This window comes from Typha angustifolia, chromosome 10 (genome assembly GCF_048772165.1).
Source record: "Typha angustifolia cultivar Huaian chromosome 10, ASM4877216v1, whole genome shotgun sequence".
NCBI classification, from domain to species: domain Eukaryota; kingdom Viridiplantae; phylum Streptophyta; class Magnoliopsida; order Poales; family Typhaceae; genus Typha; species Typha angustifolia.
In genome coordinates this window covers 11,835,290-11,952,266 of record NC_133248.1, presented here as the reverse complement: position 1 = coordinate 11,952,266, position 116,977 = coordinate 11,835,290, and the positions used below count along the sequence as shown (strand labels likewise).

Sequence of the window (116,977 nt, the reverse complement as noted above, 5' to 3'; positions counted from 1 at the left end):
AACGCTGCACTGCATCCTATCTGTAATATGAATAGATTTTTATTTTTATTTTTGACATATATACTTCTAAAATTTACTTGTATACTATTAATTTCAATTTAGACATAGAAAAACGAACTGAATTTAATCTTCATATTTTTTCTATAAAATTATTAAAACTTAGCTTAAAAAATTAATCGAGTGGACATCTATGCAAATATCAACTTTAGAAGAGCGTACAAAATTAATTAAGAAAATTTTAAGGGTGCACATGCAAAATACCTTATAAAAATCAGATATGATTTGATGAATGTGGAGACTTTCCAAGTGCCGAGCTGATATCGTATGCAGAATCTTGACGGTGTGGAAACATATATCTTAATATTTTGTGAGGAGAAACCAGCAGCGGACCTAAATTTCTTGCCCGGGATGATTTCTCACTTTATCTATAAATAAATGGAACAAATGGCACCTTAAACCCCTGCAACACACTCATAGGCTTACCATCAAGCATACTTGCCTACTTGACATGCATACTTATCTCGAAGGTAGAGACAGATTTAGCCAAACAAAGGAATCTACCATTCGAATTCTAGATAGGTAGATCTATCAAATCACTACAGCTCACACTATTGTGAGATCCTTCTTACTGCCCCTCGTTTATTATGTTCGAAAGATGCTTTGTTTTATATTCCTTACTTTCTGAATGGAGACATGGAAGTACTACAGTTAAAAAGCAGATGTCAACTCATCTATTTATCAGTCATCGAAACAGCATGTATCAACAGTTAGTAATTAGACTTTTCTTTAAGTAGAATTAACAGGGTATAACTGGATAGTGAAAATTGTGTTACCTGCCTTAGAAGTGCATCAATGATAGGTGTTCCTAGATTGCTGCGTTCTCGCTTAAGTTTCCAAGCTATGAACGATCGACCATCTGTAATCATCCATCACCCTATAAATATAATAATCAGAACTGCAGAATGATATATCCATCACTCTATTAAGAGTTACAGAATAGAATAGCTCGTCTAATAAATACGCTGCATAATCAATGTTGCAATGACATAGATGAAACACCGTTAGAAAATAGCTTTGGCTCAGCTAATTGAGACTGGAGCATAAATAAACTGCTTAATAATTCCTATCATATAATGAAAATTCATGTCAAGCAGTTCATTGAAAATAATATCTAGCTTATGGTGACAAACTTAATGTGGAAGAAAATAGTTGATACATCGCAGACTGCCTGTAGAGAGACGAGGAAGGGTCATCATCGGGATTCCTGAAGAGAGGAACTTTGAAAGGGCATAGAATTCTGATTTCCTTCTAAATTGTTGCTGTTTTGGTCATATTGAGAGCAGTATCAAAATAAAGATGCAATACAAAAGTTCTGCCAATAAGTAGGAATCAAGGAAATGAAATCAGTAAACTATTATCCATGATATAACTTCTTCATGCACAAGTGAATTAGAATACTTTGTCAGTGCAGTCCGTAGACTGTAGATAATGTGGTTACTTTCTAATAGATTGAACAACACAGATATAATCAATGCCACTAAAAAATATGAGTCCTAATGGTTATCCTAAAAATGTAATATCACTATCATTATGTCAATGTCATTTTTATATCAGGTCAGCATGGCCTCCATCTCCACCACCGTCAACATCATTCTCCTATGACACCTATCAGTGGGCCTGTAACGTTATATTGAATTAAGAAGGCGACCCAGTATGCTTCATCATAATCATCCTCCTCCTAGGAGACCTAAGATCATGCTATACAACATCCTGCCTTAAGGAGATCACCCAATACGCCATTCTCCGACTGATCCTAAAAAAATTATTCCATGAGCACAACAAACAGAATGGCAAGACCAGACCAGAGGTGCTTCCACAGAGGGTCTCTTTAGTAGCATGTGTTCACACTTCCCAAGCTGCCAAGGACTTACAAAAGGACCCATCCATCGTGGTGAGATGAATAACTAATTTGCTAACATTGAACCAAGCCGGCTATTAATTCTTAACAGTACAAAACAAGAAGGATGAACTGATGAACACAAAAGATCACCCTATAGTCTTTTAAACAGTATAGGTACAATGATCGGTGTTCTTTGATAGTTCAAGCCCCTCATTCATTAAGGCTACATCTATCAATCTATCAATCAGAGTTCATGACTTCATCCTGTGAGCCATCTGATGCAATAATCTGAATCTCCAGCATGTGTGTATATGACTATATTGGCATACTGTATTGGATATAATTCCTTCTCTCCTTTCACTTTTGATCATGCTTCAAATATTAATAAGCTATGTGCAAGGGACCAGGAAAAATTCATATTCTGGTTCTTGGTTACTGGCGACACGAATAACTACCTGTCATATTTACTTTTGACAGTGTTGCAAGAATTGCACAGTTTTCCTCATTGAAACAATATAATGCTCATTACATTGACCAAAAATGTTGCACCTGCTCTGATTTTCTCGTAAATTTTTAGAGCAATTCATGATGGCAATGATCTTCTATATAAGCTTTTCTAACATCTACAATAAAATATGATATTTGATCCTATAAGTAATTTTACAACATAATAACATTTATATTTGAAGAAGTTCATGGCACTTTAAAACAGCAACCATTCTCTAAAATTTAACAGAGGCCTTCTAGTCAATATAGTCCTTGTCCAAGATCTTCCACCAACTTAAAAGAATAATATCAAGCTTCAGAACAGCACTTAGAAAATGTGACTACTTTATCTATAAAGGCGATTGCATCTCTGTTAAATTTTGTTCATTGTTTCCTATAAACTGATGGAATATCATGAAAGAAGATATTGGATCTCTAATCCAGAGCTGAGCAACATGAGGTTTTCAAGTTATGTAAGCCTTATCCAAAAAATCTAACATAGGTATTTTGGAGTCTTACCCACGTCACAATTAAAGGGAAGCAAGATGCATTCTAGAAAGATATCATTGATGAAAAATTCAATGACGTGCATCTATTGTGTATTTCAAGGGGAAGACTTAAGCCCACAAACATTGACAGAAACAGACAATTGCTTATCTTCTTTCCACGGAATATAATCTACTCATTATAATACAGAAGAAAGCCTCCAGCATAAAAGCACTTTGCGAATAAATTAAACACCTCAAAAACTCCTGAAAGATGAGAAGCGGATGAAAGGAAGGAAAAAAAAAAAAAAGGGGTCCAAATTCTGTCTCTCCAAAGATAATGGCATAACCTAACTATAGGATTTGTAGATCAACAAACAGATCTTAAAAGTTAAGACGTAAAAACCTAACTGGCTAACCAAGAAGGAAAGAACATCGTAGGCTAGTTTCACTCAACTAAAACATACCCATTTAATTTCTTCACAATTTAGCTGAATACAGTCAATAAATCAATTCTGAAGATGAGTGCGCTTTGTGAATTTCAAAATGATGCATTCATCGTTTCCATTCATAACTAACTTGAACAAGCATAGGAAGTGAACTGAGATGGCCTGCATGATCCAAACATGTTAAGTTCTGTTTGAGACAAGCTACAACACAAGGCCAAATTTGAATTGGACGAGGTCTGCTAATATCCAGCCTAGGGATGCTAAAAAATTTGAGTTCGAAGCCCGTCTATGTCCAATCCAATAAAATTGGGTCATAATTCATCTCAAGCCCACTTTGGACCTGGCCTGACCTAAAAGTCTATTGAACTAATTCAGGGTCAAGCCATGTCCAAACCAGACCTGGATCAAGCTCAAGGCGCATAGATTATTTCTTGTTTTTTTAGCTCTAGCCTATCTGCCCGCAGTTAGTTTGATCCATATCTATTAAATTTAAATTTAAATTCCTTAAATCCTATTTAATTGCTTATATTTCTTAAACTTTAAATATTTGTTTTTATTACTATGCTCATTAGGGAGTATTAACAACAGTCACAAAATTGATCGTAACTAACTTACCCGAGATTAAAAATAATTATAAAGGTGAGAATATTTTTAAAAAGTTGAAAATAACATTATTTCCGATCATTTAGAAAATTTTCTACCATATAAAAAAATTCTTTCCACACATTTAGATTCAATTAGACATGGTTTGTCCATCAGGCCCGCCCAAAAGCATAGCCATGGATTAGATCGAGTCAGAAAACTTGAACCCAGCCCGAGCCCAGACCATATTCAGTATTAGTCTAGGAATGAACTGAGCCAAGTCTTGTCTAAGCCCGAGCCTGATTTTATTTTGTCGAGCCAGGCTCGACAAAATAAAATTTAGCCACTATTTCTGGTTTATATAAATTGAACGCTTTTCTTCGTCATTGGATGTGCACATGTTCACAGGAACATTGAGAGAATTGCTTTCAAGTTGCATGACGGTAAACTACTGTCGATAACTCTAATTCCAATTTGGCATTCTTGTTCAACTTTGCTTTTACCATAAATCTTAACCACTGTTTACTTAGCGTGCATTAGTCCACCAAAAATTATAAGAGAATTGTTGAGATAATATTTTCAATATTCCTAAAATTGGCGAGAAAATCTTTGCAAACCTGGGAACAATCCTCCTGTGTAAAGTGTGTTACACAAAGCAAATCCAAAGAACTTCACATGATTCGCCCAAAACCTCAAGACTTCTTCAAACTTACTCGATATTTGAAAAATCTACAAGATATAAGATAAAATTTGGAAAAATCACACCTTCGTAAGTACCAATCGTTGCAACTTGCTTGCTTACTCGAGCAATCGAACCAGAAGAAGAGAAGAGAACCCTAGCTCCGGTGAATAGAGAAGGCCAAGATTAGGGCCTGGAAATAGCGGGCGAAGAGGGAAGGGAGCAAGCAAGAGCGGGTTTTTATCCGAGTAGTTTTTTTGGCGGGGATTCGAATTTGAACTCTGAAGAGCTTGGGCTTCTAATCTTAAAAACAGCCTGGCACAATGCAATTTTCGAAAGAGGCCCATTAAAATTTATATAATTGGATCTAGGAAACATTTTTATTTCAACCCCTCCTTTTTGTCTAATTAATATCTAAAGCACCCTTCGTTCGTTTTCTTTATTAAGACTAGCTATAATTTAAACTAATTTGTGGTCCGTAATACTACTGTAGTATTACTAGAGTTATCTTAACAGAGTATCCTATATTTGATACATTTAGAACAGGATAATTTGACGAACTCTTCCTTATTTGTTGCTTTCTTCTCGCCAAACGGCAAAATGGAGATCAGCTCTGAGATCCGTTCCCACCACCATGCGATGTCCCAATCACAGCCGCCCATCTGTCGCCCCACCAGGGAGCCTCCAGTGGTCCCCGCGCCTCCTGTGGGCCCTACTGATCCGACGGCTGAGATCTAATCTCTGGCAACGTTGACCAATATCTCTCTCTCTCTCTCTCTCTCTCTCTCTCTCATCTTCCTCGAGAAGGAAGCAGACAAAGTAAGAGGAAAGGTATTACCACCGGAGTGCATGAAAAAGTATCTTTCTTTTACAATGTATATAGTTCTCGGGTCAGACTCGGTCAATCCTTTCCTTTGAACCCTTTTTTTTTTCTCACCCAGCTTTAATTCTCTCTCTCTCTCTCTCTCTCTCTCTCTCTCTCTCTCTCTCTCGCCCCCTCTCTTAACTCTTTTTAAAGACTTTGTCTTGCAAGATCAAATCTCTTCTTTGCTTGTTCTCGAGATCTACTAGCTAGTGATGGGGAGAGCTCCGTGCTGCGACAAAGCAAATGTCAAGAGAGGACCATGGTCTCCTGAGGAAGATGAGACCCTTCGCAACTATGTCGAGAAGCATGGGAGTGTTGGCAATTGGATCGCTTTGCCTCACAAATCTGGTACCTTTGTTTGTTTCTCCAACGCCCATATGTTAAATTTCTAGCATCTAATTTAATTAACTCTAGCTGTTTATTATTTTCCCAGGGCTTAAAAGATGTGGGAAGAGCTGTCGCTTAAGATGGCTTAATTATCTCAGGCCAGACATCAAACATGGAGGGTTTACCGAGGAAGAGGATAACATCATTTGCACTCTTTATAACAAAATAGGAAGCAAGTGAGTTATTTTCCTATTCTTTTTTTTTTTTATTTTTTTTTTCTAAAATGTTTGTAGACAGAGATTTATAACAACTCCTTCTTTTGTGTGAGATTTAGGTGGTCAGTTATAGCTTCCCAACTTCCTGGAAGAACAGACAACGATGTCAAGAATTACTGGAACACCAAGTTAAAGAAGAGGATGATAGCATCAAAGAATAGCCCTTCAACTACAACCACCGCTTCTTCTAGTAGTCAACTTGTTCGTAATTCTTCACCACCACCATCACTTCTACCTTCTCTAATCATACCAACCATCAAGACTGAGAAGTACACCTATGAAGATTTCATGGCCCCTGCTGGATTAGCACCAAGCTACCAATTCCCGTACGCCGCCTCGCTGCATGAAGACAGCTCGGCTGCTTCGTCTTCCATGAGTATGGATAACAACAGCAGCAATTACATCAATTGGTCGACTACTGGATCTGGTGAGAAAGATGGGTTCTTTTCAGACTTTGCCTTGGGTTCTCCTACTGAGTTCTTAAGTGGTTACTATGCTTCTTAGCTATACCAACAGGCTATTTGCCACTGTTCAAACCTCATGTAAATGGACAGAAGAAACCATTTCTTTAGCTCGAACTGGTACTTAGCTTGTGTTTGATTTAATACGTATAACTAATGTTGAATGAGACCAAGTCTATCTAGTCCATGGCGGAAAGATCCTATTCTTCTTATGTCTTGTTTCCTTCTTCTTCATGCACCTTTTGCTATAAACTTGATACATGGAAGGCTTCAAATTGTATAAAAGCTGAGACAGGGTGGGTCCACTGGGTAAGAAGATAATACCATTTGGGTCCATAAAATAGATAAATATGGTTGCAATAATTTAAGAAGAAAGAGAAAGTTTCATGCACGAGGCACATGAAAGTTTGAACATGTCAAACGAATCAATTTCGAAGAGCCAATCACGCCTGCCACCTCCCTGAGTACAAGTATCTTTTCTGCAACAGCCTCTGACTCGTGGTTCCCTAATTAATTAGTTTAACTTTTCTCTTATGCATCATGTGAATATAGGAATTAAACATACGAGAACTATTGTCGCTTATTCCTACTTATATTGAAAGCCGTGAAATATAGATACTAAACCCACCCCATGTTTATATATATACATCTATAATGCAGTCTCGAGTAATGTTTTCTTTTTCTTATAGTGATTTTGCAGTATTAGATTTAAAGGTCTTTATCTTAAGAGATTTCTTTAAAACTTTCTCCTTGCTCTCTTGTATCAAATCTATAATTTAGGTTGAATAATTAAAAGTTGAGTGGCACTTTTGTAGTACATGCTCCAAAAGGGAGGGGGACCAGACTTTAGTACCAAAATTAAGCCAAGACTAGAGACATAACGATAGCTAAGTTTTATCTTCACATGCTTGTTCCATTCTTTTTTCTCAAAATTCTTTCTGCAACCATGCGAAATTGTCCAACTTCTTTGTTTTATGCTCCCTGTGTCTTCCTTGTTTTCATTGATTCCCATGAGAATACTAAATAAAACAAAACACATGGAAAACAATTTAATCTCTTTTTTCTGTCAATTTGCGAGATATTCTTTAACGATCTGGTCAAAAATATTTTTTATTGAAAAAAATTAAATGGGCAACTAACCAAAAAAATGGGGGGGTGGGGGGGATATCAACGGATAAAAATAAAGAATTCATATGAAATGAGCAATATTTGGAAAGTTCTGGATGTAATTATCACATGTCTCTCTTGCAATGAAATCAATCGAGATGAAAGGTGCGCTCTTGGTTACAATTGCTTAATGATTTACTGTGTTGACCTTGCAAATTGAAGTAGATAGATGATGTTGATGCAAAGTGACAAGACTTGATTGCATCCCAAGATATACAGAACAGGTCTTCTAGATGAATGGCATGTGGAAACTAATCTTTAATTGATTAATAATGTTATCGTGAATACTACTGTAGTGGAGGGCTAGTCATTGAAGAAAAATAAAAATATAACCTTTGCTACAAGATTATTAAATCAGTTTAATTGTGGAGGAAGTTTATAAAGTTATAATATCCTCTATATTCAGGTTTTTGATGATGAAAGCGGAAAGCCTCTATCAGAGGTCAATTTCCATTATATATATATATATATACATCGAAATTTGGACCCAATCTGTAGCCATACTCCTGAGAAGTCCACTTCTATTTTATAAAGAGAAATATTTTATTTATTAAAACCTTTGATGTGGTAGGTGTTGTTTGCACATATTTTTATTTAACCTAATAATTTTTTTTTTCAATTTCACACTTTATAAATATTTTATTTTCAAATAGGGTTATTAATACATATGCGGTCACGTCACCTTGCAGAAAAAAATGACCTCCAAAAGTCTCGTCATTGGATCTTTGACAGTATTTTAGTTGAAACTTCTAGAGAATGGGGATAAAGTCAATTAGCCTCGTATTACAAGGTAATATACTTGGCCATGAACGCGAGTTAATACTAGACGATCAAATTCTTGTTTAGTACATTCTCTTCTAAATTCCACCCCGGTTGATATTTATTACACACAGCAATAATTCCTTTAGACACGCTTGAGCCGTTATAAACATATAAAGTAGGGTGGGGAATGAAAAATTCACTTGATTTTAATTAATTGCCAGTTTGCCACCCAGAAGTCCAGAACACTAGTAAGGCTTATGAACCCAAGCAACAAATTATATTTAATTTTCTTTTCTTTTTTCGTACATGCGACAAAAATATAAATACCACCCTGCCTTTTCTTAAATCGGACGCAATGCTTTATTGTGGTTCACAGCTTTTCTCAACTTGTCCTTAATATGATGTCCGTCACTTTACTAGCACCGAACTCGTCCATCTTTCTCTCTCTCTCTAACCTTTTTCGAAACTCGATCACGTCTCTATCTTTTTTCTCTGTAGATCTGTGCATGCTAAGCAACTTAGGCAATAGGAGGGAGGAGTGGCTACTACCTCACACTAAACACTACTCTCTCACGAACTCTCAACCACATCGTAGTAAAATATTGTGCATGCAAGGTGTTTGTTGGATAGCCTCAAACACAAATGGTTGTACAAACGTATTCAGATGTTATATTCCCGGATGCACTGAAACAAAAGGCAAGCTATCTTGCGGCCGGAGCACTCAACCTAGTGCTCACCCCAGTGATATATCCCACTGCTATCCGACACCACCATCTCAATCCAATCGCTCCGACTTATGCCTACCTCTCCTTCAGCTACACCACGACTTCATAATTGGTTGGCCTCCCGCCTGAGATTCGCAACGTGCACCTCATTGCAATATCCATCACCTTTTGCATCGTACTCACCTTGTAGATTTGCATCAATTATGTACCCATCGAACTACCGACAAGCCTGCGATGATCTTAAAAAAGAACAACGTACGCCAAACCTTCAGCAGCAGCACTTGCAACTCGAAGCCTCTCTATATATCCAGCCTAGCTAAGACCTTACTGTATGTACGTGGCCACTCTTCCCTGTATTGAATATTTAACATGTATTACTAGTGGATCATTGTTCTCTTTTATGCTTTCATGCACTTTTGATTATTAAGTTACAACAGTTATATTTTTAATTATTTGTTTTATATTTATACGTTAATATATAGAGAGGTGTAGTCGATAAAAAATAAAGTTCACGGGATAAAATTAATTTAGTTTAAAGAAAGGGGGTTTAATCACATCAGATGCAAAATTACTAATCATTAAATAACTGGGGCTATTTGCACAAAATGTTTTTATTTTTTTAAATAGTAAAAAATAATATCTTATATCTGGTATAAAAAAAATAAATGTGTTCAGTTTCAATGCCTAATCTTGCTTTTACTAAAGCTTAAGCTTTATTTTTTTACAATTAGCCCAAATAATTATATAAAAAAATCAAGTATCATGTGCTAATATCTATAAACTATAATTCGCTATTCAAATTCGCTATAACCCTTAAAGCAGTCTCGTGCTGGGATACGAGCGACACGTGCCTGTCACATGGGAATCCGACCGTTGCAACTCAATCTGAAAACCCCCGATTCCCCCTTCTTCCCCGTTACCCTTGAATTAACGAATTCTCTCTCATCCAGTCTCTCTCATGGCGATCTCCACGGAAACCCAGGAAGAGAAGGTATCTCCAGGAAATTTGCGCACTTTAGCTTTCTTTGTTGTTGGGGATCTTGTCGTTTTCTAGTGCATTGGACCATCACGGCCGGGGAAAGCTAGGGCTTTCACTCCGCCATGTTATTATCACTAGACATTCTGTTATATGTTCTTGGTATTCGAATTCGTGATCTCCTTCCTATGCGTTCTCTTTGTATTTGGAGATTCTATATCTCACGGGCGAAATTATGGATCCATTAAATGCAAAATAATTTACATTGATTTTTGGGTTATTTATCAGTTGGATTTATCCGCCTTCCAAGGTCTTGCTATTTGAGCTCTCTAAAAATAGGTTCTGCTATATGATAAAAGATAATAATGTTTTTCCCTATTTCTTTCCGGCAGTGTTCATCAAAACCGACGGTTGAGAAGCGCTGGACATTGAATGACTTTGACATTGGAAAGCCTCTTGGAAGGGGGAAGTTTGGTCATGTCTATTTGGCCAGAGAAAAGAGGGTAAAATTACTTCCTGCTATAAAGTTTATGTGTGTGTGTGTGTGTCTTTGTCCTGGGATAAATATTTTCTTCAGCCTTTCACCTTAGGGACTATGTTGTAGTGCAGAGGACTTTATAATCTATAATGTTCTATCAGCTGATATTCTTTACTCTTTAGTGCCTGGTTTGGTTTGATAAATTGCTATCAGCTGACGACCCAAAGAGGTTTTCTTTTTTATTCTTAAACAGCTGATAACTATTAATGTATCTGTCTATTTAGATGGTTAATAGAGAAACCTTGAAACTATATTTGGATATTCACACTTGAATGCATCCAGTACCGCATGCCAGTCTTCTTTTCTTCTTTTTAGTTGCTAACTGAAGAGTTTAAGAATATTGACTCACTGAACTTTTAATCGACAGAGCAATCATATTGTGGCTTTAAAAGTTGTATTTAAGAGCCAACTGAAACAATCCCAAGTGGAGCATCAGCTGCGCCGTGAGGTGGAGATCCAAAGTCACCTCCGGCACCCAAACATACTACGTTTATTTGGCTATTTCTATGATCAGGTTTACAAGCTCCCCTATTAATGTTATCTATATTAGACAAAGGCAATTTGTATATCTCAGTTTAACATCTCTCTCTCTCTTTCTCTCTGTGTTTAACTTGATTGCCGGATTGGCCTTGATACCTCAGACTCGTCTTTATCTGATATTAGAATATGCTGCAAAAGGTGAACTTTATAAGGATTTGCAGAAGTGCAAGTACTTCAGTGAAAGGCGTGCTGCTACGGTGAGCTATGATATGCTCACTTTGATACAGTTTCTTTTCTCGGATTATGTCAATCGATGAATTTACATTATAAAGAATAATCATTGCTAGAATTACCTCATATATTATTGACTTACATAACTTCTCCTTTTATTCTTTTAACTTGTAGCATCATATTACTTATTTGTCAATACTTGAAACTGGCAAGCTAATGTCGTTGGACCTTTGTCTGCAGTGGGTAATATTTTTCTTGTATTCTTGTTTTGCTTTCAGTACATCTCGTCGTTAGCAAGAGCACTGATCTACCTACATGGAAAGCATGTAATCCACAGAGACATCAAGCCGGAAAATCTTCTCATTGGAGTGCAGGTGTCTCTCATCTGGTCTTATCTCTGAACTTGGGGCTTCAATGCTTATATAGGTTCTTCTTTTTGTTAGGGTGAACTAAAAATTGCGGATTTTGGGTGGTCCGTTCATACATTCAACCGAAGGAGGACAATGTGTGGTACACTGGATTATCTTCCTCCTGAGATGGGTATGTTACCACATGATTTTCTTCGAGATTATGTAATAAGATCTTTGGTCCCTTCTTGAGTGGACACTTTTGTTGTAGTGGAAAGTCTAGAACATGATGCCAGTGTTGACATTTGGAGCTTGGGTGTCTTGTGCTATGAGTTCCTCTATGGGGTTCCACCTTTTGAAGCTGAAAAGCATTCTGATACATATAAAAGGTAATATTAAATTTACCATGAATTCTTTAAGTTTGCATGTACTGGCAAGCTTTCTTTTTTTAATAATTGAAATATTATGCACGTCTCTATAAGATTCTTGGGCCTGGTAATGTTGCCATCTAGAATCTTAAAGCCTAAATAAGAGGCTTGCATTAGTATATTTTCTTTGCTAATGTTTTATCTTCTCATATGTGAAATTCAATTAACTATATTTCATGGTACATCTTTGTGCTGATCACTTGTTTTTAAATAGCTGGATTAGTGTTGATTTGTCTTAACTAATCTTCATCTTGATGGGTATTATACTATTATGTCAAGGCCTTTTGTGCATTCTCGAATTTTCATGAAAAAAGCTTATCAAATGCAAGATTTTGTCATAATTTCTCCGAGCATGTATCAAAGTCATATTTTAGTCTGTCACATGTAAGTGTTTTTGTCATGGACTTCAGCAGTGAGTAACAATAGTTTGAATTCACTATTCAAACTGTGTTCTTGATACAGGATAATCAAAGTGGACCTCAAGTTCCCCACGAAACCCGTTGTTTCTTCAGCTGCAAAGGATCTCATTAGCCAGGTCGAACTCTGTCCTTGTACTTTATTCAATCTTTACTTGGAAAGCAAGAATTTATTGAATTATTTGTCCTTCCGATGACTTCCCCGAAATGCAGGGTGTTTGTGAATTTTCCATTCTTGATATGAACTCAAGGTTCTTCAATTTTTTGATCTCAGATGCTTGTAAAGGAAGCTTCACAACGCCTACTCCTTCACAAGCTGCTCGAGCATCCATGGATAGTTCAAAATGCAGACTCGTCAGGAACATATCGAGGGTGATTTTTGGGGTAGGGTTGATGTTATTCTTTGTATAAGAACAAGTTCTTGCCTTCTCTGCAAAGCAGGAGGTTTATGAGTTATCCATGCTTTAGATGAACTCGGGAAAGACTCCTCGACAAAGTCTTCTCCCTCACAAGCTGCCTGAGCATCCATGGATGGTCCAAAATGCAGATCCAGTGTGCATGTATGGGAGATTTCTGGGTGTTATTTTTTCTTCTTTCTTACACTGTAAGCTGAAATAGCTGAAACGAATCACTGTATTATTCAGTTCTTTGTTGTACTTGATATTGAAATGTGCTCGAATGATGCTTTTGAGTGTGGCAATATATTCCAGGAGATTGAAATGAAACCTTCTTCTTAGTTATCTTGATTTGTTTATTACTAATTCAAACACCGTATTGTTCAGTTCTTTGTTGTACTTGATATTGAACTGTGATTGAATGATGCTTGAGTGTGGTAATATATTCGAGAAGATTGAAATGAAACCTTCTTCTTAGTTGTCTTGATTTGTTTATTACTAATTCAAATACGATTCCGAGTTCGACTTACTATTACCTTACCTAGCCATTGAAATTTAAATCAACCTCGGATGGGTTGACTTGTAGTGAGTTGACTAAAATCACGAGTACGTCACCCAGAGAGTTATGGATCGGGTCCTGTCCGGGTTCGGACCCGCAGCCACGTCGGACGACCTTCTTTGGAATAGAATAAGAGCACTTCTCAGCAGGCAGCGGCTCGCTTCCCTCCTTTCTCGAACTCCTGTCAAAGAAATTAGAATTACCTTTCTCGTATAAGCTTCCCGCCTCACCTAAACCCTAAACCCACTGTACTCTTCGTCTTCCTCCTTAATGCTAAAATCCCATCGCCATCTGTATCAAACTCCACCCATGCGATCGCTCCGCAATCTCCTCCACCTCCGCAGAGCTCGTTTCCTCCTCAATTCTCGACCCCTCTCATCGAACCCCTCTCAGAGATGCAGTTCGTTTCAAAAATTCAAACCCGCGATTCATAAACCTAGTGTTTGGTATAGCTCTAGGGTTTGGACATCTTACGATCCCGTATCGAATCGGCTCGTCACGAAGCGAAGTCGATTGGAGAGTTCTGAGGAAGAGGGTGGTGGAGAAGAAGAAGCGGATTCGAGCGATGGAGAAGGTAGGCGTCCTGTTTTGGCGTACTACGATCCTGTGGAGGAAAGGCTCGTGGCGAGGGCGGACGAGGAGGAGATGCCCAGGAAAAGTGATTTGAAGAAAGTGAAGGATTCAAAGGAGGAGGATCCGAGTGGGAATGATGAGGAAAGGAAAGGTTCTTTGGGATCGAAGAAGACGTGGTCGTCTATTGTTAGGAGGAGGACGGGGAAGATGAAACTGTCTTTTGTTTGTGAGAATTGTGGTGCGAGTTTCGGGCAGTGGTGGGGGACTTGCCGGTCTTGCCACACCACAGGATCCGTGAAGGAGTTCTTGGAGCCGGAGGTTAACAAGGCCAGAGGGGTTGATGTTTCGGAGGCGGCTGTGAGGTCATGGCTACCGCAGCAGCAGGGGAGGTTGGTTCCTATGAGTTTGGTAGATATTAACAAGGATAGGGACCAGTCAGAGTGGCGAATTCGGCTGTAAGTTTGCTAGGTCTTACAATGTTTTCTTTTACGTAGATTAAGTGCTAGAGAAGTCCCTTTTTCTTATTCTTTTTTAAGACACATAAGTAGCTCATAAGCTTGTTTTAGTTTAATTATTATTCTGGTACGTATTTGACTCATGGCATCCAATATTGATGACTGCATAATATATAGGGCTGGACTTTTTGGGATGGAGGTTGCTAGGGTGCTTGGAGGCGGTATTGTACCTGGTATGGCTTATGATTACACTCTGATGTTTTTTGTTGGTTAGGATTGGTTAAATGAATTTGTGCAATAATTTAGTTGATGTTTAATTCCACTGTCTGAGAAATTATAATTACATGGTACATGATGTGTGGTTTATTTAACAGCTTTTCTTGTATTATCAACTATTTAGAATTTTCCATTTCTTCACCAGAATGACATGCATATGCAATACTATTAATATCCTTGACACAAATAGATGATTTTGTTAATTTTTTGATGACTTTAGTGTGAGTTGACCAGTCTTTCATATAATCTGGCAGGCTCCTTGGTTTTAGTTGGAGGAGACCCAGGTGTTGGTAAAAGTACATTGTTACTGCAGGTTAGACTGTTATATCTTTGCTCGTGATTCTTTTGTGAATAAAATGTGGTTTTGTGCAGACATAGGTTCTTGTAATGCTATTTTCTATATTTGAATTTTTGATCTAGGTTTGATACAGAACTTTTGTTTTTGGATTTGAAGATTGCTGCTATTATAGCTCAAGATTTCAACTTTAAGGAGCCTGCTTCAGTTGTTTATGTCTCTGGTGAGGAGGTTGGTTCTACTTTTGCAATTTATGCTTTTACTCACACTCATCTTGCTACTGATGATTTTCAAGCATCTGTCATGGTGTTTTTCCTGCATCATAGTGACCACATTTACTTTACTTTATGCAGCTCCCCATCACTTATATTTGTTCTGTGTGATATGTGTAACATCAAGATATGATTCTTATTGTTTAGTTGTTGGACGTATAGATACCATGTATATGGGTCACATAGGTTATTGTTATTATCTTCTTTTTTTTTTGGAAATAACATGGAGAGTAGGTTGTATTGGATCTTAATCTTTTCAAATATGGTAGTTACATCTGTTCAATCTGCTCTGCATTTCGTTTGTTAGACTCTAATACTAGAGCGTGCTCTTCTTACATACCCATCAGTGGCAGTGGACACACAGTATTAAATATTGTGAAAAGTCCAACGTGCATAGATTTTGAACCACTTATTATTTCTAATCTGATGTCCTTTTTCTCTTCTATCAAATCGGGCATTTTCCTTGCATTTTTGCAATTTGAGCTTGCTAATTACAAATATAAAATGCTACGTATATACCACATCAGTGTGGGTAATAGTGTTAAACTCAGTGTTTTCTCTTGGACTGGATAATTGTTTTCTTTTCTTAGCATGCATATGAAAAAATGTTTTTTCCATCTGGACTGGCAGAGCATTGAACAGATAGGGAACAGGGCTGACCGCATGCGGATCACGACAAGGAATCTCTACTTATACTCAAGTACAGATATTGAGGTGCTTTATGTTTATTCTTCATTTCTGTACCTTCCATGACTTGTGTTGTGCTCATGAGGATTTTTGGGGCTGTGTTTCTGACGTACATGTTATTCTGTATCTCTGAGTTATCATTTCCTGTTCTAGTTATTATCTGAAATATATGCCAATGAATTGGGAAAACTGAAGATTACTATGAAAATAAAACTCGATTATGGATCATTTAAGGACTCAGATGGCCCTAGCAATGGGATATTTCCATCTCTTATGATTGCTTCTCAAGCGTCGAAACTCTAGAGCACATCTGTGCCATCTTAGCCCAATCGAGACATATGTTGTGTATTCAAATGAGATCAGAAGAATGAAAGAGAATATCATGGATGAAAATTGTTAGGAGTGAGATTAGACTAGATTTGGCTTTTTTATGATCATGAATTGTGGATATCTGTAATTGTGGAGATATTAAAGTGTTCTATGTTCTGTTGATTCTCATATCACTTTATTAAACTGTTTGTCCTAAACTTGTTCCAACTGCCTTATAGAAATTCTGCATGTGCTTTCTGCTTTCTCTTTTCTTGTTAGGATTAATTTCTAGGTTGTAATGCGAGGCTTGAATTATATATGAAGTTAGATCTTTGGTAATATCCTAAGGAAATTGAGTTTTCGATATCATAATATGGGGATATTTTTGTATAACCATTTCCTTTGGTTTCTTTACTTCTTTTGCAGGACATCTTGGATAAAATACAGCCACTCTCTCCAGCAGCAGTTATCATTGATTCAATTCAGACTGTTTATTTGAGAGGAGTAGTTGGTAGTGCTGGGAATATTATGCAGGTAATGTTTTTTTGATTATGGATGTAATAGGAATTTCTTGATTGGCTTTCTCCAACAACCACTGAACATGATACTCTTCATCTCTGGAGAATCTACTCGTGAGAAATTTATATGTCGCCATTAGCTCCTCTTCTGTAGGTTTTTATCTTCAGGCACAGACCTATTTATAGCACTAAGGTGCCAAATCTTTTAACAAATATAAACAAGGTTTTGAGTATCGGCTTTGGAATTAGGATCGGATGTTTAAAAAAATGATATATATCGGCCGTATCGGTCTTCCGTTTCAGACAATTTGGAGCGAGGATCAACTAAATTGGCCATATCAATTGATCCATTTTGGCGATATAGATAGGGATCAGCTGATATTTGAATTCATGACTATAAGTTTCCACGAATGGACTTGCTGGATTCAATCACATTTATTGGTTTGGTTTTTCTTTGCATGTCCATCCAAAATTTTGCTTTATTAATTATAAGATTCTTATCCATCTGATATGGAATAGTATAAGCTGAGTTTTTGAGCCTGATCCGAGAATAGCGCTTAGGTCAAACCCATTTCGCTTATCCCTTAAAAGGTTTCATGCCCTCTTTTGGTCATAAAGTAAACCATTTTGGCCGATCTGAATATTGCAGCCTTGACCAGTCAATTTACTAGTTCGCCCTGGATCAGATTGGGCCTAATCGATACTGTTAGGAATCAGCAGATATAGGGAGGTATATGCTGACCTTTTTTTTTCCCTGAGAAGTATTTCATATAATGCTAACAGAAGCTAATGCTAACGTCTTTTGTCTATCCAGGTCAAGGAGTGTACTTCAGCCTTGCTGCGTTTTGCTAAACAGACAAATATCCCCATCTTTTTAGTAAGTTAACTATATATTGAATGCTGCATTATGTTTTGCTGGTTCTAAATAGAGACTTAGCACATTTTATAATTTTGGATTGTGCAATTTGAGGGAAATATACATTTGAGAAGCATTTCTTTAACATTTATCCAACTTCTGTTTCTCATCCGGAAGCACTATTATCCTATTATTTTTTTCTCAGATAGGACATGTCACAAAATCTGGAGATATTGCTGGTCCTCGTCTTTTAGAGCACATAGTGGATGCTGTTTTATATATGGAGGTTGGTGCTTTCTACCTTTAGACAGATCTCTCTCTCTCTCTCTCTCTCTCTCTCTCTCTCTCTCTCTCTCTCTTCCCCCCGTCTCTAATTTTGAGGTCAAATTGCTTTACCTATTATATTTGACATGAGAACTGGTCGCACATGATCTCCTTTGTATTTATGAAAATATTGTTGTTCTATATGAGGTCAAGCGTGAGATATGGAGGCCAATATTGTTTGATTGTTTTGACTCTGAAAACTTGCTATGGTGGGCAGGCCTCAACTTGTCATGCATAGGCTTTCAAAGGAAGCCACCTGAATGGGGATATTTGTTTGGATATACATAAGCTAATATAACTCTTGAAGGAAAAGTTTGCAAGGAATGCTTCTCTATTTTTTGTTGTAAGACAACTTTTAGCTTTTTAGGACATATATAGTTGCAAGTGGGATAGCTGTAAGAAAACATTGTGGTTCAACAAGAAAGTCTTCTCCGCTCCTAGACTGCACGACTGTTTGAAATGATTTCCCCTGCCTTGATTTTCTGCTACTTCAATAGATATACTTCTTTTGACTTGCATCTCATCTTAACAACTGACTGAGTAGTGGTAGGATTTGGTTAGATAGTGACAATATCAAGATGATATGATGTCAACAATTTTGAAGGTAACCGTTGAGGAGGACTCAAACAATTAACAAGGGTCATATTTTTTTCTACCATGTTTGACCATGATCCATCATGCTACAAAAGATGTAATGATTAGGATATAAGCTGCAGTTTATATTGCTAATCCATAAAAAAAATTTCTCTTACTGTCATAGAGTTGATGCTGTGTAACATAGTTGGAGCTAATACTAGTTTATCAATATTATTTATTTCTATATAACTATGTATTCTAATTGCATTATTTTACATCATCTCAGTGCATACCAAGTAGTCTTGATAATTTATTCAGTTCTTAAAAATGTTTCCAAGCCATTAGCAAGTTAGTGATGCCCATTTTCTAATAAAATCTATTGCAGTTATAGTTTTTCTGTCTGTCCATGTGTTGGACAATGTTCTTTTATTAGCTTGTGCTTTATTCAATGTGTGGATAACTTTTTCTGAAAGATATGAGCATATGCTAGATTGGAAGAAAAAATTAGCATTACATGGAAATCCCTGCTTAAAGTGGTGGATGTATGTAACTGTCCTAATGTGGAGGGAAAGAAATAGGGGGCAATTGCTTTCTGTTATCGTTTTTTTCATATATGTTAACTGGTTGCTACTCCTTTATAGTAGTCCTGTAGAAAATCATTAGCATATGTACTCTTTCATTACGCATTTGCCTGAGTAATTTGTTCTAATTCTGATAAGTTTTTACTGTTTAGGGTGAGAGGTATTCATCTTATCGTTTATTGCGAGCTGTGAAAAATCGGTTTGGTTCAATAGATGAGGTATCAAATCCTTTCCCCTAATTTAGTCGTTTAATTTTGTTGGTTATCATGGTTGACAGAGGTAAAGTATGAACTTATGTAGTTCCTAACCTCATAACTGTATATCATCTTATGCCCTGTATCTGTTGTTGATCATTTCATTCTGGGAGAACTTTTCCTTAATATTGGTGATGCAATCACTTAAAGTTGGTTTTCTTTATGAGAGTTTGTTCCTCTTTTGGCAGGTTATAGCGGAGATTGTGATTAACAGCCATCATAACATCAAGTTCCCTAACTAGTGGGACAACATGAATATTTTAATATTTTCATCTACCATTAGGCAATATCAAAATATCATTGAACTCTAATTGGGTGCTACTTTGATAAAATGATCCAAACAGAACAGGTTTTGATCTTCTTCCATCAAAGAGCAAAAAGAGCTTTTTACCACATAAGTTACCTCGACATCTAAGTGAAAGATTCAAATGAATTGAAATATTTTTACATAACAACAATCCTCTAGAAGATGTTAGCAAATTTTAGAACAAAGCAAAATCAAATAATAGAGGGACTTGCTGCATAAAATTAATAAGGCCAGTTGGCAGGTAAACTTAACCTATTTTGTTGTTTAGGCTCATGCAACCTTGCAGCACACCCTCTAGGAAGTCCTCTTGATGTGGAAGTTGCAGTCAAGGGTGACAACCTAATCTTTATATTTTGATTGTTATGGGCTTCAATAATTAGAAATCTAGAAAGCCTAAGCTTATGCTTCTATTAGTCTCCCTATTTGCTATTTATGGATGCCAGTTGCGACATGCATTGACTTGGTATAATCTCTACTGTCTTCATTAATGAACACAATAAGTGTTTATATCATAAATTTGTTCAGATATTATTTGTTGCTTTTGTATTTAGTATCTTCCCTAGATTCTTTATGTTTATCTTTGCTGTTAAACATTTTACAAAGTTGTTGATCTCTCTTCCATCAGCTTGGGGTGTTTGAAATGTCAGAGTCCGGCCTGCAAGCTGTTTCAAATCCTAGTGACATATTCTTGAGTGAAAATAACAGTGATTCTGAGATATTAGCTGGACTTGCAGTTGCTGTGGTTGTGGATGGATCTCGGACTTTTCTTATTGAAGTTCAGGTAATTGTTGCTTGGATTTTTGGAAAATGTAATCTAGTGCACTTATTTTTCATTTTGTATTATTTTCTTGTCAAATCGCTTTGGATACAACAATTCAAAAATGATTAGCATTATGCTTTTGTACATGTATTCATCTATTTATTGTTGTATTGCATTTGAAAAAAATACCTTTTCTTCCTTGTGATGTCATGTGTTACGGACTGCAGTCTTTGTAAAGCAGTTCAATTTTCCTTACAACACCCAAGATGATGTTAAGAGACTAGTAGTTCTGTTAAATTGAGAGGATAGGAAAGAGATTGTGTTCTCCCTTTTCTAGAATTTTGTTTCTAGAAAATGACCTGTCCTCTCTTAGACTGATTGCAATCATCATATCCTAATTCATCTTTTGCCAAATGTATTAATGTTCTATGACTAAATAGGAAGCTGGTAATTGGAGAGACTGCAAGCTTGTCATGATATAGGACAATAACGATCAAATATGATTATGCTTTATAGTATTAGCCCTAATATGATATGGAAAATAGATAAATAGACATAGACAATAAGTTTTTGTTTGCAGATTAATAAAAAAGATTAAAACACTTGACAGCTGTTGGTGAAAATTGTATTAGCAATTTGGCAGACATTTTAAAGACATGCTAAACATTTAAAAAAAGTACTTAAATGTAGAGTGGAATTTGATCACAGTTGCACCTACAGACTGAAAAACTATTAAAGAAAAGCATGACTGGTGTTTCTCTAGAGGACAATATGCATATGTGGTTGCATATACTGCATTCTGGAATGCTGTTTCACACCTTATATTTCTTCTGGAATAACAAAAAATATCTTTTGCAGGCATTGTGTGTATCTGGCTCATCAGTTGCAGGACATGTGAATGGAATACAACCAGGCAGGGCTGACATGATAATTTCTGTAAGTGACTAAATAAGAAGCTCAAAGGATGCTGTGAGATGTTCTATGTTTTTACCAAAATTATTGCTTTCATTTCTATACGTTTATATACTGTAACAAAGTTGGAGTTTCTGATAATAGATGTCTTATTAGGGAGAAAAGGAAAGTGGAAGTGGTCAATGACTTCTGATTATGCATCTTATTAATTTGATAGCATAATGTAAACATTGTCTGTCAAATGCCTTTCACTTAGGCCTCGTTTGGTTTGAGATTAAGGAAAAATCTAGATTCTTACTTGTAAAATTGTATCTCCAATCTAGGGTAGGTGATGCAAAACGTAGTGGGGAAAAAAATGAAGTAGGGAAATAAGAAGGAAAAGAATGGGGTTTCACATCTCCACCCTAAGAAAAAGGTTTCACACCAAAATTATCTAGAGAACAAATCACACAAACTTTCATTAAGTTCCAAAGGAAATACAACGGGTCTATATATAGACCTACAATGGAATTAAGCAAAAAAACACCCTACATAGGAAATAAACAAAAGACACCCTAAATAAATAAAAATCAGAACCAGATCCCTATAGGAGGGATCATCAACTGTCGGCGCCTCCTGCGCTGGTTTTCATAATTTCTTGGGATGTGGTTAGGTCTAGACTCCTCTAAGTCTTGAACTAAGCTGTAAGCCTTTTCCAAAGTATTAACATTACGAGCAAAAAGTTCACTTCTCAATTCTTCACGTAGGCCAGCCCTAAATCTGGACAAAATTTGCATAGGGGTTTCTGATTCAATCACGCTACACCGAACAAGCAATTCATCAAAGGCCGCAACGTAATCCTTAGCGGACTTACTCTCTTGGGTAAGTCGGTTCCATCTATCTAGAAGCTTAGGGTAATAGGAAGGCGGGAGGTATTTACGTTTTAGTTCATTTTTCATGTCAACCCAAATTTCAATTGGAAGCTCACCCCTAATCTCACGAAGAGTCTCAACGTTGGTCCAGTATTGATTTGCTTTCCCAGTCAATTTCATGGCAGCAAACCTGACTTTACGGATTTCCGACATATCATACCATTTAAAGTAACGGTCCATGTCTTTGATCCAGTCCAAGAAGTGTTGCGGATCTAGACGACCATCAAACATCGGGGCATCAATTTTGATGCTTCGAAGGTACCGTTCATCAGGATCTCGCTCATTCCCTTGAAAATGTTGACGAGGTAAAGGAGTGGGAGATTCACCACGTTCAAGGTCAGGGCGGTGATTATTTTGAGGAGCGGTGTGCTCACGGGGTCTTTCTACCCTATATAGTCGTTCATCGGTCACCCGTTGATACCCAAGCAAAGTATCTTGAGTATCCCTGACTTGTTGAGCTAAGGTACCTAGTTGTCCCATAATGTCGTCGAGCTTCTTACTAAGTTCGGGATCCATACTGCTACTGCTGGACTCACTAGAATCACTAAGAAGGTAAGCCTTACCTCTACGAGTTGGCATACACTAATATGCAATAAATGAGTTATGAATTGCTTTATATATTTTATTTATATATATATATCCCTTTTTTTTTTTTTAATCTTTTTAAATTTATGCTTGCTAATTTAAATAATGTTCTAACCTAATGGAATGCAGACGTCTCCTATATTTAATCCAAATACAAATGTCTTAATCTAAATGATATGAGACGTTATGCTATGCAATCAGGAAAATTTTAAAATGAATACTTAATTGAATTTAGATTTTCTGTTCAGGAGGTTCAAAGACTAATGTCAAGACTAAATGGTTTTTAAACAAAAGTCACATTAATAAATGCCAAACCCTTTAAATTTCTTTCCAAAAATTAAGATAATGCTAATATTCTATTTGGCACTGTTCATCTCTTAATATCAGGATTAAAGCAGATAAGGTTTCTATGTAGTCTCTCCCTCACTATATGTGGACAACATGAATTGATAACAGTTTAGAGATGATACTAAAAAAGAATGACCCAAAAATATTTAATACATTGAAAAGATCACATACCTGACCATCTGAAAACAAAAAGAATTGAAATTAACTAATTTGTCTTCACCCTTTTCTTCCTCCTCTCACAACGTGTCCCTATTCATGTCCGGGAGGGAGTGGTCAGCAACAGTATTGGCGACGTCGGCGGCAAAGTCCGGGACAGTGGTGGTCGCCGTTGACTACGGCAGGGAACGAGGCACGGGAGATCACGGCGCGGGCGTCGGCGTCGTCAGTGTTGGCTGCAGACGTCAAAGGAATGGCGTCGTCAGGTGGAGTGACGGCGTCAGGTGGCGTCGTCGGGGCGGGGCAGAGCCGGGGCGGCGTCGTCGGGGCGAGGCAGAGTCAGGGCAGCGTCGTCGGGTGGAGCGACGGCGTCGGGTGGCGTCGTCGGAGCTGCGCTAAATCAGGGTGGCGTTGGGGCAGCGCCGGGGCGGCGTCGTCGGATGGAGCGACGGCGTCGGGTGGCGTCGTCGGGGCGGGGCAGAACCGGGGCGGCGTCGTCGGGGCGAGGCAGAGCCGGGGCGGCGGCGTTGGGGCAGCAGCGACGGCGTCGGGTTAGGATTTTGGTGTGAGGTGAGGGGAAGGTTAGGGATGAAGTTGGGTAACGGGTTGGGAGGAAATGATTAAGGGGTTGTGGGTTTAGTCTAATAAAGTTTGGGTTTTGGGCTAATGGGTTTTGGGTTTGGGTTTGATGGGTTTAATGGGGTTGGGTTGGTTTTAAGTTAGGGAGGGAATTTGAAAATTGGAAATATTGGAGGGATGAAAATTAGGATAGATAGGATTTGTTGGGATGTTAGAGAAGAAATAGGAAATTTGGTAGGAGGTTTAGGGGAAGAAGGAATTGGTTGGGATTTAATAAAATTAAAAGCAAAAATGAAAATTTCGAAAATTTGAAACACTGATTTTTTTTTTTTTTTTTTTTTTACAGCAAAAGATACGTGCTGTTTCTTTTTTTTCTTTTTCTTTTTTTTTTCCTTTTTTTTTTTTTTTTTTTCCTAAAAACAAATAAAAATAACGATGGAAATTAGATAATGCAACAACAATCAAATTTTTTAAGGATTTGGAATCTTACACGGTAGCGATTCCTCTATGACAAAAGATTTTCGTTGTTCCTCGTCGATGGTAATTTCTTTGCTCGTTGTACGCCGGATTTCTTGACGTTTCAGTGTTCGTGGAGCGATTGGTCGTGCGAAGAACAAATGTGGAGCGGCGTAGAACCCGGGAGGAGGGGCGTCCATAAACTAGGATCCTTCGCTCTGATACCAAAATGATGCAAAACGTAGTGGGGAAAAAAATGAAGTAGGGAAATAAGAAGGAAAGGAATGGGGTTTCACACCTCCACCCTAAGAAAAAGGTTTCATACCAAAATTCTCTAGAGAACAAATTACACAAACTTTCATTAAGTTCCAAAGGAAATACAACGGGTCTATATATAGACCTACAATGGAATTAAGCAAAAAAACACCCTACATAGGAAATAAACAAAAGACACCCTAAATAAATAAAAATCAGAACCAGATCCCTATAGGAGGGATCATCAACTGTCGGCGCCTCCTGCGCTGGTACACACGCCATCGCGTCCTATCAGTGATGTCCGCATCAGTAGGGTATTCTAATGTTTACTTGTAATATAAAACAGTAGTGTAATAATTACTTTTGGTATGATATAAAGTTGAGATAAAGTACAAATAAGAAGTGAAAATTGACTTAAATGCTCTCACTTGGTGTATAAATTTAAATGAAAGTGTTCTTATTTTTTATAGGTATTTCTTCATACTTGTAGATATGCATTTTATATTTGTAAGTTTGTAATGGGATAGGTGGATAGCAGGGGAGAGAGAAGAGGTTTTTCAAAATAACTCTAGTCAAATTGAATAATATTTCTAATTTAGAGTAGAAATAATTTGATATATCTTTTCTAATATAGAGTACTGTTTCCTAATTGAGAATAGAGAAAAGATAATCTTTAAGGTCTTGTTTACTTTAGGAATAAAGTTAACTTTAGAATATATATTTCTCTTTGTTATTCTCAAATTGAAGAATTATATAAATAATTATTTTTATATTCACTTGTATTCTGGAATAGGAGTGTAATAATTATTTTTGATGTGATATAAAATAAGGAAAAAGATGAGAAAATTATGTTTTATTTTTATAAAATTATTATAAATATCTTTTGATTTGCTATAAGGTAGATTCATGAGATAGATATTAATGATAAATTAGTAATTAAATTAGTATAGAATATAAGATATAATTTTTATAAATAATATTTGTATTATAGAATAATGTTATTGTGATGTTTAGCTGTTATTCCAGAATAAAGAGTTTTATTCCAGAATATGAAAGAAATTATTCCTGAAGTGAACATGCGCTAAGCAAATGGGGCCTTAAAGATTAATAGTAAAATGTTCTACATTTACAAAAGCATCAACTGAAGATGCATGACAAACAAGTCAGAATAGCTTTTCTATGCAATGAGAAAATTATCCACCCTGCAGAAATATCCAGGAATTAGTCTGATAGGATTGTCATTATATATATATATTGCTTTAATTGCTATTTACAGTGTACTAGATAACATATATGAACCTTCAATTTTCTTGCTAATTACAGCTGGAAGTGCAAGGTTTAACCTTGAACTTAGCTATTTGTATTAATCAAAATTATTTGTTCTTTTCATTCTGTAAGCAATTGACAACTAATTTTAAAGCTTTTATGTTGAAGGTTCTTATGAAGCAAGCTGGTCTAAAGCTGCAAGACAATGTAAGTAAATTGTATTCTGGCTCCGCTCCTCTGTCTTTCAGTAATGTGCTCTATCAATTCCTTTATCTTATCTGGTTGTTTAATTGCAAAGAATCCATTTTCTTTTTTCTAGGTCTATGACTTCTGTTGTATTCACACCTGAAGAAATTGTCCAATCCTGATCTTGACATCTTAATTGTTAAGCCTTTCTTAGGTTTTTGTTTTGCTCTGCAGGCCATTTTTCTGAATGTTGTTAGTGGCTTTAAGTTGACAGAGACTGCAGGAGATCTTGCAATAGCAGCAGCAATTTGTAGCAGGTACTGCCACTTCTCTTTTCTTCTAAAGTTTCCTTTTGCACTGGTAAGTCTATTGAAGTACTATTTAGAAAATTTATAGTTTCCTTTTACACTGTTTATGAGTTTATGTTCGTTTACTGACATTCACATAATGCTAGTCTGGAGGTACATTACTTACATGAAAATATTTTATCTTTTGTATATTTTGGGTGTATTGTCTAGGTCAGAGCCTTCTATCATATATAGCATTATTAGGTTCTTGTGTTTTGCTCCTTTGCCATATATGGATTCACTTGTATACATATACACTTCTTCACTTTTTGAAAGAACTTTGTTTGCTCATCTTCAGTTTCTTGGAACTTCCTATTCCAAATGATATTGCATTCATTGGAGAGGTTGGCCTAGGTGGTGAGCTTCGCTCGGTGAGTACACCTCCCTTATGGCTTGTTATTTTCTAAATGTTTGTATAGAACTGTTAACAAGCTTTTGTTGGACATAGCCTTTATGATGAAATTTGGTTGCTCAGATTGTACTCACCTTTGATTCTTAGTAGCATTTAAATTTATCAGATTTTATTTGTATAACGAAGGTTCCAAAATTCGGTATCGAGATCGATATCGGTTGTCCAGATAAATGACATATCGGATTAGACTATTTTTTAATTATAGAAAATTTTAATATCATTTAAAAATATAGAAATTTTTTAAAAAAAATTTAGAAAAAATGATAAGAAAATAAAAAATAATCACTTAAAAAACTTATTTATCTCTTTTCTTTTCTTCCTCTCTTTTTCTCTCTTAGCCTCTCTTTACTCTCCCTCCTACTGCCGCAGCCCAACTCACAAGCATGGTTTTATATTTTTTTTCTCCATGTCTTCTCTTTCCCTTCTCTTTCCTTCTCTCTCTCTTCTTCACTCTCTCGCAGCCTAACTCCTAAGCATGAAATTTTTTTCCCACCATTTCTTCTCTCTCCGTTTCTCTTTGCCCTCCTTTTCTCTCTTTTCTTCCCTCCCTCTTATTCGCAACTAAGCATCGCTTTTTTCCTTTTACATCTCTCTCTCTCCCTTCTGTTCCCCTCTCTTCCTCCCTTTGTCTCTTTTCCTTTCTTTCTCTCTTCCCCCCCATCTCTTTCTCTCTTACCTGTACTTATCTCGGGCGAGATTAGTTGAAACTAGGATCCATGTGTGCAACCATGCAATGTTAGTGAAGTCTGAAATGCTCTAATCATTAACTAGCATAAAAGTAATTTCTTATCACCTTGACTTTTCCCCCCGGTATTTGGCATTGTACCCGGTTGTTGCATCCAATTGTGTAGTTTGTGATCATCCAACTCCTACTGAAAAAATTTAACTGAGGCCTTTGCTTCCATTTGCATTTTCCACTCAAACCTCATTCCCATGTCAATTGCTAGTTGTTGGCATATTCATCTCATATTTGATATAAGTTGGTTTCACCATGGTTTAGTCTTATATGCCAAATGGTAGCACAAATGTTGGGAAGAACAAGTTTCTAGATTTTATGTCGTCCAATAAACTCAATAATTCTTTTTTGTTTGGTAATGCCTACTCTTTTGCATGGATTTCCTTTGAAGGTTCCGAGAATGGATAAGAGGGTGATTGCTGTGTCTAAATTGGGATACAAGAAATGTGTTGTACCTAGGACGGCTGAGAAGTTGCTTGTAGCACTTAATCTAGACATTGCAATTTTGGGTTGTAAGAACTTGAAGGAGGTAATCAATACGGTGTTCAATGAGGGATGGAGCCTTGAAACTCCATAACCTGCTTTATTCAACTATGTATAAATTTGTAGTTTTTGGTATCCTTATAAAATATTCAATTCCTGAAAGATCTAATTGTCAGTAGAATGTTTATTCCTGTGATTAACATATTGATCGCTCTGTTGAGGTGAAGGGCCAGGCTTAGGATAAGTGAGGATTCTAACCATTATGCGGTTGGGCCTGAGAGAGGTTGTATCAAGTAGACGCTCTTGACGTAGTCATTTTCCTGGTGCATGTTATGAAACAAACCATGCTCCAGTATAGTGTGACATTGTTGGTGCCTGCTAGGAAATTACACTCCATGCCTATGTTCTGCTAAACCTCAAATGGTCAATAAAATGATTTTACAAAGCATATCCAGTGGGTATTAACAATCCTGGAAGCAGAGAAAAACAAAATTTCATTTATTTTGCAGATAACAAATTTATTTTATTTTGCAGATAACCTTTACACGATGCACACAAACAGTATTGCATCTCCACAAAAAAAAATTCACAATTAGCACGAACAAAATTAGGTAGACCTTTCTGATCAATAAATCACAGGTCCCCTTCACACCAGTAATTTTACATCCTATGGTTTCAGGCACTACAACCGCTGAACCTGATCTAAACTCAATAATTTATTTACTAAATCTCAAAGAACATCATGATGATCACCGTGCGTAGCGGCAGCAGCTTCTTCTTCCTCTCTTGCATCCTCTACATCTTTATGACTAAGGAAGCTTGGTTGATTAGTTGAAGATAGCAGCCTAGCCCACATCCTGTCAGTTATCACAACTTTGCGCTGTTTCTCTGTGATCCTCTGCATTATTGATAAACCCAAGGGTCAATAATTGAAAGAGAGTTTACTATGAATCTCCAAACTGAAGCATTAGTTGGCAGAAACAGAAGAAAAACTATAAGATTCCGTAAAAGGTATTCTTTTAGTCTATAGCAGGATCTGTTATCGGGGATTCAATAGAAGGATGATCGATAAGGGCACAGGCAGTCACTTGAATTCTCTGCAGGTTATTCTTGGAATGAAAAGGTGGGGGAAAAAAATTACAGAAAAGGCAGTATAAAAAGACACCCATTAGTCACAGATGTCCGCAATGCTGTGCTATGAGAGTGGTGGAAGAACGATAAACCACAAACTTGTCGGAGAGGAATATTGAGCATCTAATTCTCGCCGCCTTTCATCCTTGGTCATCAGGTCAGCAGATATTCAAGTTTAAAGTTGCTCCATTGCTAGTGTTCTATTTTCTAATATGCACTAGAGCATCTTAAGGTAATTTTAAATGCTCTAACCCAAACAGTAATAAAGTGGACAATGAAAGGAATTATTGATGCTCCCTACTCCGTAAACAAGTAGAATCTCGTATGCACCGACAACTCTGTTAAGATTGTCAATGTGCGGTGCAGGTATTCAAGAATCTAGTTTAAAGAAAGCCTGTGCTGGAGAGAGTTTCCTACACCGCTATCAATGGAAAAAAAGTCAGGACGCATGATAACTAGTATTCGGTTGCCTCAGGATGAAAAAGCACAGGCCAATCATATATGGGGATGAAAATGCACCAGCGGATTGGTTAGACCGATGATCAAGTATTTTCTACTTCACATAGCCCCTAATGAACTGGTTGTGTGAGCAAGGGTACATTTACTCTCCTCTCCCAATAGCAGATTAGGTCAATTTTCGTCATTGTAAAATAAGAATGAGCTATGTAATATTAGGAATGAACTTGATGATAAGATGGAACTTACATAGAACGGAATATAAGCATGCCTGCCATTAACAGGTCCAACCGTGAAACCAGTATATCCCGCCATGGCTCCATGGACAGCACTATGAGCCAGTAATGTGCAGTATACGTTGTCAGAAGCATTGCTTGGAACTGCACGTATCATGTATGTAGGATCTGCAATGCGAGTATAGTAAGTTAGGTATTATCACCTCAATGATATAAGCAAATCATGTCAACAAGATTCCTCACCGACCTATATATTTAAGATTCATGGGCATCTTCTGTAGTTTTGCAAAATGCCCCTGCATGATAAGAAAGCCGACGATTAGCTTTAAAAACCAATTGCATCTGATTCCAAAAGTTTAAAAGGTTTTAAGTTAATAACACATCAAATTTAGCATATGATGATATACCATGACAAAAAAAAGGTGTCAGTGGAGTCACCCCCTAGTCATGAGGTAAAAAGTTATATGACTACATTAAACATGATTAAGTATACTCTTTATAGGAGAGCAAGGTGGCTTAGGCAATTAAATTTGAAGGTCAGGCTAAGATGAACCATTCTTTAGGAACAAAGAAAGCCAAATTCAAATGCAAGAGGCGTATAAATCTAACATGTTAAGTTGGGATTATTGACTCACTATTGACCGTAAGCTGGTGTATGAAACAGAGGCAACTTATTTGTTGATACTAACAGTTTGTCCATAGGTCTAACCTTAATCTTTTCAGACAACCAAAGTCCAACATCAAGGAGAAGCTTATTTCCAGAAGGATCTTTATGGTCCATTGACCGCATACTTTCAGCAATAAGCTCCTGTCCTGCACCCTCGGCAACAACAATGACCATATGGCCATTCTCCTTAAGACGCTTCTCTACGAATTCAAAAAGTCCGCCTTTCCCTTCCAGATAGAAGGGGGATTCTGGAATCAAGCAGCAGTCCTGAAAAGAGTAACAGAGAAATTCATTAGTCTAACAAGGAAAAAAAAACATTCACTATTTTCTTGTCAATGACAATCTGAAGCATCTGGGAAGGAGATTTTTAGCTAGAAAACAAGATCATTATGTACGAGGAATGGAAGACTTCAACATACCACGTCTCGACTCGCAAGAGTAGCATACATTGCAATGAAGCCTGCAACAATATAATATATATGGTTATTCACTTAAAGTCAGATAATAAAGACAGTAAGCAAAACATGCTACCTGTAATAATGGAAATTCTCTTAAATATAGTCCTTTATAATGCAGTTTATTCCCTAGAAGTTTGGCTGTGACTTATAACCAATCACTTAATGCAAGAATGAAAATCAATAAACTTATCAACACCAAGAAAGATTCCACCAATTCATCAGAAGAGAAATACGCGGAAAATAGCATATTTCCATGGAAATGTTTCAAAAAGATATTAGAATATGGGAATAACACGGTTTTAGAAGGATATTATCTAAAAGGATAGGAATGGGGTAAAAATTCCATGATGTCTAATCTGATAATAATATAGAATTGATTAACAACAGAGTTTGTATGGACATGATATGCAGATGCAGATATCAAGAAAATCAGAGCAAAAAGGAAATTGCAACTCAGAAGAGAAACTTACCGCTGTAGCGACCCATTAACTTCACAATGCCTATACCATTCTCAACACTTTCGGCCTCCACATGTGCTGCATTTATTGCGCGTTGAGCCTCCTCTACGGCACTATCAAATCCAAATGACTTGTCGATTGCCTGAATCAACAAGTGATGCTAATAGTAAGATGCTCAAGTCTTGAGACATTCTAATATGCTAACCATTCAAAAAGAGCTCAAATGAAAAATATATATGAAGTACCGCTATGTCGTTATCTATAGTCTTTGGGATGCCAGCAACAGCAACTTTGAGACCCCGTCTTCGAATTTCCTACAAAATACACACACCCAACGTTGTCAAAATGAACTGATCTTTATATTATTATGTGATACTGATTATCAATACACTGTTTTACTTTCCATAAAGATTAGGAAGAAGTGATGTCAGAAATAAAGATTGAATAGTACAAAAAAATATTTATCACAACAGTAAACATAATCTAATAGAGAGTATTTCTACATAAAGTTCATCCATAGAATGTTACCTCGAAAATCACTGAGGCACCTTTTTGAGTACCATCTCCTCCAATTATATAGACCTGGAAGACAAATTATAAATAAGTAAAACTAGATCCTAACTGGAGGTATTGTGATTGTGTAAAACTTATTAGATGAAGCTAATAAAAAATTTCAAGCAACAAAATTCTAAAATTATTAAATAAGTAGTGTTGTCACCTGATTGATCCCGCGATCTTGAATGCAATCAACAATCTTTGAAGTGTCATGACCCCCTCGAGATGTTCCAAGGATGGTTCCCCCTCTTTTATGGATATTGTTGACAGTCTTGGGAGTCAAGGCAATGGTATTTCGAGCATAAAATCCTTTGTAACCACCCTAATGATGCAATGATCCAGATTACAAATTAGAAAACACAACCCAAAGTACATCAAAAGAATGGAGTAGTACTAAAAAAGAAGAAGAAAGGAACGTAGCCTGTAGGTCTGCAGTTCTCACCTCTATGCCAAGGATTTTGGTTACCCCATACATATCAGACAAGCCGCATACAATCTCCCTTATCACTGTGTTAAGTCCAGGGCAGAGGCCCCCACACGTTACAATGCAGGCATGCACCTCATCAGACTCAAAATACACCTGTTCATGATGCAACAAAGGTCAAGAGCTTGAGCCTATATCCCGACAGTACTATTTGATGTTTAAAATCATCATGACCAACCTTTTGTCGAGGCCCAGAGCGTCGAAAATGCATTCCTCTGGGGCTGCTCTTGTGAACCACAATCTACAGAACAACCGTAATAGATGATTAGCAAATTATCATTAGCACATATTAGCTCAACAATTGAAGAAGATGAGCAATTATCAGGAACGTTAATCAACGGCCAAGAAAACAATCTTAAATTCGGTAATGAAATCCAAAAAGGGCTCACCTTCTGAGCAACAGTATCATCCGTATTAACGAAATACTGCCTGCAAATTACAAAATACAAGGTTGAAATTAGTGAATAGATTGTCCACTTCCAGAAATAATGGACAAGATAAAAGAACAATAAATTACTGAATTGGGATAGGAGTATAGAAATAGAGGAAAGAGAAGAATCATACTTAACAACCGAGTATGCTGGATTGTCTTGCAGCGGATTGGAATATGTCTGTGAATTCAGAACATCAAAAACGTCAAAAACTTATCGAAATTTATTGCATTAAATTGATAGAGTACTCGTGTGGTCCTATCGCAAGTAAATGATAAGTGATTAAGTTCCAATAATTTGGAATACTGTGTTCAACAAACAAAAATATCGAAGAGGAGTAGAATTAAGAAGAAATCCACTTCAAACAATTTGATGCTTCAAATCACAATCACAACGAAAAACAGCAACAGAAAAAAAGAACGAAGAAACTAAATATATAACTAAAAAATCCATAATAAATCTCTCTCAAATTTCCAACAAACAGAGCAAAATATAAGGTAAACTCACAGGGAGATCAGGGATGTAATCCATGAGATGCGGCACGTCTTCAAGAACATATCCGGCTTCTCCATAAACAATCTTCTTATCAAGTTTCCCCTCGCTCCCCATCTTTCTCAATCCAGTCCTCACCTCGCCGTTGCTCGCCGGAATCTTGACCGCCGAGAGCGAGCTCCTGAGATTGAGGAGATGGTTCGAACTCGTTGAAGCGGAGTTCGGTTCCGTGCGGATGGTCTGAGACACTGGAGGATTAGGCAACGATCCCATTGGAGCAAGGAGAGATGGAGAATGAAATAGTAGTAGTAGTAGTAGTAGTAGTAGAGATTTCGAGGAGAAGAAGAGAGATGATAGAATATTTGGAGGAGCTCTTGGAGAAGCCATCAGTAAATTTATAGCTTTTCGATGTCACTCGGGTTTGACGAAACCTGTGGGTTTCTTTGACGCTTGGTTTTGATGGAGATGGAGGGGAAGAAAGGCGAGAAGAGAGACGAATAAGGAAGGAGGTGAGGGGGTTCCTTTGGTCGTGGGAGAAAGGGGGTGTAGTTGTCAAATGCGGTTTCGTTCGTGTTTATTTGCGATTTTGCCACTAGAGGTTACGAACGGAATGGAATATTCGGACAATTTTGGATTTCATTTGGGCTCTGACGAAAATGAATCGCTGACGTAACTTTCGGTGGTAGAAATGGGGGCAGGCAACGGATCCCCCCCAGCCCAGGGCTCAACAATCTGCTGCAGCCTGGGTTGCTTGGCACTTGCCAGCTCTTGATTTGGCTGCTAAATCAGTAAAATTCTTCACAAAAAAACCTTCCTCTTTTGAGTCTACCTCTTTCCTATCACTTTTCTCATAATGGAACTGAAGTGGAGGAAGGAGTAAGTAATTTACAAAATGAACAGAACCCTAACGAATTTAACTGCCGATTAATCGAGGCTGTAGCAAATTCGTGCATGCTGTGGCTAGCCGCCAGTTGGCGGTTGGATCCCTCGCTGTTCCACGTGAATCGGCACGTGCTTTGAAATCACGTGGTGGGCAAGGTTGGTGTACTCCCGCTGGTCCTTTTTCCCGGAAGACCAGTCTACTGCAGCCATCAAATTGGACAGGGGTATCACCGTAATTTACTGCGGTAGGGCATTTTAGACTTTCGCACAAATGCCGGTAACTCAGCAATGGTAGTTGGGAACGCACGGATCTCTAGACAAAGGAAGTCTTTCTGGGGCACGAAATAGTAACAGAAACGGATGCAGTGCATCCCTCGAGTCCACGAACTGCGTACAGTCGAGACACTTGGCATCTAAGTAAAAGCCCTTCCCAATCCAACGAGTGGGACCCACGCAACCGACCACCTCGTCATGTGCTAGTTTAAAAGTACACGTGGATCCGTGACTGGACTATCACGTTAAAAAACCGACGGCGGAGTGACGGGAGCCAATGATGACTCCGTTTGCTGGTTTTTATGTGTGTGTGTGGGGGGGGGTCAAAGATGGAATTAAGTCTCAGTTTTCACGATAAGCGATTCCTAAGAGAGGTCTTCGTATCAGATTACAATGGGCAAATTAGGACTTTGCTTAAGATTAAGATTCTTCTCGAAGGCTTAGGAGTTTTGAAATTATTTATTGCTTTTAATTATAGGAATAAAAAATAATTTGTGTTTTTGGAAATCGAGGAGGATTATTCATGGGTTCGTCGCATATTCTGTTGTTTTGATCGAATTGCCCTTTTATTAAAACTCCCATATAAGCGTAAAATATTCCATGAAATATTCTACTTTAATCGAGAGGGCGATAAAGTTAATACTAATCCGTGAATAGCACGGCTCTTCTTCTTCTTCTTCTTCTTCTTCTTCTTCTTCAACTCAGGTACCCATCTGAGAGAATTTAGATCCAAGTATTTTTTTGCAAATATTTTATAAAATATAAGTCTCTCATTATATAATAATAACAAAAAATAAAAAGAAAATAAGGACTTGCATTATTTAATCTGTACGTTTTGGCAGTTGATCACTCAAACATGACAAACATAATGCTCTTCATCACGCATCTAAGAGTATTTTTCCCCGTAGCATCTCCACATTGACTTATAAAAGAATTCAAAAATATAAAAAAAGGATTATATATATAAGTTTTGTTGTGGATTTCTTGTGTGAAAAATTGAAACCGTAATGCAAACTGCAAGCCTGCGAGCAGGTGAATGGAGTAAAGAAGATTATATGCTCTTCGTCTGGTTGTCTTGCGCGATGTCAAGAGTATTGTTTATGTACGCCGTACAACTTAGTAATACGTGATTTTAAATAGTTTATTGGTGCTTGAGTTTTGCAATATTGGACGCTGCGAATGGTCGTGGATTGCACCAAAGGGCAACATGGCTTCCCTTAATTTAAAATTCATAAATAGCTCATAATATATATATATATATATATATATATATATATATTAGTGACCTCTAGGATGATAAGTAGAATCTAATCCTAATCCAACCTTGGATTCAATCTGATTACAGGTGCTTAGACTTTTTTTATTGTGCCGATTCTTTTTAGAGCATTTATATATACCTTTAATGTGTAGACTATCTGCACAGAAATCATAGAATATTAATTTTTGAGAGGCATACATGCTAATCAACATTTATATTTTCACCTTGTATTATTTTTCTTTACCAAAATCTTATAGTTTATTTTAATAATTTTTAACTCAAGAATGTCTTTATTGCGGAGAAACGAGACTGTAATCAGTCGTCAGAAATAATAGGGTGGATTTAAAAATAAAATAAAATAAAATAAAATGGTGGTCAAGTGGCATTGACATAGGCAAAGCAAATTGGCTTCTATGACATTAAACTAATGGCAGCACACAAATATCAATTAATCAATCAGATTACTTTCTTGCTGTTCTAATCTATATCCCAAGAGTCACCTACAAAGTTCCTAAAATAACAATGTGACGAGATGAATGATGCAAGTTTGGACACTAGATTTTAATTTATTAGCTTATAGAAAGAATCCTTGCACTGATTTTGCTTTCCTTGCTCATAATTAAATCATAAATATCACCTTCATCTAGTCGTCTATCACCATTATGATTCACGGGAAGTAGTTTACTAATTCGACATAGCATGATTAGCACTTTTCTTAATGCAAGTAGACTTCTTAGATTGCAACCAAAATTTAAACAACTAATTTTGGGCTTGTTAAAGTATTGACATTATGATATAAAGTATTGGCATTCTTAAATATAAATTAAGAATCGAATAGGATAGCAAAGATGGCTAATTGGATGCTACCTCTCAATAACATTGATTAAAACTTAGGTTTACCAAAGACCCATCATTAATTCATTAACTTTCAGAGATTATAACAAAGCAATCTGACACAACATTATAAATGAAAAACAAAATATCAGGAACATAAAATAATTAAAAATGAAGCACGACCCATCCAAGGTCTTTCTCATATTCATGTTACCAAATAACAAAAGTACTACCTTTTCTTTTTATAATCCAATTCGATCAAAAAGAATGATTCGGTTGTCTAGTGTAGGACTATGTGTACTCTTGTACTCCTCTTCTTTTTATGCTGTCAGAATCCATCCATCAATGAGATTGGAGGGAAGTAGAACAATGTAGAGAAGAGAGCCAAAACTGGACTGGAAGGTTGAATTTTCCTGGAATCGTGCGGAGATGTTACTGGTAGCTTAATCTTAGATTGTTACCATTATTCTAGGTCTTTCAACCTGCCAATGGCGAGTTAAACATAAGTTTAATACACAGAAGAAATAAGATCACAGCCCTTGGAACAGGCTCCTTATCAATAATATAATGAAAAAAAAAGAAAGATATAATACAAGGGCAAATCTTAGGAACCAGAAATTTATTTCGTGTTATGTTTCAGTGATTCAGTTTGAGAGAAGTAAGTAGAACTTTCGCTGATCTCAAATGTGAAGGGTATTCTGATCACTTCAGCCTTGGAGCTAACTATGCTTAGATATGTAGTTACGTAACGTCAAGAAACTACGATATGTTTCCATATTTCTCCAGGAAAGAGTTTCCAATCTGCTTGTTGATATCTCAAAGCTGTGGCATGGTAAATTTTGCTGAGAAAGGTGATATATCGTAGATCGATTGCAAGAGATGATCATGATAGCTGTGTTTCTCTCTCTTTGGATTAGATGAGCAAAGAAAGCTGGTGGGCTGGACATCTCCATACATTCCTGGCCCATGGCGTTCGACTTAACTGGGCCTTTCTTATGTACGTTAATGTCACCATATCTCGCATATCCAGTTATGTTGATATTTGTAACTAATTTGTGATTGGAAGGAAGAAATTAAGCACTAGGTGTGATTATTTTTTATTTACTTATTGTCTTTAAGGATTTAAATATGAACGAGATATTTATATGATCATCTCCACACAAAAAAAAAGAAGAAAAAAAGAGAGGAAAAGATCAAAATTATATTAATGAACACCTTGTGTCAGTGAAAGCCTGAACGGTGCACCGTCCATAGAATAAAGCTTTTCTTGTACGCTGTCCCACCGCAGTTTTCTCCGAATCATCCAGTCATTAATTTGACGCAATTGACCGTCCCTCTATCTAAGTTTTTATTTTGTTCTTCCCTTTTTAGAAAAGCAGTAAGTCATCGAGGACAGTATGGTCTATAAATTAAGAGCGAAAATAGGATCATAATTTGTGCAACACTACAATGAAAAATATAATATTAAGTTAATTTGAGACTCCATCGCGATCCGCTAGTTGAAATCACATAGCTGTACAAATATTTGGAAGGCCGAAGAAGGGAGATCCTTAACCTACACTAGAAACATAAATAGAAAATAAATAATCCAGAGGTGCACAATGCAGTAACATGAACTAGATAACTGACGGCACGCTGGCCCGAAGTTGCCCAATAGTTAGACAAGCGGGAGGCTAGAGACAGGCTCTCCTTGACTTGCACCCAATCCATCAGATCCATTATGACCGGGAAACAAGCCAAACTGGACAAAGCAGGCAATTTAGAAAATAAAGAGAGAGAAAGAAAGGAGGACCGCTATGACAGCAAAGGAGAAGTGGATATGAACAGAGGAGACAGTAGGATAGACTCAATGGCGGTGAAGCAGTTAAAGAGAAGGATGGTGACAACAGATGTTGCAAGGGCCAGCGGAGACTGAGAGAGCTATAAACCTGAAGAGACAAGCAATTACTTTATACGGCGACAAGAAGAGGACAACAACAAAAAAAAAGATGGATATAAAAAAAAAAGGAGAAAGAGAATAGATGGCGGCAAAGAGAAAGAAAGATTAGGGCAAATTCCTATGAAAGAGAAGAGCCTGCTAGTTTCCCTTTGCCTAACCACTTGGCTAGAGAGGAGGAAGTCGTGGAACGGTGGAAGGAAGATCCTCAAGAGGATGGAAGAATAAAAAAAATATATTCTAAACCCTAAATTCTAGGAGAGCTCTAATCTAGCAATGATGAGTTGGAAAAAGGAGTTGACTATTTTCTCTTCACTTCTTATATTAATCAAAATATTAGTTTCTGTAGTCGTCTAAATTAGATAAACCTAACCATATCCCACACTCTCCGTCCTCACGGTTGTACCCACTCAAAGACAAAGAGCAAGAAGCTATGTCTAAGATACTACGTTCTAGTTAACCATCTTCACACACAACCTCCCCCACGACGACGACAAGAGTATATTCTCCCCGTGGGTCCAAGCTCATGATGGTTCTATAAAAACTGCATGAGAGATTTGTACTCTATGGAGCTTAAACACGACACTTGTCTATGGTGGGTAAAGTAAATCAGCAGGTAAGCTTCTTTTCTGCATATTGCTATATCGATGTTATTAACCATTTTTAAGAGTAAAATAGTAATATATATATGGTGGTGCGTGCAGTAGAAGTTTGCTCGGGCACGTGGCATTTTATATCTTTTGGTTTAATTTTATTTGGGGCCCATCAAGTGTACTGCTCCTTGCCTTGGGTATGAAGCAACCTATGGATTCACACCCTTCTTCCTCTCTCTCTCTCTCTCTCTCTCTCTCGTTCTCATGCCAAAAAGTATCATCATTTCATCACAATCCCAAAGCCCATGTGAGTTCTGATCACTATAATACTACCCTTCCCTTCTTTTAATTTCCTTTTATTTCTTATTGCACCTCCGTTTACAACTTATTTCATGCAAGAAAATATACGAATCATACGCTACTTCATTAGGGCTTTTATCTTAATACCTTGCCCTTTATGTTAAATTCCAAGTACTAAGTTTTAATGTTTTTTGGTTAAATAGTATCGAGTTTGGGTCTTTGGAATGTGCGGTAACAGCTGGTGATGGCCGTTTCCTACCCTTTTGCTTTACCAACTCTTTCTCTCACTCTCTTATCTCCCTCTAACCGCGTAGAGGAAGCTTAAATTAGCATAGGGTTTAAAGGTGTTCTGTGTGTGTGTGTGTGTGTGTGAGAGAGAGAGAGAGAGAGGGGGGGGGGGGGGGGGGGGGGGGGGGGGGGGTGGAGGGGAGGGGAGGAGGAGAGAGAGTTGTTTTAAGAACCTTTTCCTTTTTCTCATGGGCTTCAGTTAAAGTAGTCAGAGTTCTACTAGTGTCTTGTTTTAATTGTTAAAAAGAAGATATTTATATATATATCAATATCACACTCCACACTCTCTCTCCTTTTCTTCTCTTTCTTTTTATTCCGGCATCTCTCTCTCCTTATCTCCCCCACCTCCTTCCTCTTCTACCTTCTATTTCCTTCTTCTCTGAGTTCCTTATTTTGTCTATCATCCTGATGAGTTCAGTTCTGGAATCAGGCTAGGAGTATTCATGTGCACTTTGATGTTGGATGGAATCAAGCATAAGAGAGTTTCTTAGGAAGTTTTAAGCCCATGCAGAAGCCATGAATAGGAATCAGATAGGATCAGGCAGTAGCTCGAATCTCATCGACGCAAAGCTCGAAGAACATCGGATGTGCGGATCCAAGCAGTGCCCTAGTTGCGGTATCAAGCTCGATCGTAAGCCGGTACGGAAATTTCTATTAACACGGTGATACTATTTTTTTTTTATCTTACTTTTTTGGAGGTTTCACTGTTCTTTGTGTGTGTGTGTGTAATTTATAGGACTGGGTTGGACTACCAGCAGGTGTTAAGTTTGATCCAACAGACCAAGAGTTGATAGAGCACTTGGAGGCAAAGGTTAAAGAAGAGGACTCAAAATCCCACCCTTTGATAGATGAGTTCATACCAACTATTGAAGGAGAAGATGGCATATGTTACACTCATCCTGAGAAGCTACCAGGTGAGAGAAACTACACCTAGAAAGTGAGATACTCTTTGTTTCACAAATTTATTCTTGTCACTTTAGTTTTGGATTGTTATTTGAAAAAAAAAAAGTTGAATAAGGTATAGGATCCATTTCTCTTCCTCCCTCCTGCAGCACTCCACTATACTCCAATTTTTTAATATAAAAAGTAGTACCTTAAAATTTTGAATCTCCGAGTCTCTCTCTCTCTCTACTCTCTTGAAATATGTGCCTCCATCTATCTCATGATGGTAAGATGCTTCTGAAGTTTCCAACTGAGTCTTTCCAAAACCCTCTCGGAGTTTGGTGTTATCTCTCAAGGTTGTTACATCTGACAAGAAAATCTGAGCTTGTGGCCCTATTGGTCACACCTAACCTTGCACAGTTCCTTTTTCCAATCCTTCCATATCTTCTATTTGTTTTTTAGGTGTGACAAGGGATGGCCTCAGCAAACACTTCTTCCACAGGCCATCCAAGGCCTACACCACTGGAACAAGAAAGAGGAGAAAGATACAAACTGAATGTGACCTCCAGAGAGGTGAGACCAGGTGGCACAAGACAGGCAAGACAAGGCCAGTTATGGTCAATGGCAAGCAAAAGGGATGCAAGAAGATACTGGTCTTGTACACCAACTTCGGCAAGCATAGGAAGCCTGAAAAAACTAACTGGGTCATGCACCAATACCACCTTGGAGAGTTGGAGGAGGAGAAGGAAGGAGAACTGGTGGTGTCTAAGATATTTTACCAGACACAACCAAGGCAGTGCAATTGGTCAGACAGGTGTCCTACAGTAGCAACAACAACACCACCACCACCATCACTACAAGTAGGTGGGGATGGAATGGAACACAGAAGGGATAGTGGGAGTGGGAGTTGCTCATCTAAAGAGGTTGTGAATCAAAGGGATGAGCTCTCATCTGGGACTAGGATCTCAGGCTACAGTTCCATTGATATGCAGCAGCACATGAAGCCTGACAACTTCAGTTTTGCTCCATTTAGAGGAACCTTTCCTGAGGTACTTCTATGAACTTATGTTTTGATTGTCAGATTTATCTTTTTTTAATCACTCAGCAAGCAACACATCTGCCGCAGAATTTGTAAACCTTTCTTTTGTCTTTTTTTTTTTTTGGAACCAAAGTATTTCTAAAGTTTTATGGGAAAATAAAGGGCTAGTAATGAAGGATAGTGCTTGATATGTTCATGCATGACAATCAAATGAGAAGTGAAAATAAGGGGCTTACCTAATGCGTGCGTATGAAATACTAATAGTGATGTATTGTTCACACCACTATCTTTCTTCATATGGATGAAGAGAACTTTCTACTAGAAACCGAATATGACACATCTATTTAAGGAAACATCATAAATGGACCCTCTTAGATAAACTCTCACATCATTTTATTTCAATCACAAGCAAAACGTAGGAATCATGTACACATTGATCATCACAAGAAACACCACCAATATTTGACTTATAAACAATAATTACAGAATCTTCTACATTTGGATCACCTACCCCATCAGACCAAGTTTTAAGAAAAAGACAGATAACAAAGAAAACTGAAAGGGAATGGGGAAAAAAAGAAAAACAAAGAATAGAAGAAAAAAAAATTGACTTGCAATTGTTTCATTGTTTTGTAACAGGTTGACATAGGAGAAGTGCCATCCAAGGGGAGGGAGGACCACGAAGAGCATGAGCACCACCACCATAGGCCGCTGCAGCATCATATGAATCAGGAGCAGCAGCACCGGCATGCGGCTTCGACAGCGGCCTTCCACATCAGCAGGCCGACAAACGCCATCTCCACAATCATTCCTCCGCCGCTCCACCAGACCTCAGTTGTTCTTGATGACCCATACCATGTGCCGCCGATCCTTCTCCAAACCAATAAGTTTCAGGTATTTATTGGATTATTCTCATCAATAATGCTAGTCTACATTAATCCAAATTAAGTTTGAATTATGGAAAATCTCGATCGACTCAGCATCAGACCCTGCACAACGTTTGATGATTCATTTTTCTTCTCAAATAAATAAAAGGAGATCATTGCATTACCTTCTCTTATTTATTTTCTTGTGCCATTACTGAATTTATCATCTTTGATGTTTTCTTAATTTTCCTGGGTGCAGCAGCAGCCGCAGCTTGACCGCAGATCTACATCTGGCTTGGAAGAGCTGATTATGGGTTGCACTTCAGCGGGCATAAAAGGAGTAAGTGTTGCTATTTTAAGCAGTAATCTTCATACAACAGCATTTCACTACCCTTTTTCCATTTTTGGGTGTTCCTGGTTTGTTACAGTCTACTTACTGCCTATATAAAATAGAGCACCTGCATTCAATTTTGTAAAAGAAAAGAGATGAAAATAAGCAGTAAATATTATCACTGATGTAATTTATTAATTGTCGTTAATCAAGGGCTACCCGCACCCCACATCCAAATAGATGACTTTCTCATGCAACATATATATATATATACACACAGTATATATATATAATTATCTGCATTTATTTATAAAAGAAGATCTATGTAGTTTTTTACTGGACTTAAGAAGACAAATGTGAACTATAGAAAGGAAAGGTTTACAGCGGTCGAACAGCTAGAAGAGAGAGAGAGAGATCACTTGACCAATAAAAGAAAAGATACTGAAACATCCCTTTCCTTCAAAAGACATAGAAGTGAAATATAATAATTAATATATATGCAGGACCACTCTTCCTTCACTTTTCAAGATCAAAGAAGAGAAGCGCAGTTACCAATACGAACAATATCATCCTTTCTTTCCTTTTAAGACCATAGAAGTGAAAACACAAGCTTTTTTTTTTTCCTTGTAGGCTGTCTTCCTTTCAGACTAGATCCTAAAGGCTATTCTGTTTACTTAATATTTTCTAGAACAATGCATAGGAAAAGAAAAAGGATTCTTTACTTCTTTTACTTTCATGTCTATTGGCATTCCTTTACCATTAAAATATTATTTCCAACAATCATGTTTGATCACTTTTTAATTTTCTCCCCTGTGCATTAGAAGACATAAGTTCCATTCCAATCTTAATTGTAAGCAGTATATTGATATAAGAAAGTGCCACCTTTTTTCTTACTAATCTTCTGCTTTTAAAGAAAGAGGAAACTGAGATATTTTTCAAGTCTAAGCATATGTATATGCACTCTCTAAGCATCTTCATTGGTAGCACAGTGAAATAATCCATAATAAATGGAGAACATAGTTTCTTTTTTTCCATTGAAACTTCTATTATCTTTTAGGCTACTATTTATCATTAACTGGTTCATTAAACTGTTGCACTTCAGTAGTTCCTTTTTAACTCTTTGCCTGCTATTGCAGGAAACATCCATTCCACACTCCCAAGAGACAGAATGGCAGTACCCATACTGGCCGCCTGACAACCCAGATCATCATGGCTAATAGGAGGTGGAAACCAAGAAAACTAACACAACAGTACATCATAACTACCTGGACTTGCACCTGGAGTTGTTTTCCCCAAGGAAGAAGAAGCAAGCTAGGGAAGAACGAAAGGTTCCTTCTCTCTTCCTCTTCAGTCAATGGGGTTTTGCGACAAGAAGCTGAAGGCACTGCAACTAAAAACTAACTATATATTAATGCAAGATAGAAACAACAAGACAAGATGTTGGTGGAAAGAAAAAGAAAAAAAAGGAAATATATTTAAAAAAAAAGAAAAGAAGAGAAGGCAAGGAAAAGAAAAAGAAAGGTACTGCTGTTGCTGACATCAGAAAGAAGGGCAAAAATGCTTAGAGATAATCAATCATACGTCAAAATCAACAATGTAATCATTATCAAATCATCTTTTTCATTGATATTATTTATATTATTCTGTAATAATTAGGTGCTTTCTATGTGTTATAAATTTCTTTACTTCACAGATAGTATTTTTGTTTTATTGTATGCAAGAAAAATGTGAAGAGGAGAAGACAAAACAAGAAGGTTTTGAGTGGTGTTTTGGAAATGATTGGAGGAATGAAAATAATAAATGGTGTTGTTCATTTGCTAGTTAGTTCTTTGTATTCGTATGTGTGATCTCTGATCTTATGATAACAACTACAGATCTGCCCTTATGTATGCGCTATTAGGAAGTGATACTGGTCTTACTTTGCCATTTTTAGACCTGCAGAACTCGGGTTCTTTAAGTCATTAAAATATGTCCACATCCTATTGTTAACCGGAGTAAGAAATTATTCATTCCACTTCTTGTAAAATTCCAAGCAACATATTCTAGAGAATAAATTTCTTTTCATATATATTATTTGCCAAAAGTACATTGCTTTTTTCTTCTTCTTTTAATTGGAAATGGAAACTTTCCTATTTCACAACCAACTCTCTACACACCTTCTGCTCGGTGCCCTAATACCTTTGCATGTGTATATGGCTAACTAAGATTGTTTTAATCAACTCATTTTATGCTCAAAAACAAAATTTCAAACAATGATATCCACTTTGTTAAGTGCTTTATGCTGCATTATTCTATTTGGCTGTGCTCTACTAGATACGAAGCTTCTCAGCACTAATGGATCACCTGGCTTTAGCCATTAATTAGTATCTTTTACTCACTAGAATGAATTGAGAGAGAGAGAGAGAGAGAGAGGAACGTGCATGCTTTGAAGCATCTTTTGCTCACTTAGCTTTGGACGTGCATGCAGAGAGCCTTGCCGAACCTTCTTTGTAGTTTCACAGCGAAAGGAATAAAGTGCGGTAATGGGAGGATTTGACTGAATTATCCTTCTTCTTCTTTTTCTCTTTTTTTCCTCGAAAGTCGTGTACTACTACTCTCTGCCACTCCCACACTATCGATTTCGAAATCCCCTCCTTCCTTCCATATATAACTCCAGATCTTACTCTCCACAATGTTTGATATATATATATATATATATATAATATATTACTTGCAAATGCAAAGACAAGCTGCAGTCCAATTGGTGTAACTTTTCTTTCACTGTATCATTCATGACTCTAGCTTCAAAGATAGCTCGATATCCAGACGATGACTTTTAGCTCAAATAACACAGTGGTTAGATATATGCTGCAGCTAAAAGCAATCGGTGGCATGCTTCCCCTTTTCTCTTGGAAAATTTCTAATGCAGTCGAATGACGGTGGAGATGCTGATGGTAATAGTGTTTGCGTTTGAGGTGGATTAAGAGTCGGTAACTGAATCTAAATTTGACAAGAAAACGGAGCAAAGAATGATGTAATCGACTAAAAATTGGACAAAACTTAGTACATATATTGGAAAACGTAGAAAGAATTAAAAGATGGACCCTTTGGCGGTCATGATGCTTCGTGTTATCTTCGAATTAGCGATTTCACTATTTTAAAATATATATATATATATAAAACTTATATCTTCCTGTGTGCTTGAGTCCAGCCAAGTTAAGTATCTATAAATCCAAGTATCGAAACTTTCTATCTGTAAATAGTTTGTCATTTTTATACGATTAAGGTATTGGATCCTTATACTAGTCTACAAATACTCCTGTTGGCATTTGGCCGAGTTGCTTCATTTTTATAAGATTGTTTATCTTTCTCAACACTTCTCTGCATAAAAATTAATCCTATAATCTAAATCGAAAATAGGTTTCAGGGGGGGGCATGATAGCCATTTTAGAAAATGCCATGCGGGCGAATCCTTGTACAAGGACAAGGGATGGCTTTGGTTCTGAAATCCTCATCCAAATAAATAAAGTAAGAACCAACCAACCCTTCCAAGTGGGCGTTGAGTGGAATGGGATGCAACTGTGCATCTATATGTGCCCCTTTCGACAGGAGATAGAAAGAATGCTGTGTCTTGTTCTCCCTTCCAGAAAGCTTTGATGTTTCATCTCTTTCTCTTTGTGTGGAGATCTTTGATTCTCTTCAAAGGTCTTGGCTTAGCCTTGTTAGGCTCCCATGTGCTGATTCGGTTCCTTAAAGAAGTTGCAAGAGGAATTGTCTAAGTGGGAGAGAGAATAATAGAACATGGCCTTCCTTTTTGGATTCTCACCCAAATGATCTACTTTACTTATCATCTTTAATTCCCAGAGATAGCTCCATTGTTAGTATATCTTATTCTCTTAGGTTAGGCAAATTTAACTTGTAAGATTCGTCTTTGTTAGGTTGCAAATGACAGTGTTGTTTTTATGTAATAGAGATGTATTACATATTATAAAAAGTCCTAGATATCAGAAGTATTAGTTTAACCACCTCTTTGATACCTTAACTATATTATTTCCAACTTAGTGCATGATCACTGATTCGATTCACTCAAAGAAGCTAAAGAATGATGGCTTCCTCTCTATAAATACTCTCATTTTATTGTTGCAACTCCGTTAGGCTTATCCAGTTTGTCGATGTCATAATGAATGTCTCGACTCTTGAGCTCTCATGAGTCATGAGCATCTTTTGGGTTTCTTTTTAAGTTTATTGGGACTCCAAAAGGTAACTAATTAGCTCAGGCAAATAAACAAACAGGAAGCGTGCATGTAGTAAACTTGGCCCAGTAAAGACCCATATCCATGCCAACCTAACAGGTTTTTCTAAAGCCCATTTATGGCCCAATAAAGGAAAAAAGTATTATGGGCCGGGCTTAAACTTCCTTTTCGGTCTTCTATATCCAATTGCAATTATATATATTTTCAACTTTTTTTTATAATAAAAGTCAATGCAGTGCACAACAAAAACTTAATCAACTAAACGTAACATGGATAATTTCACCTGGACTAATTTTGTTTTTTAAAACAATTCCTTTCTAATCCACATTACCTTGGATCCATCATCCATCAATTAGCCTATGTCAACTCTTCAGGTCAGAAAGAGGAACTTACCTTTTTTCTATAACCATTTCGACTCATTGGATTACTAATCACACTTTCAGCATCTTCTTATCCCTGGAGAAGTATATAGTGGAGGTGATCTAAACGTTTTTGGCGTCCTTTCATGTGATACACGTTTCTTTCTTTTATTCTTTCAATCCATAGGATTAAGGGGTTAAGATAAAGTGCATGCCACTATATTCGTGACCTATTTCACGTGAGGCTCTTATATTCGATGCTCATTAGATTTTTATAGATACGTCTATGTTTTATTCGACAAACTATTCAAATCCAATAATTATAATAATCTAAAAGCTGTATAACATATAACGAGAAGTCTTGTTTGACGAAGAAATGAACACCAAGATAATGGCTATTCAAAGTGTGCTCTCCTACTGCATGCAGTAGTTCAATCCATTTCAGACATTCTCTTCTTCTGCTTCTGCCCCTGTTCTTTGTCTTGCATGCTACTGCTGCTTCTTCTTCTCGAACTGATCAACTCAAGTTGAATCACGGAGAAATAGATGCTGGTAGATCTGGCTGCATTAATGACCTCCGTCGCCAAAGTTGGAGGTCTGCCGAGGAGGCCGACGACGAAGAGGACGCCAGAGGAGTGTGTTTGAGTACGTGAAAGAATGTTGAAAATTGGCTCCAAATCGAAAAATTTGTCCGAACGAGTTAAACGCCTTGAATGGCATTCATTGCAGTTTGTTGTTGTTTCAATTTTGTGCACCGGCGTTCGAACGATGTTCATCCGTTCGAATAACTAAGAGTTTGAAAAGACTCAGTGTTCAAAAGGCTCAAACGTTTTATTAGAATTTCACTGTCCATCGGTTCGAACGGCCTGCGATTTTCTTCTCATCCAAGTTACCCCTAATTACTTAATTGGAGTTTTAGGGTTAACTCATCATTAGAAATATTTGAGAGAGAAAATCACTATTGTACTTGGAGTGTTTAAAGTTTTAAAAACTCTTTGTACTTGAATTCAAATAGTAGATTAGAAATTTATACTGCTGTGGATATAGACATATCATCGTACTATGTAAAATTTTACATCTCTTTTTCTGTTACTACTTGTATTTAGAGTTACTTATTTGTAGTTAGATTAATTTCTTAGATTTCTCTAATATTGGCGGCATATTTAAAAAAATTTCTATTTGAATTGCATTTGTACTTTACTATTCCATGGAGATTTGTGTGCGTTTGATTGGCGACTTACTTCCGCTGCCCTATTCTGCACAACAAAAAATAGATAAGTGAAGGCCAATATGGCAAAACGTGTTTGAGACATTCTTCGAAGCCAAGGAATTGATCAATAACATTGCCAAAGCTCATGGAGGCGTATCCGTATAAGGCATTTGAATATGCTAAGCGTATACGAGTTCGTTCACCGCTTTTAATTCGCATAATTTCTGGGACATTTTTTTGCTAAAAACCCCCTATTACTTTTATGATCGATCCATTAATAACAGCAATAGTTCTTGTTTCGCAATTACAAACTGCTAAGAGACCTTGGCTTCCAATATTACTGATCATGATAGAAGAAAATTGCTAATTGTGCTACAAAATTTTTGTAGTTCGCAGCTAATCAGCCTATGTGATGAGAGCCCATCAGAAGCCCACTAGAAGCCCATTATAAGCCCACTAGAAGCCCAGCTCTTCGTTGATACTAGATACATAATTTCGGTTTTTTTTTATATGTACTCTTTTCATATCTCTTATTCATTTATAAACCTCTCAAAGATTAAGTAATTATATGTATATCCCTCGAAATACTTGGTATTTGTATAGATATCTCTTAAAAATCTTATGTTTCTTACGTAGAAACTTGAAGGGCAGTATCGTCAAAAAAAAAAAAAAAACGTTACGGCAGTATCCATCTTCATATGCAAATTTGATTATCAGATTTGAGTGAAAAATTTAACCAACTTTAGCATAACCACATACTTTGACTAGCTCGGGCTTAGTATCAATCATGCTTTATGAAGCAACAACATGCAAATTAACCCACACTTCTCGATCGTTTTGGAATTTCAACTAAAAGACCTGCCTAATCGCATTATTAATCCTCATAAAGGAGCTCCAGAGTACAACAAAGTTTCAGACTAGAAAACATCTGCTAATATATAAGATGCAACTCTAATGCAAATCATTCCATGAAGTATATGGGATTAGGGAGTTTAAACGATCGTAGTGCCATCGGGTAACCCATCAAGTCACTCCATTGATCCCCTGAGCTTCCTCGAAGGATGTATCCTTCATTCCCAAGTTCTTCTCGCTTCTCTGATTTGAACTGCCTCGTAGTCTTCGCGGTGTCAGCCTCATCCCTATGTCGTGCATCATTCATTAACAAATCAATAGCAAATACTTTCTCAAAAATCTTAATGTAGCAGTGAGTACCAACATATATATATGTATCAAACCTTAGAATAAGCCTTGTCCAAGAGTCGTATCCTGCATTCAGTAGCTGACTCACAGTCTCGTTCCTTTGATGCTCGCTTCTCCCAGACAAGATGAACAACTTATAGCCGAGATTCTTGAGCTCATTGTACAGCCATAAACTTGAAGGTATGGCTGATGGTGCATCAGATGATAACTCCTTTGGATCCTTCCATCTACAATGTTAGAAAGAGAAAGCAGGGGATTAAGTTTGCATATCGCCATATACCTTTTGTCTTAACAGGGAAACAGGTACTGACCCAAGTTGCCCAATGTTGGAAAGCAGGGTGTCATCAAGGCCAAAGACCCAGCCATCCATCCCAGTTCCTGAACTCGACTCTAATTTGGCGAAATCAAGAGACTGTTTGGAAATAAGATCGAAGTCTGAGTCATATTGGCCTCCTGTTATGTATTCCTTCACATACTCGGCACATCTCTCTTGTACTCTGTCGGCGTTCCAGTCCTTCAAATTGTTTGTCTCCACTGCAAGCCTCCAACTCTTACAGAGTTGATCTTTGATTTCACCAGCAGAGTGGCCAAAGTTTTCTCCTTTATGGAAGAAGATTTCGACTGGGCTTCGCGAGGAAGCAGAAGAGATGGAGAGCAACAGAAGGAGAGCAAGGAAAGGACCCATAATTAGTTTGCTTTTTTGATGAGTTTAATGGGGAGTTTATAGATATATAGGATGGCTCTGATGCTCTTTATATAGGAGATATTGGGGATGATGCTTTCATCTGGTGGTTATATTGGAATCCCAAGTGCACAAGAATGGTGTGAAGTCATGCACATAAGGAATTAAATATTTGAAATAATTACTTTCAAACTAATCTTACACTCATGAGTCAAGAGTCATGCCTCGATCGGCACTGGATGATATCAAGATAGCAAGCCGTTATCGGAACATTAATGTTTTTTTTTTAAATTTACAACTGCCTCGATTAGTGGAGAAATTAAGTGAACGTTAAGAGTTGACAGAGATATTTTCTGGATTTAAGATCTTGTGAATCTGAGAAGGGAGAAGAAGTCCAGCTCATTTGGTCAACTCGCACTCGTGATTCGTGAAATCTAGTCTAATATTTGAGCTTGTTGACCTTTCGGATGAAAACTTCGAGTGAAAATGTGTTACACACCTGCACGCGATCCACCATGCTTTTCGGAGTGTAGTGGCGAAATAATTAACGTGCATTTATATCTAGTAGTAAGTAAGAACGATCTCAATGATTCCATTACTGTTTTCTTAGTTTCCAATCCCCCAAAAAATTATTTGGATCAGGTTGATAGTGTTTAAAGTCATGTCAAGTGGACAAATTTATATTAACCTTATCCTACTTGATCAGTATAAATTAGCCACTAACCATGCGTTTGCACGTTTCCTTCCATACATGAACCCACCTCAGTAATCCCAAGCTTTCTCGTTTGACTCTTAATTTATTGCGAATCTTAATTTATCCATGTACTATCCTGATCAAGATTAAAGAAAAAAACCTAGGGTGCGTAGATATATTTTATACTCACGTCCAAAATCGAGCTACAAATTTGAATTTCTTATACAGTCCAGTCCATCTAATCCCAAACCATAAGTACCTATAGGCAGAGAGCTTAGAGGTAGGAGATCTCATACTTGGTTCAAACTGGTATTACTCTCCAAATGGCACCTTTCCTTGCTCTTTTCCTCCTCATGCTCTCCCTGATCTCTTCCACTTCCTCTTCTCAAAACCACCTAAAATTACTTCACCAAGAAGGAGATAAAGATGTCTACTGCGAGAGCTGGAGGTTTGCAGCTGAAACTGACGACCTCCTGAAATGGAACACGACTCCAAAAGAGTGCATGGAGTACGTGAAGAGTTATATAAGCATGGGCCAGTACGAGTTGGATTTGTTCTTCGTGGCCAAGCGGGCGTTGGAGTACGCTAAAACTCTACGACTTGCAGGCGGTGGGAAGGACATCTGGATCTTTGACATCGACGAGACGTTGATCTCTACCATTGGCCAACCTGGGTGGGTTCTTATTTTTTGCATTTCACGTCCTATATTATGTGTTAATTCTAGCTAGTTTACACCCTCGTTATATATATCTTGCAGGTCGAAGGTTCCCACGGAGTTCGTAACGGAGTCTAGTGCTGGCTCAGAGATTCCAAGAGCTTTACCGTCTATTCTGTGGCTGTACAATGAGCTCAGAGCTCTCGGATTTGAGATCGTCATTATGTCTATTCGTCTCCAGGATCAGAGGAATGCCACCGTGAATCAGCTATTGAATGCTGGTTATAATAATTCTTGGGCTGCACTTATACTTAGGTACGTTACGTATCGAAGCCTACATTCAAGTGATTTTGCTGTTTGAACCTTGTGTTAATTGTTCTGAGACTTCAAATTTAGCAATCGAATATGTATACATATGTAGCTTGTTGCTTTAATATGTGACAGGGGAAATTATGACTTGGAAAATCCTGTGACCTTCTTCAAAGCGGACATGCGAGGACAGCTTTCAGAGCTTGGTTACATTATCCATGGCAACGTTGGGGATCAGTGGAGTGACATGTGGGGGCCCCCAATGGCGAGACGATCGTTTAAACTCCCAAACCCCATGTACTACGTGTTCTGAGTTCATCTCCCTGGCCATGATGTGTTAGCCAGAAGGATTTAGTCTTAGATTAGACTTAATTATCATGAGGGGAATAATGTAGCATTTATGCTTCTTTTCTGTGTAGTTTAAGTAAGCTTCGTTTCGAGTTGTCATGCCATAGAAATGTGTTCTTTGGAAAAATGCCATCATGCCTATCAAGAATGCTATCATTATCTGTAGGAGAAAACAAGTTCTTTCATTCTAAATGAAATAGCAATAGATAATAATAAACTAAATAAGCTAATAATAACACTGAATAAGAATTTTACACCCAAGATGTTAAAAGTAGAGGTGTGCTCTCTGGCAATGCCCTCTTTCTTGGTACATCCCGTTTCTCTATCTCAATTCCTTAGAAAACAATATAAGGTATTTATAGGCCTGATTCGAGTGCCTGCACTTCCAATACTACTGACTTCAAAGATCTCGGATTGCGATTTCTTTGAATGATCGTAGGCCTATTTTGCTATATGGTATTTCAAGTGTTTTGTGGCCATTTGAACGCCTAAATCTAAATTAAGTTAAAAACTAATAATTCTCTACTTTAGTGAGAATTTTAAGACTTCAAACATGACTATCTTTACTAAGTGCAAAGTGACTGTAAACTCCAAAAATATTCAAACAAATAAATTATTAAAATTAATCAAGTTCAAGTAATTTTGGACCATAATCCTAATCACAACCATAACGCCAGCGTGAACAACTAAAGTGAATATGCCGTCATAACAGTACACTTGGTGAGAATTTCAAGACAACCGAATTATCTCCACTATTGTATCCAAAGATGCTAAATTTAAAGATAAGCAAGTATTTCCTAAAACTTTACATATGACTTAACTAATATATACAACTTTCTCAAGTACTAACTAAAGCCTTACTCCTAATCATCAGACTTTGGGGTAACCCTTGCAGTAAATTATCACGTCCTAAACTATGTGCGTTTATTGTAGGCCAATCTCTCGTCTAAGGCTCAGCATGAGAACCTGGTGTCCTTGGTTGGCTACTGTGCGGAGGACGACCACCTGGCGTTGCTCTATCTGTACATGGCCAAGGGAAGTCTTAAGGACGATCTCTTTGGTACGTAACAATCTAGCCTTTGCATTAGTAAACAAAAAGTACGTTTCCCTCATTTTTTTAAAAGGTCCGTTAGAGAAGGTTATTAGAAGCAAGAGAAAAAACCATGGAACTGCCTAATAAGCGACCCATTTTGTCAAATATTGTTCACCTTGAGTAATTGGAACAGATGGCGGCCGTGAGAAGGTGTTAAGCTGGGCACAGCGGCTCCAAATCGCAGCTGATGCAGCACAAGGTTCTGAGTTAATTAATTTGTTTGCCTCAACTTCACACTTGATTTAACTAATTAGGAGAGACTAATTAATCCTCATACTAACTAAAAACAGGGCTTGAATTTTTGCACACGGGATGCGCAATTCCAATAATTCACAGAGATGTGAAGACCCACAATATCCTCTTGACCGAGAGTTTTGAGGCTAAGATCGCAGACTTTGGTATGTCAAAGCCTTTCCCAATCGATAACACCCAGAGTTTTATCACGGCCTCAAGAGTTGTTGGCACCGATGGTTTTCTGGATACGGAGTAAGTCTGCTGAATAACTAATCTACACACTTTGTCCATCCTTCCAATTTTCAGTTAGATGTTATAGACAGTATAAAACCTCGTTTTGTCTTGGATATATTAATTCTGCAATGGTGATGCATGAACATATAACATGCGGTCTTAATTTCAGGTACTTGGGCAGTGGGCAGCTCCATGAGAAGAGTGATGTGTACAGCTTTGGGATTGTCCTCCTGGAATTGATCACAGGAGTGCCGGCAGTGGAAAGAATGGGAAGAGGTCATATAGTGGAGTGGGTGGGCATGGAGCTCGACAAGCACGAAATTGCAGGCATTGTGGATGCCAAGATACAAGGAGAATATGAGCCCAAATCGATGCGGAATGTTTTGAAGCTAGCAATGAGGTGCACGATGAAAGCGACAAGTGAGAGGCCAGCCATGCGTGAAGTGGTAGCGCAGCTAAAGAAGAGTTTGGAACTAGAGGTTGCAAGAGGAGTTGGTAGCAATGTGTTCATGGAAGTCTCCGAGACGAGTCAGAGTGATTCAATTGAACTAATGCATGTTCAAATGGCCAACATGAGTTCACTAACTGCAAGGTAGTGGTGTCATTTTGCGAGCGTTGCGAGGGATTTTTGTAGATCTTATATGCATGGTGTGCTACTTCATGATGTATTGGTGTACGTTCAAGTGGGTTACGGAGTGATTTTTTTCCTTTTCTCATAGAGTGATTTCTGGTTAATGTTATATCTATCTATTTATCTATCTTTCTAAGGTAGAGAAAATTTTTGACGGTTAATATGCTTAAGGATATAATAAGAACACTGAAAATTAGTGCTTAACATCGGCAACCTTAATAGACCATATCAGGCTATTGATTGGGATAGACATTTTTTTCACATCTTAAACTGTCATATTGTGTCGCGCACAATTTTACAATTCATTTGTACATGTAGAAAAGTGTTTATCATCTATAAGCTAAAAATTCTAAATTTTTACTAGAAGAAGAACACTATTAATGAGATTGAGACTTTTTAAAAATTAAAAGATAAAATATGCAGAAACAACACAACTTTAAGATGGAAAAACCTTTGTCGATGATCGGAGAAAAAAAAAACCATGTACCTCTACTATGAGGTAAAACTATTCATTATGAATTTAGCGGTTACGAGAACATTTACAAATTGATTGCTATTATTTATAATCATCATGATAATATTTTGCTTGACTCCCCCTCAATACATCATTTCTTGTGCTTGGTTCTTAATCTTGTTGAGCATTAAGGTTATAACTCAGCCCTGATGACCCTTGAGGCAATCTCAAGTATCTTCTTCAGTCTTGGACTAAACAAGCGTGAAATGAATCCAATACCTTTAAGCTTCAAAACATCTTCAAGAGCACCTCTCCCTTCTCTTTAGTGCAGCTCATTATAACCTCCAAGTATAATCGTCATCTTTTTAAGCTCTCCTTTTACATCCCTCAGGAAGATAGCCTTAAGGAAGACCTAATTTGGTCTAATAAGAGCCATAATAAAATCATTCAAATTAGATCTAAAGCGTTCAAACGGATTGAAGTTCCACTTTATTGCATTCCAAAATCTCATTCGAATGGGTTTCCAATATTTGAAGTCTTCGGCTAAAAAATCTCATTCGAACACATTTTGCACATTGGATAGTCATTTCTCTCTTGCCGTGCGTATTGAAACACCCACTTCCAAAAATCACGTGTTCCTCACATGAAGAATTTCCACGTGATTCTTACGTGACCTATCAGTGAAATAATATCACAAAGTATCTGGATAAGTCTAGAAATACCATAATAATTCAACAAATAATCCAAAGTTACAATATCACAGGTCTCAACAAGCCTCTAGGAATACAAGTCCAACACAAGTTTTAAAGCATAAATACCCTCGTAGGGGCCAAGTCCAACTTATTAGATTTTTCGTAGACTATTATAGAATTCTTCTTGCCTGGGATATTTCTGGAATTCATTTTACTCTCCTAATCAATCGACTTTTCTTGACTTTCGAGATCCTTCCCGCACAATAATGGATCTAATAATTTATAAATAAAATAAACATAAGATTAATGAACTTATAAGACTAACTATCTTGTTGTATAAATTACATTTGATTTTCTAGGTCCGAATATATTATTTTGTCTTAATTTAAAAAAATGGTCATTTAGAGTCGTTCACATTTGTAAGTGTCGAAGATAATTGAAAAGACTAAAAATTCAGATACCTATTTTAATTATGTATTAATCCTAATTTTATTAATAATATGGTTGAGAAAAATTAAAATAATTACAATTTATGTAGCTAACAGAATTAAGAAGAAAAAAACAGACTAACAATAAATTATTCTATGGATTAAGGTTGGGCTGGGCTCAAGGCCTAGTCAGTATTATGCTGAAGAAGTGGGCTGTGGACTACCCACAACCCACAAGGCTAAAGCAAAAGGTTAACTACAGGTGTGGGCCTTGGCCCACACTGTAGTTGCCCAGGGTTCAGGTGGGCTGGGTTTGAGAGCTCAGCCCATCAAAATAGCTAAATAGAAACAACTTTGGGGTGGACTGGGCTGAGCCCAATCCACCCTTAGTTACAAGTGTGGGCTGCGGCCCACACTGTAAAACTACAGGGTCGGGTGGACTAGGCTCACAAGCCCAACCCACCACTAGCTACTAGCATGGGCCGCGGCCCACCGTAGGCTATAAAAGTTGGGTGGATTGGGCTCACGGGCCCAGTCCACTGCTGGCTACGAGCGTGGGCTACGACCCACCCCGTAGCCAACACAACTAGTGGGGGTTTGATCAGCCCCCACACAGTTCAATCATCAGAGGGGGTTGCTGCCGGTGATCCTCGTCGCCGGCAGGCCCCAGCTCTAGTAACTCCTCCCCAAGTCAACGAGGGTGCAGGAGTGATTTGAACCACCGGCCAATGCGGTCGGTGGGTGAGAATTGAAGAACTCCATGGCCGACGGCCATGGAGTTTCCCAATTCAGTGCAAGATGGGCTTGAAGCCCTCATCTCGAGTACCTACCTCTTCAATGTGAAGAGGTGGGTCAGTCGAGGCTAACGAGCGAAGCCACCACCGCTGGTGGTGGCCGCTAGTGCCTAATAATTTTATTATTATTATTATTATTATTATTATTATTATATACATGAGTGTTACATGTATCACGTTCGAATGAAACAGCATTCCAGAAAAATGTTCGAACGGATTTCTAATTCTTATGAAAATATGCTTCGCAGGAAAGAATCGTTTGAACATATTGATCTCGTTCGAACGAAAAATCTTTTTTTGTCTCCAAGATGTGCTTTTTGTTTTTATAATTAAATCTAATAAGTCACAACTCATAGAGTTCTTATTTTGTCACAAATTAACCAACTACAAGTGCTAACACAAGCATCTATAGGCTAATGAATGAAATGGACATCTTTCTAAGTGTGCGTATATTGTTTCATTGCTAGGATGCGAACTTCCATTTGATATATTCTTTTGATGGCCCTGCTCAATTCATAGTTGATTTGCATTATATACCTTAAAACGTATACTTTTCAGAGTTGGATTGAGTTGATTTGCGTTATATACTTTAGCACGTATACTTTAAAGAGTTTTCGTCGGGACGGTGAGTGAATTCTGCATAAAGCATGCGAATTGTCCTGTGATCACCATCAAAAAGAAGGCTGATGAAGCTCCACAGCATCCCGTTGACGATTGATTGACTCTACCATAGCGAAGACCTGACATGGATGAGTTGTGTGTTGTATCAAATGATCAAATGTGGTCTCGTGTTTTCTATGATGTACTTATATATATATATATATATATATATATATATATGATACCTTTTAAAATCTTAACCTTCTTTTTTCACATAGATACTCTTTGAAACTAACTAACTAGTTATATATACCATTCCTCTGTTCCATGCCTTATCGTTTCTCTTTGGGAAAATAAGAGACGAGACTAGCAATACCATTAGCAAGAGCAAAGCACTAGCATAGATGGCGGCTATTTTTTGTAAGAGGATGGACAGATTTGTAGGATCTGGTGCAAGGAGGTGTTTAAGAGATTGCCTTCCTATCGACCAAAGATGAAGACATCTGCTAACCTTTGGCAGCTTGTGGTTCGCTATGAATGCTGCCAATCATAAACTGCACTGTTCTCAGAATGTACGAAATTCCTATAGTTGGGGATGCAGAAGAAGCAAAAGGGAAGGAAATATTAAACGTCACGCAGCGAGTAGAATGGAGTTAATATTATTCACTCAGGAAATTCAGCAGTGTAGCTAATTCTAGCTAGCTTCTTTGTTTTTCACCTCATTAGGGTACACTTGAATCAAGGAAACGGTAGTGCCTCCCAAGATGTATGTGGAGAAGGAGAAGGTTCTAATAAAATCGGCTTTGGCATGATAAAATATTAGCGAAGGTGCTTTTGTGATTGAATTGTAGGTCTGGTGCATGGTCAGTGCCGAATTAGCTACTAGTTTCGATCCCCTAGCGACCGCCGGCTAACTGAGAATATCCCATGCTTCTCACATCCTATGCATTTGCCAACTCTTTGCGTGTAATTGGTCGTGAAAAATAAGCATAGTGGACTTTGTGGGAGAAGAACTGATGGCCTTGAAAAAATGTCTGGTTAGTGTCTTGCTTACATCTTTGAGGAACATAAGAATCTTTTTTTTATTAAATAGGCAAACTTTAAGGATATTTCAGCACGAGTCCCCGTTTACTTTAAGAATAATAAAAATTCTTATTACAGTATACAATCTCTTATTTTATAATAATAGTTAAATATTAGAATAATCATATTTCAAAATATAAATACTATTTATCAAAATTATATTCTATACACATACTAACTCCGATACTAATTTATACTTAATTTATCTACAACTTCTCTTAAATATTTTATTATAATTTATCATCCATCTCTTATCTCTTTCACATATTTTTCATTTTTTCATTACTTTCTCTTATGTCTCTCAAACATATCATAATCTATCACTCACCTCTACTCTCTCTCCTCTCTTATCATATTTTTTTTTTATTTTACACTAAATAAATAAAATTCAACTTAAACAATATAAATGGCAATAATTTATATTTCATATAAATAAACACATTTTAAAAAGTATTATTATTATTAAATATTATTTTAATTATATATATTTAAGTATAAATATGAATATTATAAAATTCTTAATAATATAGTATTTAATTGATATAATATTTTTTTAAACTATGTTATTATTAAAATAATTTTTGTATGTACTAATAACATCAAAAAATAATATTAATAAATTAATACTTTAACAAATTAAATATTTACTCATAGATAAAATAATATATTTACTATTTAAGTAAACTATATTGACCTAATTAAATCTTTCTTTAAATAATAAAATAATATAATATTATTAATAATCTCATGTTTTAAGCTAAAATAATATTTACCAGGTAGAATAAAATTTAATATTTTTGACTATAAAATATAATAATATTTAGAAAATATTTATGTGGTATGAAAAATATCGTAGCATTGCATAAGTAGATTCCTACATGTGTATTATATACCTACCGACCTAGCTGTGTATATTGAGCTAACTATATTGCATACGTAAATATAGATTACATAAATACTGCCCTACATGCGTGCTGCATATCTATCAGCCTAGTTATGCATATCGAGCTAACTGTATCGTATACAAAAATGTTGAGTTAACCGCATTGCATACATACCGCCCTACATGTGTATTACATGCATTGTATACATAGAATATTTTATTTTACTTACTATATATTCTATTAATCTATTTTAAATCAAATCAAAATGTATTTCAATAATTTGTTCTTCCTTATCTTCACATCAAACATAATTACTTTTATTTCAAAATACAAGTAAATATAAGAAATAGTTATTCATAAAACAAATCCCTTATTTTGGTAATTAACAAAATTTATTTGCTATTCTTATTCCACCTCTATTCTAAATATGAACATGATTAGAACACATTTGTAATAACCAAAAATAAAAAAATATATATAACGACAATAATAAGTATGATAAGGCACTTATCTTATATAGTAATAAAATATATATATAGAGAGAGAGAGAGAGAAGAAAAAACTTTAAATTTTAGAGAGAAAGAGAGTGCGGACTTCGGTCGAGTGCAACAAAGAAAGAAAAAGAAAATAAGAGAGGAAGAAGAAAAGAAAAAGGACAGCTTCTAGATAGTGATTTTTAAAGAAAATTCTAGATATCAGAATTTGTTTAGATTTAGCCCTTGTATGAAGGCAGGGGAAGCTTCGTTGAACTTGATAGCTGATCAGGCCATCTTGGATATTACACCCTACCTATTATTATTGTATTGTATTTCAGTCCAGTTCAGTCATATCCATGTGAAACGTGAAACGGTGAACGTGTGGATGTAGAGATTTCGATGCTTGTGTTCGTAGAGATCGGTCAATGTTGTGAACTGTAAGAGGGAACTTTCTGCCGAATACGATGCAAGTGGGCACCATTGAAAAGAACGTGTTAACAACCTTACCGCATTATTATTCGAATAAAAAAACAAAAATCTTAGCACATTTCCATTTGCTCAAAATATTATTTTCGAAATATGTTGAATAGTCCTCCTCCAAAGAATAAAATATTCTGGGTGAAGCTGAAGCTCCCTTTTATTATTCTACGGTCAAGTCGCCTAACTGTGCTATACATATATTATATAATATCAACAAGCCTATCTATATATGCACTCATATAATCCACACCCTCAGCTGCAAACGTAAATGATGGCTCTCTTTCTTATGCTCGTCTTCTTCGTCTCTACAATGAACCTTTCTGTTCACGGCCAGCAAGGTATGTATAGTGTTTCTTGCATATCATCAATTTGAAGCCACGATACCTAGAAATGAGTGGTATCTGCAACTTGTATTTACTAATTAATTGTCTTCTTATCGTTGCAGGTTTTCTGAGCATTGATTGCGGATACGATGGAGATAGTTATTCTGACAACAAGACCACTGGATTAACGTACGTTTCTGATGCTAATTTCATAGACACAGGAAAAGCCTACAGTGTTCCCAAAGTTCAATCCAGTGATCAACCTACGCAGACACAATACGTAAGAAGTTTTCCGGACGGAGATCGGAATTGTTACACCTTAGATAACATTAATCAAGGAGCCAAGTATCTTATCAGAGCTTCCTTTTTATATGGCAATTATGATGGCGAAGATAGCGTCGATGGGAGTGCGTATATCTCATTTGATCTCTACCTTGGGGTTAATTTTTGGCAAACTGTTGAAATCCATGAACCCGACAAATTATACGAGGCTGAGATCGTCACAGTTGCTTCAGCTAAATATTTCTTTGTTTGTCTCGTAAAAAATAAAAAATCAGGAGTCCCATTCATCTCTGCACTTGAATTGAGGCCTATCGAGAGTACTAATGTGTTCAAGGACGTCAACCAGTCCGTGTCTTTGGTTTACTGGGAACGTTACAACGTGGGAGGTTTTAAAGATGTTGTAGTCAGGTAATGATCATGTTTGTTTCGTTTACATATTAATTATCAATTGTTTTCTCTATTTTTACGGTCGGATGCCTCTTACCATATTTTGATGCTCTTTTTAAACCTTTTGATTATTCTTATCAAGATAAATGGTTTGATAAGATGACTAATTTCTCTCCCCTAATCTAACAACTATAATTATACTATTCGCTAAAATTTTAACATACCAATTAATATGACCTAATTAGTATGGCTCACCCTTTTAATTTGTAAACACAATTTAGTTTTTTTTTTCCCTTTAATTTTTCTCTCCTAGTGGGCCCATTTTTTTTTTTAATGAAAAGTATAAATAATAAATTATTTTACTTAAGAAGATTTTTATTTAACACCCTACTTTTCCATTTTTTTTTAATTTACACCTCTGTGTTGTAATATTTATAATTAGATCCACCCCAAGTTGCAAATATTTAGTCAAACACGGGGCTTAATCTATGGGTCTCGTTTACTTTGACCTACATTACGAATATAGTCAATTTTAGCAATATTTTTGTATTCTTAAAATGGGATCTTTATTATAGAAATAATTATTTTAATGTTGACTTGTATTTTATCATAATGATGTAATAATTATCTTTGATATGATAAAAAGTGAAAGAAAAAATATAGAAAAAAGATATTTTATCTTTTACAAAATTACTATAAATACTTTGTGATTTGATATATAGTAGGTTGCTGGGATAAATATCAAGGGTAAACTAATAATTGGATTATTGTGTGGCATAAAATATAATTTTGATGAATAGTATTTGCATTCTAGAATAGATTTATTATAATGCTTAGTTGTATTTTTTTAATAAGAAAAAAGTTATTCCTAAAATTAATGGGCTTTATGAATAATGTCAATTCTAGGATAGACATTTCTTTTTATAATTCTTAATATAAGATAATTATTCCAAGAATAACTATTCATATGTTCACTTCTATTCTATTCTATTCTAGAATAAAAGTATAATAAAAATTACCATTGATGTGATATAAAGTGGAAAAAAGATGATTTTTTTATTTTTTATGAAATTGTCATAGATACTCTTTGATTTCGTGCTAGTATTAAATTCAAACATATTCAAATGAACCCTAACACGAATTGACCACAACATCAGGCGTTCGAACACTAGTAAATGGGCATTCGAATATTTTGTCAAAATTTGCACTCTCAAATTTTGGTGTTCGAATGCCTCATGACGATATTTGAATGTTACAATAAATATGTTTGACCTAATTGCTCTCTTATTAATTATTATGTCATAAATTAATATGCACAAACGAGATAGACAACGTAAAATTTATAAATCTTATTTTCTAAACGGCTTAAGATTTTAGTTGTAAATTAAGATGCTATCAAAAATAAGATGTGCATGGTATACTTAAGTCTGAGTAGGACTTCTTGGGCATTTCTGTGATTAAATTTATCTTTAACAGCAAATTATTTTTTTTAAAAATAGATTAAGATACACTAGATTGCACTATTATAAAAATAAAAATAAAATAAAACCATACATAATCTTAAGAAACTAAATGCGATGTTTATTGCAGGTATCCGAACGATATGTACGACAGGACGTGGAAAACCTGCTTTGGTAGCCGTTCCTGTAATGGAACGCGTATAAGCACGAGTTCCCTTGTCAAGCAGAGTAATGGAGACTCCTATGATGTGCCATTAAATGTAATGCAAACTGCTGTCGACACATTAAGGTATTACCTGGATGTGTATAGCAATGGGATTATTGATCCTACCTACTACATATATGTCCACTTGGCGGAGTTATTGCTTCTTAATAGCAGTGAGAGTAGGTCATTCATGGTCACATTGACTGGGGAATCCAACGGCTACCGTGTCAGCCCTACGTACCTGTCAGCAACTCACCTAGTCTTCAACGACGCGGCCACAACGGGCGAAACCGTTTCCTTTGACTTGACTCCTTTAAATACCTCCACCCTTCCTCCAATCTTGAATGCTGTAGAGGCTTATGTTGCCATTGAACTCCCCGATTCAGCCACGGATCAAGTAGATGGTATATATGTCATTTCTTACAAGTTGCAACTTATAAAACTCATGCTCTTCTTTTATTTATGCATGTATGGGCTCTCTTTTTTCGGCACCTTAGAAATCCCAACTCCTCCTTGTTTGTAAAGCTATTTTCTCGGCATCTCCTGACAAAATAAACAGAACGACACCTTAGTTTCTGACTAAACTAAAACATGGCATGGAATCACTTGCTAAGTATGATTTGTTAATTTCGTTTTCTTTTACATCTTTAATTACCTTCAGAAATCGTAATTGGGGTTTATTATGCACACGCTACTGACAAATACTCTTGTGCAATAATTAGTTGACGCTATGATGGGGATCAAGAAACTATATCAGATGAAACAATGGCAAGGAGATCCATGTGGCCCTCCCAACTTTAAATGGGTCGGCATAAATTGTACAGCCTCTAATCCTCCAAAAATTGCCTCTCTGTAGGTACCCCAAACTCATATATTTACTTATTTTTATGGTGCAAATTTTAAGACATATATGATATTGGATGATACTCCATATTATGCATTATAAAGTTTGATTTATACAAGTCGTTTATACTAACTATATAACCTTTGTACCATGCAGAAACCTAAGTTCGCATGCATTGACCGGTGAAATACCCAATGCTCTCGTTAATCTCACTGCCATCCAAGAATTGTATGTCTTGAAACGACCCAATACAGATCTATTGTATTGCTACTAAGCTGAATAACTAAATCACTAGACTTTCAGACACACTAAGATGCTGAAACTACTTTACCTAATATATTGTTCTTGCTACTATTTTCTTTTCTTTGGATCGAGAGATTTTTCTGTTAGCAGAGGTTAATTAAGCAACATTGATGAATTTTGTAAACCTTTGTTTCAGGGACTTGTCTAACAACAGTTTAACAGGCACTATACCAGAATTTCTAGCAAACATGTCATCCCTCCGCTTGCTGTAAGTTATTTGGATCAGCTTGCTTTCTTAGTTCCTTTTTCTTTTATTAAATGTTCATTAAGCAATAATGATGGATTTAATGGTCCTCTGTTTCAGGGACTTGCCTAACAACAGTTTAACATGCACTGTACCAGAATTTCTAGCACACTTATCATTCCTCTGCTTGCTGTAGCATCTTATGTGTATTATAACTATGAGATCTATATATCTATGAGGACAAGTTAATTAATATATTGGCTTCGTTTTGCTATACTCAAATTGATTAAAGAGTAACCAACACAACCACTCTATTTTACACGCATAATGTAAAATATCTAATAATAAATAAGGATTTATTAATCAATTAAGATACAATCAATTTAATACTGATAGTCTTACATTGTGTGGATCTTGCAGAAATTTGTCATGTAACCAACTAAGCGGACCAATCCCAGCTGCTCTCCTTGAAAGACAAAATTCTGGAGCACTTTCTCTGGGGTTGTTTCTTTCAGCCAAGTCTTAACTTGATGTTTCAAACTAATTTTCTTGATTCCTTTATTTTCTCTCAATTACTAGTGCGTTAAATCAAGTGCTGTGTATATTTTGTTAGGTTGGAAAATTACGATCATGGCTGCTACTCTAGTGATCCACGTGTGAGTACTGATAGTAATAATAAGAAGCTGTGGATTATTTTGGTTGCTTCAATAGTTCCCGGTGTGGTTATACTACTACTCCTTGCCATTTGGTTAAGAAGAAGAGGTAGAAGACATCAACGTGAGTGTCTCCTCTCTTCTTCTTCTCTCGGCCATGTATAGATGGAGTTTGTATCTATAAAAAGAAATTTAACATAGAAAATCGTAGCCTTCAATAATATTTTCGTGCATGTTCGGAATTCTTGCGGCTCATCCATGTGTGAGTTTTAGCAGCACCTTATCCCGATCTCCGAAGAGGATCGACACATGGAGTAACGCCTAGAGTAGGCATGTCGATGCCATCTGAAATCCGTAGATTCTCGTACTTGGAGGTGAAGGCCATCACAAACAATTTCGAGAGGGTCATTGGGAGAGGTGGATTTGGGATAGTTTACCACGGTGTCTTGGAAGACAACACCACAGAGGTAGCAGTCAAGCTTCGCTCTGATACATCTGCACAAGGGACCAAGGAGTTCAATGCAGAGGTATTCAAGTTTTAATGATATGATAAATATGAGATGGCATAAACTTGAGGATCTCCTACTCTGATACTATACTCGTAACTCATTAATCACTATTTTCTTTAAAAACACTTTTGTGGTTAATTAGAAACATCCCATGCTTATCGCGTCCTAAACTATGTGCGTTTATTGTAGGCCAATCTCTCGTCTAAGGCTCAGCATGAGAACCTGGTGTCCTTGGTTGGCTACTGTGCGGAGGACGACCACCTAGCCTTGCTCTATCCCTACATGGCCAAGGGAAGTCTCAAGGACCATCTCTTTGGTACGCAACAATCTAGCCTTTGCATTAGTAAACAAAAAGTACGTTTCCCTCATTTTTTTTAAAAGGTCCGTTAGAGAAGGTTATTAGAAGCAAGAGAAAAAACCATGGAACTGCCTAATAAGCGACCCATTTTGTCAAATATTGTTCACCTTGAGTAATTGGAACAGATGGCAGCCGTGGGAAGGTGTTAAGTTGGGCACAGCGGCTCCAAATCGCAGCTGATGCAGCACAAGGTTCTGAGTTAATTAATTTGTTTGGCTCAACTTCACACTTGATTTAACTAATTAGGAGACTAGTTAATCCTCATACTAACTTAAAACAGGGCTAGAATTTTTGCACACGGGATGCGCAATTCCGATAATTCACAGAGATGTGAAGACCCACAATATCCTCTTGACCGAGAGTTTTGAGGCTAAGATCGCAGACTTTGGTATGTCAAAGCCTTTCCCAATCGATAACACCCAGAGTTTTATCACGGCCTCAAGAGTTGTTGGCACCGATGGTTTTCTGGATCCGGAGTAAGTCTGCTGAATAACTATCTACACACTTTGTCCATCCTTCCAATTTTCAGTTAGATGTTATAGACAGTATAAAACCTCGTTTTGTCTGATATATTAATTCTGCAATGGTGATGCATGAACATATAACATGCGGTCTTAATTTCAGGTACTTTGGCAGTGGGCAGCTCCATGAGAAGAGTGATGTGTACAGCTTTGGGATTGTCCTCCTGGAATTGATCACAGGAGTGCCGGCAGTGGAAAGATTGGGAAGAGGTCATATAGTCGAGTGGGTGGGCATGGAGCTCGACAAGCACGAAATTGCAGGCATTGTGGATGCCAAGCTACAAGGAGAATATGAGCCCAAATCGATGCGGAATGTTTTGAAGCTCGCAATGAGGTGCACGATGAAATCGACAAGTGAGAGGCCAGCCATGCGTGAAGTGGTAGCGCAGCTAAAGAAGAGTTTGGAACTAGAGGTTGCAAGAGGAATTGGTAGCAATGTGTCCATGGGAGTCTCTATGGAAGTCTCTGAGACGAGTGAGAGTGATTCAATTGAACTGATGCAAGTTCAAAAGGACAGCATTAGTTTCCTAACTACAAGGTAGCGGTGTCATTTTGCGAGCGTTGCAAGGGATTTTTTATATATCTTATATGTAAGTAGGTTACAGACTGATTTATTTTTTTCCCCTTTTCTTATAGAGTGCTTTGTGGATTATGGTTGCATTCACAAATGAATTTATTCGTAATAGATTCAAAAGATATGGTAATATTTGTAATTTTTTCTATTATATACTAAGGTTACTATTTCTTTTGTTTTATTTACGAAAAGACCACCTTGAAATTAGTTGTTTTTTTTAATAAATATATAGCTAAAGGAGGAATCAATTGGTAAATGATGGAGTCCAAGGTTAATTACATTTAGTCATCTTAAATTATTATTGTTTTTCATATACATCCACTAAACTCTTTTTTTACTATATAACTCCTACATAACCCCTTCAATCTAAGAAAATTCTTATTTCAGAAAGTTCATATAAATTTTTTTCTTAATTAATGAGTATATGTATATAATTTTTAAAGTTCAAGAGATCTATGTAATACTATAAAAATTTAGAAAGTGTAATAATAATAATTTAGGAGAGCTAAGTATACTTACCCATAAAAATATCAGGTTACCAGTTTTTCCAAATAAATACATCCCTAACTTTATTTCGGTCCGTCTTTAATTTGGATCTCGAATTGAGGGTTGCTTATTATCCATGTAATAAGATAATATTAATAGACATTCACAGAATTTCTACTATTTTAAGATCTTTAAAAGCATTCAGTATTATAACGAAAATTTAATGGTTTGATGATGGAAATTTCTATGGTCTCCTGTGGTATAGACTAAGTTCCTCTGATATGGTCGGAAAGTGACTTGTGATTTAATTGTTTTTCTAATTTCATTTCATTTTTTTTTATGTTTTGCTTTTCTATCCAAAAAAATGTCAACTTGTCAACCCAAAAAAAAAAAATCTGTCTCAGATGAATCTATTGGCCAATGTTTGGCCCCGTAAGAAACCATTAGACTACATATTTTAATTAGTCCACCATCAATTAAGATATGATTATATATGTAGATATATGTATAGCTAGCCTTAATATACACTTTGTCCATAGCATAATTAGCTGCAAACATAAATGATGGCTTTCTTCCTAATGGTTGTCTTCTTCGCGTCCACAATGGAATTCGCTCATGCCCAGCAAGGTACATCAATTTGTATCCATGATACTTAAAACTGGGTGGTAGAATAAAATAGAGCACAAGAACAACTGATAACCTTACATATTAGCACATTCAATCCCTATAACCAAAATTTGATTGTCGCCAAACTTGTCTTTACTGAGTAATTGTCTTTTATCTTTTTACCAGGCTTCGTGAGCATCGATTGTGGATACGATGGAGATAGTTATTCTGACGACACCACTGGATTAACCTACATTTCTGATACCAAATACATAGACACAGGAAAAGCCTACAGTGTTTCCAAGACTTATACTAGCGACCAACCTATGCAGACACAGTACGTAAGAAGTTTTCCAGAGGGAGGTCGCAATTGTTACACCTTAGATGGCATGAATCAAGGTGACAAATATCTTATCAAAGCCTACTTTCTATATGGTAATTATGATGGCAAAGATAGCACTTGGGGTAGTGATCAGCATATTCGATTCGATCTCTACCTAGGGATTAATTTTTGGCAAACTATTACCATTGATATGACCGATACGCTCTACGTGGCTGAGATTGTCACAGTTGCTTTAGCTAATTATTTCTGGGTTTGTCTAGTAAATACGAGCTCAGGAGTCCCTTTTATCTCTGCACTTGAATTGAGACCTATTGATAATAACAATGTATTCAAGGATGTCGATCAATCCGTCTCTCTGGTGTTTCCGGCACGTTGCAACTTGGGAGCTCTTACCGATGTTGTTATCAGGTAACTAACTTCAGATACTCAATCGAAAAGGTTATAATTCGATCTTCTTTGTAAACCTTTTGCTTATTCTTAGCAATTATTATGTCAAAATAAATATATAGATCAAACCGGATAAAAGCGAGAATAATAGATCCTGTTCCCACTATGTTAGAATATGAAGGATTTAAGAACTATCGTTTGCTAATAGTATCAGAAAAACTGGTATTATGTTTATCAAAAACTTTAAAAAGAAAATCCCTGTATAATAGACTTTTTGAATCCTATCTTATCAGTTTCTTCTAAAAAAAATCCTGTCTTTTACCAGAAAAATAATATATTAACACCATTCTTTACCACTATGAAACAATGGTATTATCACCATAAAACTAGGTACCGTTAATGAGAGAACAATCTGAGTACCATTGACATAAGAATAATTTAATCTAAAAGTAGAAATAGAAAAAAGAAATCACTTTAAATAATCATAGGAGAAACCACTTTGATTATGGTGATATATGATTTTTTTTTAAAGAAGAAAACACTTTGAATAAGATAAAATAATAGTTTCTAAATTCTTACAAAAATAAAATTATCTTTTCTTGCACTCAGGTAACGTTAGATAGCTTCAGAACCTTTTTAAGTAAAACTTAATTTCTTAGCTAGCAAATAAACTGCATGGTTAATTATCGTAGGTATCCCGACGATAAGTACGACCGGACTTGGACACCCTGCAATGTTGTCGGTTTGGAATTAATGGAGACGAGTTCCCCTGTCCAGCAGAAGGAAGGAGACCCCTACGACGTGCCATTGAAAGTAATGCAAACTGCTGGTGCCTCGACTGACGACACACTAACGTATTACTTGGATGCTCCCAACGTTGGAATTGTTCATCCCACCAACTACGTCTATATGCACTTTGCGGAGTTACTCTCCCTTAATAGCACCGAGAGTCGATCATTCCAAGTCAGTTTGGATGGGCAATCCGGTAGCTATAACTGCAGCCCGTCGTACCTCTTGGCAACTCACATACCCTTCAAGTACGTAGTCCGGACAGTCGAAGAACGCAGATACCTCGACTTCACTCGTTCAACTGGCTCCACCCTACCTCCAATGTTCAACGCTATAGAGGTTTATACTGCCATTACTCTCCCCAATCTACCCACCTATCAAGGAGATGGTATGTATGCCAAATTAAACATGACACAGAATCACTAGTTGAATATGATCTGTTTAATTTCTTTCTATGCTGACGAATACGCCTTCTGGAATAATCAGTTGCTGCTATGGAGGAGATCAAAAAATTATATCAGATAAAGCAATGGCAAGGAGATCCATGTGGTCCTACAAATTTTATATGGACTGGCATAAACTGTACAATCGCTGACTCTGGTCCTCCAAGGGTCACCTCTCTGTAGGTTCCCTAAACTCATATATTTGATTGTGTCGAACGGACGGTGGAAATCATACTATATACGTGATACTTGAGAGTATGTATTATGGAATTTGATTTATATAAAGTTGTTTATACTAACTAATATATGTGCCATGCATGCAGAAATCTAAGTTCACATGGATTCACTGGTGAAATTCCCGCTGCTCTCGCAAGACTCACTGCAACCCAAGAATTGTACGCTTTGAAACCTCTCAGTTAAGTGTGAGAAATGAGTCAATGATGAATTTAATGAATCTTTGTTTCAGGGACTTGTCTTACAACAGGTTAACAGGCACTGTACCAGAGTTTCTATCAGGGATGTTATCCCTCCGATTTTTGTAAGTAATTGGGTCGTGCAACTTCCTTTTTACGACTTGCATCTTATGTGGATTATAACTCTGAGATGTATATATCTATATGTGCTTGTTGCAGAGATTTGTCATGGAACAACCTCAGCGGACCAATCCCAGCTGCTCTCCTTGAAAGACAAAAATCTGGAACACTTATTCTGCGGTTTGTTTCTTTCAACCGAGTCCATTATGTTCAAAATTAATTAATTTGCTTAGTTCGCTTTTCTTTTTTCTCAGTTACTAGTGTGATAAATCTAGTACTATCTACATTTTATTAGGTTGGAACATAACAGTCATCTCTGCTACCCCTGGGATCCATGTGGAAAGCAGCAGCAGCAGCAGCAGCAGCAGACGGAGAAGAAGAATAAGCTGAACATTATTTTGGTTGCTTCAATAGTTCCCGGTGTGGTTATACCGGTACTCGTTGCCATCTGGTTAATTAGAAGAGCTAGAAGACAGCAACGTAAGTTTCTCCTTAATTTCTTATTTGCTCCTCTATGTATGATGATGATGGGTCAAGGATTTTATAATCATGAAAATCATTTGGTTTGTATTTATAAATATTTTTATAACATAAAACATCCTAGTCTTCACTAATATTCTGGAGCACATCCCAGTGAATGTAAGATTTAACTGTACTATTTATAATTTAGCCTAGATTTAATTAAATTTAATTGGAATGCTTGTGGCTTATGTGTGAATTCTAGCAGCACCACCTTGTCCTGATCTCCCAGGAGGATCGAGACATGGAGTAACGCCCAGCGTAGGCAAGTCGAACCCGTCTGAAATCCGCAGGTTCTCGTACTTGGAGGTGAAAGCCATCACAAACAATTTCGAGAGGGTCATTGGGGAAGGTGGATTTGGAATAGTTTACCACGGTGTTTTGGAAGACAACACCACAGAAGTAGCAGTTAAGCTTCGCTCCGACGCATCTGAGCAAGGGACCAAGGAGTTTAATGCTGAGGTACCATACATATTTAGATGTAAAATTATTAGATTTTGTTTGTTGTGCATAGTGAAATAAAAACTAGGTGATATTGCAGACTCATCTCTTGTCTACGGCTCGGCATAGGAATTTGTTGTCCTTGGTTGGATACTGTGAGGAGGAGAACCACCTGGCCTTGATCTACCCTTACATGGCCAATGGAAGTCTCAAGGACCATCTCTTTGGTATAACAATCCCTTCGGTATTACAATTATATATAACCTAGTGCTAGCCTTCATGGATAACTGATTTCACTAATGATACTGACACAGATGGCCATGGCAAGCTCTTAAGTTGGGCACAGCGGCTCCAAATTGCAACTGAAGCAGCACGAGGTTAAGTTAATTTGTTTGGCTACTTTACTCTGCACCCGGCTTAGTTTGAAGACTAATATACATATAAGCCTCGTGTTGACTAACAGGGCTACAATTTTTGCACACCGAGTGCGAAACACGAATAATTCACAGAGATGTGAAGACCCACAATATCCTTTTAACCGAAGATTTTGAAGCTAAAATTTCGGATTTTGGGATGTCAAAGCCTTTTCCAATCGATACCACCAAGAGTTTTATCGAGGCCTCCAGAGTTGTTGGCACCGACGGTTTTCTGGATCCGGAGTAAGCCAGATGGATAACTAATCTAGGATTTAACAATAAAGATGAACATATACATAACATATGTTGTTAATTCTTTAGGTACTTGGATAATGGGCAGCTCCATGAGAAGAATGATGTGTACAGCTTTGGAGTCGTCCTCCTGGAATTGATCACCGGCGTGCCGGCGGTGGAAAGAGACGGAAGAGGTCATATAGTTGAGTGGGTGGGCAAAGAGTTCGACAATCATAAAACTACAAGCATTGTGGACGCAAAGCTACAAGGAGAGTATGACCCCCAGTCGGTGCAAGACGTTTTGAAGCTTGCGATGAGGTGCACAATGAGATCGCATAGTCAGAGGCCAACCATGAGCGAGGTTGTAATAGAGCTAAAGAAGAGCTTGGAACGAGAGGTTGCAAGAGAAGACGGAAAGAATGAGATCTCCAGGGTAATCTCTGAGACGAGTCAGAGTGATTCCATTGAGATGGTGCGTATTCAAATGGGCCGCATGAGTTTCCCAACTGCAAGGTAGTAGTGATTAATGCCATCCTCTCAAGGTTGCGATGGATAAATATCATGTACGGTGTGCTAATTCATGATGCATTGGTTAACCTACCACTTACTCCAAGATTAAAAGCTCAGAATAAAATTTTCTTTTCTGATCCCCTATAACTGGCTAGCCACTCTAAAAATTAAATTTTTAGTAACAGTGGTGGAATTCCTTCTTAAGTTCTAACTCCTCCCTTAGCAGCCATTATAGTAAAAAGTAAATTATAAATTTTATATTGTTAATGAGGAGATGGGAAGCCTGCCCCAGGAAAAGGTCCCAGCTAAGCAAGCAATGGATCGGCTAGTTACTGGGCCACTCATCTATGAATGACGTGTCAAGGAACAGGATACAAGTTCCAACACCTCAGCTTAAACTTCTATATTTTCGAAAAAAAATTCCTTGACAGAAAAGAGGAACACCTTATCTGAAATTTTATAACAGCAGAATGCTTTCTTTAGTGGCCAATCTCGTATATTTTTATTGGTAAATGGATTCGTATATAAATATACAATCTTATCTCACGCGTCCATGTACAAGCTACCCAATTGCTTGAACAGTGAACATTAGTGACGACGTTCTTCGTATATATAATTTGCCTCTCCATACTTTGTTCCTTGTGCACGCATCTCGCAGCACCTCACTCGCAAACCAATCAGAATACAAAGACTATAACAACAAATCTACCGTAAAGCACTCATATTCTTATATATATGTAAGCTGCATCCAAAGCTACTTAACAAATCAAAATGTGGCGTTTCCGTTGCCTCCTTTTGTTTCCATTTCTCCTCTTTCTCACCACCAATTCCTCTCAAAACCTCCTCGAAGTCGTCCTTGGGGATGGGGATGATAACTCCGAGCTCTCCGATGGCTACAATGACTTGTTTTGTTCGAGTTGGCGTCTGGCCATGGAGAGAAACGATGCTGGTGTATGGAACAGGGCACAGGAGAGATGCACCGAGTACGTGAAGAGTAATATAAATTTTGGTCAGTATTTATCGGACTCGTTTGTTGTTGCAAAGGAGGCATTGGCTTTTGCAAAGACTGTGAATGTTGCTGATGATGGCATGGATGCATGGATCTTTGACGTCGATGACACGTTGATCTCCAACGTCGGACAAAACGGGTGGGTCATATGGTGGTACAAATTCTATTCATCATCTCTTTGTGTACTTTGAACTAATCACAATTATATATGCTGATTATAAAGTGATTTGCTTATCTTGGATGAGTAATCTTCTAGGTCAAAGGTTGCAGAGCTGTTGTCATTCAACATTTCAGATGCTTCTACGACTCCGGCGGCGTTGCCGGCGAGTATGTGGCTGTACAAAGAGTTAAGAGAACTTGGATTTCAGTTGATATTCTTAAGTGGCCGTGGCGAAGATGAAAGGGTTACCACCGTCGATGATCTCCTAAATGCCGGATATAATTCTTGGACGAGGCTAATTTTGAGGTACATTTTGGATAGATGACAACCATTGGGCTTTTTTTGATGCAAACAGTATACTAACTATGGCAAATGTTTAATGAAACAGGGAAGCTTATGAGACGAAAACAACTGCAACTGAGTACAAATCACAGAGACGAGCAGCATTGATGCATCAAGGTTACAGGATTCGTGGCATCTCAGGAGATCAATGGAGTGACTTGTTGGGTTCACCCATGGCCACACGATCCTTTAAGCTCCCAAATCCAGTGTACTACACTGGATGAATTTTGAAATGTATAAGTATAACATGCACATTGGCCCCATGGGCTGTTGTTTTATGAGTTGCCTATAATTCTCAACATAGCTAACTCCATTGAGCTCTTCAATAGTTAATGTTCTAGATAATTTTCGATGATTTTTTTTTCTCCCTTAAAATACAGGGCCGCTGATATTGTTACGTTTCTCTTTCGTACTATTTCTTAGATCCGAATTCGATTAATGCCCTTATCACCTGTTGCTGAATGAAGAGTTGTCATCTTTGCCTCTGATTCATAACTCCATCATACTCTACTATCCTTTTCTGGATTATCTCAAAAATTAGACAGCAGCATTAGATATGTAAGAGTAACAACAAGGTGGCTGTTCTTTAGCTAGTTGCTCATTTGAAACACTAAAAATAAGAGCACTTATGAAGCCAGCCAAGATAGAAAAGCAAAACAAACTTTGCCTATGCCTGGTAGATTTTGAAGACAGCTTGAATCACTAGTAGATACATGTAGCCTTTCTACTCAAGTTAATGGCCAACTGCCGCCTCCTGACACAAACTTATGGAACAGGAGAAGGCAATGGAAGCGAAGTGGTCAATGTGAATGGTATTTTTGGTATCCCACCTCCCTTTGCCATCGAACCAGCACAAGCCACGGGCCCTGTTGATGGCATTCCAAAGCAGCCAAAGCCACTTCCAGGAATTCCCATGCACTCGGGTGGGGGCCTTTGCATGTCCCTCCCAGGTATGCAATTCCCAGAGAAATCGAAAGCATTCCTGAAGGACAACTTTGAGCAATCCTGGCTGAATCCAGAGAAGAAGTTGAAAGCCACAGTGAGGTTTGCAAGGCTCTTCAAGTCACAGACAATGTCTGGAAGCTGCCCTGTGAACTGGTTGTGCGCTATGTTGAGGACCTCAATCCCAGTGAGGCATGACAAAGTATTGGGCAAGTGGCCAGTGAGGGAATTGAAGCTCAAATCCAAGACCTCTATGTCTGATAAGAACCCAAGTGCATCTGGGATGCAACCTGTGAGCTTGTTGTTGAGGAAAAGAACCTCCTTTATCCGGGAGCTCATGTAGCCAAAGTTGGCCGGGATTGATCCAGAGAGCTTGTTGTTAGCCAAGGTGATCACAGAAGCAGGGGACGCCCAGAGACTCATAGGGATCTGCCCTTCAAATTGGTTGTTGTTGAGGAAGATGGCATCCAATTCCTTCTCAAATACCTCCTCTGGGATCTCACCTGAGAAACCATTGAACCTGAGGTCAAGGTATTTGAGGCTTGGGATGTAGAGTGTGGTGGTGGGAAAAGGCCCTGAGAAGAGGTTGTTGCTGAGGTCTAGTTCAGTGAGGAAGTTAAGATCTCTGAAGGCATCTGGGACCGTGCCTGAGAACCTATTGCTGTTGAGGTGAAGGACATTAAGGTGGGTGAGCAAAGAGAGCTCCTTTACCAAAGACCCCTTGAGGTTCCCACGGTTGAGATCTATGACAGCAACCACACTGGAAGTCGTGGAAATGCCTTCAGGTGGCTCTGAGCAGAAGACACCTTTGTAGGAGCACACATTTGGGCCAACCCAAGAGGCTAAAACTCCATTTGGGTCCTCTGTTATAGCGGATCTCCATGCCTGCAGAACTGCATACTCCTTGCTTGGGTTGCTCTCGGAAGGGTTTGGTGGTGGAGTTTGACTGTTGGGGGTAAAGATCCCCCTCCCATTGATCCAAATACCAACACCACCACCACCACCACCACCAATTCCAATGTATAAGGCTCTGGGGCAGAAGAATTGGAGGGGGAAAAGGACTAAGAAGAACACAATTCTCTGCATCTTTGAGAGAGAGAGAGAGAGAGAGAGAGAGAGAGAGAGAGGGTGTTTGAAGGTTTTGGTTTCTAGCTTCCATCTCTCCTCTCAACTGTTCGCTTTATTTTTGATTAGTACCTTCTCTGACACTTGGCTTCTTGGCATTGGGTAGGTTCTCAAACCAACTGACCACTTGGGTGCATGAGTTGGGTCACTAGTCAAGGGGTTTAAATGTGGTGGGGAATTGGTATTTATGGCTCAAGTCAGCTAGCCTTTCTAGATCTAGTTAAGGCTGGATTGATGTGTGCACCTCTGGTTTAGATAGAACAAGTGTGCCATTTTAGAGGCTTTTCTTTGTTTTAAAAAATCCATGCCAAATATAAGATAAGGTTTTGAAAGATTCCGGAAATCTTTATTCTAAGTTTTCATGGGGATAAACATTTGGAACTAATAACCCACTAATTTTAGTTAAGAGAAGAGCAATAATTTTATTTTTATTCTAATTATCACAATCAATACTCTCACTTATATCCGTTATTTTAAGTATGGCAACCAAACAAGCATACACTTGAGCTTCAATGGCATATAGCTGCATGGATACAGCTGGCTCTACAGCATTATAACATCCAGTGAGTGAGAGGCAACTTGCTGGCTTCCACAACCTTTTGGTAGTACAATTCCTCATGCGCCAATGAACCATTGAGTGGCTGTAGTTGTAATGAGGAGGTTTCAACCACTCCCTGCTCATCTATTCGATAATGGAGTTTGAGTGAATGGTTTACTGCAGCTTGGAAGATTAATAGCTTCTCAACATGCCCTTTTTTGTGCACTTCTTCCCTGTGATTGAAGCAATGGAAAGCTTGATCTATGGCCTATGGGGTAAGTGGTCCCTTCTACACTATCAGGTTGGTTGTGAACTGTGATGTTGTTCTCCACTCCATTATTTCTTCGATGGGTGTAATGATTATGTGCAATGGATTATCCTTTTTTGTTCAAACATTGGTTTAATTATGTTGATACTTTGTGAACAATATCCAATTTTCATGGTGACCCTTTAAATTTTTAAGTTAAAATATCACATCTAAACTTTGGAGCAAAGTGAAATAAATAATAATAGTGACGAAAAACGCATAATAAAAATAATACCTCTAAATAAGTTAATGAGGTTATTAATTTAGCCATAACGAATAAAATAAAATAAAACAATTAAATTAGAAACCATCATCTCCTCCCTAAATACACTGTCATTCCTCCTCCCCAAACCATCGGGCCTCCTCGCTGGCACAGAGGCTGAGGGCATTTACAAGTTGGTGCACATGGCCCTCTCGCCCTCACTACATTCACCCTATCATACTTGTCCTCACCGCCCTCACTCTAACTTTCACCCTTGGTCGTTGCCCTTATTACCTACACCACTATTCTCGCAACCTCCTCCTCTATCCAATCCGATTCCTCCATCGTGCGTGACCTCACCCACACCATGCTGCCGTCCTCGACCAGCCTTGCCCATGTCACGCTTTCCTCGTCCTTACCACCCTTGGCCTTAGCTGCCCTCACCTTCACTACCCGTGGCTGCTCATGACCTCACCTTCTTCGACCCCGCAGGCAAAAACTCCTCCTCAAGGTCAACAGACAGTGCTACAACGCTGCCCCTCAATATCCTAGCTAGCTCATGCCTGCCGATGGTGAGGAGAGGGAAGGGAGAGGAGGGGAGCATAATTCAATCTCATTTAATTATCTTAATTTAATTAAAATATTAAAATAAAAATTATATTTAAATCTCTATTAATTTAATTGAAATGGCATCTAGGTCATTTTAGAAATATATGACTGGCTCGCCTAATTTTTCTCACGGCACATTAACAAAATGATGATATTAAAATTCTTCTAAAGTTTATGGGTGACATTATAACCTAAAAAAATTTAGGGGATCTTCATAAAAAACTATGTATAATTTAGGAGGTGTCGGCGTAATTAACTCGTCAAACGTTTGCCCGTGTTCTCGTGATTTTAGTTAAATTTTTTTTATCAAAAGTATTCTAAGTTTATATAATTACTGATAATTCAATTTTTCTGTTTAATCTCAGCTTATGTGAATTTGAATTAGGAGTAAGGAAGAAGAGGTAAAGAAAAGACACAGAAGGATTTGATGTGCAGGGCCGGATTGGTTCCTAGGCGGGCCGGCATAAATTCTAGACTTGAGTTTTTTGGGCCCCAGGTGGCCAGAACCTAATATTTATGAGGACCTCAAGACCCATGTCGAACGCCCATCCATACGTAGCAGAACAAAAGAATTTGAACAATTAATTCCTACTGTTGAATTTCGCGTAAAAGAAAAGAAAAGAAAAGAAAAACTCATCAACGAAACAATGCGAGGTTTCTCCAATCTAAAATTAGATCCAACTATGGCATCACTGGGTCTTGTGGAGTGGTACAGGAGGTGGTCTGCTACTGTACAGGAGACTGCTGCTACTCCTCCTTGAGACTAGAGAAGCACATGAACCCCTTGAAGGCTTCTTTGATATGGCCTTGCTACAAAGCCCTGGGGTGAAACTTTGCTTGCTGTTTGCATCTAATCCTCCTGCGTAACTCCGGCATGTCTTCATCCTCTTCCCGTAGGGAGTCTCCTTCTTTGCAAGATCTTCTATGCATCTGGCATCAAATAAGCAAGTAAAGGACTGAGACTTCCCTTGGAAGTAATTGGAGAGTCCTTTCCTGTAACACCCACACAATAACTAAATTAGTAAGAAAAGAATATTGAATGTACATCCCAGCAAGAAAAAAAAAAGAAAAGAAAAGAAACAAATCTATGAACTCGAGAAAGATTAAGTCATCTACCTGACAGGGAGATCTGCCATGAGAGAAGATAACTCATAGAGCGGCCCATCTGAATCCAGCTGCAGAGTGTTGGAAGAATGTGACGAGGTTGCGTCGTCGGTGAGATCGGATGTTGTTGATGAGAAGGTCGACTCATTGGAATCACCAGAGAATGATGAAGCTTCAGATAACTCATGACCTGCATCTCCATGGGAATCACCCATATCTTCTCTATTTCTATGTAGCAACCTAGCTAGCTCTGAGATGGCTTGAGAAAGAAAAAAAAAATGAATGTGGACTTAAAAATTTCTTTTTGCCAAAACAACTTGTCCGTTGTATGAGTAGGCAACTCCATCTATATAGCCAACCTTTGGGTGGTCAAGAAGAAGTAAACAAAAGTTAAAAGGGTAGCCAAGTTGATGGATTGGTTAATATTTAGTAATAGACCTCTGCCATCTGTCCCTAATTGATGAGAGAGATTCGATGTTATCATCTTTGTTTGAGATTACTTGTGGGGTAGTAGCATGCAATCAAAAGGGCAGGCAAAAAAGGGAAAGAGGTGGGTCCGGGTGTGGATAAGAACCATTCTTTCTCTCATCCATATCCTACTCACTACCCTTTTAGATTATAATAAGCAACGCATTTTCCTTGCATTATTAAGTTTGTGTCAGGAAAACAAGGGGCTTGTGTTGTGCCGATGGTTTTGGTGAGCTTTTCTATTTTCACTTCATACTCTCTATTATAGCATGTGTTTATTTCTTCTTTAGAGCTTTTTGAAAGCCGAATAAATTTTTTTTATATTATGGATGGTTTTAAAAGGAGTTAATTTAAAACTTAGTGAGAAAAGAGAGTATAAATTACAGTAAATATATAATAGGGAAATTAATTTAAAACGTCATTTTTCTTTTACCTTCTATTATTATTTGTACCCTACTTTATTAATATTTTTATAAATTTAATCATCAAAAATAGCCTTTTAGAATTAGGGTTTTGTCACACCGAAGAAAAGGAAAAAGAAAAGATATCAACGAATCCTTAGCTTTTTGGAGAAAATCTATCAATGATTACACTGAACAAAAGAGATCATCAACGATTAACACTGAGTTTTAGTAAGAAGAAAGGAATTTTAGAGAGTGATTTTTTAATATTTTAGGTCGAAAATATTTTGAGAGTTTAGTTAGCAGAAAAAAAATTATTGAATGACAATTTAGACTTTTTGTACTTATAGTTAAATCAACTAATATATATAATAATCTTCGGATAAAAAAACTAAATATTAGCGTATTTTGTAGGATTAAATACATAATGGACGGATCGAGTGGTAAATATTAATAAGGTAAAATAGAAGTTATAATAAAAACAAAAGACAAAATATTTTAAATAAATTTATCTATATAATATTTACTGCAATAGAAAAACAACGGATGAAGATTAATTTAGAGCACTTCTAGAATAATATGATAGTACTAATAAGAGATATCTGTGGTGGGGTCTAATAAGATTTCACTTGTCCCAGAATTAATTTACACGGTCAGTTATGTCTACAGATGGCAAGCGGCAAGCAACATCTATTCCTTTCTTTATAGTTTGAAGGCTGGAAAAGAAACAAATGGTACCATGGAAACTACTAGTCTATGTGGACTTCACCGAACTCCAAAACCCAACCCAGGTCCCAGGACAAGCTGGCCCCCCTGAAACCTACTAGTCATTTCAACCTTGGCAAAAGAATTCGACAAAAACCTAATAAAGCTTTATGCCAAAAGTTGCCTCCTTTGGGCTTTGGAGGACTACAACTAAGATAAATCCTTAATTAACTCGTTGCCTCAACTTTAGGGGTGGTGAATTATTCTTTAATCCACTCTCCACTCGCTTTTTTGATCTAATCCCTCGAGGGGGGCTCCGATAAGGATGACACGATCCGGATAGAAGAGGGAATTGATGGTAACCACGATTTATGAATGGCGTAATATTATGAGCTTTTAATGGATTTCTATGCTGACCTTCCAACATCCACTGCGTTAAAGAGAACCACTCGTTTTATTCTTATCTCCAAAAACGTGCACGTACCAAGAATAATAACTTTTCTTATCCGTGAAGTGCACGGATAATATTTCTTTTTCATTGTATTAAAGGGAATAATCTTATTCCGGAGTTGGCCCATAGATATGAAACCCAAGCCCAGATCATACGGTGTGGCTTGGCTTGGCCCATCAATAATGGGCCTCTTGGGCCGGGCTTTATATCTCCCCTGATAATAGAAAGTATTCAGAACCGTCGGATCAAAATATCCAACGGTCAGTACCGTTTCGCCACGTCACTAGTATACAGATAAGAGGATAGCCGTACGATGTCAATCAGAAGGCTCCCGTGCTTTCTCTCGTCAATCCGGCGGCTACCCTCTATTAATTCTTTAATACTTCTCGGCTCCTCAAGAAGCTTCTTCTTGTTCGCTAAGCTTCATCTTCTGACCTCCACCCCTCGCGAGAGATCAACTACAGCGATTGCTCGTGATTTCAAGTTCTAGTGATGTCTTCTCCCAGGGAGTGAGTTTCAATTCTCTTCTCCATCAATTTGAATCCGTTTTCGAGGTTTAAATTTAACGCTTTTGTGGGGGGGTTGATCTGATTACTTTGTACAGATGGGTTGTTGTAGGTACTTGCGTTTGTATGAATAGTTCGGTCTTGAGGTTCATAGTCAATGTAGTAGATTTAGCTTTGCAAGTATGGCCTAGATATTATCCTGATCGATTCTATCGATTCTAGGTCAAAGATTTAAACCCGAAACTTTTAGATTGGATCCATAAAATTTTGTCCAAGATTCACACTCCAAGTAAATTGTACCAGGCCTTTCAAGTTTAGGCTTTTTAAGTTCTCGACTCTAGTTTTTTGTTTATTTCATCGCATGCAAAATGGGTAAACTTGAGTAGAAGATATTAAGGTTTAAGCTTGAATATAGGTCAAAATTATGATCTGTCGGAATAATTTTGGTTCCATATATATCTATTAGTGTCAGAGGTAATCTTGAGGAGGTCATTCTGTTAAGGACCTGAAAAGGTGGCATGGTTATGGAATTCTGAGGTAATTTCTTACAGATGTGATCACACATTGGCCTCATTGCCAAGTGTGTGTGTGTTTCTGTTATGAACATGTATGCCTGTTTGTATATACCGATTGGTTTATTTTGTAGAAAGAAAAATAATATCTCAAAATGCATTCTACCAAGTTGTTGTTATTCATCACTAGTCTCATTAAATCTGTTTTCCTTCTTTCAGATACTATAATTCACTTCCACCAGTGAGCAAGGCCTATGGTACAGCTTGCTTGTTGACCACGACAGCTTGCCAGTTGGGTCTATTGAGTCAATTGCATATTGCTCTACTATATGAGCTAGTATTTCAGCGCTTTCAGGTATTATTTCTGTTAACAATGCCTTCCTGATTTTTATTTTTTTATTATTTTCTAGGAGCTAACTTTTGGTTTGGGATGGAAATGAAGGATAGTAATATTTCATGATTGTTGTAATTTATTAATTAATGAAATACTTAAATTTGATGATTAATTCTTGACAGTGAGGAATGGGAGTTTAAATATGGAGTTTTGCATTGGTGTGGATTTGTTAGAGATAAACAAAAAGGGGAACATGTGATAGTTTTGGTTGCTCAAAAGTGTTAAACATTAAGAATATGAAGCATTAAAGAATTGGCTAACAAAGGGGCAGATTAGTAGGTACCTTTTTGAAAATAACTTAGTTAACAGGTTAAGAAAAATGCTTAGGCTGTCTACTTGGTTTTACAGTGCGAGTAAATCACAGATAATAACTATAATTTGAATATGTATCATTTATCAAGTTTAGGTTTCCATGGCAGTAGAAAGCTATTACTTGTATATAGGGTTGAAAACATATCGGGTACGAATTGAATAGTGCTCAAATTACATCTCCGATTCATATTTTGGGTTGAGATACAAATTCGGATATAGATAGCAAAATTTAAAATTATATCCTAACTAAACAAATACGAGTAATTTTTAAATATAGATCAGATTATTTTTGGATAGAAGATCGAATTTTAATTGGATGTGGATCGAATTTTAAATAAATTATGACATTTACTTTTGGAGAAAATTAACATAAAATATTAAGATTTTCAAAAAAAAAATTTACATGTCAAATACATATAAATTTAGTAAAATCAATTTCTAGAAATAATATAGAACACATTATTAGTAACAATATCAATATTCACTATTTAAATAAGTAAACTAAAAATTATAAATCATTTAAAAAATGTACAGTTAAACAGATATTTGATATCGTATCCATGTTTAAAAAATTATATTCGTATTTGAGTTTTTTACTCGTATCTAAATTTGTATTTTAGTTTTTTAAAAATCTTACTAGTATCTTAATCCGTATCAAGATCGGATAGAAATTTTTTATCTGAATTGGATCTAGTCGGGTCGGGTCAGAGTTAATTAGACCCATTTTCACCCCTACTTGTATAGGTTCATGGGTTCTTCGTATCATCATATGCTTACAAGTACTTATAACAAAATAAGATATGAGACATCAAATCGATGACGATTTTAAATTTGGCTTATGAAATTATAGAAGTTAGTATGGTTTCTTACCATAATTGGAAAGCTGGAAGATCAGTATAAAGTTGGCAGCCAACTAGGAGCCATAATAGAACTATAGAAGGTTACAAAATTTTAAATTATAATGTTAGACAGATAATGGTTGAAGCCTTCATAATAGAGCAATGTTATTGGTAAATATCAACATAAACTTAGTCTTTATACATCATTCATCTCAAAAGGACTGCTTATAAAATCAACTAGAATTATTGCAGTGGACCTCCTGTCTGGAAGTACATGGAAAGAAACTGATCTTTTACAATATGTGACCATCTACTTGCAGATATGGAGGCTGTTTGCCAACTTCTTTTTCCTTGGGAAGTTCTCAATAAACTTTGGTATTCGCCTCCTAATGATGTAAGCATTGTTATGCAATAATTTTTATTATACCTGCTTCTTTTCTTACGTATTTATTTAAGAGATAAATAGAGTCATTGAGAATCTAAGTTGGTATATATTTTGCATGTAGAGCAAGGTATGGTGTACAGTTGGAGAGAGGTCCATTTGACAGACGCACTGCAGATTTCTTGTGGATGATGATATTTGGTGCCATCTCTTTACTTGTCAGTGCTTCTTTATTTTAATGTATCTTTCATCTATTAATTTGACCACTTTTTTCTGGAAAATCTATATATCTTAGTAAATGCGGTTAACAGCAATATTATCATCTTTGTGATTTTGAATTCACTAATAGAGCAGGCATGTGTACTGATCTTTATATTTCAATCTCTTTGGTATTAGGCCTTGTCTGCTATCCCACCACTGTGGACTCCATTCTTAGGAGTATCTATGGTTTCCATGCTTCTTTATGTTTGGAGTAGAGAGTATCCAGATGCACAAATAAATATTTATGGCCTTGTCTCCTTGAAGGTATCCTTTTTCTATCTCTCTCTTTTGTATTAGTTTTACTTATTCATCTCCACATGGTTCATGTTTCCAGATGTTTCTATTATAAAGATGTGTTTTTCCTCATTTGGTCTTGCAGGCATTTTATCTACCTTGGGCGATGCTTGCATTGGATGTGATATTTGGTTCACCCCTTATGCCTAACCTTCTGGGCATTGTTGCTGGTCATCTCTACTACTTTCTTACAGTGTTACATCCACTTGCTGGTGGAAGGAACATGCTGAAGACCCCAGTCTGGGTGTATCCTTTTTTCCGTCTTCCTGCATGATCATAATCTTTCTTTTTGTCAGGCGTAACATATCTAAACTTTTTCGTCATCCAAATTCAGTAATTATATGAATATACAAAAATGATCTTCCTTGGCCCTGACCTTCTCAGTGTTAGGTAAAGTCAAATAAAATAGTTCACTTAAGTAAAGAATTGTTCACTAGTCTGTCAATGTTTGACCGCAACATTGGCTGGCTGGAAGTTTCAAGTAAGCTCAGTACAGGAAGCCACCACTTTTTTAATCAGTTCTGTTGCTAGTCGTTATGCTAATTCATGAAATAGTGCCTTATAGTTAGCCTATAAGTCAGAACTTATAGAAATCTGACCTGTTTATATGCAAATTGCTTTTAAATTACTAGATTAGATTTCTTCATAAGAAATTTCATTTGGTGAGAACCTTGACCAGTTGTCTGACACAGACACAGGTTGGTTTCTCGGTGGAGGCTGGGAATGCAAGCAAACTCCCCTGTGCAACCTAGCAGCACCGGCGGTGTAGCCTTCAGGGGAAGAAGCTATAGACTCAACAGATAAGAGAGTTGCCTTCTAAGCAGCCATAATTTTCCAGAGTGCTCTTTGTTCATGATGGTCCTTAGTATGCAGATTTATCTTAAGTTTATACATGATTACAAGTTGTTGACATGTTCTGTCTTCTTGGTGGCCATTCCCACTGGTGGAAAATGAAAAGGAAAAAGAAAAATAAAAAAGCTTTTATTGCTGTAGTGTAGGCGTTTAGATCTTCAGAACTTTGTCTTTGTAACATTCTTTCTGCAATTCTATGGAAGGAAAACTGAATACGTATTCGTTCTGGACCACATGCCAAACCTCTGGATAAGATATGTTAAGACAATTAAATGAATTGTTAGATCTTATTATACTTGCATAAGCTATTCATTTGGTAATGTTGCTGTTAGTTATGGCCTAATTTGCTTGCTCATTTTGCAGCTTTTTTTTTTTTTGCTTATTATTTGCAATGCAAGGTCCTCTGTTCTGTCTCTATGTCTAGTGTCGTGGAGGACAAGGCAAGACTGAGCTTTGTGGCACCCTAGATCTTTGAATTTGGCCCGAAATTTTACTGGGCTGTGTTGCTAGGCAGCCTCATTAGGTGTTCTGCTTGAGAGATATTTAAAGTTTGGAGGCCCAGGAAATTCTCTATTTTGCTATTTGCTACTCCTTTTTATAATTCCTTATTTTTTAAAAGATTATATTTTCCACCCTATATTTTAGAGGCATTTATGATTCTCACCCGTCCTTTAGAGTACTTATATTTGAAGTCAAATCATATGTTTTGGATTTTATCTGATCCAAAAGTACTGAAAATTAATTATTTCTCACAAATATACCACTATTATCTTAAGTGTGATAATTTTCACACTTATGGAAAAATGAAAAATAACCTAATTATAATATTTTGATATTGTAGTAAATATGAAAAAAAAAGACGATTTATATGAAAAACCCTGTTATGGTATTGACAGTTTTGCTTTCTTAATTTTTGGATAATAAATTTGGTCATTTTTACTCATTTAGCTCTTATTAAAAGCGTACATTTTAGATAAATTACAACTTTATAATTTGCATATTTTTCACGTATCTTTTACATAAGTTATATATACTATTTTTTTATGAATTTTAAATAATACTTTTGTAAATTGAAAAACATTTATTTTGTAGTCTTTGCATATAGTTATAGTATAAGGTACATTTTTTTTTTTAAAACTTTGTTATGACTAAATAGATAAAAGGAGATATCAAATTGTAATGCGAAAATAAAGAAGCTCAAAACTATCAATATTATAAGGGTTAATTACGGCTGCACCTTTCGAACTATATTCGATTTTTAATGGAAACCTCTAATTTTTTTAGGTTTGGATGTTATCCCTAAATTTAGAAAAATTTAAATATAAACCGTCATAAAAATTGGGCAAATAAGCTTAGGTGGTAGTTGGGTCAGACGTAATTAATTCCAAATAAATTAAATGACCTTATAATTTTTATACGACCCATTAATTAAATTAGGATAAAAAGATATTCTAATAAAATTTTAATTTTTATTATTATTATATTTAATTGTTTTCCTCTCCTCCCCCTTCACCCTCGCCATCCTCATTTTCATTATTTCTTTCTTTTTATTCTCTCCCTCCTAAGAGTGAGAGTATCGATATGGCTCCACCACGGATAAGCTTGCTGCCGCACTGTGTGGGACGGCGAGGCCATGGCAAACTCGTTGTCGCGCTACATGGTACATAGAGATCGCAGCAAGCTCACTATGGTCACCCTTTCGCTCATACGTCGACCACCGTTGTCATCACCCTCCTACTCATATTTTGTCGTGCAAAGGTAAAAAAGTTAAAAGATGAGAGAAAAGAGAGTAAATTATTTACTATTTTAAGTTATTTTATTTAAAATTAATGATATTATGATATATTAATTAATTAGGGATATAATTATTCATTACGTTTTTTTCGTCATCCTCGTCGTTGCACATTTTACTTTGCCCCAAAGTTTAGGATTCTCCGTAAAAATCTGGTATAGTAAAAGGAGTCAGAGTAATTAAGCCACATTATAATTAAAAGTTTTAAATGCAAATTGCGCAAGAAAAAAATTCGTAATTTAAAATATAATTTTATTCTCTGCTATATGTCACAGTTTTTGATAGAAGCGGAGAGATGTAAGAAGTGCGTGTTATCAAAGCGGAGAGGGAGGGAGGGAGGGAGGGAGAGAGAGAGAGAGGGAGCAAGATGTCGTGGCAAACGTACGTCGACGACCATCTGATGTGCGAGATCGAAGGGCAGCATCTCATGGCCGCTGCCATTGTTGGCCACGATGGCAGCGTCTGGGCTCAGAGCGCCAGTTTTCCCCAGGTGATGCTCGATTCGATCTCTCCCTAGTCCCTTCCCCTTCATGACTCCTTGATTGGGCCGAGGATTTAATTTTTAATCTCTAACTGGTGCGATCCGAGTTTGAGCTTATTGTTTGAGGATTCCATCTGATGTTGTCGATTGATCTCTGAGGGAAACTGTGTTGATCTGTGATGATCCAGGTTTTCATATGTTTGGATTCGTGTTTCGTGTCCAAATCTTATTTTTATTTGCTAGGAAGTATGCAGTTTCTGGATATTGCGGTCCATTATCTGGACAAATGTTTCTTTTTTCCAATATTGTTTATTGTTTTATACCTGGATTCTTTGTTTTATACCTGCTCTTCTTTGGTATGGGATTGTCAACAGTAATGGCGTGGCTGGCAACGTTTATGTTTATTACTTACCTGTTTAATCTGAAAAAAAATGAAGAATTTTATCAGTAATTTTCTGTAATATCACATTGATTGTAAGTATTGCTGGTTTTAGTGTAGTCAATATTTTGGAAGATTTTGTATGTTTATGCTATGGATAAGAGTTGTCATTGTTACATTCTCTTACTGGTCCCAGTAGTTGGACTTGGTAACTCTTGAGACTTCTAGAGCTTTTTAAGCTTTGTTGACTATGTTATTTTGAATGGTAAGACAGTGAGAGTTGCATTTGAACACTAATACTTATATTATCCAATTTGGATGATTTCAGCTAGAGATGCCTTTGTTTTTCTTGAATATCCTAATCGTGTTGCTTCTAATCCACCCTGCACACACATGTGCCGCTTCATATAGGATTCTCAATAAATCTACATTGAACTTTGAACAACTAGCACTACCTAAATCTGTTTTCATATCTTAATTGTTTGTAGCAATGGCTAGCTTTTTTCTTTGTCAAAGCTCTTCTGATTTTTATATGTTACATTTATCATGTCATGTGCTGGAACATTCATTACTTGAAAAGTTACTCGGTCACATATTCATAATTCATATAATTTTACTGTTCACTTAAACTGATGGAGCATTTGTTTTTCCTTAACAAATCCACTTGAGCATATGCAAGATAATTTGAGGATCAACATACCCTCCTATTGACGAGGCACTTGAAACAAGTACTGATGACATGTATGGATATAAGTATCAGAGAGAATCTATATCATTCTTGTGGTGAAGGATTCAATGTTGGTAAAATAGGGAGGAGAATTGGTTCACAGAGATTTCATGTTTTTTTTCATATCCATTTAATTTGGTATAGTATCATATGAGAGAATTGCTGGTTTGCAGTTCATGCAACATGTCCATGTGTATGTATAGCTTTTGACAAATGAATCAAGGATTGAAGATATCTTTAGCAAATGCCTCTTGGCTGGACTATATATTTTACCTAACTAGTTGTGTTTTTTTATGCCGTTAGTATTCTTCTCTCAAGGCTGCTGGCACTAAGTGGCCATGTGACATTTTTGTTATAATGTGTCATTTCAGAAATAACTATGAATAAAAAATTGTGAGGAACGTATGATTGGCATCCCAAAATAAATAAAAGAATTAGATTTGAGCTTCACTCACTGTAATGTACTGATATTAGCTTGGAACCTCGCATCAAGAACTAGAGTCTACAATCGGTATATGTTAAATTGCCTTACACTAGTATCTTCACTACATTATTCTGGTTATTGATTAGATCTCTTTGGTGCAGTGACCAATAGACACTTTACACTCTGTAGGTTACTCAAATTTACCAATTTGCAGGATTTGAAGAATGGTGCAGTGAATTTGTTTCACCTCTTATTTTTTTCTCGGACATGGTGTCTGTTGACAAAATTTGGTGAACCAAAGCCCTTTAATACTCATATTGCCTTGTAAATCTATGGCAGGCTGCATCGCAAACTTGCAAAGCTTTCTTTATCCAATTTGATGCATGACAAACTCTTTAATCATAAATTTGAGAAGAAACGTAACAAAAGTAATTAATCCAAAGAATCCTCCAACCGGGATGTCGAAATCTATCTATATTGGAATCCACCAATATAACACTCAGAATATCAAAACTCTTAATATATTCATTAATTGAAAAGATATGACTACAAGCCTTTATATAGGCAAAATAAAGCAAAATACCAAATTAACCATAATGCCCTAATAAATTAAAGTCAAAAATAATTTAATAAAAAAATAATGAAAATAAGGCTAGTCAAAACTTTTGTTGAGCCAAAGAGTCATGAGTGCAACTCTCTTGTGCATGCGAGAGTAAATATGTTGAATAGTGGTATTCACACCACAATTGTTCTCAATGCTTGTGGTTATTCTTGCTCTTCCTTTTATGACATTGTTTCTTCATCGCTGCAGTTCAAGCATGAAGAGATTACTGCCATTATGAATGACTTTGATGAACCTGGATCTCTTGCACCAACTGGCTTATATCTTGGCGGTACAAAATACATGGTTATACAAGGTGAACCTGGGGTTGTCATTCGAGGAAAGAAGGTTTGAACTCCATCTTTCATCTTTTTATTTGATTGCTTGTAGCTAGCTATTGCAAGCAAGGATGATATGCCCATGCATTGCCATGATGGACACCACAAGCACAATGCTGTCAAACCTCTCTAGAGGTGATCCGCAATCGCAAGTTCCTTTGTCCTCATGGTGCCACTTGGATTTGTGTTTGGGCCTGTGAAATGTAGTAATTTTCGGTGCTCTTCTTCATTGTATTATATCTCATGCGTGTGGTAACAGTAATTTCTTAACCAAAAATCCATAATGCATGCATTGAAAGTTCTTTGATTTCTGCATGACTGTTTAAATCTTAGTGTTGTCTGTTAATTAGAACAGAAGATATGTATATTTAGTTATGTTGTTTCACCTTTCTGCATCTTGTTTGTGCTTCCAGGGTTCTGGAGGTGTGACAGTCAAGAAAACTAATCTGGCTTTGATCATTGGCATATATGATGAACCAATGACTGCTGGGCAGTGCAACATAGTCGTGGAGAGGCTTGGTGATTATCTTCTTGATCAGGGCTTTTGAATTTAGTTTATGCTCTTTTGGAACTGTTCTTATTCTTCCTTTTTCTATGATCCTTGAGATGCTTTCTGAAAGAGTTAATTTATAGCTTTAAATCATCACTGGCATGCTTTCCACCTTGTCATTCTTGTCTGTAATTTCAAACTTTGGTTTGTGACGTTTTACTTAATTAATGATACCTATAAGTAATCAATTCTTGAAGGTTTGTTCACTTTGTTGCTTACTATACGTGCATGGTTATGGGTTGCATCTATACTGTGATGATGGTGCTGGAATAAATGGACTGCGTTTTTTGCTTGATTGCTTCTCTATGATGTGGAATAGCAACTCATTATTTTCTTAAGCAATTATCTTCCCTGAGTAAAACTTGTATCAATGAAATAGCTATACCCAGCTTGATCAATTTTATATGCAATGAAACCATGGGTGTATTTATTGTAAAAGAAGTCAAATATATCCAATGCACTTTGTAGTGGATTTATGTAGATGACCAGACAACATCTCAGTGTTTTCTGAGAAGCTCTCACGTGTTCCATGGAAGTGTCTTTATGATGACTATAGTGTCGAATTTAATAGCATGGCCAGAATAATTCCTACGCTGTTAAGAGTTGTTGGATTTCAGCAGTGCTTACTGATGACTGGCTATGCTATGTCCAGGACTGGACAGATCCATGCGGAATTGTATGACTCCATCATCTCATGCTACCAGAATTATTTTGCCAAATAGAAATTCTCTCTATGAAGTTTCTAGGATTCAAGTATATCCACTCTCTTCATATGAACAACATTAATGCAATCTCTTGTAACTATATTAGTTGCAGGCTTTCATTTCCTTCAGCACTCGTATATCGTACCTTTCACTGCCAAGAACCACATGGTCTAATTTAGCATTCAGAAGATGCCTGCAAGTCCTACATTTATAGGGCAGCATTTACTTTGTTATCTTCGCAATTCTGTCCCACTTCACTCAGCCAATAGCCTCTCTCTCTCTCTCTCTCTCTCTCTCTCTCTCTCTCTCTCTCTCTCTCTCTCTCTCTCTCTCTCTAATGCAACAAAGTTTACTCAGAGATAAATACCCCTCTCTGGAGAGAAAGCTCCACACTCTGGCATTTGCAGTGGAGGTAAAACTTTTCCAGCATTAGGGGAGTAGTTAAAATTTTATGGAATTTTGGGCTCTGCTGAAATGGTACCAGTGAAACAAATCCATGCCTTATAGCATTAAAATTTGGCTCGATCGAGGTCCACTTCACTTCTTGCAACTTAAATGTTGTCAAGAGAGAGGAACTTTATCTTGCATTTTACTCAATTTTGGCTTTATAATTGAAGTATGAAGGTTGTAATTCAGAATAGTGTGTAGTGAAATGGGATGGTGGTCCCACTCTGAGCTAAGGGCTAAGGGCTAGACCTACCCTGTATTAGTTATTCTCGTTTCCTTTTGTATTCATTTTGGATACACTGCGCAACAAAAGATCATTCAATTCTGGGTCTCCAATTTAATACACCAGAGTCAAAACATTAATGACAATGGCTCGTCTTGTTTGAACTAAATTCATTAAAATTGCACTCCGAAAGGGATTTGATACTAGGTGTTGAAAATCTCAACTACCTGCTACACACTCCCCACTCTAAGGTCAAGAGGAATTAATTATCACTGTAATTCATTATAATAATAAGAAAAATTAATCAAAACCACTTTATAATTTTTCACCTAACAACACGTAATCCCAATTGAAACTTTAAAAAGAAAAAATCAGTGTGTTAAGATTATTTTACTTCTATTATTAATTTAACTTATATATAAATATATAATAGAGGGTCTAACAATTAATAACACATGAATAATAACAAAGTAATTTCTATAATAATATTAATCAAATCCAATCAACTCAGCATGGTTCACGTGACCCGCATAGTATATCAGTGGTGACCGACACGGCTGCGGCTCCGAAAACTCGGACGACATTAATGAAACTCCAAGTACAAAAATTAATGATAAAAAAAAGAACGAAACCAACGCTTTTAAGTGCTATACTTTGAATGCAGTTAATCTTCGCCATTTAAGTCTTTTCTAAATGATAATCATTTAGCCAACTCGATCTCGTTGCTTTGGTTTGCAGCAGTTGGTGGTCAAATATTAGTTTAGATCGCCCAACCAACTGACAACTTTGGGATGCATGCACATGAACCATGACAAGGCCTAGGTAGAAACTCTGCCATTGGAATGCCCACAAGAAGCTAAAGACGAGACGCAGTAATTAATAAATGATGTTGTATGCCTTGCTTAGATCGACTAGTACCGGGAAAGATCGATCACACCCTTTTCAAAATTTCAAAATAGTTTGGATGGTAGTAGTGGTACATTGATCTACATCAAACAAAACAAATTAGAAAAAATATTATTCATATATTCTATGGTGTTTAGAATTTTTTTTTTCTTTAAATTAAACAGTGAAAAGGGAGGTTTTAAATTATTTCTATAAAAATGTTTAACTAAGTAACTATATTAACTCACCCTTGTCATATATCTCCACTCCCTCTTCTCTTTTAATCTTCTTTTAATCTTCTCTTTTAAATTATTGCTATATTAACTAATCCGCTAAACCCTATGTTCTTTCTTGCAATACTCTTATCATAATTTTTTTGTGCTATCTAAGTTAGCCAAGATGGAGCCTTGTTTTCAAGGTTATTGCCCCTCCATTTTATTTTTAAGTGGCCCGTATTATTATGATCTTGCTACTTAATGTTTGTTGTTATTCTATATATGTCGCATAAGTGTAGGGGCTTATTCTAATGTTGTTATCCTTTCTCTACTAGTGTCATAAAATATATAAAAAAATATCGTTCTCCAGCAGCAACTTAAACTCTTAGAATAAATAGTGAGTTAATATTGCACTAAAGCTAGAGGTTCTGAGTTCAAATTTTATTATGCTAATCTTTATTTAAAAATATAAATATTTACCTATTCAAATTAAATTTATTTTTTGGACTCATCGAGATATATTACCCCATAAAAAAGGAGGAATTTTAGAGCATAAAATAAAAAATTACCGTTCTCTAACATTTTACACTTTTAGAATAAATGATAAGCTGAAATTTGTGTAACCATCTCATGTCTACTTACCTTCCTCAAAAACTTTATCTAACTAAATGCATATTTTGTTGAAGAATAAAGTACTCATTTCATTAATCAAGAATGTTTTATTCATAGTCTATAGTTAAACACCATCTAAATCTAGCATAACTAACAATGTAGTTAATATTCTCATAGTGTTACTAATATCATAGATATCATATCATTTATTCATGCTTTCTTATTCTAAATAAAGAAGAGAAACTTCACCACAGTTAAGAACAAATAGATAATTGCCAAAATATACCTAACAACAAATAACAGCTACACTCTTTTAACAATCAAATACCTTTTTATTTATGACACTATCTATTCCAGTCCTGTAACCTAACACACAAAAAAATATAAACCTCGTACGTAGCTTTGCTTATTTGCTAATTAACTCTCCATTATTTCTAAATAACATCCAAACATCAATATATTTATCTCTATAAAAATGTATATAAGCGTAGTCAACGTATATAATATTAAGTTTGCACATTCATCTATCTGAATCACGAGGCGCTGTATACGATCGACAAAGCGTTAATCTTTGAAAAAATAAAATAAACAACGCTCCAGATCTCCTATGATTTCAGGTGTCCTCATGCATGCAACCATACAAATCATGCACACCAACAAAAGCGAGCAAAAAGAATAGAAAACAGAGAGGCACGTACGAATAACCCACAGAGCGATCGACTTATCCGACCCAAGATAAACCCCATTTTGTCCCAAGCAATCGTAATAAATTAAGATTTACAGCTATGTACTTGTGTGCATTAGCTAGCTTCGTAAACTCCACAGTATTACTGTCATTTATCAGAGCGATAAGAGTTATGATAATATATATATATACTTATCGATCAGAGCAAACTTGGATAGCAGATCGATCCTTAAGTACGTACCCTAATAATATATATATATATATATATATATACAAACTATGAGTGACATCACAAACATCGACTCGATTCATATGTCCTTCTGAATAGTCCAAAGTTACGATCAGATTCTTATTTCAAATGACCGCAGAGATCGTATTAGCTAGCTTTTGAAATTTGAAGTGGGCTGTCCTTTTCTTCACAGTGACCGTTATTGCACCACAGGAATCAGACAGCTATCCGTACGTTACGTACTGGGATTAGTGGGATCGATATGAATAGAGACCGGAAAGGAATACAAGTTGCATACTCTCCACTGTATCAGGAGCACTGCTACAGTGGTTTTCTATCAAGTTGTTTTTTTTTCCTAATATCAGCTATAAAACCTTACTCTGCGCAGAGTTAGAGTTGATGATCTCGATCTACTCCAAAGCATCAATTATTATTCTTCGGTTTAAATTATAATAAAGTCATTTGCATTTGAACTCCAACACAGAAGAGTGTCATTAGATGCATGCATGCGATCAATTCACTTTTCTGCTGCATCGAATCTCTCGCCGCAGAAGAGACAGGGACGCCAAAACTGCCAAAGTCCCCTCCAATTGATCTTTATAGAAGAGGAGAAGGATTGGATTGGATTGGATGGTCATGGTCATATTTGGAATTACGGAGGAGGTGGTGATCACGTGGCAGTGTGGGGATGGGAATAATGAGAGAATACGTCATGGAGAGCTCTGTAGCTGCAGTCCAATGAATAAAGGATGCAGCTTGCATTACTGGACAAGGAAGAAGAAGCCAAATGGATCCGGTTCGGCTCGATTTTCCAAAACTGCCCTTGGAAAGGAAGTGATGCAAGCAACCAAGCAAATCCTTCTCATCAATCAAATCAAGACCTAATCATTATAGAAAAGAAATTTTAAACCCTCTTACTATCACCTACTTCTGTGCTAGCTAGCTAGTAGCTGGTGGTTTTATACCTACTGAAGATTTTCGTACCACTAAATTATAGCATTAAGTGGTTATGATCTATATATATATAAAGTTATCTCCATCAGACAAGTTAAGGAATCACTATCAACTTTATTTAGAGGAGATTCTTATTAGTGAGCGTCATAACTTAGCTAATATCTTGATTAGGGGAGTAAGTAGTAGTGCGACCTCACGTAAGACTAGACGACGAATTTAATTTGTCAGCGAAGAAGTTTTTACGAGCTAATATATCACACGACAAAACAAATACAACAACAATACATCCCCCTCTTAAGGGGGAAGGTAAAGAAGAAAGATTTTAGCATGAGTTTTGATAGATCAAGGAATGTCGAGATTAGCGTCGTCAAAGTCGCAACAAAAGAGCAGAGCAGCACATGGATTTAACGTGGACAGAAGGCAAGTTGCAACTCATGCCAAAATTACAATAATATCAATTAGACATGAAGTACGAGACACTCTGCATGGCTACAGTCATTTGAGGTGGCCGAAGAAGCCATTCTTATGCCCGTGGCTCTTGATTCCACACTCAAAAACACCATCCCATCTATCCGATGCTCTACTGTTACTTAGTTTAGAGTTGTCCTTTAGTATTAGCAATCCAGAGGGAAGAATCGAAGAATTTTGCGATCCATTAGATTAAAGAATTTACACCCGACTAACTGCTTGATGAAATCTCTCTCTCTCTCTTATTCCTACAGTTTTTACTTCCATGGATCACCATTTCCTCTGCAAGTAGAACTCTCTATCTACTTCCTTGCACAACTCTAATGACTTGTCAAGCCGATTTAATACTGCAGACTTGAAGTTGAATGCTTCTTGTACTTGAGGGCAAGCCTTTTGCATTCCAACACTACTCAAACTGGCTCTGGACTCCACCATCACTTCACTTAATGGTAGTCTCTTCCTCGTCGCAGCTGGCTCCGGAGACGGGGCTGGCCTCTGCTTCGGCGCGCTGTGCGACCGCACCTTTGCCTCGAAGGATTGCGTGTTCGCCATGTAGTTCGGGCAGTTGTTCAGAAAACGGCGGAGGACAGCATCGGCGCCCGAAACGCTCTTTGAAGGAGTTATAGGTAGATTCCCGGAGGAATGCATGTATCGCGGTGTGTTGTGGGCAGTCACGGAGAACCGGCATTGTTCGCCAGGGGGACACCAGTCGTAGTCTTGGAAGTTCCGGCAATTGGGTATCGAGATCCGAGGTGGAGCTTGGCGTGGTAGAGGAGAGGACATGGAAATTAGATGGAATTCCTCATTTGGGTCGAAAGCAGAGGGGCTTGTTCTACGAGAAGAACGAGACTTGGGTCGATAGGTATCAATTTCTACAATCTTCGGGCTCCTATCGAATCCATTATCAAGGCTCGTAGATAGCCTTCGACTGTGGAACGAAGCAATGTGCTCACTTCGAGTATCATCATATCTTTCCTGCTGTTGAAGAAGATAAACAGAGTTAAAAAGCCGCAATCTTACAATGCACAAAACTATTAATGAGAGATTGAAACGTACTAGAGATCTTCTTGGATGGAACTCTGGAAGAAATCTTCGATCATTGGAGAGTACATTGCTAGATTTGTGAGCTCGAATGGTGGCTTGGGCTCTCATGAGAGCTTGCATGCTATGTAGAGCAGCAGCTGCTTGTTTACGAACTAGATAACCCCTGACAAGAGCCTGCAACTTAACCAGAGCTTTAAGAGCTCGGAGAGCCTTTCTTGCCTATAAGGAGAAGTGAGCAAAGAGATCAAAACGATGATAACATTTGAAAGGCAAGCTTAAAAAAACACTTCCAAGGGAAAAAAAAATACCATTAACCATAATAATGGTAGAGAAAACCATGTGATGGATTGAGAGAGATGGAAGAAAAGTATGCGATAAAGGAAGACTCAATAAATGCAACAAGGCATGGGGAAGTAATAAAAGAAGCCAATTCAAAAAAGAACCATTGAAAGCTATAGATAGAGGAAAAGGAGTAAGAATAGTAAAGAGAAAGAACAAATAGAATGGCGCGAACATAGTTCACCAGAGAATCTAATCATACAAGGAGAAAATAACAGTGAATTAGAATCTCTACGAGAACAAACCACCATAGGAAAATAAAATAAAAAGTTCGTTTTTGTGGAAAATATTAGATTTTTTGTTCATTACCAAGTAGCCTCTGAAGGCAGTTTGGATCTTAGCAGCCGCAACACGATCTTGTACTCCACCAAACATGGTTCCTCTCCCTTGGCTCGTGAGCCGCACCACAGCCACAGCCGCCTGCGCCGCCGCCACAGCAGCGTCCGCGGCAGCTGCTGTCGCCGCCGCCACCGCGATGGCGTGCTTGCTCTGCTCCTTCTCGCTCTCAGAGTACACCGAGCGCCAATCCGCTTTCGCCATTGAGGAGTTTTGACTCATCCCTACCACTTCTCCCGACTCCCTCGAAGACTTAAAGCTCCACCTTTTCTTCTCTCTTCTCTCTTCTCCGCCGTAGCTGGGGTACTCCTTGCGCTGTTGCTTGGCCTCCTTCTTACCACCTAAAAGGTTTCTTAACCATCTCGTAGCGCGACCCATCTCCAAGTTCTACAAAGAGTCGAAGAAGAGAAATTTAAATGGGTCGGAACCCAAACATCAAACAACAATTTTAAAAAAAAAAGAAAGCTTAGGAATAGATAGTAAAAGGATTGAAAGGAGCGAGCTTTTTTGGGAGAAAAGACCTGTCACCCCCTCGTGAAGAACTGCATTACAAGACAAAAGGATGTCCAGGAAAGAAGCAAAGTTTACAGAGCGAAGTGGTAGAGATCAGAGCAAGACCCACACAACTGGAAGCCATTAGAAAACAAAAGGAGAGCGGTAGAGAGATAGATTAATTGTTCAAGACTCAAATTTCTAAGTAGAAAGGCACAGGAGGAAGCAGCTCAAGTTTCCATAAGTTCTCCACTTCTCCAAGTACTTGGCAGAAGAAGACAGAGGAAAAGAAAAAGGGAGAAGAAAGAGGAAAGAAACGCCCATCTTAGACGCGAAGATAAGATTGGATTTTTCTACCTCTCTCCCCTGCCCCAACTTACCAAAGACAAGCTACCACATCACTAAATACTTGATGTAATGCTCCTGCGAAGAACAATTAAACCAACCTCAAAATCAATACAAACTCAAACAAAGCTTGGGTTTCTTTTTTCAACGGAGGCCTCAGTAAACCAGAATAAAATCAAGCCTCTCTCTCTCTCTCTCTCTCTCTCTCTCCCTCTTTTCTCTCCAACACCACCAAGTATCACGAGAGGATATATATTCCTCTGTTACTACAGTAGCTGACACTCTCGTGAGGTACTCATTACAACTTTTCAATTAAGGTGGATTCTCTCTCTCTTTCTCTCTCTCTCTCTCTCTCTCTCTCTCTCTCTCTCTCTCTCTCTCTCTCACCCTTTTCTACGAATCCTATGCCATAGCAGTGAAAAGGAGAGAAGGGAGCATTCTCCTACTCCCACCGGCCACCAGTGCAAGATCTTATATATAGACGTCATCAAATAAACAGAGGAATGGCTCTCCATCCCTCGCCATTGTAGGATTCACTCCTCTGCCGTGTCCCAGTTGACAGGTTTGAGCTAGTAATTATGGAAAACAGAAAACCTTATGGCAAAAGGGAGAAGAAGGCTTACTCCTCTCTCTCTCTCTCCCTCTCTCGCGAGTCGCTATTCCCAAATAAAAGTCTTCAATACTGTAGGAGATCTTCGGGGACGAGCATTGGGTTTGGTGACCGGAACTATACTGAGAAGTAGAAGAAAAATGAGAGATTTTTATATATGAGACGGAAGGAGAGGTACTAGAAAGATCGCCTCTTTCTTGTACAATCTCTTCTCTGCTTCCAAAATGGCATAACAAACCTGGCTTTTGAGGAGAGAGACAGAGAGAGAGAGAGAGAGAGAGAGAGAGAGAGACAGAGAGATTTGAAAAGCGAATCCCTCCTCTCTTTGTCTCTCTCTCTACAAACTTTTATTAAGGAATAGAAAATTGTGTTTTAAACGGAAAGAAGCTCTTAATTTCCTTTTAATGGGGCATAAGTGAGGCAACGTTCTAATCTATTGCCCGCATATGGTATTTAAAAAAAAATGTATGGATACCTTTCACCTCTCATTGCGCTTCCACGTGTCTTCGTAAATTTGACGTTAAATTCGAGTCTTTTGCTGACGTTGGCGTAATTAAAGTTGGGAGAAGATCTCGGTCTTCTTGCGGCCAAAATCCAAACGGGTTAAAAATTTTCCCACAAATTGCGGGAACCGAGGGGTTCTTTTGTAATTTACGCTCCTTGCGATCTTATTATATCTTAATTGAAGGTAAATATTCCCAGAGGAAGGTTATTTTCGTCATTAAGGTTTAACGGCGATAGAATCTATTTACCACAGTAAAACCAAGCTGAAACTGAGAGAAACTGGATCCGGTTTTTAACGATAATTACGAGGTTGTCCCTATTTGAATTTCCCGCTAAGATCCCGAATCTTTTTAAATTTTTGAACAGAGTACATCTTAAGGTAACGGAAGATTCCAACCATGTCGGGTTTACTCCCCCAGTTTACGGATATAATAATGCATGCATACGCTTCTGCGAATATCTCAGACGTCTGGGAGGGCATTTAAGTAATTTTATTATGTGTGTGTGTGTGTGTGATTAATAATTCTTATGTATCTTGTAGTTAACTAAGATGTCCAATTGAATGATTTGGGAGAGAGTGCGTTGGAGTTCGTACGGATCAAATCATTTTGGACTCGGATATAGATGTTGGGTTTGGGCTCTGGACCCGACAAGCTAAGCTAGTATTATGTTTAATGAATGGCTGGACTCCTGCACCGTGCCATCATGGTATGGATCTAATGGCATGCAAGACTTATTATGCATACTGATGGATGGACATACTTATGGATGAACATGATAGCATTGGGTTAATAAATGTACTTCGTCTGAAGCATTACTAGTTTTCTTTCTTCTTCTTTTTTTCAAATGGAGGAAGCAAAATCATTCATGCATGCTTATGATGCTTTTATGGGAGGTTTGGTTACATAGCAGTGTGGTTAATATCATCATATCATATCTTTCGCAGTGTCAGTACTAAGCTAGTAAAATATCCGACATTAGTGATGGTTGTGTTTGAGTGAATTGGTTGCTTATGCAATGACTGCTAGCATGCTTATTCTTGGAATCTAGGTTTAACATTACTCAGTAAGACATATTATATTATATTTATTTGATTTGATACTCAAGTTGGCAATATCTAACTTGTCTTTCGGTTCGTATCATCCATATTGGTATCTAGTGTTTTCATCTTAAAATGGCCTTATTGATTTATACTTGTTCACACTATAGTAATTTATTTAAGATAACCATTAGAGTTGTATCTTTTTTTTTTTGTATAACCAATAATAAAATTATTGAGTAACAAACTATGTCTAAAGAAATTTCATATTGAGCTTCTTTTCCGGGTAATCTCATTAAAGGCCAGAAAGGCCCAAACTTGTCCTATGGACTTCAGCCCGTAATGACCTTGAGGACCTTTGTGAATACTAAATGAAAGCCCAATTTGGCCCATTAGTGTGCTATATACAATTTAGTATTCCATTGCTACAATTCGACCAAGTTACATGTCAATTTAGTTAAAAATTCAGAGTGCTTTCTCAAGCTATGTGCCAACTCTTTAACAAGTACTACTTTTAATTCGAAAGAACAAAAGGGGAGGATAAATCTCTGGCTCTAATTATATAAGCCAATGTTTATCCCCAAACTATTGTGAGCTATCACACTAGTAATTAATAGCTAATAGCTATCATCTATTTGAACGTTTTCCTCCCTCGGCTCTTGTTTCCATAGTTTCATTCATTGTCTCTAATGGAGTTTCCTTCAGTACGATGCACTCCGTGAATCGTATGTTATACAAGTCAAATTAGTCATGCCGACAAGATAAACGAGCCTTGATCACTCTCGAGATTAGATCACTTTGCATTACTTTATGGTAAGTGACACTATTTTAATGTCCTGTATTTACCTGGGGAGGCAGCAAAGGGAAGACTACACTACATATATCCTAGTCTAATTACTAGGGTGGGTTTTTTATTGGCCAAGTGGACAAGAATCTAAGATGGGAAACATAATTTATCCTTGGATAAGAAGGCCAAAGCCTTCCACTTGCCTCTCAGATATTTCGAGAGACATCATTATATATATATATATATATATCCAATTATTAATAATTAGAATTAATTTATATTAGTAGGGCGGCACAGAAACAAAGTTAAGTCCAAGGGACAACATCAACTTACGAGTTCAAATTCTCTACAATTAGTTCATTGAGTTAGAAGAATGATCTGTCCTACTAGTAAAATCTGGTCATCATCCCATGAGGTCAGGCAACGAAACCATAGTTCACAGATATGGAGAAGCAAAAAAGGAATCCAAACACCAAAAAGTTTTCTAAAAGGAACGCATCCCACATGAGGATTGCTCATGCGTGTGGTTCTTCTCATGCACATCAAAGCATCGTCTTTAAGACTTTATTTGCACCAATTGGGTCGATGTGTTTACTTTTCCAATGGATCAAGCGAGTCGCCAGCATTTACTCACTCACCATTTGTTACGTTTAAGGTTGTATTAGACCCTCGAGTAGGAGGACTAGCAGAATGTGACAAGGAAGAAGTAGTAGTTACGTGCATGAAAGGAATTAATATATATTAAGTGACCACGAATTGATCGAGACCCCGTGGAATGGCTGGTTAGCTACTTACGGTATGCATATGTTTTCATGGTATCTATTCTTGGTTAAATTATTTACTTAGATAACAAACGTACTTTTTTCGGTGCATCTATTTTATTTTACTAGTAATTTTTAAAATACAATAATATAAATATTAATTCACTAATGCTCACATGCGACTCGCCAGAGTTTTTTCATCTAGTCAACTCGATTTCCTAGTGTACAGGGATCCACTTCAAAGTGTTAGCAGTTGTAGGAGGTTGATATAAAAAGACAAGACAAGCAATTTTTAAATTTTAAATTTTAAATTTTTGATTTTTGGGGGGTGCCTAATTTAGGTATCTCGTCATCCGCATGCTTGCGAAAAGGAGGAGTGGAGGATACGAAGGATCCTTTAAATTACTAAGATGTGATAAATTCATGCAGTTTACGGTCAACTTCTGCTATGGTCCGCATGCACGAGAAGAGATTTAATGGAAGGGATCGATGAACACGGAGCTGATACGTGGACCCACGCAGTGCTTCTAAATCCACTTCGCCATCACTATCTGAGCTCCCCACTTGGGATTTCACCTTTGTTTAATGGCAAAGATCGGGAGGAGTACCAAATCATAATCATTTGATTTCTTTAGAGCAGGAGAGCACGCACTATATACATATATTATTAACATCTCATTCCCTGCGAGGAGAGGAGTGGCTTAGACGGAGGCAAAGTCAAGAAAGATGGCCGGGCCATGCATGCATGCATGCATCTGATCGAGCACACCGCAAAGTCTCTACGCAGTCAAGAGGAATGGATTGCATGTAGATCTCCACTTCTGGATCCATGGAAGTTAACCTTGTAAGAGGCCATGACAGAAAGCTATCGAGTAGGAGATAAAGCTATGGATAACAACCGTATCGCCATCCACAGGAGTGGCTATCAGGATCACCCTTTCCCTTGCTCCCCCGTGACCCAACTTGCGTCACTCGACGCACGACGAATGCGAGCCGAGCATAGACACACTTGACACCTATCCAAAGACAAACCCGGATAGTTATCCCAATTCTAGGGTCGATATCTTCCTTTCATGATAAGTTCCATGTCGGTCTCCTCACCTCCATCAACGGAGACACGCCAAAAGTAAACGGAAACAGTTTTCGTGATTGACCGAGTCCTAACTCCTAACCCCGCCCACTCTTTCCATTAATGAGGGACCCAATGCGTTTTGATTATTATTTCGGGATTGTTTTTTCTTTTTTTTACATAATCACCACTAAAGTTTTTTACAATATCATATTTGCCACTATAAAATTTTCACAATAGTTAGCCTGTGACGGAATATTCATAGAATATTTTTAATAACCCTTGCTTCTTGCAATCTAAGTAGATAGCTCTTATAAGGCCTATTTTTTTTTATAGGCCACGTACTTATTATTTTCCGTGATTTTATCCGTATTTTTTTCTCATCTGATTAGATGAAGAGGGAAAAGTAAATATGCGAGGATTGTCTCCTTGTCGCATGCAGTGCTACCGACTTACTTTCGTATAGAAGATTTGGGTAGAGATTAGCATACCGAGGTTAATGGTTCATACTGTCTCGTGATTCACGTTGTTGTATGGACACCGATAGATATATAGCCATGGGCGTTATTAGGTATTTATTTATATTTTTCAAAAAAGAATTAGCCTAAGCTTAACACTAAGGATTTACTAGTTTTATTTTTTCTTCTTCTTTTTTTCCTTATTAACGTTGGAACCTCTATGCCCTACTTATCTTTATACATGTCATTAATAAACATGGCACTTTACAGTTATGCTATAATAAAAAAAAAAGATTAAAAAAAAAAAAAGAGAAGGCTAACGCGTTTATCTTGGGGCCCGCCAGTGGGATCAAGCCAGCCAATAGGGTCACCCTTCCACTTCCGGCCTGCAACCAACCGGGATTAAAGTACAAGCGTGCGTATGTTTGCACGTGCGACTACCACGTGTTTCCATGAAACGAGCCATCCCCAGCGTTAAAGCTAACGCCTCGTACTGTACCTCATGTGTTACTTTATGTTAACCCGGCCCAAATCCCGACTGTTTAACCCCCTTAACGTGATGAAATCATTAATCGCGAGATGCGATCCAAGCCGCACTCCGTACGCACGTGTCACCCTCGCACGAGGGGGACGGTGGGATCAGGGCCCTCCATTCCATGATGGATGGGTTGCATTCATACTGAAGCAAAGGGGTTTTTTTTTTTCTCTCTCTCTCTCTCTTTTTTTTTTTTCCGCTACAGAAAGAGTCAAGGTTAGCTGGGTCTTTCCTCTTTTGGGATGGGCACAAGCCTACATATCCTACACATATAGGCCACCGGTGTACGTTAGCGGAGTCCCTTTAGTCCCCCACAGGGGCGCAGGGCCCCCAAGGCCCCAACGCCCCAACGCCCCAACGCTTAATCCATGTGGTCCATGGAACTATAATAATACCGCCCATGGCCACAGTTACCTTCTAGCGTGTGTGTGTGTGTATATATATATATACACACACATATAGAGAGAGATGGCACGGAGTTATAAAGTAAGCCACTGTTGGTCGTGTAGTAATTTCAGTGGCGAGAGTAAACCGTCGTTGTTATACAAATAGATCCAGGCTGCAGTAAATTATAGTTGTTTTGATAGAAATACTAAACGAGCTTATGAGTTTTTTTTTTTTTTGTATTCTATTCGTTTTCTTGGGCAAGTAACTCGGGTTAGAAAGTTAAAATAGTATAAGAGTTCGCTTTGCTTTTCTTAATGATGGTATGGGAGAGAAGGAAAGAAAAAGACGGCTTAGATTAAATAAATCCCCGATATCCCGAGTATACTCGGGGTATTTATTTATATAGCTTCCCAGTTCCCACTATCGAAATCGCATACGGGCAACGCCTTTCATCCCTACAGACAAAGAGTAGCCACATAGAGGAGAGAGGTTTGAGAACGAAACAGAGCGTTTTCTCTGCTCTCCTTTGTCGCTTCGGTTCATTCCAAAACCATCCATGAAGTCGTAAAAGGATCTAATTTTTCTCCCCCACAACCCAAAAGCTCTTCTCTTTGCTTCAAATTCCGCAACAAGATTGAAAGCTTGGCATGTGCAACTCCACCTCCACCTCCACCACCATATCCATGGCGAGCGAGAAGAAGAACTCTCTTGCACCCCACCTCTATCTCACGCTCGTACCCTTTCCCACTTCCACAAAGAACCCACCTCTAAAATCCCCTGAGATTGCCATTAAACCAACGAACCAATTGGTCTCTCTCTCGTTCCCCACCCCATCCGAGAGCTTAAAAGAAGCCACTTCCCTCTTCCGCCTCTCCTTCCCCATTGCCATAACCGCTCTCCTCCTCTATTCCCGTTCCATCCTCTCCATGCTCTTCCTCGGATCCCTAGGCGACCTCCCCCTAGCCGCCGGCTCCCTCGCCATCGCCTTCGCCAACATCTCCGGCTACTCCGTCCTCTCCGGCCTCTCTCTCGGCATGGAGCCACTTTGCTCCCAAGCCTTCGGAGCAAATCAACCGAAGCTTTTAGCCTTGACCCTTCACCGCTCAATCCTCTTCCTCCTCTGTTCCTCTGTACCCATCACGTTCTTATGGTTCCACATGTCAAAAATCCTTCTTTTTCTCAACCAAGATCCCGAGATCACTCAATTAGCCCAAAGCTACCTCCTTTTCTCCCTCCCCGACCTTTTCTCCTTCTCCCTTATCCACCCACTACGTATCTATCTACGATCCCAAGGAATTACTGTTCCCCTTACTATCGCCGCCGCCGCCGCCGCTGTCTTCCACCTCCCGGCGAACTTTTTCCTCGTGACCCACCTCGGTTTCGGCCCCGCCGGCGTTGCCGCCGCCGCCGCGGCCTCTAATTTCCTCCTCCTCCTCGTCCTCGTCGCGCTCCTCCTCGCCCGCAGCGACCCGGCCGTCCACGTGGCCCCCACCCGCGAGTGCCTCTCCGGGTGGGGCCCCCTCGCGCTTCTCGCGGGGCCCAGCTGCGTCTCCGTGTGCCTCGAGTGGTGGTGGTACGAGATCATGATCCTCCTATGCGGACTCCTCCCGGACCCGAAGCCGGCCGTGGCGTCCATGGGCGTGCTCATCCAGACCACCGCCTTGGTCTACGTCTTCCCCTCCTCTCTCGGCTTCGGGGTCTCGACACGCGTCGGTAACGAGCTCGGCGCCAACCGGCCGTCTCGCGCGAGGTCGGCCGCCGTCGTGTCTATCGCCCTCGCCGCTTCCATTGGCCTCCTGGCCATGGGGTTCGCTGCCGGGATGCGAGAAACGTGGGCAAGGATGTTCACGGACGACGCCGACATCCTACGGCTCACGGCCGCCGCGCTGCCCATCGTGGGGCTGTGCGAGCTCGGGAACTGCCCGCAGACAGTGGGGTGCGGTGTCTTAAGGGGAAGCGCGCGGCCGGCGCACGCAGCGCACGTTAACCTCGGGGCGTTCTATTTAGTGGGGATGCCGGTGGCGGTTGGGCTGGGGTTCGGGCTTGGTATTGGCTTCGTTGGGCTCTGGATGGGCCTCCTCGCTGCCCAAGTGTGCTGCGCGGGGCTCATGCTGTATGTTGTGGGGACCACGGATTGGGAGGCTCAAGCCCGAAGGGCCCAAGCGCTCACGGCGGTGGGGCCCGGAGATGTGGAGGGGGGTAGGGTGGCAGCCGGGGGGAACGAAGACGAGGAGGAGGAGGAGGGGAAAGGTGGAGGTAGAATCACTTGTTATGAGCCGTTGATCTCGATCAGGACGACCGAAATCGAAAGATAGATATGTGATGTATATGGTGATGATGGTCTTCTAACGTTAGAATCCAAATGAGCGGGAAAGATGATTTTTTCTTTCTTTCTTTCTTTCTTTCTTTCTTTTCTTTTAACTGAGGTTTACTGATATGCTTTAATTTATTGCGGAGTAATCTATGATTTCTCTTATTTGGAACCCTTTGTTTCCTCTTGGATAGAGTTTGTATTCTTGGTTATAGGATTTACCCAGGTTGGGTTGGGCTGGGCAAGAGAAATTTAACTCTTGTTTTCTAAGGTGTTCACTCTTATCTCTCACACACTCTGATGTTTGGATTAACTATGCGTATAGTCAAAATACATAGTGATGTCAGCATCGTCCTATTAATGGCCTACGTCGTTTGATCTGTAGACGCACTTTATGCCCTTTTCTGCCAGTTGCCAACCAACATTAATTGCCACAAGGTTGATAGCCAATGATAAACAATTCCAAGTTCCCACTATCTGCAGGAATCTCCTGCATCCCGCTAGCTGTACAGGATCTCTGTCGCCATTTGCCTTTTGAGAGCAGAAGCAATCACATATCTGCAGCCATTCCCCAAGTCTTATATCTCTCGTCAGAGCTTTAGATTTACGTGATAGCTTCCTCTCATCACATGAAATCAAACATTCATTCATTCACCCCTCCCCTCCCTCCATCCCCCTTCTTCTCTTTCCATCTGTTTCTGGTCCCCTTCCTAGCTTATAATGGAGTCAGTAGGTTGCATCAGAAAAACTATTAGCTCTACTCCCGCTCCCGAGCACCAGACATGCATGATTGTGATGTGTGATGTATTACGTTGTATTATGCTCCAAAATGTTTCTTTCGTTAGTTATTAATATTGCGACGGGTCCTATCCATTAAAAGTTTTTTTCCTTTTTTTTTTTTTTTTCCCTTTTTGCAAGTTCTACGCAATCAACAGTACTTTTTAAGATGTAATATCTTATAACCATTTGCAATCTCGGCTACCAGATGTGTCTAGATTCACCCTTGCATATGAATGATTCGGTCACTAGTCATAGAGATCCAAGTATCTTGACAATAACAATGTGTCGTAGTTGGATCTGTAGAGAATCGCACAATTGACAATAATAGAATGGTGGACCAAGAAAAATATTCCAAGTAAGATCTTGGAGGACAAGGTTCCTGTAGAGGAAACTGTGCATAGTTGATGGTCCCAATTAAAGGAACCATAACGTTTTGAATCTTCAATTACTCCGAACTGGAACGCCGTCTTAACTTAGCTATGCAACTACACACCTTTAATTTCTTGATTCATGCGGTGTTGAGATGTATACGTCTCCGAATTAGGTAGTGGGTTGTGGATTTCATGACTTCGTTGCGTCTCAAATATTAAGCTTCATACTCTTCATGATGGCCCAGTAGAACATGAATCATGCGTGTCCGGCGCCCAGGATCCCAGATTTCGATGGCCATCGTACACTAAATGGGTTTAAGCTAGACAACACGAGTCTTATGGAATTCCAGCTTAATTACATTCCTTTTAGTTTACCGTCTAATTTGGAAGACTTGGGCATATATATATATATATATATATATATTACTAGTACGTACAAACGCTTGTGAAAGCTAAATTGTTTTTACCTCAATTTGAGGTCCTTTGATCATATGGGATGTATAGATGTGCCTAATGATTAAAGAAAGTAAGTATTAATGTGCGGACGAGCAACATGTGATTCTTTTGAATGGATATGATAAATTCGCATCTAAATTAGGTGCAATTATTGCACGTGTATCCTGGAACTTTGGAGGAGGGCAAACAGTTAGGTGTTCCTAGTCTAGGACAGCTGCCGAGCTGGGTGAGACTTAAATAGCTGCCAATATCTTTGATACTATTCAACATCTTGATACCCTCTTCAATTTGTTAGTCCTTAAGCTGACGTTATAAGGGCTACCATATTAATAGCATGCAATGAAAATTCCACACATTCTATGTATGTGTTTGGGTAAACTCTAACAGAAAAGTTCTGAATTTTGTTTTGGTTTGGTTTGGTTTTTCTCCTTGGTCTCTAATGAGAGGAATACGAGTGTGTGTCCGGCAAGGGTTATAAATTGCGCGCGTCAAGGCTCTTAAATGAACCTCTGCTAGCATTTCGTCATACACCTGCAGTGCTGCAACACTTGACATAATAATTAGCAACAGAATTCAAACAGCAAGAGAAGAAGGCATGAATTGGAACGCACTTACAACCAACATACATTTCATGCAAGGATCACACCATGAAAGGGACCACAAGTTGCAGCCAAAGCTTCCAAAATTTGTGTCAGTGCCAACCCACATGCCACTAGATGAGAACATATATAGAGGTATAGGTGTGGATATATGCTCTAAACATTAGGTATCACTGCTCTTCCATGATGCCTAGTTTAATGCCTTAATTCTCATATAGCTAGGATGATGCACTGCATGAAGCTAGCCATGAAGTGAGCTTTTATGCAGCTAAGGAAAATATCTACCGTGACCACTAGCACTAACTGATATTGGACTCAAGGAAAACGCCAATGGTGTCACAGTGTTGATTTTATAACACTTTTGGGGCCCATAGATTTTCCAAATAGAGGCATCTCAACTGCCTCTGCTTGGGTTCTAGCGTAGCATATGCCTCCCATTCTTTGATGTTGCAAATTTATTAAAGCTAAAGAAGTAGGACAGCATCACCACTTACGTGCGTAGCATTATATATGTATATATATATATATATATATATATATATTCCTCATGGTTGTGATCCAATCCTGTCATCTCATACATCAATTAATTTAAACTTTTATCATATCCTCTTATGTTGCATGATGCCATAATGGTCTCTTGGCCTCAGTGCCAAATTGGTTGTTCTGGATTCTCTTTTTGCTCCACCACTACCCCCAAACTATGCAAAGTCTAGGTATGGGAAGATGCCCAAGAGAAGACACAGCTAGGGTTGGCTTTATCTACCCTAATTGCAACAAAAGAGAAAAAAAAATATAGTACCTGGATCTTATTCTTTGTAGCCTATCCATGCATGTGGGTGGCTAAAATAAGCTAAGCAAGGTTGCTATTTGCATTCTCAAATTGGCTCGGGCATGTCACCCCCACACACTGACACACATGGCCATGACACGGTACGTTTGTTGCATTCATGCATGTTCGTGTCCTCATTCTCATAATATTTACCACCTCACTGGTTGACACAAGGGCCCATAATGGATGATCGAGGCTTATAAGCTAACAACAAGTACAAATACCATATTATGTTATGGTAAAGTAGTGAAGTACCCAAAGGATCATGATCTCCTAACGTGCCTTCTTGTAATAACAACCACCAAGTTATGGGAGAGAGAGAGAGAGAGAGAGAGAGAGAGAGAGAGAGAGAGAGAGAGAGAGAGAGAGAGAGAGAGAGAGAGAGAGAGTGTGTGTGTGTGTGTGTGTGAGTGAGTACTACTAGGAGCTCAAAAAGACAAGTACTACTGATGAAGCCATGCACAACTGGGTTAAATGATGAATGTCTGAGTTCTTGGAACTTGGAACATAACTGGACCCATCTCTGATTCATTTATAGATTCTTTGATAATTATATTTGCATGGCTCAGAACGACTGAGATTAATTAGTGCTGCTTGTGTGTATGATTCATCATGTATCCCAGTAAAATATGTGATGGTACAGTGTTCTGCGTTGTTTTGCTCAATATATTTTACATATATAACGTGATATCTTTTTGTAACAACTTGCAAGATCAGAATATTTAAGTATAACTGTAATTTAAAAGTAGCTGATTCTTACGTACACTTCCATGCTTTTGATCATAGAGAGACATCCTGCAGATCAAAGATACGAATTTAACTTTATTTAACTATATATTTATACGGAAACAAATTAACCAGTTTTGTGCAAGTACTACTGCATATGGAAGACCAATTCTCTTAAAATGGGTCTGTTAAAATTTAACAATTTCCCAAGAACATTTCTGACGATATGTCATTAAGCATCAGGAACCCGTTATTATATGTTATTAAAAATGGGCTTTGTGATCAACTATGTTACATGGGCTACAGTTTTTCCCATAGCCCGGTAAAGATGAAGCTGGGCCTTACCCTTGATATGGGCCTATCTTGATGGGCTGGGCCAAAATCTTATATTATATAATGTGATCAACCCCATGTAGGGCATAAATTGGACGCACCATCAAATGTATTCATTTGCACTTAAGATTAAAATGATAAGTCTAAATTGTAGCGAATATAATCAGAACTATCAAATGTTGACGCTATACCGAGACCAACCCGCACCGATCAAGTTTGAATTGAAATTAATTTCAAATCTAAATTTATGATTCAATTTAAATTGAAATCATTTTAATTTGAACCTATTTCGAACTCGAGCCTAAGGTGTAAATGAACTGCTCAATTAGCAATTTCAAGTCTTATCCATTCAAGCAATTTTTGAGTTTGAGTAAGCTTGAATTGATTTGGATTTGAATCAAGCCTAATTCAACTATAAAGAAAGAGAAACTGAGACATTAGATCAAAAAAAAATTTAATAATTTATATTACTTATTATATATATATATTGAATTTTATCGAGCCGATTTAATTGAGCTAGCTCGAGATCAAACTCGACTCGAATTTAATTTTTAGCTCTTAAACTTTAATATCGAGCTCGGCTCCACTTATTTTCGAACTAAGCTCTGACCAAACATCGTTGAGCGAAGCTAGATTATTTTGACAGCCCTTCTCATAGTGGGGGTGGGGGAGGATATAGATATCTGTTAGTAATTTCATGTTTTTGACATGAATTTTTATTAATTTTGAGCTAAGTTTTAAGTGGGGCCCACACATTATTAATGATAGTTTTATGGTAGAATTAATTTAGCTCAAAGTATACTTTATTGTCAAATATTCACTTAGTCAAATCCATGAAGAGAAGTGAATGAAAATTGGCTCTAAAATGGATATCATGGCAATGGAAAATAAAGAAAATGAAGTTTAGTACCATATTAGATATTTGAGAAATGTTAGTATGGTATATAAGTAACAAACTTCTTATGGGCTTTGGGCCCCAAAAGGGGTACCTATTTTGTGGGTAAAGGTTACTATGCAACTTAACTCACACACACATGTGCGCCGCCCGGCCCGGCTCGGCTCGGTTCGCACGCACGGGTCAAGTCCAATTTTAATTTTTTACCTGATACGGGTTCAAATCTGGTTTGGTTCGGGGTCGAAGTGGTGTGTCCCTTCGATAAACAGTTAATCAATTCAGTTAGTTAGTTAGTTGGTTGAACTCGACCCAAATGGTGCATCCCTTCATAGTGTAACTATAAATTAGTTTCTGACCCGAATTGGTGCATCCATTCGGTGACATTTTGCATCTTTTCGTCAAGCCTGTTTACCTCTATAAATAGGCTGTCAGTCTGCATAATTAAACACAACATCAGAGAAGAAAACTTGGTTCATTTCTTCTAGAGTCGAGTCTGCATCCGAAAAAGAGTACAACACAGTTCTGGTTCAATCAAGGCATTAGAAAGCTGCTTCCTTTCCAGTGCAAGGCAGTCGTTGTATTCTGGGAGACCGACGTCCACTGTTCCAGAAGCAATCGGTGGAGGGCGAATTGGTCTTAAGGAGATAGTGTCCAACACTAGACTCGACTATTCAGAATTCTATATTCTGTAATCTGTAAGTTATTTATATTATTTTGATCGAATTTATTGTGACTCTTTGGAATCAGATTGTTACCGCCAACAATAATATATGTTAGTTGTTAGTTTATGCCGCCGGGGAGATGTCAAAAGTGATGCAGCAAGAGCCGTCGGCGGTGTCAGAGCCCAGAGGCCCACCATGAGAAAACTGAGCACATTCATGTGTGAAATTATCAATAATGAATTGATGATGCCATGGATATATGGCAAAGACTATATCTCCTCCCTTACCAAACTAACAACAAAAAAGATTTTAAAAAATGCGCATATAAATATGTTAATTAGATTTTTTAAAAAAAAATTCTTCTATAAGTAAAAGTAATAAAAAGGGGGAAAAAAGAAATCATATGAAGTAATATATGATTGCATCCAAGAGGGGAAGACCCAACTCTTCAGTCTTCCCCCACTTGCATTTGATTCCGTGGATTGTTTTTTGTTTCTTTTTTCCTTCCACTATGAATTGTGCAATTCGAGGAATGGGGTCAGAATAGCACGTTGTTAGATTTTTCAAAATCATGCATCCTATACTCAAAATCAAACTCGAATTTGACTTTCTTTTATCTCAAAAGGCCAGCAACTAGACTTATCCCCCATGTCTTTCCACTGAATACTTTTATTAATAGCAGTCAGAGTTTGGGTCAATCTGAACACTTTCTCATCCGTGTTATAAATCATTCCCACATAAACTCCGTCATTTATCCTAAAAAGTCCCTTATCTATATATTTATCCGTTAAACAACCTTCTCAAATCTTTCTCTTCTCCTGTTTTAGTCAGCAACGAAGACTATCTCGCTTCTTGCCACGCAGAGGTGATGTGTCGTTTGGATTCTGTGGGCCTTTTCCGGTAATCCCAAACCTTAGACTGTTCTAACGCCGCATCTTCGAATTTTTCCGACGCCGAATACCGAAAATACTCTCTCCTTTCTATAAAACTACCAAACGCATCCTTCTTCTGCAAAGGTAATTCCACTAGATATAAAGCCATAGCAGTGGTTTCGCACTTGAACCCAATTCAATTCTCTGTGATTACAAAGAGACAAGCGAGAATTACTAATCCCAAGAAGGCGAGACTCGAGGTAGACAAAGATCGCTCTTTTTTTCAATCCCTTCCACTATTCGCGTCGAAATGCGATCATCTCATGTCTTCTTCTTCTTCTTCTTCTTCTTCTTCTTCTTCTTCTTCTTCTTCTTCTTCTAAGGTTGAAGGCTTATCGTTTGAGGGATTACAGAGGATGGGGAAAGCGACGACAAGGGCGGCGGTGGTATGCGGTGCCGCGGCGGCGATGGCGGCGGTGGCGCTGGTGGTGTGGCGGCGGAGGACGAGGAGCAAGGAGACGCTGCGGTGGGCACGCGCGGAGGAGATGGTGAGTGAGCTCGAGGAGATGTGCGCGGCGCCGGTGGAGAAACTGCGACGCGTGGCGGATGGGATGGTGGAAGAGATGAACGCCGGGCTCGAGGTGGAGGGGGGGAGCAAGATTAAGATGCTCATCACCTACGTCGATAACCTTCCTACTGGGTATGCTATGCTCTTTCAAAATTTTCGTTTTTCCCCGAATTTTGTCTTCAAAATTTCATTTTTTGCTGTTGTTGAATTGTTCCTCTACTGATTGATTTTTCGAATATTTATTGATGAATATTAGTATATGATATATATATATCGTCTATAGATGATATATAACATAAGAGAATAAAATAAGTATATGATTGATTCGACGCATTAACTCTCGAACAATATTTAGATGCTTATGAAGGTCATGCTTGGTTCTTTCATACTAGTTGCATTAGAGACGAGAAAGCTTTGTCTGATTCACGTGTGCAACTTTAGGAATGAGAAAGGATTATTTTATGCTCTGGACCTTGGAGGAACAAACTTCCGTGTTATGCGTGTACAACTTGGTGGGGAGGGGAGACATGTCGTGAAACGAGAATCCAGGGAGGTCTCCATTCCCCGAGAGTTAATGGTTGGAAGCGCCACTGTGAGTGAATAATTGCATTCTATTTCATTAGTTTTTAGGTCCTAATGCCATGCTTCAGTATGATCTAACTACATCTGAATGCATTCAGGGGCTATTTGGATTCATTGCTTCTGAATTGAAAAAGTTTGTTGATTCTGAAGGTGAAGACTTTCACCTATCTGTGGGCAAGCAGAGAGAACTTGGGTTTACATTCTCATTCCCTGTGAGGCAGACTTCAGTTGCATCTGGCACTCTTATCAAGTGGACAAAAGGCTTCTCTATTGATGATGCGGTAAACTTTTCCTTCAATGCATTTAGTATATACTATTGAATTGTGCAACGTCCCATAGACAATTCAACCCTGAAATTTGCAGCTAAGTCCTGACACTATTTGTCCTGCACACAGTTTCTATGTTTTGTCATGTACTCCTAAAATTTACACCAAAATGTTCTTGACTTGAGCATATCAAGTGCGGTGTTGCTCTATGAATCTTTTCACCGGACTAGTGAACTGATTACCAACTTGGTTCAATTTTGTTATTGGATCGAAAATGTAATTGACCCAGTAAAAAACTGCCCGACCTGTTAGTTCAACTAGCAAACTACACAACCTAGAGAGATTTTGGGTTGCACATTCTTTTTAAAGTTACCTAGTTGTCCTTAATATTCAACTGTTCTTTTTATTTTACCCTAAGGGTATTTTAGTCCTAAAATTTAAATAATTATATTTTAAAAATTGAAAGGGTAATTAAGATATACTTTTGTACAAGTCATATGATATGATGTACTTAAATCTAAAATATTGGTTAAAAAATGACTGAATAATGGATCAAGTACAATTGTATTGCTCCTATAGATATTTCTCTTTACTTTATAGAATTATTTAGAACTATAAATATATTATTTAAGTATTTAAAATAATTTTAAATAAAGTAGTAATTTGATTGAGTGACTCGTTGGTTGAATCAGTGACCCAACCTATAATCAGGTCAATATTTGGTTCGGTTCCGAGAACTATGAATTATTGAGACCTCAGTTTTGAATGATGCATTTTATAGTCCTCTACCTGTCAAGGAAAGCAGATTACTATGCTCGTGACATGAATTGGAGTAGACTCTAAAGAAATTTTCTGTAGTTGTTGGATGATTCTCATGGATTTATAATTTATTTTGAGCCAGTTAGGGGAAGATGTGGTTGCTGAATTAACCAAGGCAATGGAAAAGGAAGATCTTGACATGCGTGTAGCAGCATTGGTGAGTTTGATTGATCTATTTACAACGATATGGTCCAGATAGACATGTATGCATGGTTAATAATTATTATGATTCTTTTAAATGATCTCAAAAGCAGAGAGCTTATTTTTGGTATTAGGTCAATGATACTGTTGGGACATTGGCTGGAGGCAGATACTATGATGAGGATGTTGTTGTTGCTGTAATATTGGGTACCGGAACAAATGCAGCATATGTGGAAAGGGCTCATTCAATTCCAAAGTGGCAAGGCCTACTACCTAAGTCAGGAGATATGGTGAGGTCTAAAGCTCTAGGCTTTGTTTCATCTAAGTAAAATGAGTATAGAAATCCACATGTATGTTGAATTAGTTGTGCATTTAGTGTAGAAGGTCTTATATCTGAGGAGTTCGTTCTCTTATGGTGAAGTGTGTGTACTGAATTTTAGGTTATCAACATGGAATGGGGTAACTTCACGTCATCTCATCTTCCCATCACAG

General features: G+C 37.7%; 18 protein-coding genes across 25 annotated transcripts in view; 13 read left to right on the top strand and 5 right to left on the bottom strand.

The window, feature by feature from the left end:
- Positions 1-5,518: 5,518 nt before the first annotated feature.
- On the top strand, positions 5,519-6,694 carry LOC140768730 (transcription factor RAX3-like). Its single transcript, XM_073109117.1, has 3 exons — positions 5,519-5,794; positions 5,880-6,009; positions 6,108-6,694. The coding sequence occupies exons 1-3, from the start codon at positions 5,659-5,661 to the stop codon at positions 6,550-6,552; spliced, it is 711 nt and encodes a 236-aa protein (XP_072965218.1). The 5' UTR covers positions 5,519-5,658; the 3' UTR covers positions 6,553-6,694.
- Positions 6,695-10,030: 3,336 nt separating this feature from the next.
- Positions 10,031-13,313, top strand: LOC140768924 (serine/threonine-protein kinase Aurora-2-like). The gene is made up of 9 exons (XM_073109400.1): positions 10,031-10,154; positions 10,532-10,642; positions 11,045-11,191; positions 11,319-11,414; positions 11,667-11,762; positions 11,832-11,928; positions 12,007-12,124; positions 12,626-12,698; positions 12,854-13,313. The coding sequence occupies exons 1-9, from the start codon at positions 10,122-10,124 to the stop codon at positions 12,953-12,955; spliced, it is 873 nt and encodes a 290-aa protein (XP_072965501.1). The 5' UTR covers positions 10,031-10,121; the 3' UTR covers positions 12,956-13,313.
- A 397-nt stretch (positions 13,314-13,710) lies between these two features.
- Positions 13,711-28,362, top strand: LOC140769189 (uncharacterized). The gene is made up of 15 exons (XM_073109809.1): positions 13,711-14,561; positions 14,739-14,794; positions 15,092-15,150; positions 15,292-15,363; positions 16,035-16,118; positions 16,827-16,934; positions 17,733-17,795; positions 17,980-18,060; positions 19,408-19,473; positions 20,442-20,597; positions 21,435-21,512; positions 26,213-26,251; positions 26,465-26,547; positions 26,876-26,948; positions 28,117-28,362. Exons 1-15 carry the CDS (start codon positions 13,804-13,806, stop codon positions 28,300-28,302), a joined length of 1,962 nt encoding a protein of 653 aa, XP_072965910.1. The 5' UTR covers positions 13,711-13,803; the 3' UTR covers positions 28,303-28,362.
- Positions 28,363-28,683: 321 nt separating this feature from the next.
- LOC140768746 (ATP-dependent 6-phosphofructokinase 3-like) lies at positions 28,684-34,053 on the bottom strand. The gene is made up of 14 exons (XM_073109138.1): positions 33,592-34,053; positions 33,218-33,264; positions 33,043-33,082; positions 32,832-32,894; positions 32,612-32,749; positions 32,333-32,491; positions 32,143-32,196; positions 31,860-31,928; positions 31,627-31,756; positions 31,118-31,158; positions 30,741-30,965; positions 30,279-30,327; positions 30,045-30,199; positions 28,684-29,106 (listed from the first exon to the last, which is right to left on the bottom strand). The coding sequence occupies exons 1-14, from the start codon at positions 33,961-33,963 to the stop codon at positions 28,939-28,941; spliced, it is 1,710 nt and encodes a 569-aa protein (XP_072965239.1). The 5' UTR covers positions 33,964-34,053; the 3' UTR covers positions 28,684-28,938.
- Positions 34,054-39,572: 5,519 nt separating this feature from the next.
- LOC140769396 (NAC domain-containing protein 75-like) lies at positions 39,573-44,872 on the top strand. 2 transcript variants are annotated; one of them, XM_073110099.1, is made up of 7 exons: positions 39,573-39,659; positions 40,371-40,579; positions 40,677-40,854; positions 41,285-41,871; positions 42,501-42,755; positions 42,987-43,067; positions 44,195-44,872. In XM_073110099.1, the coding sequence occupies exons 2-7, from the start codon at positions 40,457-40,459 to the stop codon at positions 44,273-44,275; spliced, it is 1,305 nt and encodes a 434-aa protein (XP_072966200.1). In that variant the 5' UTR covers positions 39,573-39,659; positions 40,371-40,456; the 3' UTR covers positions 44,276-44,872. The 2 variants fall into 2 exon arrangements, with proteins under 2 accessions (XP_072966200.1, XP_072966201.1); XM_073110100.1 differs by lacking the exon at positions 39,573-39,659 and having other exon boundaries at positions 40,091-40,579; positions 42,990-43,067.
- Positions 44,873-49,607: 4,735 nt separating this feature from the next.
- On the bottom strand, positions 49,608-50,800 carry LOC140769053 (acid phosphatase 1-like). The gene is made up of 3 exons (XM_073109590.1): positions 50,371-50,800; positions 50,095-50,286; positions 49,608-49,998 (listed from the first exon to the last, which is right to left on the bottom strand). The coding sequence occupies exons 1-3, from the start codon at positions 50,742-50,744 to the stop codon at positions 49,821-49,823; spliced, it is 744 nt and encodes a 247-aa protein (XP_072965691.1). The 5' UTR covers positions 50,745-50,800; the 3' UTR covers positions 49,608-49,820.
- An 896-nt stretch (positions 50,801-51,696) lies between these two features.
- On the top strand, positions 51,697-52,866 carry LOC140769064 (acid phosphatase 1-like). Its single transcript, XM_073109610.1, has 3 exons — positions 51,697-52,108; positions 52,193-52,405; positions 52,535-52,866. The coding sequence occupies exons 1-3, from the start codon at positions 51,759-51,761 to the stop codon at positions 52,710-52,712; spliced, it is 741 nt and encodes a 246-aa protein (XP_072965711.1). The 5' UTR covers positions 51,697-51,758; the 3' UTR covers positions 52,713-52,866.
- Positions 52,867-53,773: 907 nt separating this feature from the next.
- LOC140769286 (LRR receptor-like serine/threonine-protein kinase IOS1) lies at positions 53,774-54,904 on the top strand. The gene is made up of 4 exons (XM_073109951.1): positions 53,774-53,807; positions 53,974-54,039; positions 54,131-54,326; positions 54,478-54,904. Exons 1-4 carry the CDS (start codon positions 53,774-53,776, stop codon positions 54,902-54,904), a joined length of 723 nt encoding a protein of 240 aa, XP_072966052.1.
- A 6,170-nt stretch (positions 54,905-61,074) lies between these two features.
- LOC140767971 (probable LRR receptor-like serine/threonine-protein kinase At1g05700) lies at positions 61,075-67,584 on the top strand. The gene is made up of 13 exons (XM_073108037.1): positions 61,075-61,168; positions 61,276-61,843; positions 63,413-63,891; positions 64,210-64,339; positions 64,488-64,559; positions 64,771-64,842; positions 65,239-65,319; positions 65,432-65,595; positions 65,748-65,998; positions 66,170-66,296; positions 66,464-66,529; positions 66,619-66,814; positions 66,963-67,584. Exons 1-13 carry the CDS (start codon positions 61,099-61,101, stop codon positions 67,399-67,401), a joined length of 2,715 nt encoding a protein of 904 aa, XP_072964138.1. The 5' UTR covers positions 61,075-61,098; the 3' UTR covers positions 67,402-67,584.
- A 1,261-nt stretch (positions 67,585-68,845) lies between these two features.
- Positions 68,846-73,200, top strand: LOC140769121 (LRR receptor-like serine/threonine-protein kinase IOS1). Of its 2 annotated transcripts, none has more exons than XM_073109685.1 (12): positions 68,846-69,276; positions 69,948-70,432; positions 70,531-70,666; positions 70,811-70,882; positions 70,954-71,025; positions 71,120-71,200; positions 71,316-71,500; positions 71,748-72,001; positions 72,081-72,207; positions 72,295-72,357; positions 72,444-72,639; positions 72,718-73,200. In XM_073109685.1, exons 1-12 carry the CDS (start codon positions 68,852-68,854, stop codon positions 73,145-73,147), a joined length of 2,526 nt encoding a protein of 841 aa, XP_072965786.1. In that variant the 5' UTR covers positions 68,846-68,851; the 3' UTR covers positions 73,148-73,200. The 2 variants fall into 2 exon arrangements, with proteins under 2 accessions (XP_072965786.1, XP_072965785.1); XM_073109684.1 differs by having other exon boundaries at positions 71,745-72,001.
- A 711-nt stretch (positions 73,201-73,911) lies between these two features.
- LOC140769285 (acid phosphatase 1-like) lies at positions 73,912-74,949 on the top strand. Its single transcript, XM_073109950.1, has 3 exons — positions 73,912-74,288; positions 74,406-74,615; positions 74,698-74,949. The coding sequence occupies exons 1-3, from the start codon at positions 73,912-73,914 to the stop codon at positions 74,873-74,875; spliced, it is 765 nt and encodes a 254-aa protein (XP_072966051.1). The 3' UTR covers positions 74,876-74,949.
- A 242-nt stretch (positions 74,950-75,191) lies between these two features.
- LOC140768685 (leucine-rich repeat extensin-like protein 7) lies at positions 75,192-76,777 on the bottom strand. Its single transcript, XM_073109050.1, has one exon. It carries the CDS (start codon positions 76,677-76,679, stop codon positions 75,417-75,419), a length of 1,263 nt encoding a protein of 420 aa, XP_072965151.1. The 5' UTR covers positions 76,680-76,777; the 3' UTR covers positions 75,192-75,416.
- Positions 76,778-78,930: 2,153 nt separating this feature from the next.
- LOC140768722 (protein OXIDATIVE STRESS 3-like) lies at positions 78,931-79,818 on the bottom strand. Its single transcript, XM_073109101.1, has 2 exons — positions 79,491-79,818; positions 78,931-79,367 (listed from the first exon to the last, which is right to left on the bottom strand). Exons 1-2 carry the CDS (start codon positions 79,691-79,693, stop codon positions 79,064-79,066), a joined length of 507 nt encoding a protein of 168 aa, XP_072965202.1. The 5' UTR covers positions 79,694-79,818; the 3' UTR covers positions 78,931-79,063.
- Positions 79,819-81,877: 2,059 nt separating this feature from the next.
- On the top strand, positions 81,878-86,081 carry LOC140768710 (derlin-1). The gene is made up of 7 exons (XM_073109087.1): positions 81,878-82,012; positions 82,741-82,876; positions 84,387-84,460; positions 84,573-84,666; positions 84,845-84,973; positions 85,089-85,249; positions 85,696-86,081. The coding sequence occupies exons 1-7, from the start codon at positions 81,996-81,998 to the stop codon at positions 85,805-85,807; spliced, it is 723 nt and encodes a 240-aa protein (XP_072965188.1). The 5' UTR covers positions 81,878-81,995; the 3' UTR covers positions 85,808-86,081.
- A 1,900-nt stretch (positions 86,082-87,981) lies between these two features.
- Positions 87,982-91,353, top strand: LOC140768754 (profilin). Its single transcript, XM_073109148.1, has 3 exons — positions 87,982-88,137; positions 90,470-90,607; positions 91,011-91,353. The coding sequence occupies exons 1-3, from the start codon at positions 88,015-88,017 to the stop codon at positions 91,143-91,145; spliced, it is 396 nt and encodes a 131-aa protein (XP_072965249.1). The 5' UTR covers positions 87,982-88,014; the 3' UTR covers positions 91,146-91,353.
- A 5,160-nt stretch (positions 91,354-96,513) lies between these two features.
- On the bottom strand, positions 96,514-100,089 carry LOC140768697 (protein IQ-domain 26-like). Of its 5 annotated transcripts, none has more exons than XM_073109072.1 (4): positions 98,810-99,196; positions 98,262-98,675; positions 97,626-97,832; positions 96,514-97,544 (listed from the first exon to the last, which is right to left on the bottom strand). In XM_073109072.1, exons 2-4 carry the CDS (start codon positions 98,664-98,666, stop codon positions 96,840-96,842), a joined length of 1,317 nt encoding a protein of 438 aa, XP_072965173.1. In that variant the 5' UTR covers positions 98,667-98,675; positions 98,810-99,196; the 3' UTR covers positions 96,514-96,839. The 5 variants fall into 5 exon arrangements, with proteins under 5 accessions (XP_072965173.1, XP_072965172.1, XP_072965170.1 ...); XM_073109071.1 differs by lacking the exon at positions 98,810-99,196 and adding an exon at positions 99,974-100,089 and having other exon boundaries at positions 96,516-97,547; XM_073109069.1 differs by lacking the exon at positions 98,810-99,196 and adding an exon at positions 99,749-99,967 and having other exon boundaries at positions 96,516-97,547.
- A 5,616-nt stretch (positions 100,090-105,705) lies between these two features.
- Positions 105,706-107,758, top strand: LOC140768757 (protein DETOXIFICATION 52-like). The gene has a single exon (XM_073109151.1). The coding sequence runs from the start codon at positions 105,923-105,925 to the stop codon at positions 107,588-107,590; it is 1,668 nt and encodes a 555-aa protein (XP_072965252.1). The 5' UTR covers positions 105,706-105,922; the 3' UTR covers positions 107,591-107,758.
- Positions 107,759-114,145: 6,387 nt separating this feature from the next.
- LOC140767967 (hexokinase-2-like) overlaps positions 114,146-116,977 on the top strand; it is a 4,250-nt gene continuing 1,418 nt past the window's right edge. Inside the window, exons 1-7 of one of the 2 annotated variants that reach the window (XM_073108032.1) lie at positions 114,146-114,369; positions 114,523-114,809; positions 115,119-115,269; positions 115,358-115,540; positions 116,427-116,501; positions 116,620-116,775; positions 116,926-116,977. The exon at positions 116,926-116,977 is cut by the window's right edge and continues 47 nt beyond it. In XM_073108032.1, the coding sequence (XP_072964133.1) occupies positions 114,526-114,809; positions 115,119-115,269; positions 115,358-115,540; positions 116,427-116,501; positions 116,620-116,775; positions 116,926-116,977 (901 nt within the window). In that variant the 5' untranslated portion in view covers positions 114,146-114,369; positions 114,523-114,525. Of the gene's footprint in view, positions 114,370-114,492; positions 114,810-115,118; positions 115,270-115,357; positions 115,541-116,426; positions 116,502-116,619; positions 116,776-116,925 lie in introns of both variants that reach the window. The other variant, XM_073108031.1, reaches the window with a different exon arrangement.

Excerpts from the sequence above, each read along its gene's own strand:
- LOC140767971 (XM_073108037.1), top strand. The coding sequence starts at position 61,099 with ATGATGGCTCTCTTTCTTATGCTCGTCTTCTTCGTCTCTACAATGAAC. Across the intron at positions 66,297-66,463 it reads TCTCAAGGACCATCTCTTTG|ATGGCAGCCGTGGGAAGGTG; the intron begins GTACGCAACAAT and ends TAATTGGAACAG. Across the intron at positions 66,530-66,618 it reads CGCAGCTGATGCAGCACAAG|GGCTAGAATTTTTGCACACG; the intron begins GTTCTGAGTTAA and ends AACTTAAAACAG.
- LOC140769286 (XM_073109951.1), top strand. The coding sequence starts at position 53,774 with ATGGCCAAGGGAAGTCTTAAGGACGATCTCTTTG. Across the intron at positions 53,808-53,973 it reads TCTTAAGGACGATCTCTTTG|ATGGCGGCCGTGAGAAGGTG; the intron begins GTACGTAACAAT and ends TAATTGGAACAG. Across the intron at positions 54,327-54,477 it reads GATGGTTTTCTGGATACGGA|GTACTTGGGCAGTGGGCAGC; the intron begins GTAAGTCTGCTG and ends TCTTAATTTCAG.
- LOC140769121 (XM_073109684.1), top strand. The coding sequence starts at position 68,852 with ATGCAGACACAGTACGTAAGAAGTTTTCCAGAGGGAGGTCGCAATTGT. Across the intron at positions 69,277-69,947 it reads CTTACCGATGTTGTTATCAG|GTATCCCGACGATAAGTACG; the intron begins GTAACTAACTTC and ends TAATTATCGTAG. Across the intron at positions 70,883-70,953 it reads CTCACTGCAACCCAAGAATT|GGACTTGTCTTACAACAGGT; the intron begins GTACGCTTTGAA and ends TCTTTGTTTCAG.
- LOC140769285 (XM_073109950.1), top strand. The coding sequence starts at position 73,912 with ATGTGGCGTTTCCGTTGCCTCCTTTTGTTTCCATTTCTCCTCTTTCTC. Across the intron at positions 74,289-74,405 it reads TCCAACGTCGGACAAAACGG|GTCAAAGGTTGCAGAGCTGT; the intron begins GTGGGTCATATG and ends GTAATCTTCTAG. Across the intron at positions 74,616-74,697 it reads TGGACGAGGCTAATTTTGAG|GGAAGCTTATGAGACGAAAA; the intron begins GTACATTTTGGA and ends TTAATGAAACAG.
- LOC140768924 (XM_073109400.1), top strand. The coding sequence starts at position 10,122 with ATGGCGATCTCCACGGAAACCCAGGAAGAGAAG. Across the intron at positions 10,155-10,531 it reads CGGAAACCCAGGAAGAGAAG|TGTTCATCAAAACCGACGGT; the intron begins GTATCTCCAGGA and ends TCTTTCCGGCAG. Across the intron at positions 11,192-11,318 it reads TTGGCTATTTCTATGATCAG|ACTCGTCTTTATCTGATATT; the intron begins GTTTACAAGCTC and ends TTGATACCTCAG.
- LOC140769053 (XM_073109590.1), bottom strand. The coding sequence starts at position 50,744 with ATGGGTCCTTTCCTTGCTCTCCTTCTGTTGCTCTCCATCTCTTCTGCT. Across the intron at positions 50,287-50,370 it reads TCCAACATTGGGCAACTTGG|ATGGAAGGATCCAAAGGAGT; the intron begins GTCAGTACCTGT and ends CTAACATTGTAG. Across the intron at positions 49,999-50,094 it reads TGGACAAGGCTTATTCTAAG|GGATGAGGCTGACACCGCGA; the intron begins GTTTGATACATA and ends TGCACGACATAG.
- LOC140769064 (XM_073109610.1), top strand. The coding sequence starts at position 51,759 with ATGGCACCTTTCCTTGCTCTTTTCCTCCTCATGCTCTCCCTGATCTCT. Across the intron at positions 52,109-52,192 it reads TCTACCATTGGCCAACCTGG|GTCGAAGGTTCCCACGGAGT; the intron begins GTGGGTTCTTAT and ends TATATCTTGCAG. Across the intron at positions 52,406-52,534 it reads TGGGCTGCACTTATACTTAG|GGGAAATTATGACTTGGAAA; the intron begins GTACGTTACGTA and ends AATATGTGACAG.
- LOC140768757 (XM_073109151.1), top strand. The coding sequence starts at position 105,923 with ATGTGCAACTCCACCTCCACCTCCACCACCATATCCATGGCGAGCGAG.
- LOC140769396 (XM_073110099.1), top strand. The coding sequence starts at position 40,457 with ATGAATAGGAATCAGATAGGATCAGGCAGTAGCTCGAATCTCATCGAC. Across the intron at positions 40,855-41,284 it reads TCATCCTGAGAAGCTACCAG|GTGTGACAAGGGATGGCCTC; the intron begins GTGAGAGAAACT and ends TTTGTTTTTTAG. Across the intron at positions 42,756-42,986 it reads TCCAAACCAATAAGTTTCAG|CAGCAGCCGCAGCTTGACCG; the intron begins GTATTTATTGGA and ends TCCTGGGTGCAG.
- LOC140768754 (XM_073109148.1), top strand. The coding sequence starts at position 88,015 with ATGTCGTGGCAAACGTACGTCGACGACCATCTGATGTGCGAGATCGAA. Across the intron at positions 88,138-90,469 it reads AGAGCGCCAGTTTTCCCCAG|TTCAAGCATGAAGAGATTAC; the intron begins GTGATGCTCGAT and ends TCATCGCTGCAG. Across the intron at positions 90,608-91,010 it reads TTGTCATTCGAGGAAAGAAG|GGTTCTGGAGGTGTGACAGT; the intron begins GTTTGAACTCCA and ends TTGTGCTTCCAG.
- LOC140768697 (XM_073109071.1), bottom strand. The coding sequence starts at position 98,666 with ATGGGTCGCGCTACGAGATGGTTAAGAAACCTTTTAGGTGGTAAGAAG. Across the intron at positions 97,833-98,261 it reads CTGCCTTCAGAGGCTACTTG|GCAAGAAAGGCTCTCCGAGC; the intron begins GTAATGAACAAA and ends TTCTCCTTATAG. Across the intron at positions 97,548-97,625 it reads TCCATCCAAGAAGATCTCTA|CAGGAAAGATATGATGATAC; the intron begins GTACGTTTCAAT and ends CTTCTTCAACAG.
- LOC140768746 (XM_073109138.1), bottom strand. The coding sequence starts at position 33,963 with ATGGCTTCTCCAAGAGCTCCTCCAAATATTCTATCATCTCTCTTCTTC. Across the intron at positions 33,083-33,217 it reads CCAGCATACTCGGTTGTTAA|GCAGTATTTCGTTAATACGG; the intron begins GTATGATTCTTC and ends TGTAATTTGCAG. Across the intron at positions 31,159-31,626 it reads GTTAATGGGTCGCTACAGCG|GCTTCATTGCAATGTATGCT; the intron begins GTAAGTTTCTCT and ends ATATTGTTGCAG.
- LOC140769189 (XM_073109809.1), top strand. The coding sequence starts at position 13,804 with ATGCTAAAATCCCATCGCCATCTGTATCAAACTCCACCCATGCGATCG. Across the intron at positions 14,562-14,738 it reads TCAGAGTGGCGAATTCGGCT|GGCTGGACTTTTTGGGATGG; the intron begins GTAAGTTTGCTA and ends CATAATATATAG. Across the intron at positions 26,949-28,116 it reads TAGGTGGTGAGCTTCGCTCG|GTTCCGAGAATGGATAAGAG; the intron begins GTGAGTACACCT and ends TTTCCTTTGAAG.
- LOC140768685 (XM_073109050.1), bottom strand. The coding sequence starts at position 76,679 with ATGCAGAGAATTGTGTTCTTCTTAGTCCTTTTCCCCCTCCAATTCTTC.
- LOC140768722 (XM_073109101.1), bottom strand. The coding sequence starts at position 79,693 with ATGGGTGATTCCCATGGAGATGCAGGTCATGAGTTATCTGAAGCTTCA. Across the intron at positions 79,368-79,490 it reads ATGGCAGATCTCCCTGTCAG|GAAAGGACTCTCCAATTACT; the intron begins GTAGATGACTTA and ends TGGGTGTTACAG.
- LOC140768710 (XM_073109087.1), top strand. Across the intron at positions 82,877-84,386 it reads TAGTATTTCAGCGCTTTCAG|ATATGGAGGCTGTTTGCCAA; the intron begins GTATTATTTCTG and ends ATCTACTTGCAG. Across the intron at positions 84,974-85,088 it reads ATGGCCTTGTCTCCTTGAAG|GCATTTTATCTACCTTGGGC; the intron begins GTATCCTTTTTC and ends TTGGTCTTGCAG.
- LOC140768730 (XM_073109117.1), top strand. The coding sequence starts at position 5,659 with ATGGGGAGAGCTCCGTGCTGCGACAAAGCAAATGTCAAGAGAGGACCA. Across the intron at positions 5,795-5,879 it reads CGCTTTGCCTCACAAATCTG|GGCTTAAAAGATGTGGGAAG; the intron begins GTACCTTTGTTT and ends TTATTTTCCCAG. Across the intron at positions 6,010-6,107 it reads TATAACAAAATAGGAAGCAA|GTGGTCAGTTATAGCTTCCC; the intron begins GTGAGTTATTTT and ends TGTGAGATTTAG.